This window comes from Centroberyx affinis, unplaced genomic scaffold, assembly GCF_046629955.1.
Source record: "Centroberyx affinis isolate AG114_WGS23_722 - 3 ecotype Tasmania unplaced genomic scaffold, CSIRO-AGI_Caff_v1 ptg001333l_1, whole genome shotgun sequence".
NCBI classification, from domain to species: Eukaryota; Metazoa; Chordata; class Actinopteri; order Beryciformes; family Berycidae; genus Centroberyx; species Centroberyx affinis.
The window spans coordinates 64,764-190,617 of record NW_027279830.1 but is presented as its reverse complement, the minus strand read 5'-3'; the positions used below and the strand labels follow the sequence as shown (position 1 = coordinate 190,617).

The 125,854-nt window shown below is 39.4% G+C and overlaps 3 protein-coding genes across 4 annotated transcripts; 2 read left to right on the top strand and 1 right to left on the bottom strand.

The window, feature by feature from the left end:
• Positions 1 to 10,946: 10,946 nt before the first annotated feature.
• On the top strand, positions 10,947 to 21,658 carry spi1b (Spi-1 proto-oncogene b). Of its 2 annotated transcripts, XM_071525722.1 has the most exons (6): positions 10,947 to 11,237; positions 11,795 to 11,885; positions 13,310 to 13,490; positions 14,247 to 14,265; positions 15,729 to 15,882; positions 19,092 to 21,658. In XM_071525722.1, the coding sequence occupies exons 1-6, from the start codon at positions 11,196 to 11,198 to the stop codon at positions 19,403 to 19,405; spliced, it is 801 nt and encodes a 266-aa protein (XP_071381823.1). In that variant the 5' UTR covers positions 10,947 to 11,195; the 3' UTR covers positions 19,406 to 21,658. The 2 variants fall into 2 exon arrangements, with proteins under 2 accessions (XP_071381823.1, XP_071381822.1); XM_071525721.1 differs by lacking the exon at positions 14,247 to 14,265 and having other exon boundaries at positions 13,310 to 13,503.
• Positions 21,659 to 23,532: 1,874 nt separating this feature from the next.
• mybpc3 (myosin binding protein C3) lies at positions 23,533 to 58,297 on the top strand. The gene is made up of 30 exons (XM_071525719.1): positions 23,533 to 23,557; positions 27,800 to 28,053; positions 29,212 to 29,383; positions 30,792 to 30,869; positions 31,322 to 31,470; positions 31,556 to 31,673; positions 32,243 to 32,291; positions 35,712 to 35,771; positions 37,398 to 37,561; positions 37,669 to 37,801; positions 38,049 to 38,051; positions 38,348 to 38,472; positions 38,585 to 38,690; positions 39,680 to 39,846; positions 41,833 to 41,998; positions 42,110 to 42,216; positions 42,340 to 42,369; positions 42,475 to 42,614; positions 44,798 to 44,957; positions 45,195 to 45,299; positions 45,473 to 45,661; positions 51,056 to 51,190; positions 52,519 to 52,686; positions 53,209 to 53,297; positions 53,925 to 54,120; positions 54,341 to 54,480; positions 55,888 to 56,047; positions 56,242 to 56,378; positions 56,708 to 56,894; positions 58,194 to 58,297. Exons 1-30 carry the CDS (start codon positions 23,533 to 23,535, stop codon positions 58,220 to 58,222), a joined length of 3,741 nt encoding a protein of 1,246 aa, XP_071381820.1. The 3' UTR covers positions 58,223 to 58,297.
• Positions 58,298 to 60,329: 2,032 nt separating this feature from the next.
• On the bottom strand, positions 60,330 to 98,973 carry lgr4 (leucine-rich repeat containing G protein-coupled receptor 4). Its single transcript, XM_071525737.1, has 18 exons — positions 98,289 to 98,973; positions 90,580 to 90,651; positions 85,162 to 85,233; positions 84,039 to 84,110; positions 76,889 to 77,104; positions 73,887 to 73,958; positions 71,789 to 71,857; positions 70,223 to 70,294; positions 69,877 to 69,948; positions 69,593 to 69,661; positions 69,395 to 69,466; positions 68,550 to 68,615; positions 68,335 to 68,406; positions 68,148 to 68,219; positions 67,896 to 68,021; positions 66,162 to 66,259; positions 64,917 to 64,970; positions 60,330 to 64,736 (listed from the first exon to the last, which is right to left on the bottom strand). The coding sequence occupies exons 1-18, from the start codon at positions 98,471 to 98,473 to the stop codon at positions 63,322 to 63,324; spliced, it is 2,946 nt and encodes a 981-aa protein (XP_071381838.1). The 5' UTR covers positions 98,474 to 98,973; the 3' UTR covers positions 60,330 to 63,321.
• Between the last annotated feature and the right edge of the window lie 26,881 nt (positions 98,974 to 125,854).

Genomic DNA, 125,854 nt, shown 5'->3' with positions numbered 1-125,854 from the left:
AGTGCTTTCTATCCTCTGCATTATCTACTTTAATCTGTTTAGCCTTGTAGCCTAACATTGAGGTAGTGAAATAATAGCAATCCACCCTGACTGGCAGTTCCCTACCATATCATGGTCCACTTATGTGTATGTGTTTTTGGTTCAATGGAACAACAATAATGAAAATGTAATCTGCAGATGCATAAAGGGAGTTTCAGGGAGTTCCAGAACAAAATTTTCAGATATAGTCTATAGTAATTATGAATAGCATAAAATGGCTGCCATACATAATGGAGGAAAACACAGAATAATCACCCAAAGGTTTTAACTCCTTTCGAGGTAAGGATGACATAGCAGTCACATTGTGGAAATGTTCTTTAAGGACGTTGATTTTAAGGTTTAAGTCTTGAAGTCATCAACCTTTTAAATATAATATGACAAACTGGGGCACTGACAGGCAGAGTTTTGGTGAGTGAGATGTGAAGATAACAAAAAAACATGATTAATATCCGCGCTCTGAGTCATCCCTGTCTGACTTGAGCAATACATAGAGAAAGAGGAACTTGGTTGTTTGGTGGGATAGGGGCTCTAAGGCCTTATGTGCATGTGAGTGTGTGTGTGTGCGCGTGTGTGTGTGTATGTGTGTGTGTGTGTGTGTGTGTAAATAAGGACATTCACAAATTTAATTATTCAACTTCAAAGTTGAATCTCAAACAGGTTGAGAGAACAGAATGAGCCTCCTATTGTTTGTCAAGCAGTTCTTTAAAACACAGTTCCACTGTGAATGGTTTTGTGTGTGTGTGTGTGTGTGTGTGTGTGTGTGTGTGTGCGTGTGTGTGCGTGTGTGTGCGTGTGTGTGCGTGTGCGTGCATGTGTGTGTGTCTCTATGTGCCTTGTGATTCACCCTTGTCTAATAATACCCACAGCCTTGTCTGATAGCTGATTTTGTGGAGTCCAGTGTTGTATCTGAGAAAATGAGGAATCAGGAATAAGAAGTGAGAGGGCTGGATGTCCCCTTGCACGCATGTCAAGAGGCCGCTCCATGTCATTGTGAAACACATGATGGCCACTGAAACCTCTGGTGACTATCAGCCAGGAAGCATAGGCCTTGTCTGTGGACTGTCCACCCACACCCCAGAAATATTCAAGATTCTAAAGTGTGTTTTTCTGACTTAGGTTTCTAGAATCGTGTGAAACAGAACGTCTTTTGGTGAAAGACTGGATTCATCTCTTTTTTTTTAGGCTAGCACAACCTAACAGATGCTTGTAGGGAGTTTTTGTCATGGATACCGATGTAGTGTAGGACATCAACTCTGGTTGCCCTTAATTGCACTTGCTTTAATTGATGCACTCTTGATATTTCTCATCCGTTCCCTTGCGAGGATGGACTGATCTGGGCTATGTGAATCTATGTGATTTTCTCTTAAAATTGTCTTTTATTTAATTGATTATTTATTCATTTATTTTCTCTCTTTCTTTCTTTTTTCCCCCTTTTGTTGCTAATGTTACCCTATGTGTAATCTTGCCACCACTGGAAAAGAGGGACCCAACCCTCACTGTGTCCTCTGAGAACTAAATAAAGGCTGAAGAAGTTCTGACTATTAAAAGCTGATTTGAAGCATGGGACCTGATTTTGTGCCAGCACAGATGAAGCGCAGTGACCTTGCACCGACAAACTGGCAATTTTATTGAGTGCGAGCAGACTTGACTTTTTCCTTTCTGTGCCAGGTGGTGGAGCGCACTGGAGGGGAGTGTCAGTGTAAATCAGGTGGCGCAGTGCAATGTTGGTTTCGTAGTGGGTCTGGACTCTCCTCTCCATTATAAAACTGTCAGTGCAGGGACCTAAGCAGGTAGCACACTGCTTGCAAAAGGGAATTAGAGGAGCTGATTTGATTGGCCATGATTGACGCCATGCAGCCCCTATCACACCTACTGATAATTTATTCCTTCTATCCAACCCCTTTTACAACTGTGCCACAGGTGCGGCACCGCTGTGTTAGCACCTCTGGTCACGAAATTCTGTTGGTCACACCCAAGTGCGCCAGTGCGTTGATTCACGAAAATAGGGCCCACAGTATTCTTTTGCTAGAAGCTGAAACTCTCAGTGCTCTCCATTGAAAACATTGAGAAAAGAGCTAGCATCTCCTTTTTTAGCTGGTAGAGGTAAACAGATGCTTGTTGCTATTGAAAACCCATTGAAAGTGCAGTTTATTTTTGCTAAAAGCTGAAATATTTGTAACATGTAGCCTTTAGCATTTTGCATCCTAAAAGCATTCCAAGCACTATCAGGGACATAGCATATCCTCTCCATTGAAAATAAAAGAAAGAAGACAGTGTTGTTGAACCAGGTCCCTGGTGGACATGCCGCCTGTCCTACAGTGTTTACGTTGAGAGGTCGCTCTCATTGTGTATATGTGGTTAGAGCATTAAAGTCTAATGGAGGCCATGGGCTTTATCACCAATAAGCTCAATCAAAATGTAACCAATTGTTATGAACTCTACGGCATTAGCAGTTCTCATTGGATCACCCTTTAAGACTTGTTTTCAAGGAAGACTTTGTCACCTTCTTGTTTTAATAAGGAAGAAGACAAGAAGAAAACAAGAAGAAGAAGAAGGAGAAGGAGAAGAAGAAGAAGGAGCCTTACGGTACCAACCTAAATTGGTAGAATTAAGGAAGTTTTTAGTTCCCCTGTTAATTCAGCGATATATAGAAAGCCTTCATTTTTGAACCATCTTTGGCAATTTGCTTCCACTAGTTCAACAACTCCCTGGTGGATACCTATACAAATCAGATGAGACACAGCCCACACTGCTGCTGCTGCTGCACTAAAGGCAACGGTAAGACTGAAGCACATTTGTTCTGTGAGTGAGAATGGGGGCGTTTCCTGACTTTCCTTATACACGTACCCTTTTATGAACACTGATATGTCATGATGTTTTACTATTACTTTGTTTACTGTAGGTATACAGTATCGTCTTTATGGGTTGATTTATGGGTTAAACAGTAGTTACCATGCAATGTCTACTAACATTTTATTAAGATTTCCTGAACTTGTGTCTGTTTTTTTGTTGTTGTTTTTTTGAGAATGCATACATACATACTATTACATTTAACTACTGTGTGTGTGACAAATAGGCTACTTTATATCTATATTTATATATCAATTCACCAGAAATGCATAAAAGTTATAAATTTTATCATACCTTGTACCATGAAGTTTATTCAGTAAAGTTGATTCAAATTATTCTATTTTATATCTTTTACAATCATTAAAGTGTGTGAAACTTGAAAACAGGCTATTTAAATGTTTGAGGTTTTTTCATGTGCAAGCCTGAAATGTAGTTGAATAAAGTAACAATAGATTACATCAGTAGAAAATGGTCCATGCTATGTTTCCTTAAGTTATTTAGGAGTGGTATCATTGTTACCATTTGCTTAAACTATTTGATAGAAGCCTACTTAATATAATCTTTGGAATACTAATGCATGCTCCTTTGGATGTTTCACTTTTACATGCTGTATAGGATAAACCAAACCAAGTAAATTATTCTTGCATGCACCAGCATGAAGAACGTTACAGGCTGTAAGATTTTCCTTGATGAAAGCAACTTTTTTCAACTGTATTACTCAAGTACCTAAGAAGACATGGTGAGCGAAGACGATTATGAAAGAAAAACAGTGCCAAAGGAGTTACAGAGTGTGGACATCGAGCTGCAGTCATTCTGGTCAAACTGATGTTCTGCAGAGGAGGAGTGCAACACTTCCTGTTGCGACGTACTCTGTATCCTGTTTTCCACAGTCAGTGGTCATGCGTGTCATTCCCCTCTGAGAGGTTCTGTGGGCGCACGATCTTGTGACCCTGCAGTGCGAGGCTTCTGAAAACTGACGACAGGAGACTCCAAAATGTCACAGAAGGAAACTTTGTGTGTCAGCAAAAACTATGTATTATAGCACAAGAAAAGTACCACAAGTCTGTTTGGAAAATGTGAGTCTAGTGTCTCCTGTTAACTGTTGATTGACTAGAATAAACAATTGACCTCTTACATCAGGTAATCCCTGTGTTTTTAAGTGTCATCTAGCCAAAAGTCAAATGTAGCTACAGTATAATTTGATATGCTGTAGATTGCGCTGCACAGAGATGATTAGTAGACTCTCTAAATAAGTGTGTACAGAGATAGCGGTGAGAGCACTGACACCTCCAAACAGTAGGCCTAAAGACTAGGGGGCCAGCTATGTTACTGTGAAGTAAGAGGTGTCAGTACAACTGCTGGTGTGCGTGGGGTTTTAGCCATCCGAGATGTGTATCTTGTGACTGCATTCAGACATAGAAAACTGTGAAGTGCTCAGTCACACCCTGTGGTGGGACAAGACCAAATATGTGCACAAGCGCTTGGCCAGAGCTACTGCAGGGCACAGTATATGTGTCTTCACAGTATGTTGAGTTCCCTTGAATACAAATATAGCAATGATGGCTACTTTAACACATTCAAGATACCTCATTTGAATTTCTGTTTCTCCAGAGAGACATATTGAGTTTCATGCGTGTTAATATATGTGATAAAAACATATGGGCACTATCAAGAGGCAACACAATAAAACATAGAGGAAACATAATGTAGGAGCCAATTTCAAACTTTTCAGCCAATTCAAATGTTTGGTTTCGGGTTTTTTTGCACCAGACTTTTTGGTTTTTGAGATATCAGAAGCAGAATATATAATGTAAGGGAAATTCTTCTTTTGCATCCCCTTCTCCACAGGCAGGTCAGAGTGCAGGGCTAGCTACAAAGCAGCACTTCTGGAGCTGGTAGACACTTCAGCAGGGCCTGTATAACAAAGTGAAACAGTTTTGGAAAGAAGGCACATGGCATGCAATGTTTCAGCGTAGCCTAATGGTTTTATGGTCTTTTTAAAATTGCAAAATATGTTAAATTCTGCCTCCGGTGTCACAAAAAAACCCCCAAAAAAACACAACTATTCCTTTATGCGCAATAAGAAAGAAAAAGTAAACAGTTGTTAGTGGCAGTGTATGAAGCTGATTTATGTTTGAGTTGGATTGAACTGAATTGCGTGGAGTTGAGTTGTGTTGAGTGTAATGAAGCCAAGCGTAGTGAGAAAGCAAAATATTATCTGTCATGCTACCTGCCTGTTTCTGTTTAGCGTAATGTCTGTCTTACACAATCTATTCAATTCAATTCCTTTATTTAAACAGGTAAGTCCGATTGAGATCGAGATCTCGTTTTCAAGAGAGACCTGTGTACACAACAAGAAAACAAAACAAACAAAATTCACGACACGTTAATTCCAGACAATCCACATGCAGACAAAATAAGAAAACTAAGAGAAACAAGAGCAATCCCTATATAATGCATCATCCAGCAGCACCCTAAACGTCTCTATGGAGACAAGTCGGTCCAATTTGAGTGAGTCCTGAAGCCTATTCCATCTATTAGGAGCGTAAAAGGTGAAAGCGGTCTTTCCCGACTCTGTGTTCATACGTGGAATGTCCAATCTAATGTATGCCTGCGAACGTGTATGATATCCTGTAGCACTGAAACTTAAAAGCGAAGACAAATATGGTAGCTTGCCACGTAAGGCTTTATAAATAAACAAACGGCAGTGTTGTTCTCTTCGAGTGGTAAGAGATGGCCATCCTACTTTCTCATAGAGAATACAATGATGTGTTCTAAGCATGTCACCGGTTATAAATCTAAGAGCACTGTGGTAAACGGCATTAAGGGGTTTGAGTGTCAGGGCTCCAGCGTGCATATAGATCACATCGGCATAATCAAGCACTGATAAAAATGTTGCTTGGACAGTCTGCATCCTACTACTCATTGTAAGGCATTGCTTATTTCTAAAAAAGAAACCCAGTTTAAACTTTAGTTTCTTAGTCAGTTCATTGACATGGGTTTTAAAAGGCATTTTTTCATCTAACCAGATACCTAGGTACTTGTAACACTGGACCTTGTGAATTTGAACCCCATTTATTGTACTAATGTTAAAATTCATAGGATTTTTTGTATGTGAACTGGTAAAGAGCATGTATTTTGTCTTATCTGGGTTTAGCACGAGCTTAAGTTTAATCAGGGCATTTTGAATGGCCAAAAAATCTGACTGTAAATTAGTAAAAGCTTTGTCAATAGAGGGCGCTGATGAGTAAATTACAGTGTCATCAGCATAATAATGAATAGAGCTGTTCTGAATTAAGCAGCCCAGCTCATTTATGTACAACGTGAACAAGATAGGACCTAAAACTGAGCCTTGGGGCACCCCTTTAGTGACTTCAATGAAGTCAGACTGATGGCCATCAGCAACTATTGCTTGAGTTCTGTCAGTAAGCTAGCTCAGAAACCAGTTACATGCATTGATGTCAGAACCACTTGATTTAAGCCTATCCAGAAGAAGAGAATGATCCACAGTGTCAAATGCTTTCGATAAATCTATAAACAGGGCAACACAACTCTCTTTCCTATCTAATGAACAGATTATGTAATTTGTTACTTTGCATGCTGCGGTCACTGTACTATGTCGAGGTCTGAAACCAGATTGATGGGAGTTTAGAATCCAATGATGAGACAGAAATTGATGCAGTTGAGTATTGATGAGTTTTTCTAAGATTTTGGCTAAACACGACAGTTTGGAGATTGGGCGGTAGTTATTTGGATCACTGGTATCCCCACCTTTATGTAAGGGCATTACATCGGCTGCTTTCCATATGTTAGGGATGCTACCAGACAGGAGAGTTAAGTAAAAAATATGCATTAAAGGGTAAGCTATAACAGGTGCAGTCAATAATAAAAGTCTTGGATTTAAAAGGTCTGCTCCAGTAGCTTTTTTTGGTCAATCAATGTTAAGGCTTCAAATACCTCCCCAGCTGAGAATTCCCTAAGCAAAAAAATGTGCCTGGTTGAATCATTAGTGGAACAATTTAACCCAACATCAATTGAGGCACCAGTGGTCAGATTTAACTTCTCAAATAGGTAACCGGAAGAAACAAAATGCTTATAAAAAAAATCACATATTTGTTCTTTTCCAGAAACGACAACAGAGTCCTGAGAGAGATGTTTGGGTAAAGAGAAAGCATGACCATGATTTAGTGCCTTGACTGTTTTCTAAAATTTTGCTGGATTATTGTAGCTGTCAGACATGGTATGAACAAAAAAAGATGCTTTAACCTTTCTAATGGTCCTGACACATTTATTTCTCCATTGTCTAAAGGTCAGCCAATCAGTGGAGGACTTTGAGGTGTCACGAAAAAACCCCACAAAAAACACAACTATTCCTTTATGTGCAATAAGAATTGCACATAAGAAAAATCTATGTTTATGTGTATTTAATTTCACGTTTCATGTTTCATTGCTATGCTTGTGTTCTGTATCAATATGGAGTGTCATTAGGAATATTCCTTAACAATATCTGCTCGTCTTCTTCCAATAGAAGCATAAGAAAAGTGTGGTGAAATAAATTGAGATATTATTGATCTTTGTCCGAAAACTCTCTTTTTCCTTGCCCTCCTCCGCAGGGAGTTGGGAGCGTGTGGTCAGCTGCAGAGCAGCAGATCTGGAGCTGGTAGGGATTCAGTATCTTGTTAAAGGACTCTTCAGCAGGGCGGGTGCTTGCTGACATGGGGGGCTTGAGTCTGCATGGGCCCTCGGGTTGAAGGACGATCTCTTTAACCACAAGGCCACCCTGCCACAGACAAATTCAAAAAAACAACACAAAAGCCCAAATGGATCTCAAAAACAGATAACTCTCTTCAAGACCTGGATCATACTGAACGCCAGGGCACAGAAATTGATTCATTTTAAGGCAACCTTCAAGGAACTGAATCTAAAAGAGAATTTCCCAGTTCCTCTTTTTTTTATAACATGTCACTATGCGTGCGCATGTATGCGTGTGCATTTCTTAGGCCACTAAAACGAGCACACTCAGATGTACAAAATCAGATCTCAGGGCATCTAAGGTCTGCATTACAAATAAAAGGCAATTTTATCAAAGTACAGATCCAGATCAGATAAAATAAAAATAGTTAGCAGGCTTTTTTCAATAGTTAATAGTCTATTTCTATATCAGTTCACTTGTAACTCACATCCTAAAATGCTGTATACAACATATGCTTTGTGTACCTTCAGTACTTGAAGAATTATTAAATCAGAGTTAAGTCTTGTTAAAGTTAATACAAACAATCTCATTATTACAGCAGAATTGAGCATCTGTTTTAAATTCATTACATTTCAGCAGTTAGAAATAATGGTGGAAAAAGCAACATTTCAATCCATTTTATTTTGACCATCTCTTTATTCAGTCTATCTATAACGACAGACATTGGGTGATGTAATGCATCTTCTCCATTGAATCGTTCATTTCAACAGACGTGAAAGGGTTTTCTTGTATTTCTCTCAAGAGCTAAGCCCAGTAACTAAGCACAGCGCTGTCTTTGTACTTTGCTTTTTGAGTTTTGAAGGTCTAGGCCTGGATGAAGTCTGAGAAAGACAGACAAAGGCAGAACCTGGGTCATCATCCCCTCACACACGCACACACACGTACACACACACACACACACACACACACACACCGAGGTGGTTTTAAAAGAGTGAAGACAGTTTACTTGGAATGTACAAGTTAGTATGCATTCCTAATGAAATAATATTGTCCAATATTTTAATTATTTTCTTTCAATACCCATCAGTAATAACCGAGAGAGCATTCTTTACTGTCTGAAAAGTTTTCTTCAAAGTACATTAGAAAAAAAGACAGGAGAAGATCACTGACTAACTGCCTGGTTACAACAAGAGTTGTCATAGCAACCAACAAAGTGAAGGGAATAATCAGCACGACTGAAATGTCTCTTTGACACATCAGATTGGTTGGCTGAACCTAACTATCCTTTGTATAATGATATTTTATTTGCAAATGCAGCATTATGTCTTTCTATATGTGTTGTAGCATGTATGTACAGTAGAACTGTGTTTAAACAAACTTTACCCAAACTTTATACAGTATTCAATGACTTTATCACTCAACCCATGAACAATATGTCACCCTTAAATTAAAAAAGAAGAAAAATCACCCAATGTCGTTTAGATACACTGAAAATAGTTGTGGTGGAAATAGTGCTGGGCTTGCTGCAACGCACTCTGTGTATTAATATACTCGGAAAATGCTACTGTAAATGTTTTGCTCAGGCAGCTGTGATTAACATGGGGGCCAGCCAGGGTAGGCCACAGTCTGTGTGGTTTCAACAGCTCCTCAAACAGAGACAATGGCAATTATGGTCTACCATCAGTTCAGCATGAAAGCAAACTGATATACTGATGAAAAGCCCTTTAAATTACAACAGACATGAAGATAGTAATACAGAAGCATATAACATGGAATGCCATTTAATGGGACATTGATGATATTGTTTTGCACCGAGGGCATTGTTTGTTTTACTTTCATATTGTTATATAATTTAAAGCATGGGTAGTAAAGGACTGGTCATCATTAGTGTTCCTCTATTTTTAATGGACCTGACTATGGTGCATACAGTATGTCCTTGGTATTACTGTAATGTTTTAAAGTGGATTTAACCATGTTTTTTTTAATGTGTAGCTGAGATCTCAGCAGCCATGGGAATAAACAACTGACCGTGGTTAGAAGTTAAGCATATCTTCAGTGTGATTTTGATCTTGCAGAAAGTAATATTTTGAGCACCTTGCCTTATCAGAATGGTGCAGTCTTCCTCTTAAGCAGAGAGCAACAATGATATTCATTCAGCATGGCCCAGTGCTGTTACTTTTCAACAGATATTGTGGCGTCTGGGAGAAACAAATTCTCTAACACTCCTATAGTTAACCATGACAAGACATTTACAGAACCTTTCCAATTAAAAATGCAAAAAACATTAAATGCTCCAGCTTTTCATTTTGATGGTGATTCTCCCACTTGACATGAGAAAGTTTTAAAGTGACTTGTTTCATGCATTCTGAACACAGACCTCATGAATTATCCATAGTATAGTGAGTATAGTGCATAATAATGCATGACCTATCCACAGAAACAAACAAAATACATGAAATATTTTTGACAAGGATTTTGTAGTTTCTTTTCATAGTCATTATCGGTTTGGTGCAGACGGACTGTATTTCCCCCAGGAATTGTTTAACAGTATCTCCTCTTCCTGATAATCATAATCTCCATTAACTTCTGTGGGGTTACAAAACAGATACCTTCATCTAATCTCCAAGCACCCTGTGTGTGTGTGTGTGTGTGTGTGTGTGTGTGTGTGTGTGTGTGTGTGTGTGTGTGTGTGTGTGTATTTTTGCGGCTATCTGTGTGAGTGTGAATATTTCCCTCGATAACACTTTTTGGTCATTTTGCTTCAGTGCAGAATTATGCCAGTTTAAAGTTAGGGGTCAAAAAGAATTTAGAAGTGAATGATGAATAGTTGTTTACTCATATATTGTCTAATAAAAGAAACATTTCTGAATCCTGTTTTTGTCGTACATGTAAATTGTAAATTTTTGCATATCATCCCATTTAATTGTGATTAAATGTATCTATTTTTCATAAGGTACTAGAGTTATCAAAAAGGTTATAGCAAAAGCACAATATGTTAAACTGGCAGAAGAGTGTGGGCAGTATATTATCGTAAGTACATTATTGAATTTGAAGCCATGACAACACAGTATGGTAAACTCCACATTTCGCAGTGGATAACTGAACTGCTGTGGAATCTAAAGTATGTTGTAACTTAAGTGAAAAATATTTTAAAAGCAAATGGAATGAATAAAATTAACCAAAGCTGAAAAATTAAACTTGCTTTGAACAAATATGTAGCAATGTTTATCCTCTTTAAAACGCTTTTTTGTGGAGAGACTGGCCGTGAGAAGACACTTCATTATGATTGGCTGCTAAGGGAGGAGACAATACAGGCCAGATAAATGTGAGGCTTTATGGTCTCCTCCTGACAAATCATCAATGGCCAGGAACCTTTACCAGACACACTCCGATGCTCTCACCCACACGCATTTACAGAAGTCAAAACAGGCCCCAAAGAACAGTGAAACTCATACGTGCAGACTGTACAAGAACAGAAGGACATTTTTGGTTTTCGTTCAGTGAGAGGAAATTTTGAAACATTGTGCAATGGTGCCGCAAAAGTTTTGAAAGATTGTGAGAGAGTATTGCCAGCAAAGAGCCTGCGAGTTGGTTCGTTGGAGAAGAGGTCTCCATGTTGCATCCATACAGAATGGAGAACTACCTCATCTCGCCTGTAAGTATATTTTCTTTTATCTAAATTCTCTTGGCGAAGTCTAGTATCCAGGCATTCAGCGTGTTCCTGTGTAGCTGTTTCTTTTAATCATGCACCACACCTAGACAGCACATTAGCAGTTAATAAGATGGAAAACATGTATGCAAAGCTGGATATTTCTGTAGAGTAGTAGTTTCAGTATCAGATATTCCATGATGAGATTGTCTGCTTCATTTTAAATGTAGAATACATACTGCATAAGCCTTCTTTATACAATGACCCACATGAAATTAGAGGTGTCAAGAACTACTGTCTAATCCTCACTGAACGCAGCTTATCAGTAGTAGGCAAAAAAGCATGCGTATTTTGTCACTGTCATGCCCCAGATCATGTTAATGGCACATCTGATTTACAAAGTTACATGTAAACATATTCAGAAACAATGTGAGGATTCATATTTCCTTTGATACATGACACACATGATTCATGTGATAATGTGGATAATGTGTGTTTTCTCCACCACATAAACAAAGATTTCTGATCCATGACAGTTTCTCCGTTCTTTTTTGCCCTTGCAGCCTCCAGAAGAAATGTATGATCCTGAGATCTACCGACAACAAGTTACAGAATATTATAATCCATATGTCTTAGATGGAGATATTCAGCCAGGTGAGTTTAACTCTATTTAACATTTTGTTTTTTCATCATAATAAGTTTATTTGTGTGACCAGTGTTAATTCTAAACACCACTTGCTGCTTTGAATTAAAGATTTTTCCTACATTTACAAATATAAAAGACATCTCAGTAAATTGAATTTCAGATGATACCATTATAGAGATTACATCACAAATGGATTTCGCAAAAATAAACTGAATCATTAATGCAGTATTCTAATTTTTTCATTGATAGCCAATTCATCAGTAATTTAACTCATTAAATAAGGCAACGTTGTGTTATGCGGTGACACTGTGCTTTTCTTTATATTATACATAAAAAGCATGTAAGTGCTGCAGCTGGAGCCTACCACATAGAATGGAACACAGGAAACAGATGCCATTTCTGTCAGCCGCTAAAACTACAGACATAGAACAACTTTCGCCCCATGGGGTTTTGTTGATACAGGAGAGGTCCTTTACTTTCTCTTGTAATCAACTGTTTTGAATATGGCACCAAAACAACCAAAAAGGGAAAAAACGCAAAAAGATTTTGTTGGCCTGTAGCAAAAATTGTCCATACAAAGAAAGGTTCAGCTGACATGTTAATAAAATGTATTAGAATCCTTAAGAAATTGAAATTAGGATAGAGTTTAACATTCATTATCAGTTATATCATTATAAGTGATTCATATTATTTCTACTGACATGTACTGACATGGTATGTTAAAGGATTATAAATAATAAGATACCAGATGTATAATGACATGGCCTTATCATCCAGTTTGATTTATTTGTTATGAGTACAGTGTATTTTATAATATGATGACAGTACACCAGCATAGCATCCGTTGCATTAATTTGCATGTGACATTTTTGTTCACTTCTGTTTGGTTCAGTGCTATTACTATGCTTAGACTTGAAATGTATCAAGCATTTGATGAAATTAGAGCGCTGTTGAAATTTCTCACATTTTCTGCAAAGTAGTCTCACATTTTCTGCAAAGTAGTCAAAGACAAAATGAAAAGAAGCACAAATTAAAAGACAACTGCTGTGGTAATAGTGGTAGTGTGGCAATAAACAGGAAAGAGCTTCATGCTGAATCCTCTATTATTCTCCTTATAGCGCAGTTCAAGCAACCTCAGAGGCAATATGAGTGAGCAGCCTATTGTCTTGAATGTTTATATGAATCATCACTAAATGTTTTAACATCTATTATTACAATCAAATCATTCTAGGTTTCTTGAGGACATTTTCATGACTTTTGTTTCAAGCTGTGTGTCCCAATTAAAAATTTTACTGGGGTTCATTGCTGCTCCTGTTCAGAACAACACAAACAGCCAAAGCTTCATTGTCTAGAGCCAACAAAGTGGTAATCTTACAAAAGAACAACGATAAAACCAATGGACATTATGATTTTTCTCACCTCCTCTATTTAGATCACTGGGACTACCATACTCACCATGTGCACCCTGTAGAGTTTGAACATCTCCAAGAGGCTCACTTCACAGAGCTGCAGAGTGTGCAGCCTCTCCACCCCCCCACCCTGATCCGACATGACACGATACGATACGAAATGGAGAACCTGCTGGACCCCAACCTCGGGGCTCATCCTCATGTGTTACAGCAACCAGTAAGTCCCTCTATCGCCCCGGACACACACACATCGCTGACAAACACACACCAGCAAAAACACACAAATATGCATTCATAAACAAACACATATATACATCATTAACACAGAAACAAACACATACATACACACACAACGTACGTGAATAGCCTATAGTAAATGCAGTTAAAATGCAGAGAACATGGAAAACCATGGATACTGTGCAATGCCAAGGCTGTTTTTACTAAAGCAATCGGAACTTATTGGTGAATTGCATGTATTCACAATGTTGAGCACTGTGAATTTTTTTCTTGACAAGAAATGTTGTTGACATCACTGACACAGATCTGCCAATTCACAAAAGGTTGATAAACTAAACCAGCTCATATAGTCGGCCAACTTGGTTCTATAAGGGCAATTTATTGACTGTAATCACTCACTGTTAAGGGATGAGGTTGATGATGATGATGGTGATTACGAGGATGATGATGAAATGATGAAATTACGATTAAAAAACCCCCCAAAAAACGAATTCAATGAATGCTACTTATTCCTATTGAAAGGCTTAGCTGATGAAGACTGTGATGCACAGTTGGTTTCACTACTGTTGACAAAATGCACTTATTGTAAGACATAAGTGTCTGCTAAATGACATAATGTGATGTAATGTAATGATGATGTATATATATCATATAAAGCTATTGTTACCATTTCTGTTGTATCGAGTAGAGAAGTATGGTTTTCCTGAGGATTGCATGTGATAGTGTACTAACTAGACCAAGGGCTCTCAGTGCTTTTGGTGCTGAGGTACAAAAAAACTTAATAAAACATAATGACAAGGCACAGCAAAGTATTGTTTGCTTGAAAATGTCATACAAAGGCTTATATGACCATACAAGAGTGACTGACTTAAGGGACCTGATTTAAACTGTCAATAAGTTTGACATTGCGTGTCATTTTAATCCAGTAAATTATTTTGTTAGATTATTTGATTTTCAAAATCTCAAGGCTCAGGCCATATTAGCATGCTTCACCACTCCATTTGTGAACCACTGAACCAGAACAGAAGTTTTGCACTATGTTAAAGTCTCTCTAACCTGATCAACCTTTCTTTATCAGGCTATCAACCTTTTTAAATATGCCTCACAACCATATCATGATTTACAGGGATAAATGAGAGTAGTAACTGATTAAAATTATATCCTCAACCCCAATGTACTTTTACTTTCATGCTGTGCCCCATCGGTTTTGCAACTCCCTCATCACTTATTTGCAACTGACACTATCTATTTTGGTGACTCTTCTCATGGGTGAACCTCAATTTGATTGGGATTGTGACTGGTGAAACTAAGCATACACCCTTTTGATGTGTGAAAGTGTTTTCAGAGAAGCTTAGACATTTGAATGGGATATAGAGTAAACTACAAGGCTTTACATCCACATCTTCTATGTCCTTATCCTATATATACTTCAGAGTATGAGTGTGATCTGAAGTATAATTCATCACTCACTGCAGCTTTGGGTATAACATTGTATGCCCAAACATAACAGTTTAGATGTTAGGTGTAATATTACTGAATGAGTATGAAATATATATTTCTCATATGGCGAAGACACACAAACATAGACTTCACACATAAACTGTATGCCTACAAAAACACCTAAAAAGCTTTTATTATCTGCAATCCAACCAACTTAGTTGTTTTTGCTCTTTGCGTGTTTTGATTGCCTTGACAAGTGTTGCCCACCCAGGCATGTAGTTATAGTAGCGACCACACATCACAGCTCATGCAGAGAGATGCTCCCACACTCTTGTCACCTCCAGCGAGATGATTGTATCGCAAACTGACACTTCAGAGTGTGAGTGTGATCTGCAGTATAAATCATCAGTAGGAACATGGCCTTTTCTAAAAGGGCTAACTGCAGGTTTGAGAATAACATTGTATGCCTAAACAAATCCCAATTGACAGTTTAGGTGTCAAACATGGCTGATTGAATGTTATTTTGGATGTACAAAAACATGTGCATTCATAATGTTGATTTGATGTTGAAAACTAGTGTATTCTTATATATAGTGTATTCTTGCCTATAAAGCTCAATTTTCTCTATGTGCGGTTTTGTATTCACTCTCCTGCCGACAGGTGATTGTGATTTGCTGCATTGAGGACTGCGATAGCGTTCTTAAAGCATTACACTGCCCATGTTCTGTCACTAAACGATTATCAAATTTGAATGCTGTGTTCAAGGTCCCGTTCTTCCCTCGACCCGCGTATCCACACCTGTCGCCTGTGCAGCGGAGCTCCGATGATGAGGAGCACGGGGCACGAAGCCCCCCGCTGGAGGTGTCTGATGAAGAGTGTCTGAGGGAGCGAGTCCCCTCCGTCACAGCTGGAGAGCTGGGTGAGGAACCAGATTCACAGCTAAACTTATGTGCAGACATAGTTCATAACATATACCAATGATAGCTTTGGTCACTTCTTTACAGTGGCGGAAAAAGTACTCAAATCCTTTACTTAAGTAAAAGTAGCAATACCATAATGGAGAAATACTCCAGTAAAAGTAATAGTCCTGCATTCAAAATTTTACTTAAGTAAAAGCATAGAAGTATTAGCAGCAAAATATACTTAAGTATCAAAAGATGTTAAATTATTGATGCATTAACCTGTAAGAAGTATTTTAATGTTGTAAGTCTAACTACTTCATAAATTGTTGAGTAGTTTAAACTCTAATAATGCATCATATTTTATGAGCTTATCGTATGTTTTGCATGTAAAAACTTATTCTGCAAAGTAAAAGTATAAAGTCTCACAAAATGGAAAGTAAAGTGCCAGTACCTCATCATTGTACTTAAGTAAGTGTACTTAGTTTCGTTCTACCTCTGCTTGATTATCAATGTTGGGTAGTAACTGAAACTATAATTAGATTTCAAAATTGCCCATGAAGCCCATGATGCAATTTTAAAAAGTATGTTGTCAGCTGTCCTTCCAGGGAACACAGTTAGATGATTAATTTGTTTCTGAGTTATTTTACTAAGAATACTAATGAGAATACTACTAAGTTATATTAATAAGAATTTTGTTATAAATTGGTATCACTATATTATAATTGCTATCATCTACCACACACTAGCAGAACAACTGAAATCCACATACAACATCTCTTATATTTCTTATATTTTCTCATATTTTAGCCTACTGAGCACATGCAGGCCCACCTTTGCAGTGTTGCACCAAGATTACAAGATCAGATTTTTCTATCATTTCTGAGAGCTACCTACAGTGACATCAAACAGGCTTTTGTTTCTGACATGTATAGCATGTTGAGGGTTTGGGCTCAGGAATCTGCTGTATTGTTTCGATCAGCCATCTGCATGAAGTGGCCTGAACTTTCAACTTCATAAACCGTTAATCAGTCATTTTCTTTGAAAGCCACCCAGCAGTGTTGAAAACATGATAATGATGACTCATGCAGAGTTACATCTTTCAGTGTTTCTTAGAATTTCAGGGAGCCCGGGAGTGGCCATTGGGAGAGAAAAAAAGTTATATCAAATCCACGATTTACTGTAAGGTGCGCACGTTTTAGTTCATTCGTGCGCACGAGATACAATTTGTTCCCTCAATTTCGTTAAACTGTGTATTTTAGGAAAAAATGCAACTTAAAAGGAACCTTTTAGGTATTGCAGGTAGGCCTAGTAAGGATTTGGTACGCTAATATCCATTGTCTGTTTACAATGAATAGGCATATCCCCCAAATATTGCAACATAGTTAGCCACTTAAACTTCAGGCCATGTAAACACAATCAAGTGGCTGCAACACACCCAGGGCAGCGCCACATTTAAACATAATCACCAATATGTGCACTGACTCTTTATAAGCTCATGAAGAGCGCATGTATTATATATCGAGAGCACGATATCACTATTTCGAGGGCACCGTTTGGCAATTCATGCGCACGTAAAGAGGAAATCGAGGGAATGAATTGTATCTTGTGCGCACAAATAAACCAAAACGAGGGCTCATTTTAACCAGATCGAGGGAACGAATTGTATCTCGTGCGCACGAAAAAGAGAAAACGAGAGCTCTAATTGCATATCGTGCGCATGTTACAGTAAATCGTGGCCACGACATAAATCATTTTTCTCCCGATGGCCACTCCCAGGCTCCGTAGCTTTCATTTGTAGTTGAGTAAGCATAATTATTCTGAAAGTGGACCTGAAATGGGACCTGGAGAAAAAAATTCAGCTCTCATTCTCCATTCCAGAGCCGGTCCAAGCCTTTATGGGGCCCTAAGCAGAATTTGATTTGGGGGCCCCCCACTGCCTCGGCGCCACCAATACTATTGACTATTGTCAATGCTTGATCATTCGCAGACCTACTGTAAATCTACACACCCATTATCAATTTTATTAGTTGTAGCTGTGTTGCTTAGATCATACCAATGTCAGCCTGGCATGTTTTTACCCTTCTATGGTTTTTAATCTTAAAAGGTAGCAAACTCACAAGAGTGGTCTGGTGTTAATTTGCACTTTAATATTCAAAGTGATACAGTACTAAGTGGAATACTGGACGTGGTGTACTGAAAAGTAACAAAATAAACCAGCAGACAATGCATTTACTGTAAACAAGTTAACCACATTAATTGTTTTTGGTTTAAAAACTTTGCAACGTGCAAAAGTGCAGAACAACAATCAACTGCAATTAAAATCAAATAACTTAGATAAACAGTACCTCCTTCAGTGAAGTTTCCTTCTTATATAAAAAATAAATGCAAAAAACAGACAATATTAAATAAATTAAATAAATACTTAAATAATGACATAAAATGAACAGAGGAACCTGTAACAAGATAACGTGATCCTGCCTGAAAAAAATTTTGATATGATATTTTTGCCATATCGCCCAGACGCCCACCTGTAATGCAAACATACCTTTATCTTTCTGTTTTTTCTCATCTTTCTCATTGTTGTCTTCTTCTTTCTTTTCTCTGCACCAGAAGGATATGTCCTTTTTTGCAACATTACTTTTTTGCTGCATCAATGCAGAGGAGAGGACTGTAACCTAATGTTGACTGACTGTGCTTGCATCAAAAGTGTGCATTGCGCATGAACGTGACACCAGCTCCGACAGAGGCAGCGGGAATTGATTAAACCAGTAGTATTAGCTAGCCAGGCTGTTAACATAATATTGCGTTTTTGTATGATTACCATTGACATAATATTACATATCACGAAAAAAACAAAAACATTTCAAGCGCTCTTGGGGGCCCTAAGCAGGCGCTTAGTTTGCTTATGCATCAGGCTGGCCTTGCTCCATTCTTATGAAAGACAGATCTAATCTTTTTCTATTTCACTTCACCTCTACTGAGATCCTTGTCCACGCTCCATTCACACCTGTATAAAAATCACCAACACGGTCACTCTGGACTAGATTAAAATTAATAAATAGCTCGAGTAACAATTACAAATACTCTAACTACCCTGGAAAAAATAATCCAGCCTGAATGGGGCTTTAGGTTGGTTTTACTGTGTACTATTAGTGAATTATTAAGTAGTAAATATTAGTAAGTGTCAGTTCAAAATTAGTAAGTAACTGTTTGATTTTCCCAACAGGCAATAAAAAGAAGATTCGTTTGTACCAGTTCCTGCTGGACCTTTTGAGGAACGGCGACATGAAGGACAGTATCTGGTGGGTGGACCGAGACAAAGGGACATTCCAGTTCTCTTCCAAACACAAGGAGGCTCTCGCACACCGCTGGGGGGTCCAGAAGGGCAACCGCAAAAAAATGACATATCAGAAGATGGCTCGTGCCCTGCGCAACTACGGCAAGACCGGAGAGGTCAAAAAGATAAAGAAGAAGCTCACATACCAGTTCAGTGGTGAGGTGCTGGGAAAAACTCATCTAGAGAGAAAAACATACATGTAGATAGAAGGGAGAAGGAAATCTCAGGAAAATCATGAACAGGGTTGTCATGGGAGTTTTTTGTGTATAAGGCAGATGTTAATGTAGATGCTTTTAAGTTGTTCAATCAACCTAGCTGATCTTGTAAATAGCATTATTTGAATTATAACACCATAACTGCTGTAAGATATGCCCCTGGAGGATGTTGGCTGATATGACACGATGCATATATTTTCCACAGAAATATGGAGCTAGAAACAGAATCCAAAATGGCTCATTCTGTGTAACAAGACAAGTTGGAGACCAATTAGTAGAGTGGTTTCATTCTAAGTTGAAGTGGAAAATGGCATATAAAGGTCAGTCTGGCCTGTTTCTCTGAAAAATGACTTTGATAATAAAATGTTCCAGCGTAGCAAGACATATAACCACTAGATGTCCTCAGAGAGCTCATAGTTTTGACACTGCAGTCTGCCATGGCATCTCTCCTACATACATGCACTGTGTTCGATTCTTCTCATGTTGGACTCGCTGAAGTTCTCTTTTGGATCACACGTGGCTAACATTATATATATATATATATGTGTATTTACAACAGCATTTAATATTTAAACCAGCAAAGAACCACAAATAGCAATAATATGGTCTGACTCAGAGCATTCACTGTGATTTGGTTACCTACCAGGGAATATAACACAATTATCACAGTTATTTGCATTACAAGAAAAATAAATGTTTTGTGCCAATACATAACAATCTGTGTGTTATAGTTAAGAAATGCTTTTAATGAGACTGTAATCACCAACATATGCTTATAGCGAGTTTGAGAAAGATCCTAGGTACGTCTCTCACAAGTATAAAAGCATTTGAATCACCCCTCTCACCTTTTACTGATTACCTTTATTAAGATAACTGTGGCACTGTGAGGATTTTTGTGAATCTTCAGGGACGATCCTTTTCTTTACATCTCCTCAAGCCCGGGTCAATCCCACATCCCATGTATAAGGCTGAGGGTGAAGTGGGCTGTCACCCAGTTCTTATATCTGCCTGTGTCCCCTGACACACCACAGGCTCCAGCCCTCCTCTCATAGTGTCGAGCTATTCTCAACCAAAGTTTTAAATGTCACCTTTGAAGTTTTAATGTTGACGGTCTGTATAGGTATGCAGTGTACTTCAGTTGTATTTGTTTTTGTACTGAATATTTCATCTTGAAATGGCTTAATCATATAATAACTAATTTTCTAAACATCGTTGCATACTTGTCATTGTTTTTCTCCCAGTGTTTCATTCATTTCATATTTTTCCAGAATAAGACAGCCTTTCGCTAATTGTCTGGGAATTACAGCCACATACAGAGAAACCCAGCAGTACATTATAGTGATTATCAACACACAAGAGCTACAGTTGAGCACTGGCAACATACAAAGCCTACCGCCCAATAGGCATGCACAGACTCACAGACTGACTTCACAAGTCATTTAATCAGGTATACAGTCCTAAAATAGCATTACATCTGCCAAAGTGGTGAGATAATTGAACTTGTTTCCAATGTTAGAATTGTGTCACAATGTCGAGATATATGGCAGATCACTCCACTGTTATCAATGTCATTTGATTCAAGGAAGGTCGTGAATGTGCACGTGCGACTGCACACACACACACACACACACACACACACACGAAAGAGATGAACTTGTAAGTACCTGTATGGACAAATTAGAACAAAGTAGAATTCCCAAATGCTATCTGGAGAGGAGAACCACCATGAGGAAAAGTGAACTTGGTGTCACACGATTAAAGGAGAAAATTGGTATTATGACCTTTCTTTCCTCCTTTTACCATGTTCATCTGCCTCCCAACCCCTATTCCTTACTGTCTCACCCTCTTTACATCTCAGGTTTTAGTATTGGGTTGTGTTATGTTGTACAGTACAGCTCAAAGCAACACCTAAAACACTGAAGAATCTGACAGGATTTTCTATCATGTCATAGATATTGTTCAGCATAGTGGTTGACTTGTATTTACAGAAGAAAATGTCTCACAATGAGGAGGCCGGGTTACCAGCAGTTATGACAGGTCTGTAGTCAGCCTCTTCTCACGGCAGCAGGGCTGCATAGTGAGCAGGGAGACTTTCCACCTTTCAACCTTTCAACCAGATGACCCAGGTTCAGGCTCCTGTGTCGGCAAGTATCTGCCCTCCTGACGTGACCTTGAGCAAGACAATTAATCCCTTTCTGCTCCTGTAGCCGTCCCTGCGCTCTGACTTCCTCACTGGGGAGTGGGGTCAATAAAGTATCAAATTATTTGTTTTTAACTCAAATCATGTGTTTTTTTGTGTTGTTGTGGTTAAATCTGATATCATTGCAAGCCACCAAAGGGAAAAATATGCATTATGTATTATCATTTAACATTGAATCTTAAGAATTGTAAATCAGTTTAATATATAAGTTTATCAAGTATATCAAAACATTATTATGAGACAGATGGCTAGACAAGCTACAAATTATTAGGGGGCATATCCGTCCACTACCCTTCCCTTCCTTTATAACAGACACACCCGTATGGGTAAAACAGCGCCTGGTTCCCCAAGAGCCAACAGCTCCCCTCCATGGCCAAGGTGTAATACACAAGGTGTAAGTGATCTTATTGGGACCAAGAGAGAGGCATGAACAAATAAATGGCTTTAATTAATAATGGTAATACTTACTCAACTTAAATATCCATAAAAAGGCAAGATGAGGTGTCTTAGATGTGTCTGGAAATACATGCCAGGAAAGACAAACACATTCACAGAGGAAAGGCTCAAGGACTAAACAAGCAGCTCATAATACACCTAAAGGCGTATACAAGTAGCATTTTGTGTTTCTCAACTTAACACCACTTTTCCCATAAACCCTGCTGCTTCCTGTCGCAAAGAGGATGTTGCTACTTGTCCTCCCTCCTCCATCCTGGCGTCGCTCCGCATGCATTTGTTTTGAAGAGCAAGAAAAAGGATAAGAGCTGATAGCAGCCCTTGATAACAGTGAGTATGCATTCCAACATGGTAAGCTAATGTGAAGTTGAAACTATGAAGTTAGAATAGTGGAAATGGAATAAAGTTGTGTAGTACTTACAAAGTAAAACGGTTCTTTTTTTGTGCCATAAGATTTCCCAAAAAAAAAGGATCCAGTGGCTCACAATGTAAAACATAATGTACAGACTGGTAGAGGCTGCCGATCCTCTTGGTCTCATTTGTTTATGGTAATTAAACTAATATATCTAAATGAATATGGTAATGATTTATTGATGTTAAAATGCTACATGTAGCACCTTTAATCGGGTTATCGTGTCCTGAATAACCTAAACAGATATGGGACACAGAGGCTCCTACTGATGAGACGCTAAGCTCCAACACATCAGTATTCAACCAACATGCAAACTGACAACAGGGACAAAGGGATTCAGATAAACGCCATATTCTTGGTACATCTCTTTGGATGATTTTATTACCAGCTTACCACACATATTGTCATATTACAAAATGTGAGGCCTGTTATAGTGTCAAGATGTTTTCCCTGTCGAATGAAATACTAGCCAATGAGATGGAAGGTGAAAAGCTAAAGTATAATTGGTGCACAACTGTGGAAGGATTCCTGGCAGGCCTGATCCACCGGGGGAAAAGCTCTCTCTTCCTTGTCAGCAACATAAAAGAAATACTCTGGCCACCTATTCTGAATCACCTTGGGTCCCTTATTCATTCCTTTTTTTTTTTTTCAGAACTGGGTGACAGGCTGCTGCTCAGATCTGGGGAGAGCAAACAGACTTCAGTGGATTCAGCTTCTAAATTTAACCCCTGCCTTCCATCACATCCCCTCCCTCTCACGCCCTGTCATTCAGCTGAGGTGTTGGAGGAAAGGATGGTTGAAATATAGTCTGCCTGAGGTCAGGCGCGTCTGGGGGGTTGCTGCTGGGACGGGATGAGATGGGGTGGGGGAGTTATTTCATTGTTGTTTGGACATGGTATTGGGCCCAGACGGAGTGACAGGAGGGGTGGGTCGGTTTATGAAAGGAGGGGAGGCTATTTGGAACCCCCACTATTAAAGGCAAAGGGGCAAGGAAGACAGGAGACTGTAGCAGCAGTGAGTCAGGCTGTGGAGGGGAAGAGATAATTCAGGATGCCAGAGCCAACCAAAAAAGCAGGTAAGTGTGCTTGATCACATTCCACTGGTTTTGAAATTTAAAGGAGTATAACTTCCCTATAGCATATGAAACAAAACTCCTTGCATTCTCTAAAAACCCAAACTCTTGATATTAACAAAATCCTAACTTCATGACATTGTTTATTATCTTCAGTATTGCAATCCATTAAAGACTATATATGACCATATGTCATTAAAACTCCACTCATTCTTATAGTAATAATATACTTCAGCTACTTGTACCTGTTTTAGCCTTTATGTAATTTCGATCTAATGGCAAAATAGGCAGACAATGCAAACAGCATTACCATACAGTATGTGTGAGAAAATATTCTACTCTCTTAAGCCACACCCCTTTCAAGAGTATGGCGCCTTCAAGTGACTTTAAACCATGACAAAATCAGGCTTAGTACAGACCTGTACAAAATACCCTCATTATCACCTTTTACATTACACAAAATAGAAAGGTATGCCAGTCATGTGACCAAAGTTTTAACAACCATGAAAGGGTGTGCTGTCTTTCTGTCATGAGTAAAAACGAAAATTTTATGTTTTTCTATATAGATAAATATCTGCTCAATGGCATAAAAATTGTAACAATTTAACTTACAGGTTAATTATATCTGTATAGTAACTTCTGTGAATTTACTTGGAGAATTCAAGGTTGTTGTTTTTTTAGCAACAGACCTAGTTAAGTAATATCTACAATACACTGGTAGCCAATGTAATCGCCCCAACAACTATGTATCCTACAGAATATAGCATCTCTGGCCACAGCAAAAATCACGTCATAATATAATTATCCTTCCAAAGTTCCAACTGCTTTCCAGGGTTACCAATAAACCGGAGTGGTAGTTAATCTAAGCCCTGTTTGCTGCGTGATTAATCGAGAGGCTAAACTATAAATCAGCTCAGGAACTCAGAGTCACTTCATGAGGTACAGGTGACCAACATCATCTGGGATGAAATTGACACTGCTGCATTTCCAGCGTCAGTGCGCTCACAAAGTAAACACCACTCATTCTGCACCACTGATCCAAAAACGCCTGACAGGATTCCAACTTGACAAATGACTTTCCATAGTTATTTTTCCTCAATGGGAATGCATTGCTGTTTGTAGAGAGAGAGCTCAACATATCAGATGACACAATGCAGTCCAAATAGTGAACTTGTGTGTGCTAAGACCTTTAGCTTTCAGGATTTGTCAAACAATAACCGTTATGATCTGCTTGAGCCCATTTGGCATTATCATCAATACCTTGCTATCAGCAGGATGTTTCTCCAGATTTTATTTTATTTTAGTTTAGTTTTTGCTTCAAATCTTGCAATAAATACATGATTTGCAACAAAATTATGGTGTATTAGATACAAAATAATAATTCAAATAAGCAACCAAAAAGCTGAATAAAAAATAAGAACAGCTAAAAGCAAGTCAGTAAAAAATACAGTATGTCTTAAGAAATTATTATAAAGCTGATAGTGATTTTACTCTTGTAAGCTCTACAGGCAGGTTTTACAAAGTCTTATTGGCAAAGTAGGCAAAGTAAGTAGTGCACAAGTTCAGCCCCTGATTTACTTTTTGCCTTTTTGATTTTGTAATGGACAAAACAGTCTGGCCAGAAGACCTCAGGCTGTGTTTAGTTCAGAGGTTTGAGCGGTCTGTAATAAAGCTGGTGGTCAGAGCCAACCAGGCCAGACCTTCAAGTAATTATTAAATTCTTAAAATCAGTTCTAAAAATATTAGGCATCAATGTTAAAACTGAAATGTTAAAAGTGCAAATTTATTAACAATTTATATTTATTTTTTTGTGCAAGTTAAAAGCCGTGTTATTGCATTTTATATTACCTCAAATTGTGAGAGGGATTTTGATTATGAAAAAAGTCCTTTTTACTTTAAATGGGGAGAGATAAAGATGGAAAGGAAAACGAAGCGATTGAGATGAGGACAGCGGACGTAACAGAAGAGAACACAGACTGCAGACGGACCGCAGGCATATCATTCTTTCTGCGCCTCCAGAGTCACAAAAATAGAGCCAAACTAATCCCTCTACTATGATACCTGCGCCCCTGTTGCAGCTGAAGCCTGCTGGGCTCATTTATTAGCGGAGCACACTTGCATTCTATTTTTAAACTCATAGAGTCATCTTGCATCACATGGAGGTTATTTGTTTAATGTGGTTTTGTAATGCAGAAGCTGAACTGTTTGGAACTCAAGCCATCTTCACACCTGTAACATGTGTCTTGTATTTGAATTGTGCCTAAATACGATAGAGGAATTGCATTAGCCGACATACATTACATAATTGCATACATCTGGCATAATGCATGTCCCGTGCCAGAGCCGCCACTTCCACTCAATATTTTTAGGCCCTTTTGAAAGATGACAACTGTTTGGGAATTATATTACTAAGTGAACTTTTTATTACTTTTCAAAACAGTGGAAGAAGTTATCTTAGACAACATTTACGCTAGGCAACAGCTGAGGAGAAGACAGTATGACACAGTTGTTGTATGTAAAACTTACTATTAATAGTTTGTCAGTCTGACAGCAGACGTCTTGCCTTGCTTGTTTCCCATCCACAAAAACTATTCTTTTCTCAGTTACTGTCAGTACTCCTAAATAGTTTTAAGTTACCAACTTTGCATGTGATTCCTAGCTGAATCCATGTACAAACATTTATTTCAATTTAGCGAGGTGAGGTGTTATATGTGGATTGGGCAGTTGGGTCTTCATAGCATCTGGGGTGTATTTACCCAAGAATACCCAAGATACATGCTGATAAAATGTGTAAAAGGAGTTTCATTCACCATCTCATGAGAGGGTAATACCAGTTGAAACAGATTATCATGGATAGCTACTGTAAGTAGTGTGTGTGCTACAGATATTGTTCATCCTGTGAAGAACTCTCTTCAGTAGTTGCTGTGATGTACAAGCCACTAAAATACTGATTAACTTATAACTTCAGACCTGATTAAATCACAGCTTCAGACTTTTGCACCTCTCTCTTCAAACTTTTTATTCAAGAATCATTATTTCAAAAGTCAAGTCAAATTTATTTGTATATCCCTTAATTACAGTTAACATGTCAAAGGGCTTCACAACGCCCACATTATGAAAACAGTAAATGAAATGAAGAAGAAAAACACTAAGAAACTAAGAAAAAACAGATGGAAAATTAAAAACTCTCTTACTTGAAAAATAATTCAAAAGCCATTATATAGGATATGTAGGGGTGTGTCAAACCACTTTAGGGTGAGCCTGGTCAGAAAGTTAACATATAGATATATAAAGCTCAGAGATTCTAAGCAATATTCTTTGCACACTCTGTTAGAGTCTGCTACAGGATCTACTTGTGCATGGCTGGGGTTATAGCCTTGGATAGGATTATGGAAATCATTGGCTCTTTATGAATATGTGTTCTTGTCTCCTTCATGGCATGTTTGACGTAATAACTAACAGTCAATACAATTCAAAAACAAAAAAAACAAGACGGAGAACAGATAAAGATCCTGGAAGTTTACTTGCCAACTGAGGATGCTTTTAATAGTAAAATGAGTTTAACTTTGAAACCCCCCTTCGTCGCTGACCTTTCAACGCACAGCCAAGTGCTACAGTAGGCGTTTCGGAATTTCCCAAGTTGTACAACAACTTTATCTGAGACCAGCAGAAGACTTATTGCATTGCGAAATGTTTCTGCCTTGAGATGTTCTGAGTGTGTCGCGCGAAAGCCACAGGCAGAAGCAAATTCATTGGTTTTCAGTTAGCGCCACCCAGTGTGGTGGAGAGGCTACAACACTGCACTTTTCAACGCAGAAAGCGCAGCGGAAGAGCCTTGTTCTTTTGCTGAAATGTGAATGGCCCATCATAAACTCTCTCCCCCTCTCTCTCTCTCTCTCTCTCTCTCTCTCTCTCTCTCTCTCTCTCTCTCTCTCTCTCTCTCTCTCTCTCTAAAACCATTGTTCTCCACTCAGCTTCCAGTGGTCAAAATATATGAATCATAGCATTAGGGTTAATTAAGTGAGTCAGACAAGACACAGTCAAGAGGATACCGATGAAATTACTCAGGATGAATCAGAAACATTCTGGTGCACTGGACAGTATGTCAGCAAGTCAATTATAGTATCTTTGCTTTCACCCCAGGATGACATGATCATACCCTAACGGCAAAAATGAAAACAAATCAAACTGACATTTCAAAGGACTTATTTTTTATTTTATTTTGAACCATCCCTCCCACTTCAGTTTCAGCATTTACCAAGAAACCAAAGACTCAGGAGGCAGAAGAGGGTTCCTCTGCGGTCTTTGAAGCAGAGACCGAGAAGCCTGACGCAAAAGTAAAATGGCAGTGCAACACAAAGGATATTGTCAGTGGCAACAAATATGCGGTCACAGCCGCTGGAAACAAGCACTCCCTCACCATAAAAGCCGTCACCATGGGAGATGTCAATGTCTATGCGGTGATTGCTGGGGGGTCGAAGGTCAAGTTTGAGCTGAAGGTCTTACCAAAGCAAGGTGGGAGGCTTTGATGCTGCAGCTGTGTGTTTGAGGTTTCCACTCACGTATGTGCTATGTAGCCAAAACAGAGCACAAAGCAACATGGAGCACTCAATGTAGAAAACCACTGAGGGAGTAAATACTGTACTGCACTGTATGTATTTGATGTTTCTGCACATGAACTCACCTCTGCGCTGTCTGATGAGCACAATTACTCTGAAGCTGCTTTGTGTGATCTATCTTTGTGAACACATTTCGCTCTATATAGGCGTTGCATATGGGCAATCACTGACACAATCACAATCATTTTGTCAGGCACTTATTTGTTAACAAACCCCACAGAGCACTGTATGTTACCATGACTGTGTGCAAAGTGTTTCATACACAACACTTGTGCTGTTAGCCTGCCAATGTGACCTGGTGAGGTAGTGTGTTTTGGATTTGATAAGGCAGAAGCAAATCTAAGAGAAAGGAGAGACAGAACGGCAGCAGACTGATGGGCCTAGTGAGCTACAAGTGACTACTGACTGCCCACAGCTGTCTGTAGTTCATATCATACCACCCTTGCTCCGTCTGTACGGTGACCTTGACCCTCACATCGGCAGATTATTTCCTCATGAGTAACCGGCACTTGACTGGGGCTCAGGATAGGCATGACAAGCAGCTGATAACACACGGAAAATTGGTTGGCCATTTAAAGATGATAAGGCAGAAATATTTGGGTGATAAACGTTTTGAAAGCTTGCCAAAGAATATTTGGCTCTGACAAAACAGTGTTTAAAAGAATCTCAAATGGGTCAAATGGTTCAAATGTCTGTGTATACTCTGCATGCTTCTGTGTGCCTCGGCACACTACAAAAATGGCCATATTTACAACTCATTTACGATAAATCAAGTTACTATCGTGTCCTAAAATGTTATATTTCTTAAAACCAAATGAAAAATAGATAATTTCACTCTTTTCCAAAGCAAATCCTATTTTTACAAGAATTGTCTTGAATCAAGTGCAATATCTTACCATTTGTTTTTAAGAAGAAATTTTAGGACGCAATACTTAATGACTTGTTAAGAGTTGCACTGTTTGCAGTGTATGGACACCATCTTTGCCATTGTACGTGTCTCATTTGTGCCTTGTCGTCTCTATGGTATTTGTAATACAGCAGCCCCTGAACCGGCAGGGACAGACACACCGGCTCCAGCTGAGGCCCCTGCTGGTGGAACAGGGGAACCAACTGTGTCAGTGGAACAACGCCCTGCTGCCCCACCTGCAGCTGAACCCAGGCCCACTGCAGAAGAGACCGCTGCCCCGGCACATGATGCTCCTGCAGCTGAGTGTGGGTCACACAGTAGCATTCATTCATTCATTCATTCATTCATTCATTCATCTATGTATATCACAAAACATTGTTATCTTGGAATTACGAGGTCCCATCAATTACAATAACAATTTCACATACTGAAGTTGTTCTACAAAGAGTACAAAGAGTTATATATTTTTGTATTTATTATTATTTACTTAAGTGGGTGAAAATCTGAATTTCTAAATCTTCCATTACTGCAAACCCACTTGGACTTCAGATTAAAAGGTTCCAAAAGGTTCTGTGAGTCAGTTACATGTGAGAAGAAATGTTAAGTCAGTAGAGCGCGTACCACATAAGTCTCAGTCCTTCACGCAGCGACGCCGGCTCGAATCAGGCCCGCAGGCCCATGTCCTCCCCTCTCTCTCTCCCATACCTTCTTGTCTCTCGCTCACACTATCTCTGTCAAATAAAGCATAAAATGCCTAAAATAAATCTTAAAAAAAAAAAAAAGAAATGTTAAGTCAGAAGTCAAGTCTATCAGCCCAAGTTTATTTGTATAGCTACAGTCTCAAAGGCCCACATTAAGAAATCACAAAGAGAGATCCAACTGACCAAACAAGAATAACTTAGATTGTTGAACAGTAAAAAAAAAAATAACACACAAAAGTTGTTAGAAATCAGGCACAGTTAAGGCAGTGAATTTAATGCATTTTATTTTTAGTTTGTATTCCATCCCAGCAATCATTCCTATGTGACCCACTACTTTCATTTCTTCTCCACATAGTTTTAAGAGGTTTCCCCATTCCAATGACATGTAACCAATACAAATATATAGTTTATCAATCAAATAAATAATAAGCTCTTAAGTTTATTATTTTTTGGTCTCCAATAACAAAAAGAGCACTGATGTGCCAATTCTATTTAATTTGAAAGAATACAAAATGTGCAGGATGGTTCAGTGGGTTAACTGATTAACACACTAAGCATTCATGAATATAGAAAAATAATCACTCAATTATAATATAAAATCAAATATGTATTGCTTTACATATTGCACAGTCCTGTGTCTAATGGAACCATATAATTCTGAACAAAATTGGTCAGAATTATAAGGTACCATATGCAATTTTACCATGTTCAAAAGTCCTATTTCCAAAGATTTTGATACTCTGCACTCAAAGTACCTTGAATGACATGAAAACTTGAGAGTTCAGTATTTCAAAACTTCTCTGAAGATGTAAACTAATCTTGTAATTCCACGCTCACAACATGTTGTACTGTGGTTTAACAACTCTGCTGTCGACTGTGTCATAGGTCGACTGAATGAACATAGACTATCCCATATGCTTTCTAACATGCTTTTGAATTTGAAGTTATTTGATTTTGAACTTTCTCAACTTCAATTATGGCATTCTATTATGAACCTGTTGCATTTCCAGATGGACAGACTCCAGACACCAGGCAGGACCTGACTGGCCTCTTCACAGAGAAACCGCAGACTGGAGAAGTCACTGTGGGTGAGCAGCTCCAAAATACTGAATAAACAAACATGTTTCTCTTGAAAAACAAATCTACCCTGCCTTGGGTAATTCTGTTAGATTTAAGAAAAAGAAAAAAAGTATTTGAAAAAGCTGTGTGTTATGGATATGGATGTGATACATGCGGGTATGTGTATACACACATACACCACATACAAATTACAAAATATAAAAAGTTGATATGATAATGCATGAGTTTAAGTTTATTTGTATAGTGGTATAAGATAAAAGCAGCATAAAGCTATACAAATATATATATATATATATATATATATATATTATGATGAAAAACAAACAAAAAACAAAAAAGAAGAAGAAGAAAAGAGAAGCAATCAATAATCTCTGCAGAGATAAAATAAATAAATAAATAAATAAATAAATGTATGTAAATGACACTGTTGAAACATATGGTAATCTATTCTGCTGTGCAGGTGAAAACATCACATTTGTGGCTAAAGTGAATGCTGCCTCACTGCTGAAGAAACCCACTGTCAAATGGTTCAAAGGGAAGTGGATGGACTTGGCCAGCAAGTCTGGAAAACACCTTCAGCTGAAGGAGCTGTATGACCGCAACACCAAGGTAAGACTAATGCTGCACAAAATAAAACAGAGACAGATTAATATTATCTTTCTCATATCTCTCCTCGCGCGACATGTGGTTACAGATCTACACCTTTGAGATGCACATCATCGCAGCCAAGGCTAACTTTGCTGGAGGTTACAGGTGTGAGGTGTCATCCAGGGACAAGTTCGACAGCTGTAATTTTGATTTGAGTGTACATGGTGGGTTGGACTACTTTGTTTTGTCTGCTTATTTTTTATTTTGTGTTGTTGTTGTTGTTTCTAATCTCATTAATTTAGCCAATAATATGGTTCAGACTAGGGCTGGGCGATAATTCAATATTATCGTTTATCATCTTTCAGTGGAATCATATCGTGATGATATGAAGATATTTTAATATCGTGACACACATTTCTGCTGTCTAAATTGATGATGACAAGCAAATTTTACTTAAAAACTCTCATAAAATGAGGTATGGTAGGAATATTATTTGAATATTTCCGTTTTGTTTGACATCACACCTAACATTACCATTCGGTTCAATGAGATGAACATTAATTTGATTATTTAACATGATTTTGCATACATGAACCATATCGTGATATATATTGATATTGAGAAAAATCCTTATGATTATCGTGATATTGATTTCAACCATATCGCCCAGCCCTAGTTCAGACTTTGCAGCTGTTTTTGAAAAATTCCTCAAATCAAGGGCTACTGGTGGTATTAGTATTACATCTTTTTGTTGTCTTGTATCACAATGATTGATTCTTGCATTCCATTCCAGAGGCTTGCGCTGTCGAAGGTTTCGACATAAGGGCAGCTTTTAGGCGCACGTAAGTTATTTTTAATTTATTGAATCATCACATTTGGTGTTCATTCAGGGTTTGATTGTTGGCTCATATCTTTAATACTATCCCACAGATATGAAAGTGGACCAACATGTTCCCTGTTCATAAGGAGGCTGAGCTATCCTTTTAACTTAGATATTGGAATCCTTGATCAATTTCTAACTAAATTCATTTTTAACTAATGTTTCTATTTTTATCTTTAATGTGGTGTCAGTGGTACATACTGTCAGTTTATTGTTACAGAGGGTACAAAGATTGTTTTAATTACTCTGCTCTAAATTGGTTTCAAAATTATCTTGAGTACAGAAAACAATGCATGTTTTATAAAAGGCCTTCACTTGTCTTTTCCCAAAGGGAATTCCACAAGGTTCCATTCAAGGCCCTGTGCTATTTTGTGAGCGTGGAATTCTAAGGTTCTATCTGAGTTCTGAGATATCAAAGATCCCAGAAGGAAAAACAGTTATGCACCTTCTGTTCAAAATGTTCTTTTTTTTTAAAAACGATAACACCACACAACGATAAAGTATTCAAAGATCGAACTGAATTTTGATAAAATAAAAAGGTCAGATAGAACTTTAGAATTCTAGGTTCACAATTTTCCATCTATATCAACAATATCATGTTGTTAAAAGAGTAATTATGAATTATGAATCTATATGAAGAGGATATAGTCATTTGCCAGTGCATGATTAGTTTATTTGGCAATTTTAACCTTCACCAAGGTTTTAATTGTATTAGAAAATAGCTTGCAAATCTCAAATTAATTTATAATGAAATGTAATTCCCAAATGAGATAGCCACTGTTTGGAAAAAAAAGTGTCACCTGCTCATACAAAATTATTGATATCTCAAGGATGGTAGGTAATTAAGTGATAAACTAAGTTAAATTAAACCTATGGAATAATTACTGCACTAACTCATTTCGGTCTTTGAAAATATGAATTTGTTCCAATTCTGTTGTATTTAAGATATTTCAGCACCATACAGTGTTTTTTATTCTGCTGTGCCTGCTATTACTTTATATAGACAGTATGGTGAAGACTCAAATGTGCGAGTTTAAACCTACAGTAGGAGGGCACCTACTTAGACCTCTTTACTGCCTAATGATAACTGCCAAAGCCACTGAAGAAATATTTTGTTCTGTATTGAACCAGCAGGTACAATTAGGAACCACTAATAGAATTATCAAAAACCATTTGGAGATTCAAATGTTTTTTCCACTAGTGACAGTCCTATAAAGCAGTGGTCTCCAATCATGTGCATTCAAAAGTTCAGAGTATGCAGTTTTTAATTTCAGCCAGAAACTACACCAGCTGATTCCACTTATTACTCACCCCCTCTGTGGCTGAAGTTGTGCTAATTAGTGAAATGAGCTGATGTAATGAAAACCTGCAGTCTCTAGGCCTTCAACTGCACATGATTTGAGACCACAAAAGCACAAAAAACAAACAAAAAACAAAAATAACCTCTGAAGAACCATCTCTTGCATACATTAGTGCATAACTTGTAGTTGTTTTGATGCCACAGTTGATCAGGTAGTAATATTGCAGCCATTATTAGCCTGTCATCTTACTTAATTAAAATGTAAGGTTCTAATTTGTTACGATCTGCTTAGACATTAATCATATTGGATGATCAGGACATTTAATTAGCAGATTTAATAAGGAAGTAATACGGTTAGTTGCTTCATTAATGAACTACATTGGAGTAATTATCATGCTGTGTAAGGAGTAACTGTGGAAATGCTAACTTATTAGGGGTGAAGCTGCTAAGAAGAGAAGTGGACCATCAACAAGGTAGTGAGGGGGTTTGTTGCAACAGTGGAAGCTCATATTCAAACTCTGTGGACTCTGATTGGAAAAGCAAAGAGAACTCAGGACAAGGATCAGAGGCCTTCTCTCTCCTGTGAACTGCTTCTTCTCTTTTGAGTCAAACAGAACCAGTGTTTTTGGATCATGCAGCCTCCATCTGCTGGGTTTTGAGAAAACGACCACAGGAGAAAGATCAAGAGAGGACTAAACATGTGCACTACCAGTCAAATGTTTGGACACATGCATTTTTCTTTATTTTTACTATTTTTCACATGTTAGTAAAAAATAGTAAAAAATAATAATAGTAAAAAATAATAGTAAAGACATCAATACTATGAAATAACACAAATGGACTTCAAAATCAAAATGAAAACTATCTTATATTTTAGGTACTTTAAAGTAGCCACCCTTTGCCTTTATGGAAAAGCAAAGGCTTTGGAAAGAAATTCATACATAGGCATGAACTTCACTATTTATATTTGTCTAAGAAACAAATTTCAAGCATTTAAACATTAGCCAAGATCAAAATGACTCAAAGATAATGAAAAACATAGCACATTCAATCAGGTGTGTCCAAACTTTGACTGGCAGTGTAGATTTTTAAAGAGAACTTAAAATGTGGTAGCTTAACAGTAGCTGTCATTGGGTTAACCTTTGACTGAGGCAGACCCAGATATTTGGAGATTCTATAATTCGGTCCGGTTTAATAAACTGCTCAGTAGCACGTTCTGGTTTAAGGTCGCCCATCACCTCTCTCTGATCTACTACTAGGTCTCAATCAAAACAGCAGAGCCAGCTGCACAAACAGCTACCCGGCAGAGTGAGCTTTGGCCCCAGTTTGATTGTATTAAAAAGTGCAGGATGTGCTAAGACACACAGGCTTTTCGGTGGTCTGGCCCTCCCATAGTTCTGCCACATGGAGGAAGTGCAGTAGTGTGCTGTAACTTTACCACATAAACCAGAGACTCACCGTCTAATCCTGCTGTGAGATCAGAGGCAGGAGACAAACACACGGCTAAATCTATGCCCTTGCCTACATCTTTCATCCCGTTGATCGGGAGTGGAGCAGGCATTCCACACTGGACCAGGTGGTTTCTCTAACCTGGAGTGCTTTGTTTTGTTCTTGTTTGGAGGATTGCCGCTGTTGCTCATGGCTTGAACATGGCAACAACTGTCTCTCCAACAAGACATCTGCCTCTGCATTCATTTCTTTCATCCACCTATTCACCCATTTCATCTTGCAGCCTTTCCATATTTACATACACAACTTTTTTTTATTTCTATCCACCTTATTTGTTTTTAACCTTTTTTTTTTTATTCTTGCTCTCTTTGCATGTGAGAGCTACAATAAACAAGAACATGATTAAATAAATCATAGTTGACACTGTAATATTGCCAAAGCCTAGGAATATAGAATTGTATTATTCAAAACAAATCATGCCTGTGGAAAAAAAATAACATACATCTATTCTTTTGAAAATTATAGCAATGTTTATATACTCAGTGATGAGAAATAGCCCAGTATACAAAATGAAAAAAATAACCCACTGTGCTGTTACTGATGTTTTGTTGCTGGTTGCTGATGTTTCTACAGTAGCACAGATGGAAATGAGGACTCAGGAGAACTAGACTTCAGCACCTTGTTAAAGAAGAGGTAAGTAGGCTAGTTGCAAAATACTTTCTATAGTCTGTAGACCTTGAGCAAATTGAAACAAAAATAATTGATTGATTATATTTTCTCTCTCTCTCTCTCTCTCTCTCTCTCTCTCTCTCTCTCTGTCTGTCTGTCTGTCTGTCTCCACATATCTCTTCAGAGAGTAAGCAACTTCTGCATTTACAGATTGGAATGATTCCCCTCTAGTACTAACCTGATAAGCCTGAACGTCAACTCACAGCATGTCATGACTTAGGGTGACCAGATGTCTCAGGATTTTACATCAAAATTTCCTAATTTTGGTGTTCCTCCAATCCTTGCATCCCACTGCCAATGTGAAAAAGCATGTGATTATATATATTGGATATTAGCATATCCAAATAAATCTAATATTTCTACAAATTCATCCATACAAGACCCGATGTCCCACCATATGGGGTTCTGAAAATCTACTCACCCTAGCTCACTTTTAACATAACACTGATCCCGTTCTAGACTAATCCTGCAATAGACCATATCACACTTCCTGCCTTGAGGACCTTGTCACAATTACAGTAATACACCGAACAGCAAATACGTCCACTATACTTCACAGACATAGAGTCACTATTGTTTTTTCTCCCATCCTTTGTTATAAATTGTTTTCTCTGACACTTGAGTCATTCACAGTCTTTACTTAAAATACAGGCACCATCCCAAATTATCAAAATCACTTTTATGCAGCACGCCCTATTATATGAAATACCCCACATCCCATGTCATAACCCAACATAGCATAATGTTTATTTGGTTTACTGACATCATTGATATTTAGGCCTAATTTGTAACAAGGTTCATTTCATTGCATTTTTACAGCCACTAAGGATATTAATTAAAATATGAATTATGTTACAAAAATCTAATTTCTAATCTGTTGATTGATGTATTGGTGTTGCTTTTGAGATGCTCTGGATTTTTGTAGTGTGTTTTAATCTGTCTGGTTTGTTTTACCTTACTTGCCTCTTGGGTTCAACCTCTGAATGAGCAGCAGTTTTTTAAAACCCTCAACTCGGTAAGAAACTGCTGATGTTGTTATTTTGTCTGGGTGTCCATGATTTCATATTTATTCATTATTACTTGATGATTAAGTAAACATGTAATAATGATTAGGACGTTTTCTATATTCTATATTCTATTTCTTCTTATATTTAAAAACCTCTTGTTAATTTTCCTAACTATATATATGTAACTATATAATAAGGCCTCAGATTATGTTCATTTATGTCTTACAAACCACCTATTACTATGCACTCATTCATTTATTAAGCACTGCAAATTTTTAAATAATGTACGCAATACCATTTACTATGAATTAGTAAACAATGTAGGAAATAAACTTATCATCAAATAGTTGTTAGTTAAAAATAATATAAATTAAATAATAATTAAATAATTAAATAATAATATTAAATATGAAATAATGATTAATTCACAGTTATTTCATCTGTTAGTGATTATTGTAAAGTGTTACCAAAATGTGTTACTTGCAGTATAAATCTTGATCTCTCTACCAATGATCTACAAATTGTAAAGTCTCTATTAAGCCACTAGTTTACTGAAGTCCTCTTGGCTGGTTTACTGTACCAGAGCCACACAGGTGAACACAGAGCCTGACGTGGATGTGTGGGAGATTCTCCAGAAAGCCCCGGCTTCAGAATATGAGAAGATCGCTTTCCAGTATGGCATCACAGATCTGCGAGGCATGCTCAAAAGACTGAAGAAGATGAAGAAAGAGGAGAAGAAAAGCGCCGGTAATCCATAATTCCAATAATTCCAATAATTACAACAGCAATAATAATGCGAAATGTAAGGTATAATAGCAACTGATTATTGTACATTTCATTACTGTACAACTTAGCTTTCCTCAGAAAGCTGGATCCTGCCTACCAGGTGGCGAAAGGGCATAAAATTAAACTTGCCGTTGAGGTGGCCAATGCAGATGTTGAGGTGAAATGGCTGAAGAATGGACAGGAAATTCAGCTGACTGGAAGGTTGGAATTTGGAGAAAATCTGGCTCCTATTCACATCATTTCATGAAAACATACCTTTAGCCTACAACATGGAGTATTAAACAGATAGAATTGCAACTCTTAAGTATGTTAATGCCATCTTTTCATTTCTCTTTTGCTTTCCTTATCTCCTCCTCTACCCCTCTTACCCCCATACCCCCCCCTCCCCCCGCCTCTCCCCTCAATATGTGGATGGACTCACTACCTTGTCATTTCATTACATTACTAGCAAGTAAGTTTCCTAATGAGGGTAAAACAAAAAAACAAATAACAATAATAAAATCTTTAAGTTCACATGGCTCTTACGGTTTTACAGCTCACAAAACAACTTCCTTTTCCCCAATGCATTTTCTGTCATTTTACCAACTTCACGTTTTCCCCAGTCCAAACCCTGAGAACTAAGTTGTCTGAAAAATAGCACGTTTTATAATGCTGTAAATATGACAAGAAAGACATGACTTACTGAAAAAAATCTAAAGATTTATAGAAGGTTTACAATTTGTGACAAGCAGCCTGTCCTTTGTAAAGGTACATCTTTGAGAGTGTCGGCAACATGCGCTACCTCACCATCAACCACTGCTCCTTGGCAGACGACGCAGCATATACCTGCCTAGTGGGAGATGAGAAGTGCACCACTGAGCTCTTTGTCAAAGGTGTGTATGACTCACATTTAGCTCACAGCATAGACATAAGATGGAGAAGGCAGTTGCAAGATCCACAGTGTGAATGAGTCACTCATTCTTATCTGTTATCTGTTGTCTCCAGAGCCTCCTGTCCTGATCCTGAAGAATCTAGAGGACCAGATGGTCATGAAGGGGGAGCGGGTGGAGCTTGAGTGCGAGGTGTCAGAGGAAGGAGCTCATGTAAAATGGTTAGACATTTTACTTTAAACTCACAAATCAAGCGCCTGCTAGTAGTCGAACTTTCACAAATCATGCTCTTGGATCATAGTTCCCAAAAATTAAACCACAAAAATGTAGCCACAAAGTTTAGGGCCAAATGAACCTCCAGCAACGTCTACCCCAACCCATTAGGTTATTGGAGGTTACATACTGACAGGGTCTTACAAAAGAAGTGCTGAAGTTTAGCCATACTTTTTTATTTAATGTAAACACTTGATATTATTTAATGTTTCGATTTCATCACTGCAGACAAAGCTCCGATTTATAGAATGTGTGCTGTCAGGTTAAGTGTCACTAATACCAAATTTTGTTTTTAATTTAACAACTTTGGCACAATTCATACATTCTATCAATTTAAAGCAGTTTCTCAGTTAGTGTTCCATAGTGCGCATTGCTTAGACACCCAGTAGATGGCATTTGAGTTTGTCATGGAAGCCCACATGGCTTCTCTGACTGACAGACAGATGCCAGCCCATTGAGCACAATCTCTATCACAGGCAGGAACATCTTGTATCACTGCTAGCAGTAAATTATCACCTCAGTGAAAAGGTCACATTGGCATTTTAGTATGTCCCATGTGACCTTTATCTGAAGGAGAAAGTCATTGCAAATATATATCCATGTCTAAAATAATTTTCTTGGAATAGAAGCCAGAGATCTGTGTGAGGACATGCTAAATTGTGGGGAATTACAGGAATGCAGTCGAGTAATGATGAAACTGAAACTTTAAGTAAGAAGTACTGTATGGCTGTCCCAATTAAAAAGCTAATAAATCAGTGCAATTGAGAAATCTGTAGTGTATTCACCCTGTCTAAATCTATTGAGCATAGCTTTACTTACATTATAAAAGCTCTTCATAATTTTCTAAGATGTCTAAGATGTATGATGTATTTTTAGTATTTGCCAAATTATCAACAAGTATCAACCGGAATATATTGGTATCTGAACATCTGTGCAGGGAGAAAGATGGTGTGGAGCTGACAAGAGACGAGTCCTTCAAGTATCGCTTCAAGAAAGACGGCTGCAAACATGTACTGATCATTAATGAGGCTACAAAAGAAGACTGTGGGCACTACAAGGTTAAAACGAATGGGGGAGAGTCTGTAGCTGAGCTCATGGTGCAGGGTAAGTCTCAGTTGTATTTTGCTCCGGGTCTGAAATGCTATTGTCAGTAAAGAAGCTAAACAATCCAAAAACACATTCTCATGCCCCATCAATAGTCATGTGGCCTTGCCACTGTTGGCATGCTGCCTAGCCTTGGGATGTGGAGGCTCTGGCCGTTACCCACATCAGTCTGCCAAGGTTACTGAGCAGATAGAAGTCCAAATGCCAGCTAAAGTTAGAAGACATGGACCATTTTTACCTGAAGGACACAGGTCCGCACAAGTGACCCTGTTTCTCTTGTCTCTGTCTCCCCTTCTCTCCTGTCTATTGTTTTGTTGTGCTGCTGATTTACTGTTGCTTGTTGCACTGTGTATATGTATTTTTAATATATCATGAAATGTGGGCCAGCCATAGCAACCAAAAGCAAATTAAAAGATAAGATAAGATAAGATAAGATAAGATAAGATATAATTTTGGGGAAATTGGTCTTGAGCCTGAAACCTGAAAATATAACGCTGACCACGTATAACATTGACCAATACACTATGTTGACATTGTTAAATGCTACATTTTCATAACATTGAATAACAATCTGAATATCCTTGTGACACAATTACTTCTAAAATCTGACATATTTCAGAGGCAAAAAGTTGATTTTTGAAATCATTCACAAGGATCTTCTTTGTAATAGTTTCTCTTTTTCTTCATTTTTTTATTTTTATTCTTCTTCTTCTTATTATTATTTATTTATTTTTGTAGATGAAGGTTAAGTTGCAGTCTAAAAGTATGTTTTATTGATAGATGGTAGCATTCCCTCTAGTACCATGGCACAACAGCCTGGTGATGCTGATGAAAGATCTGCACTCAACCCATCAGGATTTTGTAAATTTGATTAGTAGATATTAGTCAGTTTTGTGTTTTTTGTTTTTTTTCTATTTTTTTTTATTGGTTTGCCTTGTGATACTCAGTTTCACAGCTAGAGGATGTTTTTTTTTGATTGCATACGCTTAGAAGTTTCAATTTCAATCCACAGGTAATCATTTAAGAATGATGGATGGGGACGGTTCAAACTCATCCCTACACGGACGTAGGAAAAATATAAACATCTAAGAAACTATCAGCTAGTTTCACCCTCTTTGTGACTACCAAGTAACCATGTCATCTCAGCATCATTAGCTTACAGAGCAGAAGTACTCATTATGGTACACAAAAACCCTTTCAATCATCATACAACAACCATCCAACTTTGGTTACAATTTGAGTTTTATGTATTCTCATGTTTTCATTTAGAATCTATCATTTAGTCCTGGCTAAATTTGAATATATATACACACTTGTATGTTTGCATATATATTCATGTGCTGTGTATGTTTGTGTACGTATGTGTGTGTTTGTCCCAGGGGTTGTTGTGTGTAGATCACCATTTTAAACCTGATCCTCGTCCCTGATCTGAGCCTGGTTAAGTTTATCTGGCGCTCTAATCAAACACTGAGCCTGCCAAGAGTTACCAGCTGCCGATGTGCAGCAGGGATCAACACCTCGGTCCGCAGCAGAACTCCCATTATAATGCCATTCCCAGCTCATTTGCTCTCCCTGGCAGCGAGCTAACATGACACTACTGTAACCTTTACTAGGAGTGAGGTGTGAGTCACCTAGTCCAGATATCGATTTCTCTGCAATAATTTTAATAACTCCCATGTACATTATTTCCCGTGATTTAATAGCCTCAGCCTCCCACATCTGGTGTTGATATCCGATACTTTATTTTCTGCCATAAATCCAATTAACTATTCTCCTTGTATCTGTTGCTAAGATACAACACACAAAGGCTTCAGTCAAGATAATGAACACCTCTCGCTCTAACATATTATTACCATATTATCCTCACACGCAATAGTTGCATCTTATTTAATCTTCTCATCACCTCCCGTAAAGCACAAGGCCTCCATCATGCAGTATGAGAAACCTTAGTTTGTGTATTTAAATCTTTGTTTTCTGACAATGTAGAGAAGGAACTCGAGGTCTACCAGAGCATCGCTGACCTTACAGTAAAGGCAAAGGAAGAGGCGGTCTTCAAGTGCGAGGTGTCAGATGAGACTGTGAAGGGCACCTGGTACAAGAACGGAGTCGAAGTCAAGTCTGATGCCAGAACCCATATCACGCATATTGGCAGGTGAGGATGGTATTGTGTATGTGTCTTCTGAATACTTGTGTACATCAACTGTACTGTGTACAGTCCATGCTGCATTTGAGTGACCTTTTTGGATATTTTGGATCTTTTAAGGATACACAAACTGACCATTGATGACGTCAAACCTGAGGATGAGGGAGACTACACTTTTGTGCCGGATGGCTACGCTTTCAACCTCTCCGCCAAACTTAATTTCTTGGGTAATACTGATGCTTATACATAAACTACTGAACACTACGCAGTTAACATCATTTATAGTCCCAGAAGGCAATTTTTATTTGGATGAATTTCCTCACTTTCCTTTTTTTTTCTCATTTTCCAAGAGGTGAAGATTGATTATGTGCCACGCCAAGGTATCCAAATTTCCTTTTCCTTTATTGCATAGACTAAACCATATTATGAAGATTATAACAACTGAAATGCAAGCGTTTTTTTAACCATTTGTTTCATGTCCTAAGATCCTCCCAAGATCCACCTGGACTGTATGGGTCGCACTTCTGATTCCACCATTGTGGTGGTGGCTGGCAACAAACTGCGTCTGGACGTCCCAATCACTGGAGACCCTGCTCCCACAGTGGTCTGGACCAAAGGAGAGAAGGTAAAACATAACATAAAGCCTTGTGGTATTCATCAGCTACATGCCTATTGCCTTTCATCTGCCATCTGTCCAGAGTACAGTAGGTAAGGCCTGCGGAGAAAATATAGAGGCTTGCTGAGAAAGCATTATCTCTTTCACAATCAAAAAAAATATTTAATGACCTTTCTAATACATTAAGCATTCTAAGCTGTTTACATCCTTATAAAATATGTAATGCAAGTGCAATATAATACAGGCTGAGTAGATCACACCATCAACTAAAACTATTTTGATTCAACCTGAAAATAACCGTAAAGTGTCACAGATTAGCTGTGCACACTTACTGATGTTATAAGAACTAATGTTGGCATTTCTCCCTGCTAATAACGTTGGCTGGGATACTTAGGTCTTTTCAATGGTGAGAGTATTCTGACTCTTCTCGCCCATCTGAACAGGTAGGATGCCACTAACATGTTAATTGCCTTCAGGTGCCTGGTAGCGCACTGCTCTTTTAGCTGAGGAGAAGGGGAGGTTTACATGCCTTCTCTGTTCTCTTCTTCTTTTACTGTTTTGCTTTGCTCAACTGTAGGCTAGTTCTGTAAAGCCGGAAGGAGAGGAGAAGGGAGAGCCAACATCCTCTTGGACGATGAAGGATGGGGAAGTGAGTGTAGACCCAAGTATATACAGTTATCACGGCCTTGTGCATGTCTACATCTTTTTTTTATTGTGGCTGTCTGCAGCATCTGGATTCTGAAATTCACCAAATCCCCTCTGTATATTGATGCAATTGCCTGCCTTCGTTTTATTCTGTCCCTGTTTTTCAGGCATGGTCTTTCATTCTTTTGTCTTTCTGCGTCCATCTGTCCAGTTGTGCATTTTCACATTGTTAAAGCTCACCAGCCCTTTGTCTTTTACACTGGGGAAAAACCACATGCTGCATATCTGTCCTCACCAGTAGCATATGTTGCCATCGTAGAAAGCACAAGGATTGACCTTGCAACCACTTGATTGAGATAACCAAGTTGTGTGCTACAATATTCCCCTTGATTTATTGTTTTACAACCCTGGAGAATGAATAAGATGCCGCGATATTAATGGCGGATAGATGCAGACAGATGCATGAAAGGCAACTTCTACACTGGCTATCACCAAACACATATGTGTGTTTTGCTTTGCTTTTTTGCTTTGCTGTGTCTTTACTGCCATCCGTCTTTACAATGCCACACAGCACTCAGTGCAAGGTTGCTGCATGCATCATGCATATCCATCCATGCCCATGAGGTAAGAGCATGTTCTGAATCTTCCTTCAGACAGACAAATCTCAGAGGAAACTCAGAGCTGGACAGTAAGTATGTCCTACACAGTTTTGTGTAGTAATTGTATATAACTGTATACAGTGTCTGGATTACATAATTCCTGGATTATCTAATCAAATTGAACAATTAAAGTAACAATAGTAGCATTCTGAATTTGCATTGAATTATTGATGCATTTTGGAATGTTAAAATGAAACAGGCACATACAGTATTAGCACCGCTTCCTAAAAGCCACATTCAACTGACTGCCTCTTTTCTACAGTGTGACCAAGCCCACCATTTCCTACAAAATAAAATATACTGGTGTAGGTATTTTGTTTTTGCCATACATACTGAGGATTTCTCTTTGAAGGGCAGTGCTGCATCATGGAAAAGCTGTGTGAGATTATTTTAGTGGTCAATTACTGTCAACCATTAGTATCATGTAAACAGACATAACAGAATGACTTCAAACGATAAGCAATCAGCATATGGACACAAAAGCACTTCAGGCCAACTCTTGGAACTGGAAGTAATTGAAAACACTGTCCAGCACTGGTCCTGCATCTGCATGGTGACATCTGGAGTTGTATTTTCAAATGAACATGTGTGGTTGGCTTTGAAAAGCACGATCTGTTCAACTACTCCCAGAAAGTTTGTGTTGGAAAGCTGAATGTTCATCTTCTGTGCAAATGTAGATACAAAACGAGAGAGTGGCATGATGTGAATATGCACAAGCACAGTAAGTGTGATGGTTTATTAGTGCCTCAATAGACGATCTGCTGTATCAGGTATTCAACCTACAATATGAGCAGCAAGAAGACTCATCTATAGATCTATCTATTGAGGCACAATCCCAAATATTGGTGTCATGGTTGCACTGTGGACATCTCACTTTTGATGGTCTAGATGGTGACAGAGGGAGATGGTAGGGTTCACGTGGAAAGCACCAAGGGCCACTGTGTCTTCACCATTGAGGGGGCCGAGAGGCAGGACGAGGGAGTCTACTCTGTAGTGGTTCGCAATCCTGCTGGAGAAGATACTGCCGATATCAATGTGAAAGTTGTTGGTGAGATGGAGCTCTCTCATTCATTTTTAAATGAAAAAGCTTTTTTTTATTTTTTAACTACTACAGTACTTGATATATCTATTTAGCCATAAACATGAAATGTTTTTCTTAGTTTTTCTTGTCTATGTGGCCTATTAGTTCAGACTGCTACACATGTCGAGAGAGAGAGAGAGAGAGAGAGAGAGAGAGAGAGAGAGAGAGAGAGAGTTTTTTTCTGACCAGATGTTTTTCCCCCAGATGTTCCAGATCCTCCCCAGTCTCCCAGGATCCTCAGTGTAGGAGAGGACTCCTGTATTGTCCAGTGGGATCCCCCTCTGTTTGACGGTGGACAGCCAGTCATTGGTAAATACATATTATATGGGTTTATTTGCTAAAATTACCAGGTAATTATTTAGGCGCCCTCTTCTGATGATAACTGATGATAACATATTAGAGCAGGGATCTCTTAAAAAGGATTGCAAAACTCGAGAATCATCAGCCAAAAGAACATGAAGTGCTTCTCTTTTCCCTCTCAGGCTATGTGCTGGAGAGAAAAAAGAAGAAGAGCTACAGGTGGATGAGACTGAACTTTGACCCTTACCCTGAGACAACCTATGAGGCCAAGCGGATGATTGAGGGCGTGGCGTACGAGATGCGAGTCTATGCTGTCAACACCATCGGCATGTCTCGTCACAGTCCCGCCTCGCAACCTTTTGTTCCAGTGGGTGAGTCTTTTCCACGGGTTTTAACTCGCCCCCACCCCATTTGCCGTATTCAATCAGTGTCAACCATTTCTTTTTTCCAGTGGACATTCAACTAAAGGAGCTGTTTGTGGTTGAAATTGTTGACTCACAGTTTTCATTAATTAATTCATAGGATAACACTGAGGGACTATGATAAAAATATCTGTCATTGTTTCACACTCGCTCTATATTACAGGATAGTAAAGGCACTGATTGATGGCGAGTGGATTGAGGGTGATGTGGTTGATATATTTGACGTCTGATCACTCGGGGGTAGGGTCATCCCCGTTGGGTCAGTGTAGAGTTTCACTGGGGTCAGGCATGTTGACTTGTGGTCGTGTCTGCACAGGGTCACGCCTGTTGTATTCCAGGATGTCTGGGGATCTTCCCTCTGTCACAGAAATATAGGCCACATATACATGATTGACTATGTTCATAAGTCACTCCTGAGGGCAGTCAGTCATGAGAGTGGTGTGTGTGTGTGTGTGTGTGTGTGTGTGTGTGTGTGCGTTGTGTGTTGTGTGTGCGGGTTTGGGATGGGTGGGATGAGTACAGTCGGATATTCTTGACTGGTTAAAACTGTTTATGACTGTCACCTACTCACATTGGGACAGTTAGAGGAAGCAGCGCTGTGCAATGCCAAATGTTTTATTGAGCTATCATTGTGGTATGGTTATAGATGTCTAAGCTAAAATGAGGCTACACAGGGTTTAAAAGTGAAAGTTTAGTAGATGTCTAGGCTACATCTCAGACTACGTCTTCTGGGGTAAATGACAAAAATGAAGCATTATCTTGTACATATGGACTTCTCTGGTGCATATTTTTTATATTTACAGCTGTTTATGCATTGTTTAAATATGCAATAAGGTATTTACTGGTTGGTCTAAAACTGGGCTGTACATTCCCAAAAAGATCCCGGGCTATATGAGAGCTAAAGCATAGACGCAATGTTGAAAAACGTCTACTGCTGTGTGGGGAAGTTACTGTCATTAACCAAATTAACCAAATGAATCTACATTGATTCAGTGTGCTACAGGAATTGTACAATGATGTTTTGGACATACTATGAATGGAATAGTCAAATAAATCTCTTCTTCTTAGCCAGGTTCAATCTGTTCTCTGGAATAAATTCCCTCTTTTGTGGATGTCAGTTATAAGACTTTACCTTACATATCTCATCACCAAGTAAGGTATGCTATGCAGCTGTAGGCACCTGTAACTAAACAACAGCACGTGGACATTCTGACATTTGGTGCTCATGGCGTGTTGGAACTGCACTTAAGAGACAAGAGGAGAAACAAATATGGTTGGGTAGCCAAAATAAATTGATGTATTCATGACAGAACCCTTGGGGCAGGAACTCGGTTTTGTCTTTCTCCAACTCGGATGTGAGAGTGAACATCATTGTATCCAGATGGCCCATCGCTAGTAAGACAGCTGATTAGGAAACCATCCATGGCATCCTTCTCTATAAATAATGGCCTGTAAGTGTGCAGCTCTACTGGGACCAGCTGCTTAACACACAGGCGCTTGCCGCTACTGTGGAGGCTGCTCAGGGAGAAGCTTTGCTGCAGATAATAGAAAGAGAAAGAGAGAGAGAGAGAGAGAGAGAGAGAGAGAGAGAGAGAGAGAGAGAGAGAGAGAGAGAGAGAAAGAGACAGAGAGAGAGACAGAGAGAGTGAAAGACAATGAGAGCATAGGGTATTTGGCAGGACGTCTGGATAAGTACAACCACCAACTTCAACTTCAATCTGCGGCAGGACCACTGTACATCAAAATAAGAAGGAACAATGACAAAGCCAATGCTCCCAAAGACCGCTGAAAAGAAGCCAGCAGCAGAAGAGACACCAGCGGCACCAGCTGAAGGGGAAGCCAAGGAGTCTGTGACAGAGGAACCCCCACCTCCTGCTGCAGAACCAGAACCAGAGGCCAGTGGTGAACCAGCAGCAGCCCCTGCAGAGGCACCCGCCACTGCGGAAGAGGGAGCCCCAGCTGAGGATGGGGCACCACCAGCTGAGGATGGGACACCGCCAGCTGAGGATGGGACATCGCCAGCTGAGGGTGTCCCGCCGGCACAGAGCGGTCCCCCTGCAGAGGAGGGAGCTGCGCCCCCAGCAGATGGGACCCCTGCGGAGCCCGTTCCCGCTCCTGAACCTGAGCCTGAGCCAGAGCCGGAACCTGTTGGCAGTAGGCTTTATTCCTTTTAAGATCTAGGATTAACATGTAGGATGGGTATGGCTTAAAATAGAAATGACCATGACTGAATTTTGTTTACATGGCATTAAGATAGGATGGGAAGATTGGCTGCATTTTCCTTTGTACTATATTCATTTTCTCCCTTTCATCCAAATTGTCTGCTTTTTTTTCAGTGGTGTACAATATGTTTGAGATGGTTAAGTATAGTTTGGTATTCAGGTTGCTAGTGCTCAGTCTTGTGAGATGATTTTTGAAGTTGCTGCATCGCTGAAACAACATAATAGTTTACATAATACTTTATGAAAATTAGAATGAAAAAATATATCCTTCTGTTGCTTTAACAGAGAATCTGAAAGAGACATTTGCTCTGCACTCTCTGCACCTTTTGTCTGTGTAACCCTGAGCTGCCCCTTATATTCCCTACTGCTGTGACTATCTACACACATGGAAACCCTTGACCCCTGGCAGGCGTTCACATCATTTGCTTGTATGCTTAACCCATGACACGGAGCCGTGGCCTTAGTGGGCACAAGGCCACAGCTGAAATTCAAGACCTCTCAGCCTCTCAGCATTGGTTTATTTCAGGCTGTACTTGGAGAAATAAATGACCTCAGTATGGTGGTGAGAAAGTGGTCTCTCTTCTCATCTGGAGGATCCTTCACTTGTACACAGCACCATGCACAAGTAGTATATAAATGGAAGAGCAAGACCTGACCTTTGGTTTAACTAGGAGCAAAGGGGGAATCCAGACTAACAAGCCTAGGTGTGTCTAGTGGTGGCTGGGCCATTCTGATTCTATGGTGAATGGATTATCATACTATAAAGCAAGGAATATCTGTCTGTCTGTGTGTCTGTTGCATATCTCAAGAACAGTTCATCCGATCGACTTCACATTTGGCAGGTGTATTGCTGGGGACCCAAGGAAGTGCAGTGTCGGATTTGGTGCAATTTGGACACGCGACACATTCAATATTAATAAACTTTGAATAAACAAGCGAACAGCGCTCTGTGCAGCAGGACTTCTGAAGCAGGACTTCTGAATTGACCATAGGTTGCAGTGAGGCAAACTTTTGTCACAATTCAGTGGATGTGCTGAAAAAAATTCAGCTCTCTAGGACGTACGGGTGATTTATTTAGATTTTTTGAATTTTGGAATGTGAAATGTCTAGAAATTTAGATTTGTTGTAATAAGCCACGCCCACTTTAATCAATCATTACCAAATTTTATGCATCGACTGAGTCATGACCCTAGATCGTGCAAACCGAATTTTGTACGAATCCATGTAGCCGATTACGAGATATAAACTTTTCGCATTTGTGCCGCCCCCTACTGTTATTAAAGAGTTTAGATTAGATTAGATTAAAACAGCTGTGCACACATGGTCATTGATGATATCTGAACATGTTCACAAAGTTTCGTGATGATTGGACAATCGGTCATGAAGTTACGACAATTTAGCTGACAGGCCACGCTCTCAAATTTAAAAATTAATATCTTCTAAACGACAGTAGATATCAACAACCTTTTAACAACTTTTAATGAGATAGGTCTGTAGATGCTACATAAAAATTTTGGTGGTGATCGGTCAAACGGTGTAGAAGGAGATGTTAATTAAATTAGTTAAATGTGTTTTTCAAAACTTTCAAAATATCTCAAAAACTTTCCAGGCGGACCTTGAGTTGTAGAGTATGGTCACCTGTATAATGTGGACCAAGTTTTGTGAAAATTGGAGTGGTACGGTGTGGAAGTTATGGCCTTTAACGTAAAACCTTTAATTATAGCGCCACCTTCAGGCTGATTGGGTTCATTTTTCTAGACCTAGTAATGGTTACCAATATCTGTCACTGGACCAAATTTGATGTCTCTGTGATGTACCAACTCATGGGAATTTGTGCCAACGTGGCAGGAAAATAATAATAACAAACCGGCACAAAAACAAGAGGGTTTCAGCCCCTTCGGGGCTTGAACCCCTAAATAGATGAATCTGCTTGTTGGTGGAGTTCACGGCTCCAGATGTGCCTAAATTGCAAATTTGCCTCAGAATTCAAAATTAGTAATTGCTGCCTAACTAACTAGCCCGCCAAGTGGCTAGCTGACTCCCAGCAAGCTATTTGATGTGATTTGGTATAGTGACGTTGTAGATCTGTCATCAGGATTTATTCCTTACAGTCAAACTCTGCTGTCTAGTAGCACTGGAACACTGTCACTAAATAAACTCACTTTTCTCTCCTGTCACACATAAAATGCGACATAAATGTTATGTCTCAAGTGGAGAGGATCATTAGTAACCTATGACCGTTATCGATCTCTAACCAGTAGAAATCGCAAGAACATTGATAGAATGCTGCCTGCAAAAGTCATTAATGATCGATAGAGCCAGAATTGATGCATGCCTCACGCTACATCTGAACATGCTTCTGAAATTAGACACAGTATGCAGTTGATGCATTTATACATTTAATTAGGTTGAGATATACTGAATACATCTAGAGCTTTAATTTGACATTTATCAGTCATTTTGGAGATTTCTCAAGAACAGGACTTTCATATACAACATCTGGTCCAATGTCAATAAAAACACATCCTAATATATCCAGTACTAAACTTCTTGTTTCAGTGGTTCCATGTCATTTTGCAGGCTCGGTCAACACCAACAGTGTCCAATAACACATGTACAGGAGGTAACTCATTCTTGACGTGGCTGTTGTGGTAAATACCACTTAAACCACTGTGGACACCGATGACAAGTCGCAGTAAATTTACAAGAAAGTATGTTTAAAAATACCCAGCTTTTCACATTACTCACTCAAGTGGCAGATTGTTCAGTAATGTTGAGAAAATAACACCACCTTCCTGGAATGTTGGTAATTTATTAGGATATGCAACTGAAACCTTTAAGTGAATATCATTCATATCAAATTAGTGCTGTTACTTGGATCACATGTTTAGCAACATTAGATACTGCTGCTGCTGTGGAACAGGAGACAGTAGAAGTGAGGTTGTGATGGATAATGACAAAAGCATTTATGTCCTATTTGTTGTTACGTAGCTTTGTGAGTTTATAGTTAGTTTCCTGATTCATTTCTTTCCTTATTTATCTATCCATTCTGCATTCATTCCTATTATGCACTCCAGTTGATTAACAGGGCTCCTGTCCCCCTCCTCTGTCTCTCCCTCAGCTCCTACAAGCGAGCCCATTGGACTGTGCATCGATGACATCAGTGACACGTCCATCTCGCTGAAGTGGAGGGCACCTGAGAGGATCGGCTCAGCTGAGCTCGAGGGATATGGGGTTGAGTACTGCAAGGAGGGCAGTAAGTGCTGGTACCACCCTACCACATGATTTTAATAGGGACGTTTTGGAGCATATTTTATGTAAGGAACATTTATTCCAAATATTATGTCTATATATACCAAAACAATTATTCCAATAACAGTGAAGAGTAGTAATTGATCTCTCTGAATTTTCATTCTGACATTTCCTTTCATTTGATACAAATAAAATACATTTAGGCTGAATGATGGATTCTTACAATACTACAATAGATCCTTATTTATTCAAGCAGCCCAGGAAAGGATTTCATTCAGATCAGCAAATTCTAATGTTGTCAGATGGCAAATTGTTGTGAAATGCCCTAAAATAGCCAATCAAAGATTCTTCAAAATGTGTATTCAAAGTATATGCACATCAGTCTATAATCAGTCTGATTAAATTTACAGTTGAAATGTTGTTGATGATAATTATGAAATGCTCCAGCAATTGTTATTGTTTTAACAATACATCATATTTAAGATAAAGGTATATTACTTTATGTTGGATTTCCATCACAGACAAATGATTTGTCATAGCACCTGTGCTGCTTTTTGATTAAAAGGAACTTGCTCTTTCACAAGTAAGAACTAAAAGCCACACTCCAGCTGAATATAGCTGAGCTTTGAAAGTGATTAGCAAAACTTAGAATTAAATATAAAACCCAAAGGTTACCAGTTAACAGCAAATAGTCACAACAAGATAAAAAAAAAATAAGAGCATGGATGGCTTCTTAGTTCTGTCAACAGTCAGTTCAGATGCCCAGGTTTGGGATCAACAAGCTCCTACTCCACCTAAGGGCACATTACATGGCAATGTAACATTGTTGTGTCACCCTATTTAAATATTATTAACATTTTGTTACATGCCATTACAATGTCAAAAGCACAACCAAGTTTTTTGCAACAGCAACACATGAGTAAGTGTATGCATGTGGCAAAAGGCTGACCTCTAAGCCTGGTGCTTCTTTTTATAGTGGGCCATTATCTGCTCTGCTGTAGCCTCAGGAGGACACTCTGGGCCATTAGCACAGTGATTATATGATTATAACAACTTCCAGAGGGGCTGGCATAATCTAAATGTCCTAACTGGAAACAGCTTTGCCTGCTGGTTATATCTGAATATGTTGGTCATCATGATGTCATCAGTGTCTTACTGTCATTGTTTTTGTTTGTGGTCAAGGAAACAAATCTATCAGCTCTACAAGATATAAAATATCTAAAAATGAAACTGATAAAAGTTAAGAAGAGGAAGACAAAGTTTTGAAGTTTTGAGGCAAAATTTGAAGTCAATTGAATTTAATTGCCTCCCTGTGTAATATTCTGGCCACAGCGGATGAATGGGTGCCGGCCTTCGAGGGTCTGACAGACCGGACGTCTGTGAACATCAGAGACCTCACCACTGGAGACAAGCTGCTGTTCCGTGTGCGGGCCTTCAACATGGCCGGGCCGAGCGCACCGGCCACAATGGCACAGGCCGCCACCATCAGGGAGATTATGCGTGAGACTTTATGGATTTGTGTCTTTTGACGTTTCTCTGTTCCTCTGATTTACCTTGTGGATTGTGGATCTATTCAATATTAATGTTCGATTGCTGTTTTCACTTCCATCAGGTGAACGAAGTGAACCTGAGAGGAAACATGTCCTGCTCCTCTTTTGTTTCTTTTCAGTTTGGCATAGAGTAGCTAACTCTAAATTAACTGTTAACATACACACAGTGTTTTGACGCATCAGTGATACTATGATAACTGAAGTGCCTGATGAAGGGAACCCATGAGAGCCCAAATGAGAGACATGATAACCAATACATAGTGTCATATAAGCAAACCTTTCACTTCCCAATGTTTGAACTCAGCCTATTTCTTTTTTCACAAGGGATATTTAGATTCCTGTAATTTTAAACAGTATCCTTTCTGTTTGTGTGTACGTTTGTGTGTGCATGTGTGTGTGTGTGCGTGTGCGTGTGCGTGTGTGCATGCATGTGTGTCTGTGTTTTGCTTTTCTATTTGGTTTTCATGCACAGAGCGCCCTAAAATTTGGGTCCCCAGAAATCTCCGCCAGACTGTGATCAAGAAAGTTGGGGAGACTGTCAATCTTGTGATTCCATTCCAGGTGCAGTATGCATTGGGCTGAATAATTAGGCCCACCAGAACGTTTCCCAAGATCAGCACATTAAAACACCAGGATACTATACTTACTTTTACATATAAGCATTGATGTGGAGAATAGTATGAGAGGATAGTATGATAAGAATGGCCACATATGACACTGAGTGACAGAGTGGTACAGCTAAATAAGTACAGCATGACACAATACTGTTTAAGAGTTTGGTTTCCACTGGGGCCACCCATGCTAAAATGTACAATATGCATTTCACATTTTATTTTTATTTTAACAATAAAATAGTTAAAAGCTGTCACTTTTCAGAAGTTAAGATGCCAGTTAAGAAGTCAGCTTATTTAGTATAGGCATTCATTTCAGCTAATTGATAGTTGAATTCCTACATTGTTTACTAATTACAAAATCTAAGTAAATAATTATTGCTTATTTAATTAATCATTTATATGTTGTATTGTAACTGTTAAATCAATGATTTTTCAATCATTGATTACATTTTTTTCAATTGATTGCTGTAGTTAACATTTGGTTGGTCATTTGTTATTATCCAGGTTAAACAGCTTTAAATACTATATCTTTAAACACCACTGTTAGTTATGAATATATTTCCTCCTGATGCAGGGTAAGCCCAGGCCTAAGGTCACCTGGAGTAAAGAGGGGGAGCCACTAAACCCCACACTTGTCAGCACGAGGAACAGCGACACAGATACCATCCTGTTCATCCGCAAGTCAGATAGAAAACACTCTGGGAAGTACGACCTTCAGGTGCAGATTGAGAATGTGGAAGACACAGCAAGTGTCACACTACAGATTGTTGGTAAGGAGGACTAGGTTAGGCTTGGAAGTAATTCAGAGAATAGCTGTATGTATTGCATGTAATTAATCATTCATTACATGCAATAGTACATGCTGTTCTGGTAACTGCAAAATTATTGTGATTTTTTTATGTAAAAATTTCTTTAAGTTAGCAACATACTAACACAAAAGCATTTTTTGCTGATGGAGATTTTATGAGAATTCATATTTCTCCTCTGTAGACGTCCCAGGGCCTCCTGAGGCCCTGAAGATCATGGATGTCTGGGGCTTCAATGTGGCTCTAGAGTGGAAGCCCCCTAAGGACAATGGCAACTCTGAAGTAACTGGTTACAACATTCAGAAAGCTGACAAGAAGACCATGGTGAGACTCAACACCCCGGGGTGGGGCCCCCAGTGACAAAACTTACATCTGTCATTGTAGTATATTCAAATGAAGCAGAAAACAAGCATTTGATATTGGTGGCAGGCACCTTATCAAAATTACAAAGGCACAGGATCTTAAACCAAATAACCAGAAGAAAACCACATTTGCCACATTTGCGACTACACAGAGGAAAACCTTAAAAACATTACACTAATCATTTATGTTCAAATGACATTCAGAGGGCATCCCAGATGCAGGCTATTGTCTCCATCTCATAATAGCTCCCAGTATCCGGGCTCACTGTGGCCAGGCCTTTTGTTTTATCTCTGGGTCTAACAACTGAACCACTGCTAAGCCAAGTAATGTATGTACACTATGTGAGAGGAGGAATGCTACATGGACGCAGAGGGATATTTTAGCCTCCCTTGTGACACATACTGTAATCAGCCAGTGCTGGGTACAGAGTCTCCTTTGTGGGCCAGGAGTGTTGCATTATGGGCCTGTTCACAAGCGTTCCAACTGCCACCATCCACCACCCCTAGCTGCCAGGGACTCTGCTGGCCAGGAATGCCCTAATCTTAGCCTAGTAGCCCTGACCTGACAAGGATTGTGTGTACAGTGACGCAGGGCCATTGTTCTTCTGGACGGCAAGGCTAACGGCATGCTGTTCATGTTTCACTGTAGTCATTATTAGATTCAATTAATTTCTCGTGCATCTCATTATAGCAAGCCTGGGGATGTTTGATTATCATGTTACCAGTGACAATGCATCTGTTGGACGTCAGAGATGCCCCTATTTCTAAATATAAAAGTGCTGGGGCCCTTGTGCGTTATTGGTGCCAATTCATAAACTGTGAAGTATTTTTGAGTCCGTAGTGTGAATGTATTTCACTCTTGTGCCGAGCTAACCCAAAAATATTTATTTACAAAATCTCTCATCAATTACACAATTTGATCAGTTTCATTGGGTGAACCAGGATCAGGATTTTGAAGTCAAATCTGTGATATTTCTTATTCATAATTGTAAAGATGGGATTTTTGCAATTCAGGTCAAATATGATTTGTCTGTGTGGAAACACAATGGGCCCGATTCAGACTGCATAAAGTTATTACTGATAGGTCTTATGTGTCTTAAGCCCCTGTGAAACACAGTAAAATATACTTGGGATAAATCGATGTGATTTAGGCAATTCTACGTTTTTGCCAAGAAGAAACCATTGATTTTTTAAAATCAAAACTAGCACCACTGCACAGCACTTACGTCAATGTCTGAAACGGGCCCAATGTGTATATGTGCACATAAAACATATATAGCACAATATATAAGCTATATAAAGATAGTACATAGTAAAACTGAAAAAATGAAACAGTGAAATAAATTGACATGATGTGATTCCCATCAAGGAGTGGTACACGGTGTTTGAGCAGTACAGGCGGACCCACTGTGTCGTGTCTGACCTCATCATGGGGAACGAGTATGTCTTCCGCGTCTTTGCCATCAACCTAGTGGGCCTCAGCCCAGAGCCATGCAACACAAAAGACAGCGTCTTCATCCAGAAAACAGGTGGGCTTGGACTGCACATATATTACTGAGTACAATACAGTTATTATCATTTTATTTTATTTTCAATTACAATTCATATGCATGTACTCATACTACATTCAGAAAAGCCATAATTGAGCCATAATAGATAATCTGAGGAATGTGTTGCCAAAACAAACCCCACCAAAACCAAAATGAGCATTATCTGTCCTCAGGTATTGCATACAAGCCACCGAACTACAAGGAACACGACTTCTCAGAGGCGCCCAAGTTCACACACCCTCTGGCCAACCGCTCTGTCATAGCAGGATACAACGCCACCCTCAGCTGCTCAGTCAGAGGCATACCGAAGGTGAGTGGGAATTAAATGGAAAATACTTGGGTTCACCATCGTCATTTTTTGTGATCTCTTATTTTTTATACTAATATTTTAGATTAAAAGATGTATGTAAATTTGCCTGATAGACTACTCCTATCCTCGAACCCGCACCACCCAAGCAGACAACTGTTCCTTAGTAACAAGTAACAATCACCATCATCAATGAAACCAGATCAATGCAATAATTATCACTGTTAGGACTGCGAGTAGCAAAACTCACAGCATAATTGTGCAATAGTAATGAAATTGCAGATTGTATGAAATAAAATCACCTGAAATGACACAATATCCCGCCCTGTTAGCCCAAAGTGACCTGGTACAAAAACAAGATGGACATCTCAAATGAAGCCAAGTACCGCATGTTCAGTAAGCAAGGCGTTCTGACGCTGGAGATCCGTAAGCCCTGTCCCTTCGACGGAGGAGTGTACATGTGCAAAGCAGTCAACGCCAGTGGAGAAGACATCGTGGAGTGTAAACTGGAGGTTCGCCGTAAGTATGGCACAGGGACAAGCACTGAAACGAATGCTGCCTCTGCTGCATGGCCCACTTACACTCTTCCTGCTCCAGTAAACTGCCAGGCCACAGTGACTCCCCTCATCCTCTAAAAATAACAAAAAGTAAAGCCCCCATCAAATAAGTATCCATCAAATATGAAGGACTATGGAATGGATCAAAATATGGCTCTTACTCTGTGTGACATTCTAAAATGTATGACAAATTAAAACTACAATGTAATAACTGTCTTTTGTAAGATTAAAAGTTTTGCCCAAATATATTACTTTGAGTAGTTTCTTAAAAATGATTAGTCTTATTTTTTCAACCTCAGATTGCATCTTCATACTGAATATAAACCAGAATATTAGAGCTGAATGTCTTCATATAGTCAAAAAAGCAAACTTAACGCCATTGAGATGTATTGCAGAGTACATTTTAAAGGTTTTCAATGGATCTTAATGCCATGATCCATCTACTCTGTGTGTCTCCTTCCCTCTGTAACCCCCACCCATTACACTGCTGTGTCCTGTCATGCTTCAACCTACTCCCAGAACCTGTGTACACATGTTTACTCAGATCCAACCCCACCAAACTCCACCCTGTGATAAATGTTTTTGATGGATTTGTCAAATTATCTATGCTTAGAACAAACTTGCTCGAGATCAGTGGTTCTCAGCCTTTTTGGCTCGTGACTCCTTAAAATCAAGCGATGCCTCCTCACAACCCCCCTGTCACAGGCTGCATATAGTGATGAGCAGTTCAACCAAATAATCATTTTCAGGTCGTGTCATTGGATTATCAGAGGAGGCCTAGAGGCTGAAAACGATTCAGTATTTCACAGAAAAATCTGAAAAAAACAGACATGATAATGAATTTGTATAGTAAAAACATGTTTTTATCCCTATCCCATAAACCATCTCACAACCCCGCAGAATTATCTTGCGACACCCTGGGGGGGTCCCGACCCCCAGGTTGAGAACCACTGCTGACGTTAACTTGCCTTGACCATCTCATTCTAACAGGAAACCCCTTTTAACTGTAACGAATGATGATATGCCTTTATGTGAATATATTCATTTAACAAAATATTACAATACTAAAGGGATTAAACAGGAAAAGGATCTTTAACGTTGAAAATAGGCATCATGGTAAGTATCCAGAAAATGTGAGACACTGCTGACTGTAATCAATATTCAGTTAGGATTTGGTTTCGGACATTGTGTTATCAATTTAGCAGTCTACAATAAACATTAGTAGCACCACTATATTATAATATATATCCCTGGTTTGCAGCTCAAATCATTAAAGAGGAAAAGAAGTAAGAGGTCAACGATGCTGAGGATCTGACTGAAGAGAGGATCGATGGTTTGTCCTCAACGGGCTTCCTCAGGGACAAGAGAAAAATTCTTTAGCTTCCATCACACATTGTGTTCATCATCCTTTTTGTTTGTGCATCACTTCCCTCTTGTGAAATCATCTTGCATAAGTATCATCCATGCTGTTCTATTGTATGCGTAGAGCACTGGGTTATTTAACTGACTGAGGCTCATGCTTGATTTTGACAATTTGTTTATTAGATGTGGAAATTTCTGTATTATTTATGAAATTAATTTATGGTTTGTCATCCTATTCCTCACTCATTTCAATGACTAGAAACCTGAGAATGACTAGAACTAACTGGATAATATTGTTTTCTTTTGTTGAGTGCCAAGTCATTAAAAAGTAAATATAATTACTTCAAAAACAATACTGTGTCATTGCATTCAATCATATTAATGTCATTACAGTCATAGTCTTATTATGCTATGCCCAGTTGTATAAATTAGTGATGTAAGTGCACAGGTGGAGAGCAGCACTTCTTTGAACGCTACCCACGATTGTTTGTGTGGGAAGGCTTGGAATAGTCCGGATGTCCTTTTGCCATTGAGGACGTGTGTCAGGGAAGTGGAACATGTTCATCTAGCGAGGGCTGCCAGAGGTAAAACTGTCTATTACCATTGTCACTCAGCAGCATTTCTTTGATGCCTTGAAAATTAATATTTCCTGTCCAAGTCCACCAGTTTATAACCACTACAGATCCAATCAACCTATGAGATTATGTCACAGGTGTTTTGACAGGGGTTTTTTTTCACCAAAATGCACTAATTACAAACACAAAAGTTTGCAGCTACAATGTGCATCTCAAATTTCATGTTTGTTCCTTTATATCATCCTGGTGGTTATTTCTCACTCATCGCCCAGTTACAGCTCACTGCACATGAGCGAAGGGAGCCAGCAGTGGAGGCCAACACCACCAGAGTCAAGGGGGATCAGCAGGTGAAAGGAAACACCTCTGAATGGCACTATGACCATTGAGACAGAAACCAATACCAAAGGCAATCTGACACATGCTGACCTGCTTCAAAAGGTGTATAGTCCTAAGATATCACGCCTGAGTCTACTGTCAAACAAAGGGTGTGTGCATGTGTGACATTGATAGAAAATGATTTCAAAATGCTTTTATTTGGTGATTTGTGTGTGAGCTCTCAACAAAACACACCAACCACCAAAACATGGAATTAAGTAAAACTGAAATTGCACAGATGATTTTTGAAAAAATTATTCACTACCTTTGTTTCAGGATAAATCACATCCAAGACTAGCATTGTACAGCATGTTTTTGGAATTATTTTGTAGGCTGTAAAATGGTGTTTGGAGCATTTTTCTATGCAAAAACATTTTTTGCTTCTTCACTGCTAGCAAATCTCACATCACGTCTCTTCAGTTGATCTGAAAAAGAATTTGCACTGCAGGACTGTTTCATTCTACTTAACCAGTTTGGAATATGTATCACATTTACATTTGGAAGGGAGAGAGAGGATGCATCTCCACTGTGTTAAAACTTCCCCCACAGTGAATTTTTTTTTGATAGTGATAGGGATTTAGTGTCTTGCTCAAGGACACTTCAACAGGGTGGAAACTTGCTGACATAGGGTTTTCCAGTTAAAGGACAGTCTCTCTTAACATGAGAATACCTTAGTGCCCCGCATGAATATTGATCTTACTACAGCGTCCAATGGGGAACTTGACAAAGGGAGAGTGATAATTAATGGTTTCAGTTGCACAGGAACTGTCCCAAAAAGCAGTCTGTGTATTGGTAGCAAGAAAGGTGTGATATAAAAAAAAAAACAGTTGAAAACCTTTGTTACAGGGTAAAGAACAAATATATGATGAAATATATGAAGTTAACAGTCATTGTGCTGTTTTAATCATTGAAACAAAAAGGTGAATATTTTTTTTTCTAATTTAAGAGAAAAAAAAAACCCAACTTGGAGAGATCTCACATAAAAACCTACAAATAAGATTTGTATTTGGACTGAAATGAAATGAGATACTTTTATATTCTGTATTACAATGCTATATCTATAAAAGATAAAATACACAAACAAAAGAATTTCATAGTTTATAGTTTGGTTAAAAAAAAAAAAAATCACAGTATACAGTACATAAATTCCTCCCACAATTTGCACTTAACTAAAACGATGATGTACAAACAGATGTATCAACATAAAGCCAAGAATGCAAACAGAGTAATAATATAGGAAAACAAACTTTCTTTTGCAAAGCACTGCCGGTAGCCACTACAGCTGAGGAGGTAGCTTCCTTAGTTAGCATCCCATTCTTGATTATTTGTTTTCTTTTAAAATAATTTACGCACACATACAAAAACCAACTATACTACTCAAAGATTTTTACATTTTCACCAGATGGGACTTCAGACATCTCAAATAATCAATGGACATTTGGTTGGTGCTAGAAATTACACACCCAGTCAAAACCTTGTGTACAAAATCCATAAAATGAAAATAGAAAATCTACCCAAAGAAAAAAACACAATGACAATACGATGCATTATAAGGATACAAGAATGCCTTGTTGATGGAAGAAAGTTTCCCTACATTGCCTAAATTCCTGAGCACTCACATGATGCGCACATGTGGATACATGCTCCGAGGGTGTATCCACCTTAATGTGTACAGTCATGCTCCAGCACACCAAACATCAGTCAGAGAGCAATCCCCCAACAGTCACACACAATCTCATTCAGGTCAATTCTCTGGGTGAAAAGTGATCTACATTAATATGCGTTACAATATTATCATACCCCTCCCATGACAGCCTATACACTAAAACTGGACTATAAAGACCGAGTTGAAAATAACTTTTTGTGAGTCACTCACTGACTTTTGGATTGCAAGGATACTGTAAGCACCAAATATGTGCAACTTTAAGGAGAATTCCTGCCATTTTCAATCTGGGCCTTATTCTCCTAGTTTCTGCCATTGTGCCGATCAATTCTGTTCAAACTTTTGTCAGTTATTGAGAGGAGCTCTACACACCTCTCAGTTTGCAGGGAACAATGTTCTCCAATACAATACAAAGAGACCAAAAGAAACTCAAGTCGAACCAAAAAAGCACTCAAAACATGTCCCGTTCCAACACCACACTCACACTGCAGTTACATGTCTTTAAATAGCTGTGATTGAACAACTATCACACAGCATTTCAGTTATAAGTCTATTTGGTGCTCTTTGGCGTTGCTCACATACATGTTTACTCTGCTGACTGCCGGTCTTCTGTCAAGTTCACATCATATCGGATAAAGTGGAAGAACGGGATGACATTTTGTTGCTGCAACTTGAGAGCATTCACGTGTTTAACGCATTGGGACGCCCATATACAAAATTATATTTGCAGATATTGCTCGCTTTTCGTTAAGTAGGGTTGATTGTTATCATGAATTATGAATTATGACTGTCTGAATATAACTGAAGATTTTGTATTTTATTACCTTGGACTACTGACATCAGTAGATTCCCTGCCATGTTTACCGCTTGTGTTGACAGAATTATGCAATTCGAGAAACCAAGTAGGAGCCCACAAAAAAAATCCCACATATTCTACTTGTAATTACTACTAGGATGTTGACATTAATGTTTTTTTCCAGTCAGTAGTTTGTATTTACAGTAAATCCAACAGGATGTGAATGTGGCATCAGAGTACTGGAACATTCTACTTGCTAACGAGCTTACGCTGGCTAAAATATATCTAATACAGCAGAATATTAGTTTCAGGCCATAGATACTCATAAAATCAGATATAGGCAGGTCTCATTACAGTGTGAGTGAGTTTCCCTTGCACTCCTTGCAAACTGAGAGGTACATAGAGCTCTACAGCTAAGTAACTGACAAAATGTTTTTATCTGAATCAGTCAGCATGATGGCAAAAACTAGGACAATAAGGCTCAGGTTGAAAATAAATGGAATTATCATTTAAGACTAGTGAAAATAATAAACTAACAGTGAACTCTTACAGTACGACAATACAATGCAAAAAGTCATTTGTTAAGGATTTAACATTTACCACAAGAGGTGCTGTTGTCTTGGTGAGTGCTTGGGTTCTGCATTCATCATTCAAAGGCCACCTTTCATATACCTGAAATTACCTTCACCCAGACAATCCTACTGCTCCAAACAATAAATTACAACACCACACAAAACCACCCAGCGTAGTTGTTGCTAAAACAGTGATATCTGCTACTTTTATCACATTCGTAACTCACTTTAAGTGAAGAACTGTTTATTATAAAACGGCATATATTTATACCATCATCATGCTCTCACGAAGTGAATACAGGGCGTGTTGCCCTGCGATAGATTATGATAATGTGGATTCTGGTCACATTGGGAGGGCGGGTAGGGAAGAAGAAGTTATTGTTGAACATTAGAACATTATTCCCCCTCCTTTAGTTGAAAACCACCAATCATTCTCCTGAAAGTTACGTTACATTCACACAGAAAATTCTAGAATGATGATTACATTTGCTACATTTTCGTAAAAAAAAAAAAAAAATCAATAAAATACAAAATCAACAGTTACTGTAGAGAAGCTTTTAAAATTGACAAGTTGTATGACAATTTCAACAAAATGAAAAAGCTTATAAGTACAGGTAAAACAGAGATGTCACAAAATCCTTGCCTTTACAACAGAAGTGACAGATAATTTGAGGCTTGCAACATCATGGTATCCAGTCCAATCTAAAGCAAGAGGCAGGCACTGGTGGCAAGACTTTCCTTTGTAACATCCTTTGTTAACCAGCTTGTGTCATGACGCGCTCAGTTCTGCTTAGTTGCACCACCGGCAGGCAAAACATGCGCTTACAAATAGTCTCCAAGTTCAATAAGCATACCAAGTTCCCTTTAAGTGATTGGTTGAGTCTCTGTTTACACAGTAATTACAAAAATAAGTGCTTCTTGAATAGTCTGTTAGCAGGGTCGTTGGCACATTTTGCTGTTTGACATAACAAAATGTATATTCTTGTAGCATCAAAATTCACATGACAGAGAGATCTGTGTACACAGATATAGCTCTTGAGGGTTCCTTAGTCTTTGACGCGAGGTATGTTGTATGAGTAGTGTACAAGAGGAAGGCCTCTGCTCTGACAGAAGCAGGCTCTGCCGCAGGCCTGCACCTGGTCTGAGCTATCTGATACAAAGGAGTCTCCTTCGTCCGCATACTCAGACTGAGCTGAGGGTGTGCCACTGTCTGCCCAGTACCCCTCCGCACGCTGGCACACTGCAGCTCCAGCCAAAAGTGTGGGACAGCTATGAGACTTCACCAAGTGTCTGCAGACTGTGGAGGACGAGGGGGAAGAACAGGTCCTGGCATGCAGCGCTGCCTCACACTGCTCACATACAACTGTCTCTCCACAAAGCTGTGAGTACACCCCACAGTCAAAGCCTAGCTGCGTGGAGGAGCCTCCGTCCATGACCCCAGACCCTCCACCACCATCATCTCCCTGACCTTCAGCACCAGCCTTCACCTCCCTGCTCACACCTCCACGACCCCGCAGTCTCAGCCAGTCCTCCCTGAAGGCCGGGCTGAAGAACACATAAAGGACTGGGTTTAGGCACGCAGGCAGGGGGAAGAAAATGAGGGTGACGGACTTGGCGATCTCTGGGCCACCGGCAGTGGAACCTGACCCGGTCAAGAGAGGGGCGAAGGAGAAAGCTGCCACGGGGCAGAAGAATATGCAATTGGTGAAGATTAGCCAAGCTACATGCCGCAGAGCTCCTGTCTGCTCCGGGTCTGCCAGCTCCACCCTGCCCAGGTGGCAGTACAGCTGGGTGTACACAGCTGCAGTGAACAAGTAAGCCAGCGCATTGAGCAGTACCAGAACTACTGTAATACTCAAAGCTGGACTCTCTCCACCAGCAAAGGGCAGGCAGAGAGGAGAGGCAGACTGGTCACTGGAACCTATGAGAGGCAGGCAGGCTGCCGCAGCAGCTAGGAGCCCTAGTAGTCCTGCCACAAGGCCGAAGCGTCGATCTCCTCTCCAGCATCCCTGATGGCTGCCAGCGCTCCTCCTGGGTGACACCATGACCTTCCCCAGAAGAGCCCGCACTGCCACACTCCGCTCCACAGCTGCCAACGAGAGTAACAAAACCGCCCACTCGGAGGAGAAGACTGCCAGAGCTCCTGTGATCTGGCAGCCAGCGCCCATCTCCCACCACACACCAAACTCAGCGAAGGAGCCCCAGGTGGCAACATCGAGCACAGTCAGCACAGCGACGTACAGGCCTGTGAGGAGGTTGGCCAGTGCCAGCAGCCCCATCAGCAGCCTGGCTGGAGAGAGGGATGGAGTCAGGGAGTGGGCGAGGCCTGGAGCTCGGTGTGTGGGACAGAAGGTGGCGACCAGCACCAGGCTGTTAAAGACCAGGGACACCAGGCAGATGAACCAGACTGTCAGACGAATCATCCAGTTGCCCAGGAGATGCTCACAAGGCTTGAATGCTCCTGAAGATGGAAACAGTGCGGCTGGTTTTAATAATTAATTGGATCAATTTTGTTAAGTAGTTATTGAGCCAATTTATCCATTCTAGGTCAGTTTATTTCACAGTTCCTGAATATCCATCAGCAAAAGTAAACGCACCAAAATTGTTACACAAAAAATAAAGCATGTAAAAAGCTGCTTACCTGGTGATGGAGAGCAATGCATAATCATTGAGATCCTTTCCACACCGTCCCCAGCTAAAATGAAAATTTATACAGTATGTAAGCTAGGCACATTTTCAAAGTCCTTCCAGTCCTAATCCAAAAGCATAGCCTCACCACAAAAAAATCCAGTCATGCACAGGAGGCATTTTGGCATTCTCAACTGTCACTTTGTTCTTGTTTGAAACCACAGATTAAGAGGCAAGACTCTGCTCTCTTGTTTCTGGTTTTGGGAGAGAGTAATGAATGATCACTTTTACAGACTGAACTGAGCTAAGGAATAAAAACACCATCTTTCAAAAACTGAAATTCATTCTCCATTACTATACAGAGGTGTCAAACTAAATCACCATTATCAAAAACTAATCAGCTGCCTGACAAATAATCTTAGGTACAAAATGCATTATGGTGAGGACACAAGTTTTATTGGTCATTTTGTTGTGCAGAACCCAATTAATCACTTTTATGATTTGTGCATATCAACTCAAAATGCTACTACAATTGCACATTTGTTCATTTTCTTGTGCCATCTGGCCTCTAGTAAATTATTAAATATAAGATACTGGGCTAATTAAAACAGGAGAAAATTAAGCATTTTTAGAGACATTTGCTTATTACAGGCCTGGATTTGTAAATAGTTTATTTAGGTTTCAGATAATAGAGTACAGAGGAGCAATTTGCAGGTAAGTAATGTTAGTAATTATCAGGTAAAATCCTGAGCTATGGCAGGATCAAAACGTACACAGGCATCCGCATGAGCACACGAATGCAGATACACAGACATGCACACACACTTCCTCACATCTCAACTTTTCTTTTCTTACCAAGCATCATTTCCAGAGTTTGATTACCAAGTAGTTTTATGACCTCATTTAAAAAACATATTACCTGCCACAATGTAACACAGGAATAGGGAATGCTGTGTGCATTTGCTTGCAAAGTGGAGAGTATTTTAGCATGCAGCAAGAGTGTTTGCATTTCAACTGGCCCGCAGTGCAAATTAGAGAGAGAGTGGGCCAAAATTAATTGAAAACCAATGTGAGTCTACAGTCTAGGTAAACGGTCAATATCTGGCTAGCAGGCCTTGAGGTTGACATGTTTTAATGAAACAATTTGCATAATTTGGCTCTATATTTCTCTGTTGCCTATGGATAAATGAAAGAAGAAAGAAGCATAATTAATGTATCCATGGTTCCAAGGATGCAGCTTTGACTGTAGCTTTCTCACCTGTAGATTTCTTCATGTTATTTTCTTCAGAAGAACTTATCATGGTGTCACATCCAAGAAATGCACAGCACTGGTAGGCATAGGGGACAGAGATGGACCTACGAACAAACAATTATCATTCAGAAAAACTATCCAGACAAGCTAACTGGTTAATAAAACTTGTTAATCAAATTTGCGTTTGTGTTATGTAATTTTTGGCTAATTTGCACCATTTTGGACTCAAAATGATTAAGCTTGCACGCTTTGTGTCATAGGGCATGTTTGACAGGTGCAAGCAGCCTGCATATTCTGACAATTTTATTTTTTTCCCCCCAGCTATTCTGACATTGTTTTTATAATGAAAAGCTTCCCAAAGGAGTTTTTACCTGTGGATTAAAATCATCATTACCCACCTGTCCATAATAACAGTTAAGCATGTATTAGGCTTTTAAGACTACTTGGGACAAAATGACTTTAGGGACACACAATCTTTAAAAAACATACTATGTTATAAAAATCACAACATTTACAAAGTGTCTTCCTACCCTTTTTGTAAAAAAAAAATGGTGGAAAACGTAAGCCCATATCAACTCTAACACTTTATTAGGAACACCTTTTGGCAGCACATTCAAGCTGTGAGCATCCTGTTCCACCTCATTTCAAAGTTGCTCAGTTGGGTTGAGATCTGGAGACTGTCCAAGCCGTTAAACTAAAGTCACTGTCATGTTCCTGGAACCATTTGGAGATGATCCATGCTTCACAACATGGCGCATTATCCTCCTGGAAGTATTCATGAAAAAAAAAAGTAGCCTGTTGCCATGAAGGGATGCACCTGGTCAGCAACAATGTTTAGGTATGCTGTGGCATTCAAATGATGCTCTATTGGTATTGAGGGGCCTAATGTGTGCCATGAAAACATTATTACAATACCACCAGTAGCCTCTACTGTTAGCATTGACCCATGGATTTGTTGTTTCCACAAAATTCTCACCCTGTCATCATGGGACCAGGCAACATATTTTCACTCTACAATCATCCAACTTTGGCAGTCATGTGACCACTGTAGCTTCATCTATTCATTCATTGAGTTGTATGGACTGAGATGCCCTTTTGCACCTCACTGTTGTACTGAGCTGGTATTTGCACACTTGTGGACTTCTGCCTCTTAGCTTGAATAAGTCTTGTCATTCTCCTCCAACCTCCCTCATCAATGAGGCATTTTCGCTCTCAGGACTGCTGCTGACTGGATGATTTTGTGTTTATTGCACCATTCTCAGAGAACTCTAGACACTGCAGTGTCCCAAAATCCCAGGATATCAGCCATTTCGGAGATCATACCATCATCATGCCATGATTCATAGTCATCTAAAACATGTGTCTTGCCCATTGTAATTATTAGTCTTTATTTAGATGTGACCCAGTTTGGAGGATCAAGCTGTTTGTGTGGTGTACCTAATAGAGTGTATATCACAAATTCCTACTGTAATTGCAACATTCAGCAAAAAACACCAGTAAAAGCCTTTTTTCAATATCATGTATTTGCATTTTTGATTTTATCATTGCCAATCGAACTCAATTTCTTTGCTGTTAAATTCAGTTTTAACTATTAATTAAAACTCATTGCCAGCATGGACTTTTCATATTTTCATTGTGTTTCAGCAGATCTTAATATGTATGTATTAGATCTTATTACATCCTTTCCTGAGGAGTGCAGATAATGGGACTCTACTGCAGAACATGGAAATTCTTTCTCACCTGAGTTTGGGTAAGTTTTTGGCAGTCAGCACATTTTTCATCTGCAGGTTCCCTGAGAGTTTTAGCTGATTGAGGGCACTCAGTCCACTTGTTGGAATCACAGTCAGAGAGTTCATACTCAAATCTCTGAAATGAAAAACGATTACGCACATGCAATCAAATACTGTATACAATAAAAACAGAAAAAGCGAATTATGCGCTATCCAGCATTGAATCTATTTTAAGAGGTGGAATTACACAGGTCATACTCACAGGTTGGTAAGTGCAGTCAGGGTGAGGAAAGCATCTCTGTGAATGACTCTGATTTCATTTCTACTCAGGTCTCTGCAAAAAACAAAATGCAATGCACTCATAATCTAGGCATAAAACATTTGTTTTTTGTTTTACCGTGACGACTGGTTTGTGTGTGTTTCTGTGTGTTATGGCTGAGAAGACTTACAGCAAACGTAGAGCAGAGAGACCTTGGAAAGTGTCCCTGTCAATTTGTTGAATATGGTTGTGTTGCACGCTTCTGTTGAGTTGAAACAGGATTTAAATAGATTTTATTATAGCTTTGTTTTAATAAGACGCATTCCATAAATTGTCCTTGTCTGAAATGCAGTGTGAAATGCAGTGTGATCTCACTTCCATTTTCAACATTTTTTCAACACTCACATCTCCTGCAGTTTAAGACAGCCCTGGAAGGATGGCAGCTCCTCAATCTCATTGTAGGAAAGGTCTCTGATGGAGGAAAACAAACAGCCTCAGCAATTAACTACTGGGACAACATTTATTTTTTTCTTTATAAGAGAATGGAGACAAAAGGTTGCAGTGTTGTGCCTTTTTCAGAGTCTTTTCCGACTCTCCTGGGTGGACACTTTCTTCCAAAGTAACTTGTAGTATCATGAATGCCTACATTTTTTGCATGGACAGGAATCAAACTCCTAACTGTAGCAGTGCTAGTGCCATACTACATATAGGAGCAATTGTTCCTGCCCTAGAGAGTTAGAGGTAAAGAAACCTCCAGCTGCTAACTAACTAACTAACTAATAAGCACTGTGTTGAATGAGAAAATATTGGGGGAGGAAAACGGTATTAAGAATGGAAACGCATCTCACTGTAGGGCTAAATGTGTTTATTCGCCAACTGCAGAATGTCTCAGTAGTTGATTAGTCTAGTCTACATTGTGAAGAATATGGAAAATTATCAGGCTACACTCTAACAAGTCAGGTTTTTTTTTGTGTTAGGAGTAAACAGTGAAAAACTTAATACTTAACTTATGGCAAACAAAAGAGCTTTGATAAAACTTGGATCTCTTCTGGCCTCAATTAGGATAATCAGAGGTACACTCCCAAAACCAACCCCTTTCCCAATCCCATCTCTACCAATTATTTTGTTAAAAATTTCCAAACACAGCACAGAAGAAAATTTATGATGCTAGTCTTGAACAAGTGGGACTTTTTGTGTATGACCTATTCTAAGTCCTGTGTGTGGTGACAGGAGAGAAAAGAGTCACTTACAGAGTCCGAACCAACTTAAGATCCTCACACAGATCAGTGGGGATGGATGATATCTTGGTTCCTGATAGGGTCCTGAAAATGAAAAACCCAAATCAGTCACCACTGACACGCACCACGAGATGCACGAAAACAAGACTACGGAGAAGTCAAACAATGAATCAGTTTTGCAGAGCGGATGTTGTATCGAAGTGCACTCACAGGCTCTCAAGGTTGTTAGTCCACGTAAGGATTGGGAAATCCTGCATCATACTGGCCCCACGCAACATCCTGAAACACACATTGTAACAAATAAGAATAATATTACTTTACATGATGATGAAGCATGATTCAATATGGAGAGTACACAACACATAATGCTAGCTTTTCAGAAAGGCAATATTTCATATACTAGCATTAAAAACAAAAAAAGAAACTTCAACAGCTATTAAAAAATGCTTTCATCATCAGTGACCACTCGTTGACACTTATTTGTCTGGACTTACAGGGAGTGCAGGTCAGACAGATTCTGGAAAGCTGAAGCCCCCACGAAGGACAGAGGGTTGTCATAGAGATGGCTGGAAGGGCAGCAAGAGAAGAGGGACAGGATTCAAACCAAAATCATTTACTATGCGAGAATGGCACCATCTTCTGGACATTCATCTTTCAAAGCCTCACGATCTTATCCCATATCAGTCTAAGTGTGTGTTGGCAGGGGGGGCGGGGGGCGGGTGTGTGCGTACAACCATCTGTGCATTGTGTCTGTCAATATTTGTGCAGGTTTCAGCTATTTCTGTGCAATGTCTATTTCATCGTAGTGCCAGTGGAACGTGTTTGGAGTTTGGAGCTTACATGGTTCGCAGCAGGGGGTTATTATGGAAGGCTCCTTCAGGTATGGAAGCTATATCGTTGCTGTGGAACCCGCTGCAGAAAGAAGACAGTTAAGGAGACAGTTTAACTACAGCCTGTTGAATATAAAACATTACATGGAAAGATATCATTTAGTAAGAAAAACACTATATTCTTGCAATCCCAATCCTGACGTTCTGTAGCAGGCAAATGATGATAGAAAATCTACTGATAACTAAGACCATTGTTTACTTGTCCTCATCTATCCCAACCATGTACTACATATGGAGAAATTCTTCAAGAGTAATAGTATTTATTTTCTATGATTTGAAAAGTTGAAAAAAGGTTGAAGCTCAGTTATGAATCTTTGTGGGAATTAAGTTGTGCTCGTGTTTGAGGTTCTGTGGTTGTACGAAAGTTTTGCACACTTGAAATAAAAAAATAAAATAAAAAAATCTTTCCTTGTAATTCCAGTTTGAGTACTTTGAATGCTTGAAATTTAATGTTTGTATTAGGCTGAGTAGTTACGCCAAATTAAATCCTAGAATTTGTGTCAGTGTTCTCTTGGAGGAACAGTTTGTGATTATTTACTGGCATTTGCATACATTTAAAAGACTGATAGGAAGTCCAGCCAGTGACAACAGTTCCAGTGTGAAAGGTGGCATATGATTGGCTTGGATTTCAACCAAGAACAGATGATTGGTCGAGAGCACATGGCCCCGCCTCCAGGCCCCACTACTTCACAGGACGTCATGTACAAGCTTCCAAAACCTTAAGTTACAAACTGATGCCCCACATTGACAGAAATCCCACAATTTATACCTCTGGTCAGACTGATACGAACATTAAATTACAGATTCAAATATTTTTTCACAAGTATTCAAACTGGAAATACAAAGATAGATTGTTTTTACATCAGGTGTGCGAAACGTTTTTACGACCACAGAACCACAACCATGACCATGACAAATTAATTCAAAAACACAGCTTCAAGCCTTCAACCTGTGGCAGTGGGCTCTCAATAGACACCAACATGAATGGGGGGTTCTAGAGAGGTGAACTTGATCTTTTGATCAAAAGGGCCATCAGCATCTAATTAGAGTGTAGAGTTCTATTACACAATGTTCTAAATTAGGGATTAAAAGCAAAAAATAAAACCCTGAAAATGAAGAACTACAAGAGGGGCCGAAGACACATGTCAATTCAACAGTTAAGTGTATCACTGTCATTGTAACTGAATTTTGTCCATCCCTCTGTGTGGCAGAACTGCCACACAGCAGGAGAATAAAACAACACAGCAGCAAGTGAAAACAGTCTAAGTGGACTGTGTTCTTCAGGGCGCCATCTGGACCCCTTCATTAATCTCTCTCTGCCACGTCACAGCTCCACTGAGAGACACATCACCAGTTCACGTTTCTCACGAAAACACATACCCTGCCAAAACTGACAATACATTGAAGAATGGCCTTAGCTCCCATTTTCACGCCCTGATGAATTATCTGACATAAGGTATATCAATACAAAATGTTTCCCTAAAGGAGGAAGAGAGAAATGAGACAATATACTCACAGCTCCTTGAGTTTGGGAAGAGCTTCTATTGCTTTGGGGAAAACCATGAGGTTGTTGAAGTTGAGATCACTGAGAAGAGAAAGAGAAACAGTTTCATCTAACAACTTTATCACATTAAACCATGCTATACAACGCTACACTCAAATGGCAGTGTCAGGAAAGAAGCACTGCTAATAGGGGTGTAACGATTATCTGATTCGAACCAGGGAGATTGTTCCAGCTGTGTTATACCAGCTGTACATGGTGTAGCAGTACTGATTTAAAGATATGGGACCAGGTGAATGGTTGGGTAACAAATCATAGCAGCCATCTTTACAGTTAGGGAAACACAATTTGACATTCAAAACCATGAAAACAGATTTCTCTTTTAGTGTAGCTTAAACCTGGCTTGACACAGGTTCTGCATCTTTCCTTCTCCCTCCCCAACACACTCTGTTATGACTATCCCTCTCCCTTTTGTGAATGTAGCTGTAGTTTATGTATGCTGTGTTCATGTGATGTGGGAATATTTATTGGAGCGACTGGTGACTCAAGGCAACCACTTGGGTGTCCACGCATTCAACCTCTTTTGAAACCGTCAAACGCCATGATTCAAGTTTTCTGTAGACTGGTTGCTCATGATAATTATCCTTTTTCACCATGAACACACACACACCTAGTGAGTGATACATTTGAATTCATGTTTTACAGCAAACCAAACATTGTAATGCAACCACAAACAAAAACCAAGTAGTTGTGTTGTGTCATTGCAATTTATTCTATTATTGCCATCTGTCACAATGTGTTTACTTTAGTGCTTTATATAGTAAGGACTGACTAGCCGTATCCTTTGTTTCTGTTTTCGAAGACTTTCATATTTGAAGCAGTGGATCATTTTTTCCATTGCTTAAAGAATGTAAAATGTAGGGGACACAGAGAGGTTTGTTATGATGTCAAGCTCCAGAGAAATATCAAAGGTACATTATATTTCACATTCAAATGTACAACTACTCAGAAATGTCAGTTATTTGACACAGATGCCTTGGTAATGACATTTGGCATAATGTTGATTACCAGATGGATTTTTTGTTGATTACCACGAGTCCCAATCAGAGTAAGAACAAGGACACCATAACAAGTAAATTCTGCATTGTGATTCATGGTACTGAAACTATCGTACTGAACAGTGTCATATCAGATCACATCAAAAATACATCCAATTGTAATGAATCACTGACCTGCTCAAATGTATCTTTCCTGTACTGAATCGCTGACTATATATTTTGATTTATATTGAATCAGTCTAAGATTCAAATACTGAAAGATTCACATTCCTAACTGCTAAGGTAACAGACAGGCAGGACATTTGGCAGGGGAAAAGTAGAGGTCAGGCAAATCCACCACAGAGATACCCGGCCAAATGGCATATTTTTAGATTACTGGGTTATTAGATTATAGATTACTATTAGATGACTGCATCCAAAATAAACACTGTTATTGAGTTTTCTGTTGGCTTGTCAGTATCTTCAGAAATGTCAACCTAAAATACCCGGCTGTCAGTAGTTAATACTCATAACAAAATACTTGCTACCAGTATTAAATTACTAATTCTTTTAGATTTCACAGCTGGTATTCAGCAGTGATAACCAACATGCTTGTGTTGAAATTTAGGCTAAACATACTAACAAGTCAACAGAAACACAGAACCAGTGCTTTATTTAGTTGCACCAAGGATAAAAAAACAAAACAAAAAGAAGAAACGTATATTGACATTATTTAGTATACAACTGTACATGACTTCTGCAGTTTTCCACCTTGGCCAGTATATTGCAAAAGGCTCCGGTGCTGTACAGTAGCTGTTAGCTATTAGCTAGGTAAGGCTGCCACTAAAAGATGTGTCATGGCTGTCTGGCGATAGTGGCAGGAGGAAGTGAACAGTGGGAGGGCAGAGTTGATAAGCATCATGGACTTTGCTCTATTTATCCTAGAGCAATTAAAGGAGGAAGTGGACACAATGACGTCCGGAGCGCTGCAGCAGAGGTGGGTGGGGAGCTGTTCACATACACACACACACACACACACCCACACACACATACATTAAGTATGACTGCGCACTTACAGTGTCTCTAGGTTCACTAGTCCACTGAAACAGTTGTCCCCTATCTCCTTAATTCTGTTGTTATGAAGATGCCTGAAAAAAAAAAGACAATAACTTCACACTTGAATCGTCATAAATATGCGAGAGTTCTATCAAATTTTCATACCAACAGAAAACTGACATATAAAACAACCCTTCACATTCACCAAGGGGTCGGTTGCAAGAACAAAGCTACTCTTTAATCCAGTCTTACTTTATACAAAACATTCATAAAACTGATCCATTCTACATAAGACAGAAGTGATTTTGTATGGCACAGTGTGCGATTTGTGAATCAGGTGTGTATGTGTGTATTTGCAGTAGGCTTTCCCTGCCTAATGGATTCAAGGTCTTTTCTTCCTGTTTATTCTGATCTGTTTATACTAGCCCTGCAGCAACATCATTCAACATGTGTATGTGTGTGTGTGAATGTGTAACAGCAGCCATGAAAAAAATGGATGTTTGGTGCAATCCCCCTGATTCATAATACTCTAAATATTTTAAACTATTTTTAAACTTGCTCTCACAGAATGTTTTATCATTTTCTACTATGCATAAAGCAATAAAAATCCTCTCAACTTTACAAGTCAAGCAACTTTTTTCAATGTGTCATTAACATTCAATTCAAAACCTAATGGGACATTTCACTGCGAAATGCTTGCATGCAAAAACAGTAGCAGGGCATGAGCAGCAACCCGTTTTGTTGCCTTATTAGCTGTGAGATGTGAAAATAAGTACTATATTTGTACTAGGAATTTGAACTGCAGTGCCTCAGGGGAAAATACTCTATTGAGGCCAAAATAAATAAATAAATAAATTAAATAAAATGAAAATTCAAGAGTTATTTTCCTACCCTGACGTTGGTGAATGTGTCCACCCATTCATTACATACCATGGCTCCAAAACTGAAGAATGCAAACTGTGAATTTTGTGAACCATTACACTACAATTATGTGCTTGTTGTGTATTATGGAGAATTTGCATGGTAAGTGTTGGCTTCCAACTTCAGAAATATCCTGATCTACTTAACACTCGATCATATAACTTGGAGGAGAGAAGGAGCAGCAGTAGCCTGAGATGCAGGCTTACTCCTGGAAGGTTGCTGATTAAAATCCTTGGACTGGTTGAAAAAATCTGGGTGGGGGAAGTGAATGAGTAATGCTCCCCTCCCGCAACAACTACTACTGAAGTGAGAAAAACAGTATAACCCTCACTCTCGCTTCAGCTACTCCCCTAGGACATTTCTGTAAATGTGTGTGTTCTTAGTCAACATGCCTGGTTAAGGGTAAATAATAAAGTATGCCAGCGGGTTGTTACTGTGGAGTTGTTATTTAGTGGGTGGGTCTACGAAGAATCCCATGCGAAGTTCAAAACTGGTGCAAGTTAGTTTTAATCTCCTGACTACACTGTGGGTTCACTTTAATGACTAAACATCTCATCAGATTTTGTGGCTTTGAAAAGATTATTCTCCCTGATCACGGTGGCAATGTTGTGTACCTTCTATATAAGGTCTATTGCACTTTTACTCAAGATACTTGATCACCAAAGGGGTTGAATGATGAAATTCCATGCATGTAATAGTCTAAACAGTGTTTCCCACATAATTTTGGCAAACTGTGGGGGTGTTAGTGCCATTAGTAATTTTGTGCTGTGTTAGCCTGTGTTATTGATTAATGCAGATATTTATGTTGTAGAGTTATATTTTTCCTAAAAAATCACTCTTGCTCTACTATTACCATGCTACCTCTGATGTTGTTTCTCATCATCTCCTGTTTTGTTTAAGTAAAGGGTGTAAACATACAGCAAAAAATAGGGTGTAAGCATGCAGCTAAAAATAATGGTTGAGTCGCATGAACGTTGGGATACAGTCACGTTGCATTTTCACTCATACTGCGATTCGATAAAGTTCTACAAAGGACGGGTTGGGAGAATTCATTAGTTCACTGCAGTGACGGAGCTGCTGCTGATGACAGAAGTCCAAAGGACCCCAGCACTATTTACAAAGACCATCGCTTCTAAAAATGTTGAAAAGATAGGCCTACGTGACATACCGGTCGGAATCGGAAGAGCTCTTGGGATTAGCGGTAAGGCAGTTTACTGACCTGGAAGCTAGTTAACTCGCTAACTTTTGCTAGCTAAACAAAATAGCACAGTGTCTTGGCCAACCTGACCGCAAATGTGCTATTATCCTATGTTTTTATAATATGACCGGGAGGTAACAACATGTGTCCCTCCAGTAGCCTGTTGAAACCCGTTTAGCCATGGTGAAGTTACAGGTGTTTCTCTCAACATGGGCTACAGGAGACTTTACTCTTTGATCCACAGTAGATGTGGTGCGCGGAGTCTCCTACTGGTAAAGAAATGAATAGCTTCACTTGGTGGCCATTAGTACAATTAGCTCTCATATAAACAAAGCACAATAATGTAATGAAAGCTATTTGAAAGCAATTCATGAACCCAAATCCATCGGCTCTGTCATTATTTACTTTAGAGAGCGTGTAAAATAAAAGCACGTTGATAAAGCTCCATTGTTTTCTCTGAATATTTGGCATCAATATCATTGTAGTGTGAAGTTGTAGTGGAGACTGAGTTTTATGAAGGCAAAGACCGCAAAAACAATAGTAAAACTACTAATAACAAAGGCAACATTTTCTTTCTTTCTTAATGGGAAACCCTGGTCTAAATGTTTTTTGATTTAATTTATCTATTTTGTATATTGTATCACTTGTATCAGCTATTGAATAATGTGTGACAGTTTTTCTGTGATTGATAGTTGTGCACTGGAGATGTACAACATTGTGTGTGATTCCAGCATGAAGTTTGGATATGAATTACTGTCTGAACCAATACACACCTAATGGAGTCAGTATATACAGTGTGTATTTCCCAGTGACGAAGGTCAGATTGGACAGAAACGCTTAGTGAAATAAAAAAAAATAGTGTTGTGTTGCTAAAATGGAAATGAGACTGGGAACATAACTTACAACACCACTAGACTGGTGAGGTTGGCAAAGGCATTGTCGGGTATGTAGGAGATGCGGTTCAGCGCCAGCGTTAGAGCCTGTAGGTTGGCCTGGTGTCTCAGAGGACCAATGGGGACCTCTGTCAGGTTGTTATCATCCAACCAGAGGTGGCGTAGTTGCTGAAGGCCTTCAAAACTGTCCTCTGGAACTGTGGTGATATGGTTCGCATCCAGACGACTGCAGAACAAACAAATGTAGGGAAAAAAGCAGATTCACTGAATTAATATCATTATTGGGATACTGTGCTTCAATGGACTACGACATATGATATTGTGGGTTTGAATTAGTCTAACCCACTTCACGGCAACCCCTTTGTTTCTCTCTTTTTTAGGCCCCACAGTCCAATAATCATTGCATAATTTGATTTTCTAATAGATGTAAACTTTTGGCAGTTGTGTTGCCTTTTTTCAAACAAAATATATAAATTCCCTCAACATTTGCCACAAATTTCTGAAAAATAAAACTCAACCATTAAGAGGAATTATTAATCATAAATTAATATCTCACCGTTGCCACATGAAAACATTTTAATGTTATCCTTCCATCCATTTTCATGCTACTTATCTAGGTCAGGGTCAGGGTGGCATCAGGGCAAGCAGAGCAGTCCGTAGACTAAATGTCCTTTTTAGCCCGCAAACTCCTCCTGCTTCTCCTGGGGTAATCCCAGTCCCACCCAGGCCTGCTGGGAGATTTAGTGTATCCAGTGTATCGTGGGTCTACACTAGTCTCTACTCAGTTGGCCACATCCTATATACCTCCAAATGGAGGTGCCCGGGGGCACCCCCACTAGGTGCCCACACCACCTCGACTGGCTCCTCTCAATGCAGAGGAGCAGCAGTTACCCGCAGCAGAGACACCTGAACTCCTCCACTTGGAGGTGCTGACCCTCATCCAGACAGTGTCATACTTAGTAGTAAACTGTTTTGATGCATATTGGAGATCACAGTTCAATAAGGCCAAAAGGATGACATCATCTGCAAACAGCAAACCCCACCCTAATGTCAGTGAACTGGACACTTTCCAGACATTGGCCGCACCTTGATATCCTGTCCATGAATATCACAAACCGAACTGGAGACAAGATGCATCACTGACAGAGTCTGATGACAACTTTGACGAGCTTTACTTGGTGGCAAGAATGCAAAAACAGCTCTCACTCAAAGTGTATAAGGTCTGAATGGTTTGCAGCAGTGGCCCTGGCACCCCACACTTCCAGCACCTCCCACTGGATACCTCAAGACACAGTCATAAGGTCTTTTCCAAATCCACAAAACACATGTAGACAGAATTGGCAAACTCTCTTGAAAAGCAAGTCAACTGCTCCGTGACCAGGATGAAATTCCCATTGTTCCTCCTGGATCTGAGGCTCAACCATCAGCCTCTGGCATGGACACTCCTACCTTCATTTATGTAAAGATAAGGACCACCACACCTCTCTGCCATCCAAAGGCACTGTTCCCAAAATCCACTGCAGAGCTTTCCAACTACCTCAGTGAACTCTGCCATGGCGATGGGCTAAAACTCTCCAGAAACTTCCAACACTGCCTCGTGAACAGGGGGTATGTCTGTTGGGTTTAGCTCCTCAACGTTTTCTTTCCACTTTACAAAAATGTCCCCAGTCAAGGTCAGTATGCCCACCCATGTTGAGAACAGCCTGAGTGATGTCCTGCCTTCCCCCTCTCCTGAGTTGCTTAATGGTTTGCCAGAGCCTCTTTGAGGCAGCCCAAAAGTTGTTCTCCATAGCCTTTCTGGACTCCTCCTACACTCTGGATTTTCCTTCTGCAACCACTGCAAGTGCAGCCTTTTTGGCCTACCGTTACCTCTTGACAGTTGAATTAAGTATGATTCTTTATGAGCGAGATGAAATGCAACAGTCCCAGGCAGGAGTACATCACAGATGCATAGTATGTGCCTTAGCCAAATGAGCCACCAGGACACCCAAGCGTTCGGCATGTTTAAAAAAAAAAAAACAATACAAAAAGTTTTACTGAATTAAAAGTCAAATATAACAAACAAATGACTAGCTGTCTTTGTAGTTAATCTTCATCTTTGCCTCTTTTATACACATAGAGAGAGATTTAGAGATCGCCTTGAGGAAGACTCTGCTCGTTACCAGCTCTGGGGGCAGTGATCTGTAGATGACTGTGTGCTCAGACGTCCCTGGAAGGGAGCAAGCAAAAGGAGACTTTCCTTACAAAGATCAATTAAGTCCTAGTACATAATACATAGTACATAGTCACAGTGGGGCAGTATGGAGTCCTCCTCAGCTGGCCCAAATAGTGTTATATGGGGACAGACTGCTTCAAGTTGCTGTACTCTTCTGTCAGGTAGTTTGTTGTGCAACTTTAGGTGCGTCACCTCTAATGGCATCCAGTTGTGCTCTGATGCAGCTGTTGAGGGTGGGATCTGGAGATTGACTGACAAAGGAAATTAAGATTCAGACCAACAAAGCTCCTTCCACCATGTTGGTGAAATGATGTACTCAGTTGATTTCCATACCACCATCATCCTTCCTAAGACCACCTGTTTTTGCTCAACATCTTATTCCAGATTCCAACACCTGCCCCTTTTCTAAGCCAATGCACAAGATTGGAATTGTGTTGTATGCTACAATTGTCAGAGATTGCCATACCAAGTTGAATTGTTAAAAGTCACAAGACTTTCAAGAGGCAAAACAAATCTACTTATTCTACAATGGAACAATTCCATAGCCTTTTTATGTGATACTTTTATTGATCCCCATTGCTAAGTTCTCTTTTCGCTAGCCCCTCTCAGCACAATTGCAATCCTGGAGATGGCAGGCATCCAGTGCCTTGCTCAAGAACAATTAAGCAAGCCATATAGTTGCTGGCACAGAGGCTTGAACCCAGGTCCTCCAGTTGAAGGATGGCCTCTCTAGATACTAGGCCACCCTGCTACCCAATTTAAAGATGTTATCCAGAAAAATGCTTAGATGTTTAAAATCCCCTACTATTTCTATGAGCTGATCATTGACCATTCCAAGTTAACTTGGCTGAACCTGGTTGTGATTACAGTTGTTGCTTATAACCAGTTCCTTAATTTTATTAGCATTTATGCAACTAGCTAATCAAGACCTTCCTCCTGCAGTAACCATGTCTTTGTGTGGTAATTCTCTCCAAATACTCATGACCCCTGTATTGGGTGCTTTTAGGTTTGACTGTTTTAGTTTCCCTTGGCCCTGTTAGATTTTATTGGAGAGTAGCGCTCCCTGCAAACTACGGGAAAAGGGTATGTAGATCTCTATAGTGAAGTAATTGACACAATTCTGATCAGAAATGATCATGATGGCAAAAACTAGGAAAATAAGGCCCTGGTTGAAAAACAAAACAGAATTATGCTTGAAGCAAAGATTTGTGCAATATTATGAACACAGTATTACACCTTTCATATCGTTCCCTCTTGCTACTCTCGCTCTCTCTCTCTCACTCTTGATCCTCCAGTTCTCCTGTTTGTTGTTACTCTCTCTCTGTCTGTCTCACTCTCCCTCAAAATTCCTTAAGTGTCTGTGCTGGAAGCAAAACAGTCTTGATTGACATTTAGCTCTCTAAGGCTTTATACAAACCCAGCCCTGGCTCTGCCAAAGCATATTACTTCAGTTACAGACCTTAAAACCCTCACAGAGAAAAGACATCTGTTAAAAAGAAAGAAGAGAGCAGAAAAAACGAGGGGGGAAGCAAGGGACAAGGGGGACGGATATGGAGGGGTGATAATAGCTGAAAGCTGGATTTTCAGCACGTTTTTCCAGCTGGATCCATTCCTCCATTAGTCCCTGTCAAACTCAGAAGCACAGACGCAGGCGAGGGGAGGGGGGGGGGGACCACAAATGGAGTCATGTACACAGTTCTGGTCGCAACGACACTGACATTCAGTAGTCACTGAAATTTTGATGGTGACTAGCAAACACATGGAGTACACAAGAGCTCCTGGATACCCCAACAAGCCAATATAATAATGGATGAATCCTGAAAGAAGTAAATTATGGAAACTTGATAAGAAAAGTTAACTACAAATCTGCTGAATAAATCATTCAAGTCATTTCCATTGGGGTTTTGCTGGGTTTAGTGCACAATCGTTGCAGTGTAAGTGAAGTGTGGAATTGCCCCTCAATGACACCAAGTCTCAAGGCTAACTGATGCAGAATTTAACAGTTACACTCTACTTGGCTGCCAGGAAGCATAGTGATGTCTCTCATTCCTCATCACTTTGCCATCTTGTGGTAAGACATACAATTTTAATTACTTATGCCTTGCAGTCACGTATTTCTCAAGATGTTTGATTTACCATTACATTTATGTAGTGCAGTGATGTGCCCTGATGTCACATCATCATAAGTATTTGATACTTGCCAAGATTTACACAAGCTAAAGCAGTACTATGGACAAAAAGAATCACTTGCATCACTGCTCTCGACAGTATAGTTGCATATCGTGTTGGCATTGAGGGCAGACATACTTTTAGTACAGCTTCTGTCACACATCCGAGGAGTTTGCACAAATGTTGTACTAGTTTGGCTCGCTAGTAGAAATAGCTGGATGCGTTCTGATTTGCTTCAGCATGGTTGTTGTAGAGCCATGGCACGAAAACTTTGTTCCACATACCTTACACTTACCGAGATTGTCTTTTAGGTGCTAGGCCTTTGTGAGGCTTCAATAATGACATAATTGCTACCAACAGCAGCTACAAGGGATGAATACAAAACAACACTAGAGAGAGACAGTGTGAAGAGCGTTTATCTTAAATGCCGCCTGAAGCCATCTAGTGGCTGGTCTATGGCCTTAGCTCTTACTCAGCCATTTGAGCACTACATGATTTGTTCCGCTCTGTTAATATTATTTTAATTTAGCATCTCAATATCTTAAAAAAAATGTTAATGTTAGTGTTAAAAATTACGAAAGTCAATATTCTAATAAAATATTCAAATGCTTGGTTTTTATGACTCATCCCTAACAAGTGTGCAGCCCGTCTCTGACTAACAATTGTACGCACTGGAAAGGGGATACAAGGTCTTTGCAGGGTAATCATTCAATCCAGGGATCAACCCATGAACTGATGTTGTTACTGGTTTTGTGTGTCTATAAGAGTTATTAATTGCATCAACAACTGATTGGAATATTTAAGCTGTATTTCATAATATACAATTTAGGCATACCCTAAATTGGATGTGTTTTAATCACTTTTTGGATTCAAACAAGAGTACCACTTGGTCCTGTGTTTGTGTGTTCGAGAGCAGCGCTCCTGGCGACCTGGAGGTATGTAAAGCTATACAGTTAAGCATCATGATGGCAAAAAGTAGGAAAATAAGGCCCAAGTTGAAAATAACCGGAATGATCCTTTAAAATATGTGGCTGAATAAATCGTTTTTATACAGAGTAGTAAATGCTTAATTTAGTTATAATCAGTTGAACTTTGTTCAAAAAGATGATGGGACGCGGCGGGAAAGCCGCTAGCGTAGCACACCTGCTAGCATTGGCTTAGCAGTGGTGTTAATTCCTCAGAAAATCCCCATTAATTTTCCCATTGACAAATGGAGAACGCTTTCATAAACCAACTTCACGACCTTTACCAGAACAGTTGTTTAATGTGTTAATAATAGGCTTCAGTTCATTCCAGTAAACATTGTAAAAATTCAATTTTGCGCTATGTATTACAAATATGACTTGTTCGACTAGCTGCACAAAGCACATACTGTCTGACAAAAACTCTGAATGTCAGTCAGTAGTAACTCATTGGTTAACCCTTCATGAATCCATATGGTCATTAATGTGCCATGGCCTAGAAATGTTCTAGCTAAGTGAAGTATCGCTTTTAGCACTACTCCAGAAAAACTTGATATTTATGTCCAAACCCAACAGATTGGAATGAGCTAAATGTTTCACTTAATTGTTTGGTTCAATGCTCTGTTTTTTCTAAATTATTATTATCATGTTTTAGTTTTTGAGTGGCATACTTGACAGCTAAATGTGTCTCTCTCTTCAAACCAGACCCAAGATTTTCAACTTAAAAATATCACCAATTAATGGGTCTCATACACTGCGCAGGCACTATGTGTTGCAGCCCCCCAGAGGCGCAGCACTGATCCTGATACTACCGATACTATCAGTGAACCTTTACTATTACAAACCTTTTCTGCAATGTGCATTACATCGCTCCCGCTGAAGAATTGGTGGCCAGTAGCCTATAGAGCTACACTCTGCTGTTTCCTACAGACTGTTTTTGCATACATTTGTTTAGTTAAGAATCATAGCACCAATAGTTTAGACTGTTGCAAAGAGCCATGCACCAGCAGATACTTACAAACAGTTGCAGTGCTGCTAACCCAGTTACTTTCAAATTATCTGTGTAAGTAACTGTCCAGAATGTGGCTGTGACCTTGGCACAAAAACTCTGAGTTGCACTTTGGACAGTAGGCTGTACAAATACACCCTAGAGCTTATTTTGACAACAGCTTTGACGATTGCAACAGATCTGCAGATTTAGCATGTAAAATACCTTTCCCATGCATCTCTATGTAAAAAAAGAGGGGTTATTCATAAAACTCACTAACAGGGTTAGCATGTCATTATGTGATGAGACTGTCAAACTAGAGTGTTTTCTTATACATAAACATGAATGGCTGGGTCAGTTTTACCATTTGTGTTTTTTGCAGCACCACCACCCCTTTTTGATCATTTACATATTCTGTAAACAATTCATAAAAACACACGGTGGTCAAAAAACAAAACAAAACAAAACAAAAAACCTGTCAGTCAAACTGTATATTTTTGAGTTTTGTGAATAACCATTCATGTTTTGTCCAAACAATTTTGCAATATGCACCACTACCTCTTCTCTTAAAATAAGTCTTTCTGCAAGGTAACATTTTGGCTTTCTAAGATATAAGATGAAGTATACCAATAACTACTGAGATTAATGTACGTAACACTGCTATCACAACTTATATTACAAACACTATAGAGATAGAAATTAAATGCCCATTAAATGCATTCAACAATCAACTCAAAATTCAAAGGCTCTTTGAGTATTGCATATGTGTGAGTGTGTGTGTGTGTGTGTGTGTGTTTTGTACACTGCAATGAGGGAGATGACTTACAGAGACTGTAGAAAATGGAGGTTCTTCAGCGCTGCACTGGGCACAGTCTTCAATTGATTATTCTGAAGCATCCTGGAAGAAAAGTATAAATTGCTGATTTTAAGTCCACTCAATACGTCTCCTTGCACCATGACCCAGTATTCCCAAAGAACATAAAGCCAGGGACACATTCAACACAAACCATGGTAATGAGTTTCCTTTAAAACACAAATAGAACCATCAAGGTATTCAAACACTGTTTTTCATCACTTTATATTAGTTTTTCATAGGTGTTTGGGTTGTGAAGAAAGAGTAAAATTTTGTGTGGTTATTTAACCATTTGCAAAACCTGAACCAGGTCTGATCTGAATGGGGTTTGTTTGTGCTAGAGACAAAACTAACTGACTTGTTTTTAAAGAGTTCGACACCGATTTGTTTTTCACTGGTGAAGTCACAATTCACAATGTAAATGAAGCACTTGATTTCATAAGACCTGTAATGCTCGCCTCAGTGTTTGTGTGTTTCAGTACTGTATCTCACCAGGAGATCAACAGGACTTTGAACTTTTGGCTCAGCACAGAATCAAAAGGCGTGGTGCTTTAGGTGTTTTTGTATGTGTCCATTTGTGTATGAATAGGATTGAGTTTGTGCAAGCATGCAAAGGTGTGCTGCATGATGTAAACAATGCATGACCTCAATAATACAACCGATTTTTACATAGCGTGCTTTTTTCCAAATAAACACTACCATGAGCTAATGTCTAGCCTATTGTGTGTAGTAAAATAAAAATAAAAATAAAAATGACTAAAAATTATGTTTTTATCATCATACTGTATGCCATGCTCTGTTATTGCAACTAGCCTACTTAAGTTGCAATAACACACACTCTTGGACAACATTTGCTGTTGGATTGGGAGGGACGGAAAAGTTCATTAGGCCTTTTCCAAATGGATGTAAATTATCTCAGTATGTTCAGGTGGCGTCAACTGGCAGTACCACAATGTGACCATAAACTGCAATATTGAGTTACTGTTGGAAAACTTCACACTGTTACAGCCATAATCATATATATGTGTGTGTGTGTGTGTGTGTGTGTGTGTGTGTGTGGTGATGATGGTGGTGAGGGCGCGAGGTGTATGCTTACAGGACTTTGAGTTGATGCAGTCCAGACAGAGCTTCAGGGTGGATGAATGACAGGTCATTTCCCGCAAGTCGTCTGAGTGAGAGAAAGAGTCAAATTTATAGTTATTATGAAGACATTTCTTTTATTATCCACTGAAAAAAACCACACACAGGAAACAACGTCTTCTGCGTAAAAACACACAACAACAACCACAGAGTGAATATTTATACATTTAACAAATAAGGCATTGCATAGTGTGAGGCAAGTTCTTCACATCCAGCACCCAGTGGATTAAGTTCCAGCTATCAGGCAAAACATGACGCCTGGGGGTGTCAAAGACATGTGTCTGTGCCATGGCCTGTTGTCACTTCGTCCGTCACCCACGACAGATTAGAACTAGTTCTGGGTATCCCCTACTTACATACCTCCCTGGGCCTCCCAACCACCACTGTTTGGTGTTCTTCACAGGCATCATAAAAATAAAAAAAAACACAACCTCACCTCTCCAAGGCTGACAGAGCAGGGTAGATATAAGCAACACATGCCTATAACCGCATTTTGCACTCTAATAGTCTTGGTAGAATTTTTATCTTCTTGCATTAACCCGTCTAGTGGCTTCAATCCTCATGTGAAATACTTTTGGGACAGGGTACACCTCCCTTTCCTGTTGGGAGCAGGAAGTGTATAGGAAATAGGGGTGTAAATAAGCATGGGACAGGCCGACTGGGACGCACAGCCCCACTATACTATCTGGCCTCAGAGATTAGCAACAGATTTATCACTCTGCAACTTGAGTCAGGACAGGCTGGATTCCCTTGCAACAAGAGCTGCTGGGTGTGAGCCTGAGAATCAAGGCTGTCTGTGCTGGAAGCCAACATGCCCTTCAAGTAGAGTTCAGGCAGACTTTGGTCGATAGGTATGTCATAAATTTAACACAACTAGAGTGCTTGTCCACCACAATGCATTTTTGCAGCAAAAAATATGAGTTGATAATATAAATAGTGCCATGTTTCTCCTATGACATTGAGCTGCAAAGTTAATCTCAAGTTACTGAAGCTATTTCTGTGGATTAAGAAAATTCTCAAGCCAATAAAAGTCACCTCCATTAATTGTAGTTTTCTTCATTTGGCTTGAATCCTCTGAAACTATGAGGGAAGACTTTTACGTGGAATAAAATTGCCTGGGAGCAATTCTCAATCTTAAAATGTTCCATTAGTATACTGCACATTGAAGACATTTTTTCATCCGGGCTGTTTTTAAAACAGAGCAAATCTTAAAAGGACAATTCCAGCGTGATTGGAGGTTTTCCTTGTGTCCTGCATTCCCTTACCGTTTTTCCAGTGCTTTTATCACGTTAGGAGATATTTTCTGTGGGGGTTTTTTTGTAGTTGTTTTTGAAACTCTGTCTAAATATTACAAGTTACTTCCAGTAAAGAAGGAGGTGCCAATTTTAAGCCACAATTGAGTAAAATCAAGCTTTATTTTCTCTTAAATTTTATAGACTACAGCTAGCAGAAGCGCTTTGCTTTGGTTGGTCTGTTGGCTTGAATGGGTTGTGATTGATAGAGGCGGGTCCAAACACAAACGCATAGAACGTTAGCTATTGGTTTATAGTTTTATTTTGGAAAGGAAAAAGCATAAATCAAAGGAGCAGAAGTGGAAGTAAGTAGTAAGTAAGTGTTCCCGAATGCACGCATTAATATCAAACTGTGAACAGTACTTCTTTCAAAATGCAAAAGTTTACAGCCTGCATTCTGATGCAGCTTTTCAAAATACGATTGGTGGCTTCTCATTCACAGTGATGGATTACATTTACCAACCGAAGTAGAGGTCCCCTAACCAATTAGCAGTTTATCTGTCTATGTGAACCCAGCTCTCTGGCTCTCTAGTTGATCTGCTGCCTTAATTTCGTCTATGGAGAATACAGTGACCTTAGGCTATTTGGCTTGCCAGTTAACATTAGCAATATTTGCTGAACCATATGTGTAGTAATTTCTACTTCCATTTATTAATTAGATACCTCTCAAAAAAGTTTTAGAAATTAATAGAAAATGATTTCCTCTCATGTGCTGTACACCATGATAAAGTTTGATAGCACACGGTACAGAGGAGTGTAGTATCCCATTCCTAACTAACCACAGCACTGTGGAAAAAAAGAATAGGATTTTTCATTAATATCATGCAATTCCACTATTAAACCATAGAAAAGTAATTACAGAACTGATTGTGTTGGCTTTTTCTGACTCATTTTTTACCAACATAATGCACAGCTTCCTGTTTCATGCTGCTCAAAGGTGTTTCGTTACATTTTATCTAAAACATAGAAAAGGCCTGAATGTGCAGAACAGTAACAGCTGACATATACCTACCCATAGTATACTGTGATGAATGTACTATCATATTAAAATGTGAACAGATGATATAAAAAAGTTCGGGTTTATATTTCAGACGAGTGGAATTGTACATCCAAGTAATAATAACAGCATATTCATTTTTATGCAAAATATCAACAGCATGCTCATAGTGTAACACGGGAAAATACGTCTCTGCATTAGTTGTTTTTATACACTCTTAAATGGCTAGTATAACAGATGCTAAATCATACAAGACCAAGCTGAGGCAGTCATGGGTTACGGTAACTGTAATGCTGTAAAGGCTTTGCCAAGCTGAAAAGGGTCCTACTGACCCAGACAGAGCCGGGAGCAGGGAGTGCTGTGATTTCATCGTCAGAGGCCTCCAACAGCAGCAAGTCAGACCAACTGCTCTAAACTCAGAACATGACTGCAAACCTTGCCCCATCACAGGCCCCGTTCACAGTGTTTTATTTATTGTGGTTGACCAGAGCTGTCAAATTAGGATGTGGAATGCTCACCAGCTTTACAAAAAGGCTGTCACTCCAGCTCGACTTGGCTGCAAGACAAACCCGATGAGTAGCTTCCAAAGGTGGATTCCACAAGGACCTACTCTGCCATCAAACCATCCAATTAATGAAACCGCTTGTGGGTCTCCTTTGACTCATAATTTGTTATGGCAGCTTTTTGAAAGTGTTTTGATAATGAAGACCTAAAACTGCAATGACAGTCAAGAATACACATTTTCCCACAAGTCAAGACGTCTTGATGATTCTCTTCAGATTCAAGCTACATATTCAAATTATCTGGTCTGCCATCTTTGATTCATTCTTGTTGGTGACTTTGTTTTCAATAGATTATGACCAAGGTGGCTAATTCAGTATGACAAAACCAAAACACTGAACATGTCACACAACCCACAATCTGTAGCCAGTGTCTCAAGCCACTAACCACCAAAAGCAAACAACAAATTGCTCAGATATCCTTCAAGTTCAACAACATGAAGTGCCCCTCCCCCTTTTGCTTTCTTTCAGCAAATTCAGTACATGTCCCCCCAGGCTTTGATGAGGACAGAAGAATGTGCTAAGTCTTGTTGTGGAAAGGCTAAATCCTCTCCTTGTGTAACACCACTCCCACAAGTCTTCCTTTTCCAAATCCAAAATTCATCAAGAGGTCTGCATAGCCCCGTGTACTCCGGCAGCAGAAAATGACATAAAACAAGATTTGCTAAACTTACAAAACCTTGAGAATTCTGGTCACCAGCATTGCTGTAGCAATGCAATTTCATGCTCCGTTTGAGAAACTATTATGGCAAAAACTAAACAAGCAACCCCTACAACCACAACAGCAATTGTCATGATAAGCATATGATTTCATTTTCGATTTTGTTTGCTTATTTTTCATGTTGGCAGTGAAAATGCAGACAGAAGGAGATACAGAAAAGATAGAAAGAAATTGGCACTTTGGATTGGTTTTCACGCGGAGGACCTTCTTCTTATTATTATTTTTTTTTTTTTTACTGTAAAATTAGTTGGTGCATTCTGACAGTAAGAAAATGGTTATTGGTCAATTTCCCCAAAAGGTTTTAGATGGTAAATTACAGATTAGACGCAGCAAGGAGGGGAAATAATTATGCAAACGGAGCACAGCACATATGGGCTATAGATCACGGACCCACAAGTCATTACCATAATTCACTGTACAATATTTTGAGAGTAAATCCAACACAGGTTACTTTTAAGAATATAAACACACTACAGAAGAGGACAGAATATCTGCCGTCATGTCTGCTAGGCTTTTTTGCGCCTTTGGCAGGATAGGAGGAGAGAGTGAAGGAGAGTTGCGTGACTATGAGGGAGGGAATGTTCCTTCCTTGTCTCCTTTCCTGTCCTTTCCTGTCCTGTTTGGGTATGTCCCTCTCTCTTTTCTCCCACTCGTCTATCTCTTACTCTTTCTCTCTCTCTCCCCCTCTATCTGCCCTCAGGGCCCCTGCTCTGGTTCACCGACACTGCTGCAGCCCTAGAGCTAAAAAGTCACCCACTGAAGTTCACTCAGACAAGCCTGGAGATTTGTTCACTGGCAAAAGGTTAAACACACACATGAACTAAGGATATATGTCAATCAAAACGCCTTTCTTCAAAACAGGTACCCAAAATGACAGTCCATCCATTTAGATGATCTAAGACGGTGTAGGCTATAACCTGGAGTGCAGGTTTTGCAGTATAACAGACATGACAGATCTTCAGTGTGTACTCCAGAGGCCCCCTGCCCCTGTACAGCGGTAACAGGTAACACCGAGTGGTAAAAAACGAAGTAGCAGCAAGACCCGGGCGCGTTTTTTAGCTCTGTTGCCATGGAAACCATTGTTTTGCCTTCTTCCTTCCTGCCTTGCATTCCTCCACACAATGCGATGAAAAGTAAATTGCCCTTCAACAAAGCAGATTGAAGTAGTGTTTGGAAAAGAAGGGGGTGAAGACTGGTGCAGCTGAAAGATGCACAGAGGGCTGAAAAAACATGCCCACAAAGACAAGTGGGGCTGGAACCACTGGAGTATGTTCACTTGCTGGTCATTTTGCATTCTCAGGGCTGCATGTTACCTGATATCAGGTAGACAGATTTTATCTCCGACTTCCAGCGCTGAGCCAGACAGAGGGGTATTTAAAGAGTGAAGAAATAACAAACACCCACTAAGATTAGATATACGCCACTCAGCGAAGCCCCAGAGCTGAGATGTGCTGCTGCCACCCTGATAATCCCTTAAAAGAAAAAAATCTATCTGAGAATGCAATATGATTGCAGCTGAAAAATGCTGTCCTACCTCAAGCCTTTCAGATCACTGTGCTTTTTACTGTTCCTGTGAAGGAAGGTGAGTGATTCGTAACAGCACATAACACTGCACCTCTCATCTCAGCATACTATAGTTCACAGTCTCTGAAATAAAACTGACAGAGGAAGGACACGTTCTGCACCTTTACATCTTGTTCAGTCCTTTCTCAAACACCCGGGTGCATTTCAACAGCCCAGCCCACGTGTCAATATTGTACAGAATAAATACAACATTAACAAGAGAAAATAGGTGTGTACTCACAGTTCCTCCAGATAGGGGAAGTTTTTGAATACATATGCTGGAAGCTCAGTGATGTTGTTCATGCTGAAGTCACTGTGGAAACATCAAAAAACATTAAACACTGTAGAATCTTGACAACTTAACACATTTTTAAGGGTTTTGTTTTTGAAGACATTTTAGTTTAGAAGTTCAATGCAACTTTGCAGATTGTGTACATTCACAGGGTACAAAAACCATTAAATAATCAGAATGTTCAACGCTGCAACTGACAATTCGGCTATAGCAATGTTGTCAACGATTTAGCCATAAATTGAGAGTTGCTGATATGAGTCTTTCTTCACTGCTGCTTACCGAATAAAAAACACACACATTTCCTAATATGTAACAATATAGTTAAATAAAAAAAAAAAAAACACTCCTCAGATTAATTTATTCTCTCAGGCACAAATTTGGAATTGATTTCACATAGCGTGCACATAGCCTATATAACAAGAAAGGAGATGATAACTTTGTGAAACCATTCCTAGACACACTAGCAGTTTTAGTTAGTTTAATTTTAGTCAAACTGTTTCCAAAACCAAAGGTCCTTGGTGGTTCAAAGCAAAACACTGCGGCAACCCCTAAAAGTGAAGATTTTCAGATTTTTTTTTCATTGTGTGTGGGGCCTTAGTTTATCAAATAACACATACAACTTTGTAAAGTAAATATACCATTAACACTAGAATTATGAGCCTTTTGATTCTAATTGGAAACTACTGTATACCAACAATAGGTCACTTGCGTCACCCTTGCCTTATGGCACTTATAATCATTTGACTGGGCCTGCATGACTAAAACCTCAACAAAAAAAAGCCTTGAAGAAGCCCTTCTCTTTGGCCCCAGGGATCTTCACTTTTCAAACCAACATGTAGGCATGTAGCAGCATGAAAAATATGCACTCAGTAGTTGATTTCCCTCCCTACCAAGCTAATATATGACTATATAGATGTTAAATGTGTTTACATTTCTATAGATACTTCTAATCTTAAAAAGGTACAGCAAGATAATTCAGAAACACCCTGATGTGTGCTTCACACATTGTATAAAAGTATATTCAAATATATTAACTTTAGGAAAGCATTGCAGTGTTTAGATTCGCAAAGTAAGGGATTGTCACCGGAAAAGAGGAGGGGGAAATGCTGCCTCAGGTCTACTGAGGGGATATAGAGTCTGAACATACTGAACTCTGGATCGCTAATCTTGATTAAGAATCCACAACCCTGCTTCAAAGACAAGCCTCTAGACGCCATACGTAGGGAGATGGCACACAACAAGACTGAAAAAACATCCGGCATTCACAAATGAAGCAACCCGCTCCGCCCCTCCCTCCCCTTTTGCTCCCCAACTGGCCATCTTGGATTTCACTGCCAGATCTCTCCAGAACCTTGTGTGTGGGCCCCTGAATCCTAAAAGGATCATATTGCCCTTCCTCTGCAGTCCCTCACTACACACATGCATACACACATATGCATGCATGCACACACACTGGAGCCTTAAAAGGTGAGCTCTGACAGAAGCCCTCATCATCCCTGCCACCTCTATCCCATCTCCACTTACCTGGTTATCCAATTACCATATTGACTCTGCACATACAATGAAGCTTCCATCAATATCCACCCACTCCTCATCTTTATTCTTTCCCTGCCAACTCCTTTGGTGGTGTTCTGCAACCACGACCGCAGATCTGCCGCCGCCGGTGGTCAGATAGATACATCTCTACCTGCATTTTAAAACCTGAGTCTAAATCTTCCACAGACTGTTGACTGGTTGGGAACCACATGCAGGGCAGGGGAGAAGGGGAGGCCGACATGCCTCTGTCACACTTCCTCTCTCCCTCTGTTTCTGGCTGCTTTACTCATCAAGGTCCTGGCCTGTCCCCGTTAAGATGGATTGAAGAGGACACTAAAAATACAGCTGTGATAAATGGTAAAAAGCGTAATTGCTTCTACAAGCAGGTATCAATAAATTTCTATCCCATGTGCCTTTTGGCTGCATTTTAACCGAAGAGGAAGCAGACAATCTTAAAATGAGAAAATCTGAGAAAAATAGAGGACTTGCTTTAAGAAAATGAAAATATGACTGAGAAGGTGAAGTGTGATGAACATAGCCTGCAAGTCACAATAGAACCTGTTTAAAAATACAATCTGTATCTGATAGTATTGACAAATCACACATGGATAGGCCAGCTAAGCTATGTCATGAATAAGAACCATCTGTTAAACATTGCTATGTTGGAAGTTTACTATTTATGCTTTCTGTACACTTTTACATTATGTGCTTTTGTTAAAAAGTCTTCAGTCGGCACTGGATCCAAAAAAACAGTTTGATGCCTCCCTACTGGAAAGCTTCCACCCAGCAGGTTTATCTCATTTGAATTAGAAGAGGTCGTATAGTCAGCCAATTAGGGACCAGTATTGTGATCATTCTCATCCTGAGCCACAGCATATTTGAAAACAACATCATAACAACTGAATACGGGACCTTAAAACAAATCAAGTACTTTTAAGGCAATCCATTAATTTTCAAACTTTTAAGGCCTCTTTTTATTTTTCTCAAACCCAAAGTTTCAAGGATTTTCAAGGCTCATGGGAACCCTGCCTATCTAATATGTAGATAACTTGCTACGTTGGCAAGTAAGATAAATATGCCAAATTATTTTTCTCATGCCATTGCAAACTGACTTTTGCATGCCTTTTTCCTCTACATGTAACTCATGGTAGCCTTTGATTGACGTGTGACACACAATACAAACTAACCAAATTATTTCCCTTCTGTGTTAAAGCAAAATGGCTGATAGAAAACACAAACATTAAGGGGTGCACATTATTTATTTACAGTAGGTAAGCTTATTCCCATAACACTGAACGCTTGTCTCAGATATTGGTGGCACTGGATGTAATAAGTTACACTGTTGGACTAGTTGAATCCAAAACAATACTAATAACTCACATACAGCGCCACACTATTGTTAGATGGACTATAGCTTTTGATTTGCCAGTCAACGTAGCCCCAAGGGGGACATTGATTTTTTTCTACCTGTTAACTCAGGTAGAAAATAACTCAGGTTTAAGTTGTAAAATGTTATGCTAATACAGGCTACTCCCTCATTCAAACAATTACAGCACTTTGCTGTGGGTTTTACCTTCCTTTTTGGTTTGCTTTTTTGTCCTAAAAAATAATTAGCTAGACTGAGCATTCAACATTCAGTCTTTAAAAGGCACTGCACTGTCCTACCTATCAGAGCATGTAACTTCTACCTACAATGCTGTCCTTGTGCATCTGAACTGTTAAATTGTTGTTATTCTCTCTATTTCTTTCCCCCATGTATGAATGGAAGACACCATTCATACATACAAGCCATAAAGAAATAAAGACTGTACAGGTGTTGGAACAAATGGAAGTGCTTTTGGATGTTTGTTTCTTTTTCGAGTAGGAAAGACTTTGGGATTCGGGTGGTGGGAGGACGGGGTAATATTTGTTCCACGTGAAATTTCTCACTCTTGCCAGCATTTTTGCATCTCATTTTTATTTTGATTAACCTCTCTTATGTTACCACTCTTATGTTAATGGAGGCCCTACTGGGTACTAGACCTACTGCTGGCATAACTACAGTCAATCACGCACCACATTTACACTATAGGTGATACTAATATGAATGAGATCAACTATGTGTCAGTTATATTTTTTCACTGAATGTGGATGGAATGAACAGCCAATTCAAAGGATCTAAGATATTTTTACATCTAAAACAAATGAAAACAGACCATTTTTGAAGTGCTGCTTGTGAATATATACAGTATATGCCCCAGCAGAGTCCCTCAACTGAATACTCACTATCTGACATTCAGAGTTGAGCTGCACTATTAACCCTTCAGCAATTGCTAACACCTTCACTATATTCGTGCAGGAAACTGGCAGTATCAATCCCTGAAGCATTACAAATTTGCATGCAAAAATATTCTCCTTTTTTCTCATGTCCACCATACCCTTTCCCACATAGATTGCTTTCTCATTGATCAATCTCTCTAACCTGCTGTTAAAACCTGAGACTACACAGTCATAGCTATGTCAGACCACTCTACAGTTCTCTTCCATGTAGATTTCTCTATCTGTCAGAGAAAACATCCCTCCTGGAGATTTGACAAACCCCGTTTGGACAACTATTGTCTGCAGGCCCAAAATCGTAGAACTTATCCTTTAAACATTAATTCCGGTTGTTTGGCCTTATTTTCCTAGTTTGTACCATCATGATGATTGCGTTCAAAATTTCATCACTTAATTCACTGTAGAGTTTGACGTTGCTTCAGTTCGCCAGGAGGGCCGCTGTCCAACACACACATACAGAGCCAATATATTCTCCAGTAGAACCCAAAAAGTGGCATAAACACATCCAGCCAGCACCTCACTGATCCAGGTGTGCGGTTTCCTGTTTTAGACTTATGAATGTAGTGAAAGAATATTTTATTCACTGGGTTTAGCTACAGCACTTAAAACTTTGGTGTCATGCATAAGCTGACATATGTAGGTGCAAAATACCTCCAGATTTTTTTTGCCATTTATTTATTTAATAATTATTCTATTTACTTATTTTAATTTCCTTTTCTCCTTTTTTTGTATCTGAATATGCATTTATTTTTTTGGCTCTTTTTAGAGGGGAGGGACACACAGGAGACTGATATGCTCTGTTGACCAAAAACTAAGAAAAAACAAATCTTGATCTGTATCTTTCAATAAATATTAAAAGATTGGATTTTTTGTTGGCCCACTGCAGCCAATATAGACATTACAAAAGATAATAGCACAAATTGATGTAACAAAAAGTTTAACTATGATGTCAGAGATTTTGTTTACTAACACTTTCAGCCAAAGGCTAAACTTTCTACCAAAATAAACTTGAGTCAAATATTTACCAAATGAGAAAATATTTCAATACTTGCCGCAAGACTCAACAAAGTGAAAATCAACAGCAGTTGGAAATTGTGTGAAGGTATGTGTGTGAGGGGGCTGGGAATAGGTGTATAAGAGAGAGGAGGAGGAGGAGGAGGGGGTTTGGGAGCTAAAACATTCTCCCATCCACAAGTCATCCTGTTTGGGAGCGGGAACCACTGACTGGCTCCTTTCACCTCTGCTGACCACGAACAAAAGTATCATTCAGTCAAAAATGGATTGAGGGCACCAATGGTGAGCGAGCAAGCTCGACCAGTTGAGCGCAAGACCCCCGGTGCCACCCCTCCTCTTTCCATTAGTCTCAACCTGTGCTTGTTCACGTTATGAAAGGACATAGCCTGACTGAGATGTAAGCTGTAATAACCCACCTCTTGGCGACCCCATCCACTACACACAAGGCACAAGAGAGCACACAGACAGAGACAAAACCCAGCCAGCATAATGAATATGTGTAGATTCAGTAGCAGGTAAACTAACTACCTTCAAAAGGTGCGTTTGCTTTGTGATTGGGTTGAGGAGCCTTCTTTTCTCTCTTTCTCATCTGTTTTTCTGTGACAGGGCTCTTTCCATTACAGATGCCAAGAATGAAACCCCTGTGGGCTGTAGGCAAGAGTCTATTCCAATGTTGTCATCTGATTTATTATGAATTGTGTGGTCTTCCATGACCATATCTGTCCTAACATTTTTCTACAGTAAGTGCACAAATAGACAAATAAGACACAAATAGGCAAAGCTAGAGTAATTAGGCTAAAACAGGCATCCTTCTAAGAAATAATTCCCTGACCTCTGGGGATAGTAAGGCTAACAGAAGACCTGAAGCTGTTGGCCTTGAACCTGTCTGTTTCTGCCATTATCTGTGTGTGTGCATATGTGTCCATATCTTTTCATTTACACACCTTCCATCCAACTGTATGCATCAACTACGAAATTTTTCAGTGTCTCTCTGGCATCTTGTTCATCCTCAACACAGTGCGATGACAAACTCACTTATTTAGAACTTCAGTTCAAATAGTGCTGTGAAAATAAATAACTTCTTCAAAACACTGTGTATATTATAAATGAGATGTTTTCTTTACACGTCAAGACATTATTGTAGGTGTATTAGCTGTGAGAGGAAAGCAGCCGTACAGCTGCAATATGTCTCACTAATCCATCATGATCCCTAACCCCAGTGCTCCACGTACAAAAGACAGAGGGAGTGGAAGAGGACAACTAAAGTTCAAGAGACCGAGAGAACAAACGAGAGAAAGACAGAGAGGGAGAGAAACAACCTTTCACATACTTTGAGGGTTTGAACTGGATATATTACATAGCTTAGTGTTTAAAATCTGTCACACAGCATTTAGATAACTATGCACAGAACAGACTGCAAGACAGGAAGACTGCACACACTTGAAAACAACATACCGCTTTCAATTTTGGCTCAAGGCAGGCGGGCAAGAGTGGCAGTAAAGGCTACGATATCATTTAGTGAAAACAATGTTTCATGTTGTGATTGAAATGTCAGACTGTCCATAATAAATGGCAGTATTTTTCCAAAGGAAAAATAAAGTTGTGTTCCAAACCAAAGAGCTTCAGCAGCAGACCTAGTGTGACATGTCTTGACAGACTGCTATGTGAATGCACTTCCTCTGTTTTCTTTACCTAGCCTAACACTTGCTTAACAATGGTGATTTCAGGTGGCACAATATTAGTTCTGCAGGTTAGCGAGGCTTGGGGTGCCTTTCTTAAAAAAAAAAAAGTTTGCAAAAACAAGGACAAGCCTTGAAAAATTTGGGCAAGGTGACAGTGTGACACACATTATTTTTTTAATCAAATGACAAATATTAAACAGACTGATATCGGAGTAATCTCAATCAAGGTCATATTTCTTTCACCTTCCTTTTTGAGGGAGCACACTGATTACAATCAAGCTGCAATAAATCACTGCATGCTTTAACGCCATCACTGAGGTGGGTACTCAGTTTATGATTAACCCAGCAATTGTGAAACATTTTAGCCAAACTGAGGAGTTTCTGTTTCTCCAAACTTTATGGAGTAATCATCAACTAAACCCACTCCATGAAGTGCTAACCAACAGTGTCCATTTGCTCCACTTTGTTGTACAAATTAGCAGTCTTGTTGAAGTTTTGCTGGTGATCAGCTCAATATGACTGGTGTTGAGAATGTGGTATATGGCACAAGCTTGACGTCTAATCATCACACTTAAGGTTTATAGCACACTTAGAGCAATGGCTACCCTCATTGCTTGTTGTTTACCATTTGCAAATCAGTTTTGTTCACAAACTGAAAAAAAAAACACTGTTAAGTATGTTTTATGAATATAACATGAGGTGACGATGTGACTCCATGCTCTACTGAATTAATATTGTTTGATAAGTTAAGGATGTTGTACAATGGAAAGTTGATGTGAAGTTATTAAGCATGAAATGTGTGTGGTTTGCTTAACTTAACTAGGTCCATGGCTGAGAGATATGACTGCAATAGCAAATAGTGTGTTTATTAGCCTCGTGCTAAAGCTAGAAACTCTAACCAGGAGAGTCTTAATAACATGTTCATTAGGACATTTCCTCTGGTGAGCCATTAGTGGAAAGTTAGCCCCAGTGATGCAGGACGTCCCTCGTTAACATCGGTTGGGATATAAACACTAACCCATACACAGGGCCTCATGGAGAGACGATGTAAAACTGCACGGGCATGTTGTTAAAATGTTTGCTTCAACTTCGACGTGGGTTAATACTCACAGGTAGTAAGTGAAAGCACTCAGGCCGGTCGGGATAGTGGTCAGTCCTTTCCCGGAGCAGTCTGCACCCCCATCTTCATCGCAGCTGCATGAGGGCGAACAAACGGCCGGAGTCGACTGTCCTTGACCAGCGGCACCAAGACGAAGGAAACACCACAAAAATATCCAAAAGACAAGCACGCGCATTTTTCCCCTCGGTTCAGGTGGAAGCAAAAAAAAAAAAAAGGCCTTTATAGTTAATCTATTCCGGACGTCGACTTTTCATGTGGTCGCTTGGTTGTGGGCATGAGATGAAGCCGTCCAAATGCTTTTTCAAAACAAAATAAAACGTCTGAATAGTTACTAATACATTCACGACTCCGACAACAACAAAAAAAAAATCTGGATTTCTGTTTCACTACTGTTAAATATCAAACATGGTCCTTAAACAATAGTGCTTTACCTTGCATAGGAGCATTTCTCAACCCGTGTGTCGTATTAGTCCATGAAAATAAAGTAGCAGCCCTGGCGACAGGAACGGCAGCGTACCTTGCGTTTTTTGCGTTTTCGTTGTCCCATTAAATAACCAAACCAAGCGTCGGCTCTTGATGCGTCGTCAAGAGGCAGATTCAGCGACAGTAGATTTATTAATCCTCGAACATGCTGGACATTGCAATTATTTCCCCGTCCTAGTTTGTGTTTCCTATACAAGCTCACCGTCAGTTTTCAGCCATTCCTCACGTTCCCCTCCTTTGCTCCTGACATCAACAGCATGCTTGTAGCTCGGCAGGCACCCTACCGGACAACCTGCAGCACTAGGCCCAGCCTGTGCAACAGTGAAACCTGCACTACAACGTCAGAATTTGGCAACGACTATACGCATACCCTCAACCAATATATAAGAAATGCGAAGTGAACTGTTCACACAGGTCTGTAATGACTGATTTGATCGGCCGTGATTAATTCCTCGTAAATCTGCCGTTTCCAGTTTTTCAAAATCCCATTTGTAATTGTTCAACACCGTGGCGTTTATATTTTAATGACTTCGTGCATGGATTAATTCACTTCTTATGAATTGTGGCCGTGCCTGCATGCCTGGACAGTGGACCGTGGGTTCAGAAAGAAAGGTTTGCATGTAGCTGAATTAGTCATTGACTTGTAAATTTCACCTCTCATACAACTTTGCATATTGTCTCGACTATCTTCAATAGTAGTACACTGAGCAAGTTTTATTATAGTTTGCCTAACCTATCTGATCTGGTGGGTAGCCTACACTTGACTGGGTGAGATGCACAATGTACAAATGGGAGTCAAATGGGGATCCCATAAAACATGGATAATCCGGGCACCCATATCTTGCATATCAGCTACTAGGCATGTTAATATTATAACTGTTTTGAGTTGAATAGTTCAGCATGATGCTGCCACCATCAGTAACCTGTTTTGTTAAAGGTCAGGTCTGAGAACACAAAAAAAAAGGAAAAGGAAAAAAGGAGGTTCTTCAAATGAAGTAGCATTTTTACATTCTGGTCTACAAGCTGCTAAGATTTTCACTTAAAGAGATCTAATAAACACACCCTAACTTTTATCCCAACCTTAACCTCACTGAAGACCCTGGCCCACACTCAGAGACAGTAAATGAGACAGCAGTCACTGACATATAGGACCCCACCCTCAAGTTTTACAAAACACAGTTGATCTCTACACAATTCAACTGTCCTTAAAGCTACAATATGCAACTTCATTGACATTAAAATAACAACAAATAAGATATTAATAAGATTATACATTATCCATCTGTGTCTCTTAGTGACCCTGTGTGTTCATGCCTGAAAGTGGCTTTTCAATGATGTTGGGACATATTTGAGGCGTATACCATTTGCTGTGGGAGAGTGCTGTATGGGTGCGGCCAGCAGTGTGAGGTTGTAGCTATCAAGGTGAGGCATGTGGCTGCTGTGCAGGCAAGTCATAGCTGTAACAACAACCGCAGAAAGCAGTAAGAAAAGCAAAAACTTTTAAGCTAATGGGGCAGAAAGACCCGTCCAAAAACACAAGTGAACATCAGCATTGCTTTCTTTTAGGCATAGATTTTCTGCATTGGCTATGTACTTCTTTAACACCTGTGGTGGCTTCACAGATGCCGGTTTGAGCCAGAGGCTAGATACCATTTCAAGGTAGACAGCTCATCAAGATGAGTGACAAGTGTTGGGGCAGGAACTTGACCAACTGAGGGGAGGAGGGCGGGACTAACAATAGGCTACACTTCCTGCCTCAAGGCGAAAAGTTGCACATTGTGTGTTTAAGGCTTAAGGCTTACTTTGCAAATTTAAACCACAACACACACACACAGACAGGCATAATAATGAAGACACATGGAACATAGCAGGGTTTTCCCTGCTTAGAGAATTTTCTGGCAGCCTCCAATCTGATTTTCTGGCTAAATTAAAATCCTTTTCAAATCAGTTTTATGTTGTTTGAATTTTTGTCTAATGTGCTGTTACGACTGGTAGAGTTCAGTAACTAATCACAGCATAACATTGTAAATAAATGTGATACAGGCAAAGGCCGTAAACAACTACCATCAAAAACCCTTGAGCAAGGCACCAAACCCTCAACTGCTCCAGCTGAGCTGCTCAGCTGCACAGCTGAGCTGCTCAGCAGTTGACAGTACAGGACTGTGGCAGTACTGGGATGCTCCCAGGTGCGTGTGTGAATGTGTATAACCTTTCCTTACCCTGCAAATACTCCCCCAGTCTGTTGCTGTAAATAATAATGTGTTTTTAGTCAACTTGCTTGGTTAAATAAGGGTTAGGGTCAATGCATGAATTTGACCAAGGACTAACTACTTAAAGGCTAGACTGCACTGTTTCCCTGTGTGTCTAGAGCAGGGTCCGTTCTGTCTCTACGTCCCCAACCTCCTCCATCATTTTTTCTTGGCTGCACCTGTTTCATATTTTAATGATTTGCAGTGAACTTGACTGCACCTAAGTGGGGGGAGAGGTGCAGTGGGGGTGTAACGATCAAGCAGCGCAGTGCAATTTTGGTGTCAAGGATTACAGGGATGTGCAGTTGCATCGCCTGTCTGCTCAGGCCAGGTCAAAAGCACACAGTGTGAAGCACAGGTGATTCATGACTTTACCAAGCAATTCACATATAAATAGATCCTATTCAAAAGCTTACCCACCCTTTTTGTGGATTATATGTTAACTTTGACATAAATCCCTCAAGAAGAAAAAAATAAGATACAACATTTTTCATTCTATATACATGGCTGTGGTGTGAATGATTGTCATCCAACCTAGAACTGTCATTATGCATCACGATACACAGAGAACAACACTGAAGGGAATTTCTCAACAATCAATAAGTGCACCAAGTATTTAGACTAGAGAGCCAGTGGGCCTTCTCATTTTAAAGTCACACTGAAATTAAAAATTACTCATTCTACCATACATTTACATATTTGACAATTTATGCCAATAAAAATGTTTTAAAAAATGATTTTATTATATTTTTTAATATACAATTTTCATTGCTTTTACTAACTGAAAACAATTATAATCTTTAGTGGTGACCTCATTGTGTACCAGTAGACAAACATAAAAATTCCAACTAATAATACCATCAGTTTCTTGAACAATCTCCGCCCATCCAATCAAATAAAATGGCCTTTCTCCCCCTTACTGATATAGGCCTACCATTGGGTTACACTTTTGAATGAATGCTCCCCCATGGCTTTGATGGGGTAAAATTTTCATCTCTGAGCACTCATCCCGTCCTGTGAATTTTGAGTCTGCTCTGTTGCTAGGACATTGCTGCAGTAGATTTTGTTTCTGTCAATGTTTAATTTACTTCACATTTAAATGTGTGTTACATTAGGTATTTAACTGTCTTATCAAGAGTGACTTATGATGCCTTTATAGTGACTTACAATGAATGTAGCAGTAGATTAATCTTAGATACCTAGATTGCAAACAATACAAGCAACCAATCATAACAAGGGCAAGGGTCGATGTCACAGTGCTCAGACAATAAATGTAATATTCCTGTGTCCTTCAAGTGTTGATGTATAAGCAGAAAATATGTGTTTTTGTGATGAGTTACACTTGTGAACATTGTTAACCAACCATCTGCATTATTTCAAGAAGTGTATTTTTTCTAGCAAAGGTGAGAATGTCCCAGAATGCTTTTGCATCATCCATTAAAGGCCTCATGTTTAAATGCCATACATTTGATCATTGGTGCAAGGGTAGGGATATTAATATTCTCACTTTTTTACTCATTTTCAGTTCTCGTGTATAACTAGGTATCATCTGCATAGCAGTGGAAAGAGACATGTTTATGAGTGATGGGGCCAAGTGGGCATGTAGAGGGAGAAGAGGATGGGGCCTAGAACTGACCCCTGTCTTTTTATTTTTACTTTATTTTACCTTTATTTAACCAGATAATCCCATTGAGATAAAGTATCTCTTTTTCAAGGCAGACCTGGCTAAGAAAGCAGTATCATGACAAACACAAGTTGCAGACAAACAACATGTAATGTACATATGCAAGATACAATCAAAGTGACAAAAAAGGAATGCTGTTGAAGATCATTTCTGCTGATGAAGATGATGAATTGCCTATCCTGACAGAGACAGTTCTATTGGAAAGACGATGAATCTCTCAGGGGGCGTATGAAAGGTGCACACAACCTTACTGATATAACCAGTAAAAACCCCTCAGTGGATTTGACAAGATACACTCTGTGTGGCTCCTTTCTAACCTTTGGATTTGGTGGAGTCAGTGTTATTGTCTTGGGCAGTATCTTTAAACAACTCCAATGATGTGTAAAGCTGTAAACACTGATGGAAAAGATGTCAATAGAGAATTTGTTGCTTTGTTGTTTTTTAGCTAGACTTAATCATAGGTGTAATTCCAGAAAACCTTCAAAAAACCTTCATCACTACGTCAAAGCACTGGTTAGTTAAATTTTGCAGGTATAATTATTTTACTGCTGAGCACTGCTGTTTCAAGCCATTTAATTATCTGATTATTGTTGAGATTGAGGGTGAGATTTGAAATGAGTGGGTGAGATGTTGTGTGCTAACGAACTGCAGGTGCAAAATCAGAGTAGTGTAGGTGCAGTGAAGGTGAGGTAGGGTTAGAGAGCATGTGTGGAGGTAGTGGTGCTGCCATGCCAGAAGTTACTGCTGAGCCTTCTGGAGGTGTCATCTAATTAAATTAAGTATGTGATGGGAGGTACCTAGTGTTGTAGTAATCGGTCTTGGTCTCGAGACCGGTCTTAAGACCACATTGTGATGGTCTCGGTCTCGTCTCGGACTCGACTGCATTTTTACTCGGTCTTGACTCGGTCTCGGACAAAGAGGACTCAGAATTTTATTTCAAGACCAGTCGAGACCACAAGTGCAGTAACATCATTACCTGCCGGTGCGTTGTCTGATTTATTTATTTTTTTTACTGTGATTGGATATAAAACTTTCCCCTTCAAACTGCAACCGATAACTTGGCTTATTTTAAGTTTGAAAGTTTATTAACCATTAAACGCTGCCACCCTCACTCACCCCCCTCTGAGCTGCGCCAAGAAAGAGAACGCAGGATACAAGAGGAGAGAGCACCATGTGTGGCTGAGGAGGAGAGAATGAGAATAATACAATTTGCCTACAGAAATCACAGAGAGTTTTGCAAAACAGTTCTAAGAACAAGCACAGATTCCATACAGGCACATGGTGCGTTCAATTCAATGCGCTGCATTAAAGCATTCCGACACAGTTATCGGTTAAATTATAATTTCACTAATGTTAGGCTTAAATTCCACAAGGTAATAACGTTACCGTTAAAGTCTGTAGTGCAGCAGAAGACGTGTTATCAGGTTACTGTTTATACCGTTACTAACACAGGCGAGTAAATTGTGGAATTTTAAGTTTCACTTTCGTCTGCACAACAGGGCTCTGGCAGATTGAGTAGGGGAGAGCGGGGCAAGTTGTCACATTGGTCAAAGTCAAAACACTATAACATAAAAACAATTTGTAGCCTATACATGACAGTAAGTTTATGTTTCTTCTCATTTCAGGAATCAAAATAATTATGCATTGTGACATAAAAGCAAGGGTCAGCTATAACCTGATAATAATTTTGAATGTTTTAGTGAAGCTATGTGCTCAGGGTGTTTTAACACTTCTGTTTCATTCTGCCCACTGTCTTGAGCCTTTCCAAAGGTCAGTGAAATCGAATTGCAATGTTTCAAAGGATTGCCTTCTGTCACTGAGTACATACTGTACATCCATTTGTATTTTACTTAAATTCCTAAATAATGCTTTCTTTCTTTTTGAATTTTAGCAGAGAAATGGTGTAAATGTTGAGCCATCACTCTGATTACATGGTCTTGAAAATGGACTCGCATTGGTCTGGTCTCGGTCTCGACTCGGTCTCGCCCCCCTTCGGTCTTGGTCTTGACTCGGTCTCGCCCCCTCAAAGTCTTGGTCTTGACTCGGACTTGATACGCTCTGGTCTTGGTCTTGACTCGGTCTCGGTTTAGGTGGTCTCGACTACAACACTAGAGGTACCCACTTGATAATCCCAATAATAAACTTGCTCTCACGAACCTCCCTTCCCTCTAACATCCAAGCCAGTTTTCTAAGGTCACAGTAAGATAACTGGTCCCTAAAATTAAAAGAAATAAAAGAATAGCTCAACAGCAAACTGATTACCCACTTTGCCATGGCTCCTGCAAATCATTTGATTGGTCATTAACATAACAAATTTTAGGGACAGTCTCTTCTTAGAATAAACATAGCTGGTATCATTTATGTGAGGCAAAGCCAAAAGTGACTGCTTTGCTGCAAATTGCTGCGAATTGTCAGTGTACTCACTACTCATTTCTCACCACTCACTGCTTATGACTAAAAAATAATTGATTCAAGTAAAAGTGGGATAAATGCTTATAGACTACTGCAGTAGAGGTAAAAGTACAGACTTTTAAAACTATACTAAAAAAGAATAGTTACTGTACACATCTACTTATGTACAGGAACTATACAGTAGTTAAAACTGGTTGCTTTACCTCTGGGCATAATCATATAGAAATCATAGAAATTCATATTGTATGTATATTGTGTGCATAACATGCATAAAGACGATTAAAAGAAGACATTGTCTCTATATGAATTCATTTGAATGGTTTGAAGTACAGTTATTATAGTTTACAAAAAGTAATCACAGTTGAATGTGGACAGGCAATGTTACCTAACGAACTGATTCAATTCTCCCAATCAGCCTGGTTTTCAGCATCTCTGTGGAATGCTTCCACTCCTCAGATTTGCATTTGAATTGGGGGGCTGGACAGGATAGTATTTTGACTGCATATGAGAATGTATTTTTCAATTCAGGAAAAATAACTAAATTACATCTACTTGGGGGAAAAAAACATCATGAAGCACAGATCCTGAGATACAGAACATTTGAAAAGACATTTATAGTGAATTAGTGAATAAGAAAACCACATCCCCCAAACAATTTTGAAGACTTTGTTTTGGTATGTAAAGCTAGTATGTCATCAAGCAATGATAATAAAGGTTATGGTCCACTCTCAGTTTACAGGCACACACTTTTTAAGATTTCCCATAGGTTTGTTGATTGTTTGTTCAACAGCACACAGGTATTCAGTACAAACAGTCAACAGTCTACAGTTTTTTCTGTACAACACAGTTGTTGGTGAAGCCAAATTCTTATGAAGAGAAACACTACCCCTCAGTGGTTGCCAGGAGTTTCTCAGTGCTCCAAACTATTTTCCATTTACACTTAATGGTCGTTAATGTTGGCCCCTGGAACTAGTAGGCTACACCTTACTGAAACATAAACTTGGTATATGTTGTATTCAATGAAATGAAAACCATGAAAACAAATTTATTTCACTGGACAGATGTGTGATCCTGGCTCTGTAAGAATCCAAATGTGATACACAACAGAGGTGTAGATTAGTGTATGTGGGCCAAATCTGCAAAATGACATCTCCAGTGTCATACAGGCCCAGTTGCAATGTTTGCAATCTAAGAAGAGGAAGAAGAAAAAGAAGAGAAATTAGCTATTTGTACAGCACTCATAGTAAGAAAATGAACCATAAACACAAATACGATGAATAGAACAGTACATAAAATACTGTAACTACAATGAAAGAATGAATTAATTCTTTATTTTCATGTCATGGCATACTGGTGGCCCATCTCACATGGGATTACATAACACCCACACTAATTAACACAAAACGTCCAGTTACACTCCATAAAAATACTTTGTGCCCGAGATAGTTCATAAAAGAGAGAAAGAAGAATGGGAGTACATACAAATATGCCCCCACATGTTCATATTCACACATATATAATGTATACATACATAAACATAGACATATGTAGACGTAGTCATACATGTATACACATACACATTCACACAAAAGAGAACAAACATTACTCTTTTTGTTTATATGATACTCCTTTCCTCATTTCCCAAGCTTTGTCCAAACCTTTTGTTAACCAAAATATCTCATGTTCATACAACCAACTTAAATTTCAAAGTCCCCCATACATAAGAAATGTACCTCTCTATTCACCTTGCAGACAAAATGTCCCATTGTTTACTATAATAAGGGCAATGCAAAACAAAACAGACTTAATTTTCAGTTTCATTAAGATGACACCGGACAAATTCCATTTGACCAAGCCGTGCCTACATACCAGTGTGTTTCACTACAGAGGGGTAATATATCTGATCTAAGTTGGGCACACATTGATCTTTTCTTCTGGGGCAGGTAATATAGGACATAATTTTCAGTAAAATATTCATGCTTAATCTCACAAAAGGTGCATAGCTTTGGTTTGCTGCACATTTCTGCAGCCTAGTAGCACCTTTTATGAAATTCATATGTTCATCAACAACATAAAGGCAGAGATATTTGTATAATTCAGCTTTTTAGTGCCCAAACTAAAGTTACTGATGCAATGGTAGGGATTCGTAAAATGCATAATTTCAGTTGTCTTCCCATTTATTTCTGCACATCATCCTCCGTTTCAGCATGTAAAATAATACCATCAGCATACAAAAGAACGCTAACCCTTTCCTCTCTATACCTGACCCCACATTCTAGGGATTTAATTGCACAGGCCAAATCATTAATATAAATTGTGAATAAAGTGGGTGATAGAGCATCTCCCTGCTCAACACCAGAAGGGGTCGGAAACCAGTTGGTCAAAAAAACATGAACTCTAATGCATGCATCAGGTGCACAGTAAAGAGAACGTAGAGCTTGACAGAACTTTACATTCACAAAAGTTTTGATTAACCTATAAGGAAGTCTCAAATCTGTTTCTTATTATTGTACAAACTGTGTACATGTGGCCAATACAGGCTCAAAAAGAATGAATAGAGAATACAAAAAGAATGATAATGAAAAAAGAAAACTAAAACACAAAATTATTACAGCTATGGGAACAAATTCACACTGCAGAAACAATTACATAAAAGCAAATCAGTAAACACTCCATTTAAGCAGTGTTTTAAAAGAAAATACCAATTTTGCTAGCACAATTTCTTAATTTCATAATTCCAAAGTCTAGTGAGTCTGATAGCAAAAGCACAATGGTTCTTTGACTTTCACCTAGACCTTGGAATGGCTAAGAGTCCCTTGCCCAAGGGTCTCAGGCTGCATGCCAGTTCATCGGAGGTTAAATATTGATAGAGTAACCAGGAGGTAGACCGAGCTGTGCCTTAAAAGTAAGCAGTAAAAGATAGGAAAGTAGGAAGTCGAAAGTTAGGAAATGGCACCACTATCTCCTTCTGATCTCAAATAGACTAGCAAGAATTGGGACCATTGGTAGATTTGAAAATCAATATTAGTATTTTGTTGAAAACACACAGCCAAGACTACAATTTCAAGCTCTCACTGTCAGAGAAACAGAGTTTGGATATCACAGCTGCAGCTTCAATGGGAATTCTGAGGAAGCTCGACTCCTTTTTAGTGCCATCCTCACCACCTTCTACTCATTCATTGAAAGTATAATAAAGTTCTCATTCATGTGCTACTTCAATTCAACCTCTATCAGAAACAGGAAGCGCCTCCAGAGCTCAGTTAACGTCTGCTCTAAAATTATCGGCCACCAGCTCTGCAGTCTCTCCTCCCCCCACCAACAACAGACCATAAATAAATAAATCTCATTGTATTCTCAATGATCCATCCCATGTACTGTACTGTACTGTGCCTTTGAATGGCTGCCCTCCGGCAGGCGCCCCTGCTGCCCAGGATGCAAACAGTCCACACGAAGGCAACCTTTGTCCCTGAGGCCATCAGGCTTGTGAACAGCCGCCTCCCCTCTCTTCCCCCTGACAGGAACTGACACGGACACTGTCAGGACCCTGTCTACTCTATATGTGTCATATCTGTTATGTGTATATGCGCTAATGCCAACCCTTTTAATTGCATTAATTGTCCATTGAGAATACATTACGTTTCATTGAATTTAATTTAATTGAAAAGACTATTGCTAATACATTTGACCTAGACCAACTGGCATTAATTTTGGGTATATTGCCAACATGACTTTACAGAGGGGTATTCTACTGTATATTTACAGCTAACAGTTCTTCAGATAATTACCTTCAACATGGCCTCCACTGTGGAAACTGGCCACCAATAGCTGTGCTTCTCCTTTTCTGCGACCCCCACAACGCATCATTGTACAGCCCCTCCCTCCAACCATACAGAATGCATGTTGTTATACAATAATAGTCACCAAGTTCTTAGTATTACCAATCCTTTGACATATTTTACCAAAATGCAGCCTGTCATAACAACGCATTTTCATGGGATTTCCACTGCAGGATGGACTCTGTCCAATAGTATTTTGATACACTTATAATTAAAGAATGATTAACTCAATCAGCGAGAGGAACCAAAATTATCCCATGTATAACCAAAATGTTTTTCATTTTGGTTCAAGCGTTACAACCTATTTAGCAATTTTCCAAACCTTTAAGAATAATAACAAAAACAATTGTCATATTTATCAGTTCAAAATTGCTTGCTATGAAATGAAGAGATTAAAATGGTATGCATATAACTTCTCCTGGCTCAAGTACAGAATAAACTACATGTTTTTTTGTCGATAGAATCAGTGATTCAATTTCATCTTCTGGGTCTGCACAATTATAAGCATAATTTTAATGACTATAAAAACATTTGTGAGAAACACCAAACTCTGAAAACGTGAAATGAAGACATAATGAGGGAGAGTAGTGCACAAGCTACCAACATGATCCCATGGTAACTAGGCAACATCCCCCTTGGCCTAGATCACACAGGCAAGGAGAAGGACATGCAGGAGCGCAGGAAAGATTCCTGAATGGAGGAAAACTAAGAAGAAACTTCAAAATGTTTATTTGGACTGTTGTTTTACTTCCTTTCTCAGATAATATTTCCATCTAAATCTGTGATAACTGTCTGTTATCACAGATTTTTGTTTTTATTCCCCTGAACTGAATATCCAGGCCCTGAGGGCCACCAGCTAAAAGACATTCCCCACCCACCACCATGCATTTCAGTCCCTCTTCACAAAAGAGGGACAAATTAATTTTGTTTTTTACCTTTAACTTTTTATTTTATTTTTATTTTTTGAGAAAATCATGTTTTGTCCCACCACCAGACGTTTCCATATAAAAAGGTCAAAATGACCTCTATCTCTGGAATGTAAAAAAAATGATAAATGGGCTAGTAGTGTCCATAGATTGTCCCATGGGCAATTTAAGTCATGTGTGTATACTTGTGCAATGTTTCATGTGTTTTTGACTTTGCATTAAAAACTAAGTATTTCATTTTGTCATTGACTTCCATTTGCTTTAGAATACAATGACGCCTATGGGAAATGCACTGCTGATATCCTCTTGCTGTGTGTGTACATGGGTGTGGTCATGTGTTTTTCAAAAACATTGCAACAGTTCAAGGAAACCTTCAACAAAAGTAAATCTACATCTGATCATTTGGTCATGCTGAAATGACCAAACATGCAATGTATATGCTGTACGTTTTATGGAAAGAAGGCTGGCTGCCCTTCAACCACAGTAGCGGCCTCAGACAGTGAGGTCCTACTGACTCCCTTCACAACAGCAGGTGATTGACACTCACCTGCCTGTTGTTGCTGCCTTTGCCAAAGAAGCGGCTTAACTCTTCCTGGCTCATTTCTTGGACTTGAATGGGATGGAGGATGGAGGATGGGTCTGGCATCAATTCAACCTATGGATATCAGGCTGTTTAATAATTTGGCTCCGAGGGCCAACAGACTGGTAGCCAATAAAATGAAAGCAAAGCTGCCATGCTGGCCTTGCTGCTCCTTGGCCACCTAGCTGGAGTGAGCCTGCCACGAGTCAGTCTCCGTCAAGGCAATTCAGCCTCTACGCTCTAGTCTTACCAGGCTGAGTTGCTGCCTGACGTGGATGCCACAGACAACCCCAATTGGACAATGATAGGCCCTAGATGAGTTACATAAGATGGCCAATGTCATCCTATGGTTCTACAGGAGACCCACATCTCCACGGGCAAGGAAATGGTGGTGTTAGCTAGCACCACCGATTGGAGTCTCAACACTGTCAAGTGTTGCAGAACCAAATTTCAGCCAAGTCCTGGAAACTATCCCAGCCAAATTCAGGAGCTGGCCCTCCACCAACCTTTCCCTCAAAACCTGCCAAACCTCCAATTGGGGAAAAGCCTAGCTGTTGCTCCTTGTCCTAGGTACCTACTAAAAGATATCAGTCATGGGGACGTAGCTGTTTGCCCTCCTCAATTTGCTGAGCATAAGCACACATGTCCTTGGGTCACAGTCCAAGCCTATGGGCTCTGTCTTGACTAAGCACCAGTTTGTCCCCTAGGCCAAGAGCACAACTTCCAAGCCTCTGCCAGCTGGGATGTTTCCAGACCCTTTCGAGACCTCAGAATCAACCAGAAGGTCCCAGGTTTGATCCCCCAACAAGGAAGATGTCATCCATGGGTGATCCACCAGATTTCAGAAATCGACCCTCTGACTCTGGGAAAGAGAGGAATCTGGTTCCCCAGGCCACACCTTAGGAACCTGTGGGACTGGCCCCTGAATGGATAACAAACAATTTGATGGCTAAGGAAAGAACTGAGTTGCTCAGTCCATGAACGGTGCATACTGTTTAAACCTGTTTTTACCTCTAAGGACCTGTCCTTGTTTCTAAATACATTATGTATAGCCCTGTTTGAGCGCCAGGACTCAGTGGGCCTGCATATTTTGTTCTACAAGCCTGCCCCACTTATGGTACTCTAATCAGCCAAGAGGGTAGGTGATTTACATGCACTGTTGGTTCAACCATCCTGTACCATTTCAAGCTGAGACTTCTTTAACGTCAATAATCTGTTATATACTCCTAAAGTGTCCAGCTTCTCATATGAGAAATTGGCTGTTAATCTAGAGTCCTTTTCTTATCAACCCTTGCTTGCTATGGCTACTTCCTGGGATTTGTTTAAAGTAGTCTTGGCGAGAGATGTCTGCTATTCAGCTAGCTTTGTTTTTGATAAAAAAATTTTTAAAAAATCAACTTTTTATCTGTCTGGACATGGCAGAGCTCAGGACCTTATTAACTGTTACCAACCTCTTTCCCCTTAGTTAAATGCACATGACTCATCGCATGTGACTGTACATTCCTATACACAAGGTGAATTAGGTGTTTTTCTATCAGCTGGGTAGAATGTGTAATTTTCGTACAATTTTATCATTTTACTTACCTGCCCAGGGACTACGGGCGGAAAATAGCAATTTGCTAAAACCTGGTACATTACATCTCTCCTTGTTTTATATGGTTAATGTTCTTTGTACTTTGTCCCTGTTCAAATAAAGAAATTCATTCATTCATTCAAGGGAATAAAAAGATTTCCTGAATATAGAATATAGCTTCTTCGAAAACACACCTGTGAGAAAATAGAAAGAGTCTTTCAAGAATTGATTGGTAATGGGCAAGTTGTTACTGTTCTTTTGTCAGCTAATGTTGGGAATATTTCATACGTTCCATCAGACTTTTTTTTTTTTTTATCAAAATTGAATTATCCACATATTCTTAATCTTTGAATTTCAATAAGGTCCAACCAAAATCAACCTTTCAGCCATGTCCTGTCAGAGGCTAGCAAATGTACCCTGAAAGGATAGTAATAGTGGCGCACAAACCAGAAAAGCGAAAAAAAAAAAATGTAAAGTTAGTAATGGTATCACTTAGCCTCAGAAGCCAGTCGAGGCTCACGAGTTGATCACACTACAAGAACAAGAAACATCTTGCCTCCTTCTCCCTGAGAGCGATTTTACACTTGTGCATGGTGTATATGGTGCAACTGCTGGTGCTAAAATGACCAGAGAATGAGACAGAGGGAGGAAAATTGAATCAGGGGCTGAAAAAAAAAATAGGAGTAAAAGAAAGAGTTCAGGGCCTCGCTGAGAGGACAGATTTCTTACAAAAACCAGTGAGGCAGCCTCCAAGTCCCAGACTGTTAGCAAAGACTGTGATGAAGCTAACGTTACATGGGGAGAAGCTAGCCACCAGACAGATTGTTGTGGCCCAGATCATCGTGAGAGGCAAAGAAGATGATTCAGAGGCGGAGGAGGGTAAGAGTAGCCGTCACGGTTGCATCTGGGGAGCGCAGTTTTTTGAAGTTAAACTTATAAAGAACTAGCTTACTTACGGACTTCCATGTCCCAGGAGAGACTGTGTGGGCTGCCATCCTCTCAATCAAAAAGGACACTGTATCCAAATTGGATTACACAAACATTATTTCTGAGTTGCAAGGAAAGCCAGGAGGAAAATGCTCACATAATTCTGCTGCTCTTATTTGATGAGCAACATCTGGATTCATGTCAATAATAGCATGTGATTATTCGTTGTAGGATATGACTGCTTTATAAATCATAAATCCTAACATAGTTGTAAGCTAATCTATATATTAGTAACTATTCTATGGTCTACTATCTATCAGCAGCCTAGACTAGGCTACGTCACGGTGGAAGAAGCATGATGAGCGCATTTGTTATAATGTATAGCATAACCTGAGAACAAAGATGTGCACGGGTATATAGTGCATTATAAAAGCCTTGTGCTGCCAACTTCACACAGGGCTTCGCATATCTCCCAGATGGCCCTGGTGATGCATCGTTCTTGCAATGAATCTTGGGGCTTCCCATTCGTTCTCATCTGTCAAGTCACCATCTGATGCAGGCAGGTAAACTTCCTGGATCTTTATCCGTCCGTGTGTTCTTTTGTTTTTGAATTGCACTTCAGTGGTTAGATATTACATCAAATGTTTGCGCTGCCTCGGTGGCTCAACCGGTAGAGTGCGTACCATTAAGGCTAAGTCCTTGTTGCAGCAGCATGGGGTCGAATCTGGCTTGTGCCCTTTGCTATCATCGCTCGTCTTTCCTGTCTCTCTCTATTGTACTATCTAATAAATCAAAATGCCAAAAAAAAGTTACTGAATTTCTAAATGTATTTGTAATATGAGTTTTAAAGCTGCAATAAGCAAAATTTTCTAACCACTGGAGGGTGACAGAAACTGCAACACATTTGTAAATAAAGCACAGCAAAGGCCTACTAAGGACAAACCTAGCACTGTGCATAAAGGCTAATATCTAAGCTAAACCTACCTACGGAAAAGTGTCGCCGTATACCAGTCTCACTTTGACAGACCTTTCTGTTTACTAGTTTAACAAATTTACTCACTCACTTCATTGATTCCACCATTATAAGAATATTTTTCAAGAATGGGAGGGGGTGAGTGCCGCTTTTAAACAGCGAGGGAGGAAGCTAGTTTAAAAAAAAATTAAAACCTACTGAATGGATCGAGGAGCTTCGTTCTGGACCAGAATTTGACAACAAGCTTTAAAAAAGAGGTGAAAACAGCAACACAACTGGCCCACGTGTGAGGATATTGGTTTATATAATTATATCTCAATGAAATCTCTACATAGCACACACTTATTGGAGGTTTAAAAAGGCAGTTACATTTTACTTTTAATTTTCACAAGAAAACAGACTACAGAAATATGCACAGCCAGAATCAAAACAAGGCAAACAAACAACAAACAAACAAAACAGAATGTATACAGAATAAGAGAATAAAAGAACAAACAACAAAAACAACCCAAACACACACACACACACACACACACACACATACGAGACTGTACTACTGACGTGTGAAATTAAAATTTTGGCCACATATAGTACCAAAGACATTCAGTGTAGTACAGTTAAGAGAAGACAGTCAGCAGGGGGTAGAGTCTGTCTGTCTGAGCCATGCAGGGAGAACTTAATCTTTTCTAGTTTTACAAAGAATAGGGTATCCTTTATCCAAAGGGTGTGAGAGGGTGGATGAAGGCTTCTCCATTTAACCAAAATGAGACTCCTTGCCATCAGAGTTAGAAAAGCTACCAAATCGTTAAAATGGGTGGGTAGTGTAGAGCAAAACATTGGCAAAACACCAAAGAGAGTAACTATAGGTGAGGCACAGATGCCAGCAGAAGTGATGTGTGAACGATTCCAAAATAGATTTCCAGTTTAAAAGCAAGGAACTACAAGACCAAAACATTTGGACGAGATAGCCTGGACCCTGATGACACCAGTCGCCATTGGGATCAATGCCAGGATAAATATGTGCAAGTCTACTCTTAGACCAGTGCACCCCGTGGACAACCTTACATTTAAAACCCCATGATGGGCCCATATGGTCGAAGCGCATATTTGTCCGTACTTCATCCGCGTCTCCTCTCAATAGCTGGGAGAAGAAGGTAGTTGGGCGTGGCCTCTCAATACTAGTCCACGATCCATATATTCTGCCATCTGCTGCACCCCTCCAAGTGATTTTACCTTTTAGCAGAGCATTATGTTTTGCAAAGAGGAGCAGGTAGCCACCAGTTTCTCAAAATGTTGGGCGACATCTTAAGTGTTAGATTCCAGAGACAAGATACGCTGCTCCTGGTCTGTCACTTTAGATTGGATCTTGTCCAGATTCCCTAAGAGTGAATGCTTGAACAGTGGATATACGGTAAGATAAAATTTATTTCAAACAGCCATGCACATATCAAGTTGGTGCTGCAGCTAAAAAGAGCGTGACAGTGGAACAAGCGTAAGCCTCAAGTAGGCTTATTACAGATTGGCTGTAATCAACGATAGAACGAAGTTGGATGGGTTGGGTGGGATGGTTAACAATTGGGAAAATCACTTGTTCAACTATGGTACCACGTGACTAGCCAGCTCTATAGCATGTTGCTAACACTAGCAAGCCAAAACAATGTCAAAGATGGTGATCTCCCAACTTAAGCCTGCAGTCTGGCAGACTATGCACTCTGAGTGTTGAAAAAGTCACATTAATAATTTCATAATTTAATTTATTATCTTTTTAGGCGGTATGATTGAGCTGTTTAATATAATGACAGTAATGATAACAATAGTAGAACTAGAATAGTAGAAGCAGAACTTGCCTTCATAAATAGCATTTGGGTGCATGACAAACAAATATAAGATAATGCGGTGCAGCTTACAGTCCAAAGTTGTTGCCTGTACATGCTGTCCAGTTGCCCCAAGTACCACACGGTAAATATTACATAGAAAACACAGTTTGGCAGGGGCGGCGATGCTCTAACCCCACGTTCACATATGAGCAACATACTGGAAGTCCATTCATTTGCTATGCCTTTTATTTGAAAGACTACAGGAATGAGTATCTCAAAAATGATGGTTGGAGGATGGTTGCATCCATCGTTGCGGTTAATGGTAAACTCTGAAGTAATGTTATTGATTTTTTTCCTGTTTATTTTTCATTAATGCTAACTGATTACTGCTTACTAGCTAGCTAGCTATGTGAATTAATCAAAACAATGTAACTTATTGTGAAAGGCAAGAAGTGAAAAATACATGATTTGACTGTTCAAAGCTTTGTGGCCACACAAGACCAGCGCATAGATGCAATCAGAGTCTCTCGCATCACCCACAATTGGTCAGAATAGAGCGACCCATCAGCGAAGTTGCTTGCAGTGTGAACGCAGGGTAATTCCCAGTTTAAATCTGCTCCAGAGAAAATGAATAGAAAGGGCAAAATGTAAACTGTGTAAACTCATCGTCAGAAGGCCATTGAACAAAATCCTGCTTAGGTCCCTCCAAAGTCCAGATCTGGTTCTGCGTAGTTAAATAGTCAGAATCAATAGATGACTGTGTTTTTTTGCCTCATATTCATCTACTGGTTAGAAATTACACAAAAAACAGAACCAATTCCATGCAACTGTCCCAATACTATTGCCACAGACTCCAAGTCGGAGGATTCTTTTATACAAAACTGATCTCCTGTTTATGCAGATCAAGTGTCTCAGTCATCTCATACCTTGTCTACTGAGTCCAGCTTACTTGTACTATTATTATACCATATAGCCCTATTGTATGTTGTGGAAAAATATGTCAGTGATAGACATTTTTTGTCTCTCTCTGCTGGGCTGTACCTTTTAGCGCTAATGCGCAATAAGAAAGGCAACCCCTAAGGGACAAGTTGAGGCTAAGGCTGGAACAGTTATTAGCATGTAAGGGACAGTGAGACCATAAACACCAGATGACGCTGTCTGTCTGGCCTCTGAGAAGCATCAGTGTTCACAATGATTACCCTCTTCTAGAAGGGCCTTGGATGTCCAATGTTCGTCATTTCCCAGACGATAACAAAGCTTCTCTTGTCTGATGACCACAACTGGCACAAATAAGGAGCATCCCAGGTGAAACAGGATCGTAGAGATGGCTGAAAAGTGAACTATTGAAAATAAATTCTTTATCAGTGTTTCAAGGTAATGAAACACTTGTCATTTTGCTCAGACAGTATTATAGGAATGGACTCATCCAAAGGCTACTATATTTACTATAGACTCGTTGTCATGGAACTAAATAGAGATGGGACTGGATTGTACTGACTCAGATGTTAATTAGGCTTGTGGATTTGGTGAATAATGACCTAGAAATGTTAACTCTTAAGGCCTACAGCTAACATTCTCATATTAAAGGTTACTCATGGATATAATTCCTTACCAGCAATGGAGGACAAATTGCTCCAAAGAAACCGCTAACTCTTAAGGCCTAAAGCTACCATTCTCATATTAAAGGTTACTCATGGATATAATGCCTTACCAGCAATGGAGGACAAATTGTTCCAGATTTTTTAATAAAAGAGTGGTTACTGTCAGTTAATGAAGACACTCTCACATGTGTTTCAGCTGTCATTTTTTGTTGCAGGGCTCTCAATGAAAGCACATTGCGGCACAAATTTAAGTTATGATAGCTTATTCCTAAATTTATCTTGAAAATCTCAGAGAAATAAGTGTCCAGTAGGCTAATTGCATTCTTACACGATCAGCCTATGCAATCCTGTCATGCATCCTCTCTGTCTGTGTAACTGTTCATTGTGATTCTGTCCCCTCAAGCAATAATCCATCTGAATTCCATTCAGATGGATTCAGAATATTAGCGCTAATACAGTGCTCACTGTTGTTTCTCACCAGTTGATGACATATGCCAGATATAACCTCTCAGATGAACAAGATGTTCATCTCATTCAGACTGACTTTATGATTAGAAGGGGTTGTGGCTGACAGTAAAATCCAAAAAAGAAAAAAGTCACAGGAAATGAATTCTTATTTTCTTCACTTGTCAAAGAGGTGCAAAAAGCTCAAAATCAAAAACCCTTTGACATTTGAAAATTACTGATTTAATTTTAATTCATGTTGATTTAATGATTTGAAATGATAATAAAATTTGTTAAGAACTGGTACAAATCATGACTGTTGCTGTAAAGGTTTAGTGGCAAAAACATATATGTGTACATGTCATCTTGGATGAAATTATGCAATGAAAAACCATCAGTCAGTTTAATAGTGTGAAATAAGAACATTACTAATAATAATTTGTCTTAATACAGCACTACATGAGATACTGTTAGATTGACACCTCTTGCTGTTGTTGTAGATGTATTTTTACTTTGTTTTGTACTTTTTTGTATCACTTTTTTGTATTTAACTAGATAGAAGGCTAGACTGACTTTTTTTGGTCCCATGTTGATATAGAACACCATAGTTTGTTCTACTGCTATGCATATTTTCTGAAAGGCTAATCATAACTTAAATTGTCCTGAATCAGAAGATGGAACCAATCATCTACTCTGGTGCTAGGTATTGGTGCTTTGAAGTACATCTGCTTTGGCTGTGGGCCTAGCAATAAAACTTTTTTAAGAAGATGATATAAAAGGCAAACAAGAGGGAAAAAGTCTGGTTTATGTTAAATTCAAATGAGGGTCTTCTTAGTCACAAAGAGCATGTCAGTGTGAAACTCTGTCCAAATAGTCCCAAAACATAATAATTGAAAACCACGGAAGCTAAAGAAACATAGAAACACATATTAGCCCATGTGTGTCCTGTAGCTCCAGGCTCTCTTTTGAAAGCATGCTGTCAGATTAATTTCCAACCTCTCAATCTGAAAGTCCTGCTGATGGCGAGATTTGGCTTATCCTGCCTGCTCATTGTGAAACTGCATTTGTAATTGATGGAGCACCAGAAAACCATGCTGCTTCCCCTTTGTATGCCCACAAAGTCCACTGGGTGTAGACAATGAAAAGAAACAGTGGTGTAATTTGAACAGGGAAGTGCATAGGGGGTGGGGAATGAAAATCAGTAAAAGGTTACAGGTTTGTTACATGCTTGGCCTGAAATTATTGACAAAGAAAATGCCCTCTATGTAGTGATCCCAGTTATTTACAGTTCATGGATAAAAACCGATCTGAAAAGCTGGTCAAATTTTATCCTTTTGTGAAGATAAAGTAGAGGTTAGGGCCTAGTTTTCTGACCTTCTGGTTCTTCGGAGGAAGATGTAGAAATGTCTTAATTTTCACATTGTGATAAACCATGGAGAGGTGTGAAGCTTTTAAGGGCCACAGATGTGGTGGGTTGGATGCTTTGTAATGGAATGTTCATGGTCACATATTGTGCAGTATTGAAATAACAGGTTGTGGAGATTTACGTAATCTGATGACTGTATAAAATATTGTATGGGGCTATTGAGTTTGAGCATGTCTCAGAGTGCACTGTGATGCCACTGGGAGGCTGGGTTCTAATGAAATACTTTGGAAAACATGAAGCAGATAGGACCAAAACACAATCTTTTAATCTTGTGTGTATGCTGACACAAAAGGGTTATTCAAGGGTTTGACAACTTGTGTTAAACTCAAATATCACCTAGATGATGCTGTGGACCAAAACAGGCATGGAAGAACATAAGGACATAGAGGTTATAAATGTATAAATTTCATTTTCACCCATCAGCACAGTTTGAAAAAAATGATAACGCAACATACTGAACCTATCCTGAATATTTGATGAATCTCAAATGTATAGGAAATGTTCCAGGAAAAAAAATGAATGTCTCTGATCTGTAAATACTACAACTGGTGTGCATCCTGGTGAGAAAATGTACATAAAAACTGTTCCAGTGTGAACTGATTATTCCATTTTATAATGGTTTTGGCCAATGCAATTCCTAAATCTCAGAACCTCACCCTAGCTACAGCAAGTGCATTTCATGTACCTAGTGTACTGAATTGTAATCTGTCACCCTGCAACCACCCTGACATGCATTACATAAGACAACTCTTTGTTCCCAAATCACCCTATTTCCTTTTTTGTCCTTGCAGAGTTAGCCCACTCCCTAGTGAGAGAAAACAAACGATTTTCTATTAGTTCTCAAGATCCAAACGGTGAGTGTGACTCATTGGCTTATACAACACAAGCCCTCATAGTTCTCCAAGCTCTCCTCTCCTTTCCTCTCTCTCCTTCTGTCACTTCTCTCATTCTATCTTTCTCTCTCCATCTTCTTCCCTTCAGTGCAAAGTCTCAAGGGTAGACTGAATGTCCTCTTCCATTTGGCTGCTATTTTGGTCTCCATGTCAACAAGATGTGAGTCACCACACCCTCCAAAAAACATGGACACAATCACTGAAACATGTTACTATTCATACAGCAATGAAATAATAGATTTACTGCTAATCCAGTACTGTCCGTCAATCGTGCACCATTTGAACAAATGACTTAATGGTATAAAGATGAATAAAACTGTATAAAGATGAGAACAAAGCTTTGCACTGTAATGGCATTTTCTGGTAAAGGAGCTGCTTAATCCTGCATTAAGCGATTTCAGACCCTATAACCAATCCTGAAACTAACGGGAGCTACATGGAGATTTTTTTGAGAGCCACACACGCTGTGTTGTTGTTTTCACCTCTTCCCTAAAGCTTGCTGTCAAACTCGGACCGAGTCGAAGCTCCTCCCAACCCATTCAGTAGCTTTTCCTTTTTTTAAAACTAGCTTGTCTCCTTCCTCGCAGTTTGAAAGCAGCATTGCCGCTCATTGGCCACCCCAGAACTGATAGGTTGTTGGTCAAGTTCATCAACTCAATAAGGCGGGACAAGCGCTGGTCAATCAATGATTGACAGCTGATAAGCTGATGTAGAGCCAGTTTGCCATTTCCAACTACTATAGTTATGCCAGGAGTGGGGCCGTGAGGGCTGATCCCTAGTCAGCGTACTTTTGACCATGAGCCACAAAAGTACTGGAACCTGACTGGGACGCAAGTTGCGGCTGTATCCACATGCTGGCCGTCAGGACTCTTAGCAGCCAGCTAGGCGAACTACACAGTAGTACTAGCTTGCTAGCCTGACAACCAGCAGTTTGCATTTTGTTTGCTACCGTTATCTGGACACTGCCATGACATATGAAACATGTTTTCTTAATTGAAGACTGAGGGTGTCTAAAAGCTTTTTGCAGATGTGTGTGTTCAATAGAGCTAGCCTATACAGTTAGCTTTTCTAAACCATTATGACAATGATCCTGCTGGACATTATAGCTAGCTAGCTATAACTATTGCTTTATAGTGAATTGATTGATTAAAGGAATTGCATTACATTTCCCCAAGGGATAGTAAGATATTAAGAGAATAGCCAGAATGAAAAGAAGCCGAGATATACAGAGCTTCTTCATTAAACAGAAAAAAAAAGAAGATTCGGAGCCAGCCACAGCCAGCAGTGAGAGAAGCCCATAGTCAGCAGCCTAGGATTAGGCACAGCAGTAGTGATGAAGAGCAATCAGCTCCATCTGCACAGCATGGTATGTCAAGTTCTGCTACTTCCAGATGTGTCCTCCATGAACGTACTTGAATTTGCCATGTACTCTCACATTTAATATTAATAAGCAGGGATAGATCACCAACCTGTTTTCACCTATTCAAAAAAGCACAACAAATCATAGCATAACACAAAGCAAAAGATTTGAGTCCAGCCTGCTGATGTCTCAGTAACAGATTTTATCTGTCTTCAGATACTTCACCCATGTCTGACCAGCCACACCCAAGAGGAGGTTAGTGGTGAGGAGCGTGATCCAGCAGTGTCTGTTCATGAAGCGAGCGAGTAAACTTGTTCAACTAGTAAACTTGGTACCTACTTCTTCACTTGTCATTGTGGGACATGTAACCTTCAGCGGGAGGAAAATCTGGCAAAGCGAGTCTGGCAAAGCAAGTCTAGTAACCGGCGACAATTCTCCGTAGGTACGTTTATCTTAGCTATTAGCCTTTATGCCCGGTCCTTCGCTAGGTTTGTCTTTTTGTGCTTCCGTAGTCCAGCAGCTTTGCTGTGGGTTTTTTTACAAATGTGTTGCGGTTTCTGTCAGTGGCAGTGGCTTCTCTCTAGCGGCTGGAAAATCGCTTAGTGTAGCTTTAAAGGGGAATGCTGCCCATTTTCAGTAGTAAAATATACATTTTATACCCCTCAGGGAATACTGTGATAATAGACAAAAAATTGTCCTTGGTTCCATAGCCGAAATTGCCAGGCCCAGCTGGGTCAAGTCACATGACCATCTTACATAGCTCAGATGCTAATTTGGTAGACCCTTTTTTCATCACAGCACTTGGAACAAGATGCACAGAATGCTGCCCATCAGGTGGAATGCAGCTGACCTGTCACTCAGCTCCTTTCGGAATGCTCCCATGGCAAGGAATCCCACAGAGACAGGGACAGGTATACAGTGATTGATGTGTGTCCTCTCCAAAACGGGGGCGAAGTCGATGCATTGCAAACCAGCTTGAATTGGACTGATTTAAGCAGTTGTTTAAGAAGGTACCAAATAAGGCCAAGTCCAGTTGTGAAGCATTAACTGGAAACAATCTGAAAATGCCCACAAAAATGGATAGACAGAGAATTTGCTCCAAGAATAGTGTCTTTATTGAACACCTGTGATTACCTTCCTAATATAAATACAGGAATATTTGAATTTATAATATGACATGGGCTCTTTAAGCCATCCTTACATTTAAATGTTTTGATTGGTCATATTTGTCTTTTCTGAACACTTCTGTTATAAACCGATTCTGTGCTGTGAAACACATAAATATGGGATTGATTTTGGGAACACTACTTCTGTTGTCCTAAACCAGACCCTGGGGTTCTGCCACATTGTCTTTCTATGGTGTACAAATAGCCTATATATACACAACATCCAGCCATAAATAAGAGACAGAAATATACAATATAAATATCAAAGTTATAAACATCCCTTCTTGCCCACTGAGAGGAACCATCACGGTCTATCAGAGCTCCAAAGTTCATTGTAGCCCTAAGTATAGCTGATATTTCCAGCCTACCCTTCTTGTACAAAACTAATGAATAATTTCTCAGCCAATGTGCTCCATGAGAACACATCAGAGGGTTGAATCACGTCACTGGACCTCTCTTACGCACATATTCCTGCCAATGCAGTTAAGCAAGGCTTTCCTAAAGACCTCTGGGAGTTTGTGTTTTTGATGAGTGTAATGATGGTGTTATTAGAGGAATCATGAAGCAAAGAAATTCATTGGGAGGGACTGAAAGGGGATTATATATATATATATCTTCCCTGTAAAATGAGCAAAACATTTTGCTGTTTTTCCAACACTATAGCCTACATCATTCTGAAACCTTTTTTACTCCTCAATATAGCTTGCTGCATTGCACATACACACACACACACACATATATATATATATATATATATATATATATATCAGTGCCATACTTCACACAAGGTTCAAAATACTTACTCATTATTGAAGTAAAGTTTTTATCAGTTTTGGTCATTAAGACCTAATAAAATTAATCTTGACAAATGTTCACTATTCAAACTCCCATGAAATGACATCCCTCAACATCCAGGTCCTTCATATATCCATGTGCATACTTGTGTAAGTGCTCATACACTACCGATCACAAGGGGAATACACATACAGACACACATGCATGCATACATAAACAGCTGCTCATGCTGTATGTGAATACATGAATATAAGTGCACACCCTGACAAAAAGGTTTAGATCTGGCTTGCAAACATTTTTTTTTTTTCCAGGACCCGCCAAGCATGTCCAATATCAAATATGAATTATGTAAAAAGGTTTTGTTCTATTAATGCAATATATATTAAAACTATAACCATATTTTTTCATTCTGAAGGAAATCGTTCCAATTGAAGATTCCCACCCAAGTATTTACATGAGTGCTAAATAAAATGCTTGCATAAGGTGTGCGTTTACAAGCTCCAAAGTATGTAATCAGAATGAAAGTTTCTGAAAATACCAAATCGAGCACTCTAGCATGGGCTTATGTTTTTAAAAGATGGATCTGTGTTGACTTGAACGCTTGGCACCATTATTGCTTTATTGCTGTTCTTCTGATGAAGCAACAGTTTTATCAGAACATACGACTCCCAAAAGCACAACAGCATGCGAGAAGACGGGCGCGGGATGAGCTTTACAAACCGCTAACAAATTCATAGATTCAGGTGTTCATAATGTTCATAAAGTTCATCATGTTAATCAGTGAATTTTATTTTTTTATTTTTTTTGTAGTCCACCATTTCACAGTTAAATACTGTGAGCAGTGTAAATATTCAAATTAATGGCCCACAACTATGAGAATGCAATATTATGATTAACCATAACTAATTACCATATAATCACTGTGTAGTGGTACCATGCCATTGTTCCGACGGCCCATTATTCCGAAACCCCAATAGTCCGAAAACTCCATGCCTGGCTCCATCCACAACCGTGGCTTCTGACAGCCTTGACCGTAAGCTTGCTCTAACCCTAACCTCAGTGACCCCATGCCTCAACCCAACCACCTCCGGGATAATGGGCTGTCGGACAAATGGGCGTTCGGTCCAATGGGTGGACATTTTTCGGACTATTGGGGTTTCAGAATAATGGGCTGTGTGGTTACCATGAAAATAAACATGACAACATAACTTGAGTTGTAATTCATCCATAAACCCCATGAACATAATACCTTGCTTTTCTTTTGGCAAGCTACTCTGTCAATTAGAATAGATTCACCTAACTCACTTTAACCATCACAGTCCCTAAGCAATATGGCAAATTCCATTTAATGCTCAGACAAAAAAGTGCAAGCATAATTAGAAAGCTTTTGAACAAAAATCAATGAACTTTCTGATAACATCTATATCTTGCTAGCAAGCTTAGGTTGGTTGCCATTTCATGCCCTTGCGTTTGGTTGAATGTGATGTCTCAAACAAAATGGTACCAAAAAAACCTTCCATCCAGTCATTAAAATATATTTGATATCCTGTAATATTTTTTATTGGTGCAATTCTGGTTGCACCATTTGATTTATTGTTGTGCTACCTGAGTTGACATGCTAAATTCAAATCCAACAGACATTAACTTCAGACCTATGCATTTTTTTTGTCTTTGAACTCAAGGTAATACACATATTTTTAAATCCAATTAACATTTTACAACACAAATGCATTTTCATGGTTGACATTGTAGGGAGGATGAGGGAGGATTATAGGTTATATTATATTATATATAACATTATTACAGCATCACAGGGGTGTTTTAGGGTCTTCTTTGAAATGTCCTCACTGCTTGCATTCTATTCCTAATCATATTGCATAAAACTGTATCCATAGTATGTAACAATAAATGAAAATGTCACCCCCCAACCTCAAACCCTCAATGAGAACAAGGGAAAACTCCCACAAAACCCTCATTAGGAAAGAAAATGGAAGAAACCTTGGGAAGGGCTACACAGAGAGGGATCCCCTTCTAGGACAGTCAAGCATGCAATGGGTGCCGAAAGCGGACAAACAAAGATTAACTGTTGATGTGGAATATAAACAAAATACACAAAATAAACACAATAAAAATGTTTGGGTGAAATGTTTGGATCTGGTACAGAGCATAAATGCCAACTCACCATCATCAATGGTGGAATGTCAGCGCCATCTTGGTCACCATGGACAACAGCTACCACCAGTGGTGAGGAGGGAGGAAGAATCAAGGACCACAAAGGACACCGATATACTGCCTAGCCACAGCCACAACCTGAAATGAAGACAGATAGGAGATGCACTCATACACACAGCAGACAAACTCAGTCACTTCCCACTCACACAGACACAGACATTCATGAATGAACAGGTGCA

What these genes read in the sequence shown, in the direction of transcription:
- spi1b (XM_071525722.1), top strand. Translation starts at nt 11,196, where the DNA reads ATGTTGCATCCATACAGAATGGAGAACTACCTCATCTCGCCT. An exon ending in AGAACTACCTCATCTCGCCT is followed by an intron (nt 11,238 to 11,794) that starts GTAAGTATATTT and finishes TTGCCCTTGCAG; the next exon opens with CCTCCAGAAGAAATGTATGA. An exon ending in CGTCACAGCTGGAGAGCTGG is followed by an intron (nt 15,883 to 19,091) that starts GTGAGGAACCAG and finishes TTTTCCCAACAG; the next exon opens with GCAATAAAAAGAAGATTCGT.
- mybpc3 (XM_071525719.1), top strand. Translation starts at nt 23,533, where the DNA reads ATGCCAGAGCCAACCAAAAAAGCAG. An exon ending in CACCATCAGGGAGATTATGC is followed by an intron (nt 52,687 to 53,208) that starts GTGAGACTTTAT and finishes TTTCATGCACAG; the next exon opens with AGCGCCCTAAAATTTGGGTC. An exon ending in AAGCTGACAAGAAGACCATG is followed by an intron (nt 54,481 to 55,887) that starts GTGAGACTCAAC and finishes ATTCCCATCAAG; the next exon opens with GAGTGGTACACGGTGTTTGA.
- lgr4 (XM_071525737.1), bottom strand. Translation starts at nt 98,473, where the DNA reads ATGCGCGTGCTTGTCTTTTGGATATTTTTGTGGTGTTTCCTTCGTCTT. An exon ending in CTGTCTGACCTGCACTCCCT is followed by an intron (nt 69,662 to 69,876) that starts GTAAGTCCAGAC and finishes TGTGTGTTTCAG; the next exon opens with GATGTTGCGTGGGGCCAGTA. An exon ending in CTTAAGTTGGTTCGGACTCT is followed by an intron (nt 68,616 to 69,394) that starts GTAAGTGACTCT and finishes TTCCTCCATCAG; the next exon opens with AGACCTTTCCTACAATGAGA.